At 39.0% G+C, this 144179-nt stretch overlaps 3 protein-coding genes across 3 annotated transcripts; all 3 read left to right on the forward strand.

Annotated features, from left to right (window-relative positions):
- Positions 1-1177: 1177 nt before the first annotated feature.
- LOC146004858 (uncharacterized) lies at positions 1178-1642 on the forward strand. Its single transcript, XM_083143882.1, has one exon. It carries the CDS (start codon positions 1178-1180, stop codon positions 1640-1642), a length of 465 nt encoding a protein of 154 aa, XP_083000008.1.
- A 17175-nt stretch (positions 1643-18817) lies between these two features.
- LOC146004859 (uncharacterized) lies at positions 18818-19591 on the forward strand. Its single transcript, XM_083143885.1, has one exon. It carries the CDS (start codon positions 18818-18820, stop codon positions 19589-19591), a length of 774 nt encoding a protein of 257 aa, XP_083000011.1.
- A 29626-nt stretch (positions 19592-49217) lies between these two features.
- Positions 49218-97501, forward strand: LOC146004860 (uncharacterized). Its single transcript, XM_083143886.1, has 4 exons — positions 49218-49222; positions 55147-55314; positions 73274-73499; positions 97314-97501. The coding sequence occupies exons 1-4, from the start codon at positions 49218-49220 to the stop codon at positions 97476-97478; spliced, it is 564 nt and encodes a 187-aa protein (XP_083000012.1). The 3' UTR covers positions 97479-97501.
- Positions 97502-144179: the final 46678 nt, after the last annotated feature.

Raw genomic sequence — 144179 nt, forward strand, 5'->3', positions numbered from 1 at the left:
CATTACAAGAAACACGCTGGAAAGGACAAGGAATGATAACATCTGGAAAACATATACTGATGTATAGTAGAGGAGAAACTGGTAATAATGGTACAGGTTTCTTAATCCAAAGGTCTATCAAACCAAGTATTATTAACTTTACAGCAATTAATGATAGGATGTGCTCAGTCAGAGTTAGAGCAAAATTCTTCAATATCACAATGTTTTGTGTGTATGCCCCCACAGATGAAGCAGAGGAGGAGGAGAAATATGCTTTTTACTCAAAATTAGAAGAAGAAATAAATCATGTACAAAGACGCGATGTAAAAATCATACTAGGGGACTTAAACGCCAAAATAGGAATAGAAGAGATGTACAGAAGCATAATTGGGAAAGAAAGTCTGCATGAAGTAAGCAATGACAACGGAATGAGATTGATAGACTTTGCAAGCAGTAAAGAAATGGTAATTAAAAGTACTTGGCTTCCACGAAAAGACATAAAAAACGAGACCTTGGTGTCTCCAGACAGCCACACGAGAAACCAAATAGATCATGTTATAATAGATAGGAGACATGCCAACAGATATTATGGAGATCAGTAGTTGTAAAAGTGCTGATGGAGACACAGACCACCACTAGTGAGAATCAAGTATATACAGAAAATTGATGTGAAAATATCAAAAAAGGAAAGTAAGAACATGAAACATAATGTAGTGGAACTCAGGAATTACAGAGTTAGAGAGGAATACCAAGAAAAACTCATGGAGGCACTAGAAACAAGAAAGGATATATGGGAGAAAGGAGAACTAGAATGTAAGTGGCAAATATTAAAAACAGTAATAGGTAATGTAGCAGAGGATACATTGGGTAAGAAACAAAACAAGAAGAGAGAACAGTGGTTTGATGAAGAATGCTCAATACTAATACAGGAGAGAAACGATGCCAGAAAAAGGATGCTTGAACAGAGAACAAGACAGGTAGTGTAAGAATATAGAGAAAAGAGGAGAGAAGCAGATAAGGCATGTAGAACCAAGAAAAGACAATTTGAGAGAAAGAAAATAGAAGAGTTAGATGAAAGAAAGATGGAAATGAGATACGAAAGTTTTATGAGAGAACAAGAGATCTGAAGAAAGGATACCAACCCAGAGCAGTTTTCTACAAGGGTAAAGAAGGAAACCTCATTGGAGACAAAAGAAAGATGATGGAAAGATGGCAGGAGTATTTCTGTGAATTACTTAACGGAACCAATGAGGAGGATAAAGAAGAGGGGAAAAGCGATGACGAAGAGGAAGAAATCAGTGTGGAAGAGGATGAAGATATAATACGAACTTCAGAGGATGTAAAAGATGCAATAAAGTCTCTAAAGTATAATAAAGCGCCAGGAGAAAATGTCATAGAATCGGAGCTGTTGAAATATGATGGAGAGGAAGTGAAGAAGGCCATATATGAAGTGATAGAAGAAGTTTGGATAAAAGAAGAAATGCCCATAGACTGGACAATAGGAATAATATGCCCGATACATAAGAAAGGAAATAAAGCTAAGTGTGAAAACTACCGCGGAATAACACTACTGATGGAACTTATAAAGTATTTGGTAATCTTTCAGAAACACGATTGGAAGATTGGATGGAAAGAATCATGGAGATTACCAAGCAGTATTTAGAAAAAATCGCTCCACGATGGACCAGATATTTTTACTGGGCCAAGTGCTGGAGAAGTACTATGAGTATAACAAAGAACTTCAACAACTATATGTCGATTTTTAAGAAGCATACGATAGCCTGGAAAGAAATAAGATCTACAGTATAATGGAAGAGTTTGGAATCCCAAGAAAATTGATAAGACTGAAACAACGGCATGTAAAGTCAGAGTTGAACAGGAAATGACAAATATGTTTATAGTAGAGAAAGGACTGAGACAGGGAGATTTACTTTCTACAATACTATTTAATTTAGCATTGGAAAAAGTAATCCGAAAACTACCAATCAACCCTGGAGGAACAATATGAAATAGACTAACACAAATAGTAGCCTATGCAGATGATGTAGCTTTAATAGCAAGGAAAAAGCAAGATATGGAAGAGAGTTATCAAGTGTTAGAAGAGAAAGCTCAAGAACTAGGACTGGAAGTGAACACAAATAAAACCAAATATATGAAGATGGGAGATCCAGAAAGAGGCAGAAGAATAAATGGAAAATAATATGAAAGAGTGGAAACCTTTAAATATTTGGGCTCAATAATAACAGTAGAGAACAAGACAACTACAGAAATACAGGAAAGGATAACAAGTGGAAATCGATGCTATTTTTCTTTGCCAAATATGTTAAAATCTAAGAATGTTACTAGGAACAAAAAAATTAAAATATATACAACAATATTAAGACCCATAGTAATGTATGGTTCAGAAAGTTAGGTGATGTCGGTAAGAGAGGAAGATTGGTTGTTAAGGTGGAAAAGGAAAATACTGAGAAGGATATTTGGAGCGGTAAGAGATAAAGAGGGATGGAGAATGAAAACAAATATGGAAGTACAGGAATTGTTTAATCAGTCTGATATTGTAGTGAAGATCAAACAGGGTAGAATACGATGGGCTGGGCATGTTCTGAGAATGGAAGAAGCACGGGTTGTCAAGATAATATTTAATGGAAAACCGGAAGGGAGAAGGAGAAGATGTAGGACCAGGAAAAGATGGATTGATGACGGGGAAGAGGACCTAATAAGATTAGGAGTTAAAGGATGGAGATGAAAATCAGAGGATCGAGATGAATGGAAGGAGGTAGTCAGGAAGGCCAAAGACCTACATGGACTGTAGCGCCGACAAGTAAGTAAGTAAGTATATTTTGAGGGCGGTACCTTTTCAAAGCATTTTGCAGGGATGAAGTACTAGTTCGTTGCTCAGATTTCGAAGAAACAGTCGTTTTTTCCTTAATACATTGCCATTCACCAAGTATAAGACCTGAGCATTGATGCCAGCTCTATTGAGCATTGCAAAGAAAATGACCATTGGCCAACGAATAGTTGTGCTTGCAGTTCTCAAGAAAACTAGAAAACAAATCACGAAGAGCAGCCAGGTTATATGTTGTCTTCCTTTCGTCTCTCGTTGCTCTGTCATCAAATCTTGTACATTTCAATAAAAACTTAAAACGTTTGATACTCATGACTAACCGGAACTTTTCAATTCCATCACCATCTGTACCCAAGAGGTCTTCTAAGCTCTGGCGATTTCCGTGGTATGTGCCAGCGAGATACAAGAGACCTAGAAAAACACACATTTCTGGTATATCTGTTTCACGTGCATCACGCTGACGGCAAAGTGAGTGCTGAATGACACGTATATATTCATTTGTGTGATTGGTAATCCTTTCTAGCATATCTTGTTTGAAAAACATTTCCCAAAACTCTCGCTCAGTCTTACATTGCCTAGAGGCTCCAATTACACCTGGCAAGCGTGTCAGATGGTTTTGAGCAGGAACACGCTGATTACCTACACGAGAAACCAACTGTCACCTTGTAACTCCGTCTTTTCCAAGAATGTACAAATTAGAATGAGGGTCTAATTCTTCCTGAACTACTCCTTCTTCATCACTTTGTTTCGTATCGGAATTTTCATAGCGTTCTCCTACTTCATCCTTGTCATCTACATCAGATTCACCACCCAAATCTTCAAATTCAAAGTGATTTTCTTCTTCATTATTGTCTAACAGTAATTCACTCACTGAGTTCAAATCACTTGGGTTATTAAAGTTAAAAAGTCTACTGGAGCTTGCCATGTTATTCAGACAAAACATACAATAAAAACACGCAGAACAAACCATTAAACAAACACAGACAAAATTTGACACTAGTAACTTAAAGAAGACAAGCAATAACACAATCGGGCGCACTGTATCATTTTGATACAAAGAGCTACGGGCACTGACTAACGCCTTGTACACAGTTTTCCAGTCGACTGACGTGGAGTAGGTGTAGAGGGAGGAAGGTACAAGAGGAGTGGTGCGGAGCTAGGAACGGAGCGAGAAGTGACATCAAAATTTCGCCATGTTGTACAGTCACGGACACTTCTGGCTTGTAACGACCTTATTGAAGAAGCACTGAAGCAAGCCATCCATGTCTGACCACCAAGCGCCTTGTGACTAGACAACCCAACCAGCATTTCAATTTTGCGGCTTGTATACCAGTCACGGGTATACATCATACACTATAGTCACTACATATAAATTGAGTAGTGATGCCAAAGATAAATACGAGATGAAGATTGTCGATCGTAATGTCTCGTGTTCTCGACATGGAATAATACTCGGTCACGTTACGTTCCATTATTTAATGTTGTTTGGGAACGAACCTGACGGACTGGGTTTATATTTTCACTCCTTGCATTATAGTAAATTCCATATTTTACAATTATATTAATGCTTTGAACGAAAATAATACCCAGAAAAACATCGAACACACGTACACACCACTCTTCTCACACACATGCACGTGAAAACAAACACATAAAGCTAAGTTTTAACTTCCAAGTGAATGTCCAAATAACAGTAAATGAAGCAGCACGATGTGCGAAACATGGAACTTTTCACAGAAAGAATGCGTTTATTTTTGACATACGTGGTTTATATTAATACACAATGAAACAATTATGAGAGAAATTAAGATGCATTTTTGTCTTCAGGTGTTGAGAATAGAAACAGACAGACTGGAAAAAAGAAAATATGGTGTTATTGATAGAGTGTTGGTTAGCGTACAGAGCTTTCACCAGTGAGATCTAGGTTCGATCCCCACCAAAGACAATTTTTTTTATTCTTTTCTATTAGTGAAGAAGTATGTACTATTGTTTTCTAGGCATTTTGTGAAAAGAATACACATCAAATTTCTTCCTTCAATCTGTATTTTCATTCTTCTAATAAGTTCTCTATCACAAGGGGATGTCCTCCTCCGTAGTCGAGCGGGTTAAGGCGTTCACTCTTCTTGAGATCGTTCGCTGCGGGACGGCGTAGGTTCAAATCCGGCTCTGGTCGGAATTTATTCGGCCTACGTATAGGCAACCCACCATCGTGAGGAAATTGGGAAGCTCCGAGTGAGTGAGCGTAACCTGGTCAAGAAGACCTACAGCCACAGCTGGGGGTTCGTCGGGCTGATCACCCGTCACCCCGATATTGGTTTAAGACCTCCACGCTATAACAGGTGACGGAGGAACAGTGTGGGAGGGAGACCAGCAGTCGGTAGTTAAGCCAAGGCCCTTCAAGGGCTGTAGCGCTGTGGGTTATGTTATCACAAGGAGATATAGAGATTCTCAATCTAGGCGATAGATATCTTCTCAATGGTTCCGTAGCTACGATTCTCCAGTCCCTTCCACCCACTTGTCTTATTTATTTACTTTATTCATATCAACTCACGAAATACCATGAATCTAACGAAAACACACAGATATAGTTAGAACAAGAAACACACCAGACTCGAGTTCTGGCTTTTTTGCGAGGGTGATTATTCCAGTGTGTGTGTTTATCATCTTTGTCTAAAATAAATTCCTCATTATTGCCGTGATTAACCTGGGAGAGACCAAAGAGACTGAAATAACAAAAGTACAGAAAATGCAAGACACATCTGCCTAGGCATGTTATGCCTTGGGAATTAGCAATCTGAAAATTAACTTGCGTTTCAGTCGACTACTTGCGAAAGAGTTTCGAGTTGTCTCATTTGGAGTGTTGGTTATCGTGTCGGACTAACATGCGCGCAACCCGAGTTCGAGCACAGTGGAAGGGAAGTTTTTTTGTCTAGTTTCTTCAAATCTTATTTATAAAACTGAGGTTTCTGCAAAACCTTTTGAATTGCATGCCACTTCGTATGTTGGTAATCTGAAAGCAGCAAAGATGAAAATTTGATGTTCCGAAACGACGATGTATTTGTGTATGTGTTCAAAAAACGCAGTTATTAATTAGTGAAAAGCATGCAACCACGAGATCATTGAGAACGCTTCCTGGTTGTCAGTGCTGATATGGCAGTAGCCTAGCTACAGTCTGTCAACACACACCAACTTTCACGTTCCCCGTAAAATTATTACCTTTCCACGTTTCAAAATCATGAGTGCTGTCTAAAGCAATACTTTGATACTTGCGTTTGCATGTTCGAATCTAAAGTAATATCAATTTTTTTTCCCAGCAAATGACATTGAAACCATTAATAACTGTTTGCAATGTGATATTGATATAATATACTGCTGGACAAAAAAAACCGGACACTTGCATTTTTTGTGATAACGCAATGGGTCGATAAAAGCTCTGATTCTAGGGCTAACTAAATGTTGCAGAAACTGAATTTAAGTACGAATGCATAAACAAAGTCCGAGCCTATGAATGGTGCATATGGTACTACATGATCTGCCGAACATTCTGTAATATACCTGCTAGCTGTTATTGCAATTCAGATGTCAAATATTAAAGTGTCCGGTTTTCATTGTCCAGCAGTATAAAAATGAAGAATTTCGCTTAAAACAACTTATAAATATATTAAATTATGTGGATACCTGATCTGAAACGTACGATGCACGATCAGAGAGCCTGAATGTTGCATTGAAAACTGCAGAGAACAATGACTGACTTATGAACAGTGAAAGGTTTTTCCATGATGCAATGGGATTTTATTTATAACTATAAATAAACAAGCCAGAAGGACACAGGTTGGTATGATGAACTAAATTGTAAACTAAAAGTTTTAATTGAAGAAACAAAACACGTTCACGGTTAAAAATAGGGCATTCAATGTCAGGCGCGTTACACTAACTGAAAGACTATTTTCAAAATTAATAGTATCACCCGTTTTTCACCTTTTTCTCTGTTGTCACACATATCAATTTCCTCTATTTCCTCTATATTCTCTGTATACTCATTGGGACAAACACCAAGCTCGAACCGAGTATTGGTAAGTTGGATACGCGGTTTAGACACAAGTGATTGGGATCCCACTTTAAACTATAGATCCAGTTTTCTTACTGTGGATAAAGTGGACATGAAAAGAAAAAAAAATAGAGGAAAAGCGCTTGAACGTTTCGATGAGTTCCAAGTGCCTTGATGATTTTCAAGTGGTCAAGTAGCCCCATGGTAGCGGAAAGAAAACTTTGGGTCCGATTCCAGTTTTATTGCTTTTTAAAAACTCGAGCAACTAATAATTGCATTTTATTTAATAAATTATTGGAGTAAAGGTTAAATACATTTTTACTTTATTTTTGGGTTGAAATCTTTACCGTTTTAAATTTTATTTGTAAAAATTATTTTTTACTATAGTCTTTTCACATGTCTCATCATTTTACAAACATACTCAATAAAATGTGATGCCTGGCGAAAAGCATATATTTCTTTCGAGAAAATAATCCAGAAATACATATAATACTATTCACAAGAAATTATCGTAATCGTTTGGAAAACAAAATTCAATTCAAAATTCAACAATTCGCACAGCAAATCAAATAAGAATGTTCGCAATAAATAAATTGAAATATATAGTCGCTCCAGTTAAGAAAAAAATTGGAGGCAATCAAACGGGAATCGAACCCAGTATCTCCTGCGTGTCAAGCTAACACGCTACCACCATACAACCTGGTCTTCTGTCAGTAGGACAGTGAGTAACGCTTGCTAAGTTTCTAATCTTTGAAGCTCTTGTAATTTTTATTGTGTGTAACGGAGTTATGTTTACTTCAACATTTGAGCACACAATCCAAACATAAGTAAATTCTGTTCACAGAAAACATGGGTTTTCTGCACATAATTACGGAGCATGCGCTCTGTCAAGGACTAGAAGGAACCTCGCAAAAGTTACCGAAGCTTCTCTGCGGTGCTGACAGTTGGCCCCAGAGTCACGTGGTATCAGTGCTTATCAGTCGACATGACCTTGTGCCTGCAGAACCAGCACACTGAAATGAACGAAGGTATTTTACGTGATTTGTAAGCTGGAACAAAACACGCCACGCTTTACAACAGACAGAGGTTTGCCTTTAGCTTTCGGACAGACAAACCAAACTACGCATACAGACAGAGTATAATGTTAGATAAAAGGAAATTATTTCTCCGTCTCCTCAAACTGACAATTTTATTGCCTTTTTCTTTGGAGTTATTTGAATACAGAAACGGATTATATTATAATAATAATCCTATAGCGCAACAGCCCAATATTGGGCCAAGGCTTATCTACCGACTGCTGGCCTCCCTCCCACGCGGGCCACCAGGGGGGCGTGGAGATCTGCAGCCAGACTAGGTGGACGGGTGGTCGGCCCGACCAACCCCCAGACGTTATAGACTTCGCGACCGGAAGAAACAAAGGCTATGCTTTTTTAAGATTACACTGAATAATTGTTATTTGATTAGGAAACTAAAAATGACTTCAGTATTCCTATGCAGTACACAACAGATTCTAAACACACTCCAAAACATACTAGTGTTCGTTTCAAAGTATTATTTCAACAAACAAGACATAAAATAAAGGACATGCTCAAGAAAAAATATGTTTCTGTGATTATCAAATGCATTACGTGGTTAACATCAAGTTTGGATCTGCCAGTTATCCAAATATTATTAATTTTGAAAATAGTATTTCAGTTAGTGTAATGTGCTTTCACTGTTCATAAGTCAGTCATTGTTCTCTGCAGTTTTCAATGCAACATTCAGGCTCTCTGATCGTGCATCGTACGTTTCAGATCAGGTATCCACATAATTTAATATATTTATAAGTTGTTTTAAGCGAAATTCTTCATTTTTATTCTTTCCATATATTATATCAATATCACATTGCAAACAGTTATTAATGGTTTCAATGTCATTTGCTGGGGAAAAAAATTGATATTAATTTAGATTCGAACATGCAAACGAAAGTATCAAAGTATTGCTTTAGACAGCACTCATGATTTTGAAACGTGGAAAGGTAATAATTTTACGGGGAACGTGAAAGTTGGTGTGTGTTGACAGACTGTAGCTAGCCTACTGACAACTAGGAAGCGCTCTCAATGATCACGTGGTTGCATGCTTTTCGCTAATAAATAACTGCGCTTTTTCAACACATACACAAATATATCGTCGCTTCGGAACATCAAATTTTCATCTTTGCTGCTTTCAGATTACCAACATACGAAGTGGCATGCAATTCAAAAGGTTTTGCAGAAACCTCAGTTTTATTAAAAGATTGGATGAAATTAGACAAAAAAAAGAACTTTCTTTCCGCTGGGATCGAATTCGGGTTGCGCGCATGTTAGTTCAACACGCTAACCAACACTCCAAACGAGTCAACACGAAACTTTTTCGCAAGTAGTCGACTGAACTGCAAGTTAATTTTCAGATTGCTAATTCCCAAGACGCTCACTCACTCGGAGCTTCCCAATTTCCTTATTTTTTAAATATGTTGTTTATAAGTAACATAGTTCCATAGTTATGAAAATGTTGTTTCCACCTAATATAGTTCCTTAGTTATGAAAAATATTGATTTTGCCTAACATAGTTCCATATTTATGAAATTTTGTTTTTACCTAATATAGTTCCTTAATTATGAAAAATGTTGTTTCTCTCTAACGAAGTTCCTTTGTTATTAAAAATGTTATTTATACCTAAAATAGTTTCATATTTACAAAAAAGCTGATTCTACCTGATACAGTTCCTTTGTTATGAAAAATGTTGTTTCTACCTAACATATTTCCATATTTATGAAAATGTTGTTTCTACCCAACATTGTTCCTTAGTAATGAAAAATGTTTTTTCTACTTAACATAGTTCCTTAGTTTTAAAAAAATTGAATCTACTCATCATAGTTACAAAGTTATGAAAAGAGTTTTTTCCACCTAACATATTTCCGTAAAAAGGTAAGAAAGGTAATGTGTCCCCCTGTGCTTAACATAACGCCATGAAGGCGTATAAGGGGTTTGGGGGTATTGCCCCATACTTTCTTGATCCGGTCATGAGTGGGTGTGATGTGATCAGAATCGCGCCCCTGACCGCCTTTACCCACCAGGGTTTCCCCTAGGTTCTCATGTCATTCGACGCTGGGTGGGCACCGGGGCTTCTTCCAACGTTAGAAAATTTTCCGGATTTGAACAGGCGGGGTTCGAACCCGGGACCTTGAGCATGGTAGTCAGACGTGTTACCGGCCTTTTTATTATTATTATTTATTTCACCAGCATATATACAAAATAGGTCTGTTTACTTACATAATTTTTCTTAAAAGTATTGCATAGAATTTTTAACATAGTAATTAATATAGTAGGAGTCCCATTTTCGGTATATGATACAAGATGTTTGGCGTAAACATGCATTTGTACCTGTAATATAAATATACATTTCTTCATATATTAAATACATGTTTACACTTCACCAGTATACAATTATTGTTTTCTAAACAACACTGGGGTAGCTTACAAAATACTCATACATTTTTGGATATTGTAACATTTTCTATCTAGTTCTTTTTAAATAAAATGTGAACAAAATGCTATTGCTCTCATGCTTAATACAAAATACAAAATATATTGCATTACCTATTAACCAAATTACTGCATTGTTTTTCTTTTCTGGAAAATATTTGAAATCTGGTCTTGTACACATAGACGGTTGAAAGTACTGGGGTGCTGTTCGACATATTTGTCCTAGATATGTCGTTAGGCATTTCCAAATTCCCTTTACTCCATTACATGTTACTATTCTATGCTCAGTGGTGTCTATGTCTCCACATATGTGGCATTTATTAGTTGCTAATCGCTTGATATTACGAAAGCGTTCATTAGCTTGTATAATATCATGTATTACATTATACCAAACAATATACACTGATGTATCCAGAAATTTCTTATTTAAATTTTTCCAAATATTTTTCCATCTGTTATTGGGAAAATGTTTTTTTTTTTTTTTCAATGCGGTGATTCGGTATCTTCAACTGATTGTGAAACAGTGTATATTGAGAGAGTTTTACATCTTCAACTTTTGGCGGAAGCACAACATAACTGAATTCTTGCATCAAACTTCGTAGATATATCGCTCCTTTGTTTACTCTGCGTAGATCCGGCGGATTTTGGGGTGGAAATTCCTCCGTCCATAACTGTATCCATAATGATGTAATGGAATTTTCAATGATATAGAGCGTATACGATCGTGCCAGGAATAGGGATTTGCATTCGATCTAAATATTTGTGAGCTCCAATCCGCCTTTTAGTTTCATTTGCCATAGATTGGATAGTGGTATTCGAAAAAAATTTCCATACCACATAAACCAACCAAGTGCTGAATTCATTATTCTGAGGTATGTTTGATTGATTGGGATCACTTGGGCCGTGTAGTTTAATTTACTAAACATATATGTTTGCAAAAACCACACTCGTTGTATCATGTTCAACTGTCTGCTTCGCATTTTATAACATTGTATGCGAATGTCTCTCGCTATCTTTTGCTAATTGAATTCTAACATTTGTTCCTAAAATTATTCCTAATATTTTAATTTCCTGGATATTTTTGATCCCATGTGCCAAAGGATAGCGCCTTTGATTTTTCCATATTTATTTTTGCCCCACTAGCACGGCAGTATATATGTATCGCTGCCATCATTTTTTGCATTTGGTCGTTGGTGGTGATACAAGCAGATAGATCATCTGCGAAAGAAAACACTTGGTTTTCCTTAAAGTAGTTTTCCTGGTATATTGCAGCAAAGGATCCAGGGTTAAAGCAAACAATAGCATACTTAGTGGACATCCTTGCCGAATTAATCTTGATATATTTATTGGGGACGACAGGAATCCATTGACCATTATCCTAGATGTGACCTGTTGTTAGAAACCTTTCAAAACATTAATACATTTATCACTGACTCTATATGCGTTTAGCACCTCAAACAGGTAGTCATGCGACACTAAATCAAACTCTTTTTTTTAAATCAAAAGAAAGCACACATGCATCAAGTTTCTGCACCATATAATATGATATCAGATCGCGAATCCCTCCAAGTGCACTGAATATGTTATGATTTTTGCGAATTCATGTTTGTTTCTCGCTGATTATCCGTGGTAAAATTATCTTTAACCTATTTGCTAAGATCTTTACCATTAATTTATAGTCACAATTTAGTAATATTATTGGTCTGTAGTCGTCTACTTGTTTTGTGTGTGGTTTTTTCGGTATCAATATGATGATGCCTTCATTTTGTAAAACTTTTCCATTTTTAAAGGCATCTTGTACGATTTTGATTAGATCATATTTTATAATCTCAAAAAACTACAAATAAAACTTGTAACCAATACCATCTTTTCCAGGTGCTCCTTTAAGGTGGCATTTTCGTAACGCTTCATATACTTCTTCTATTGTTACTTCAGTATCTAAAACTTGTCTATCCTATTCTTGCAAACACCTAGTTAGACATTTTAGTAGTGTCTCTCTTGCTTCTGATTCCCCCTCCCCGGTCTGATAAAGCTTCCCATAATAGTCATAAAATGTTTGCATGATTCCTGGCTGACTCACATGGGATTCTCCACCTGAATCCACAATATTGTTTATCATGAGTGTTTTCTGTTGAGTTTGCATCTGTACATAGTGATACATCGAAGTTCTTTCATCTTGAATTAAATTCTTGGAATTGAATCTATTGGCATGCCTTCCATTTGTTGCCTCTGGAATGTTAAGATTTTGGCTTTATACTGATATAGGGATTGGTAATTTTTGGTGACATCTCTCCCTTGACATGCCTCGTGTAAACACTGGTAATAAAAGTTGATCAATCCGTTTCTGTCTTTTGCATTATCTTTTCGATACCAGCAAGTAAAAAGTTTTTAATTTTGTTTTTTTCATATCGAACCCACCAGTCATTATCATTACTGTAATGCTTTTGTTTATACACCATTCGGCCCATTTTTGTGCAAATATTTCATTGATATGTGGAAGCTATAAAAACTGTATATTTAGCTTCCAATATGAAGGACCCCCTGACTAGTTTTGTTTCTTCCAGGTTAATTGTCATTTTTACTGCCATATGATCAGTAAAGGGCGCTGACAATGCTTCTATGGATGTTATATTTTTTATTTGATCCGTATTTGTGTATAACCTATCGATTCTCGATCCAGATTTATTATTAAAATATGTAAATATTATATCCTGTCTCTTCTGTAACCAGTGCTGGCCTCTTTTGATAGGCTCCTCTACAATCGCTGTGATTTGATTAAAATCACCCCCAAGTATTATTTTAGATTCATTTAACGGAAGGAAATATAATATGTCCTGATTATAAAATTGTTTACGTGATTGACTATTTTGATTGCCTGAAGGCGCATAAATATTTACAAAAGTATAGTTGGTACTTTGGAAGCTAATGCCTCTTCCATCTACTAAGTTTTTTACGTGATTAATGGTTATGCCGTTTCTAACAAGTGTTGATGCCACACGGACATTTGTACCAGTATTAACTATGGCTTCGTAACCATATATTGATAGGAAGTCACACATTCAAACTTCCTGCAAAAACAATACGTCTGTGGAGTGTACCCTTACAAATTCTTCTAACATTTTACAGGCGAAAAGATTCCATTAATATTAATAGTACATATTCTAGTGGTATACACCATTAATAAATGAATAATGGAGCACACAATTAATAGTACTTTCCAATCTCCCCTCATAACGTTGAAAAAAATGATACAAATAACAAATGAAATATATAATTAAATTTCCCTTTTTTGGGTATACTTCTTCTTTTCATTACTCTATTCATACCTCCTACCTCCTCTCTCACTGATCTCCTCTTCGCCACTGTGTTCTCGCTACCTTTCGAAGTATTCTTCGTCCGTTTTTTGCACACATCTGATGAGATTTTTTCCACTTTGACACTGAAGTGACACTTTCGTCACTTTCTTCTTCTGTATTCAATTCACTTTCCAGCTCACAGTCTTTCGATGGTACCTTGTCCTCCTCTTTTGAGCCGTTGTCCTTTGCCGCTGGGATAGGACGACGATTAACTGAGTTCCCTGGTGGGAACATTGGCACATTCTTTATCCCCTTACCTTGCGTTTGTTCTTTTATCACCTTTTGTAGACTTTCCGACCTGCTTTGATTATTATCTGGTTGAAAGTGATTTTTCACGTTCCAGGAACTCCCCTTTTCCACTATTATATCACTATAATTTCTCTCTCGGTGTTTATTCACACGAAGCATTGTTATCTGATGACTATCACATTGCCAGCTATCGTGTCCTTCTTTTCCACACGCCCTGCACGTTCTCGGCTGTCCGTCGTATATCACATGGCACTGATGAGATTTTACTGTAATGAACGACGGAATCGGTTTCTTTAGTTCCATTTTCACTATTCTCACCCCCTTGTAAACTTGATATTTAAAGTTTTCAGACCACGTTTCTTTGTCTATACATTCCACCTTCTAAAATTCCGTCATTTTTTCTTTCACACAGTCATCATCTAATTCTAGTGGTAAGTTGAACACTCTTACCGCTTTTCTTTCCCTCCCCGCATCACTCAGAAGCACTTTTACAGATCCATCATTATCATAGCAAAAGTTTGTTTCTGGACAACATTTCTCTAATATTCGCGTCATTATTGCTTCTCTGATACATTTTACGAAAACACATCGAAAATGCGTAGGTATTTGTATTCCCAAGATCTGATCTACGTGGAGTTGAAATTGTCAATGTATAAAGTCATGAATTTCTCGCGCAGACGGCCTCGGTGCCCCAAACGGAAAACGTATCTGGATGGTATTTTGTCTAATGATATTTATCTTTTTACTATTCTAAAGTACTTTTCCAATTCTACTTACTCGCCAGCCAACTGCACTAAACGCCACAAGCAACACACACAAGGCACTTCCGCTCGTTGTTTTCTGAAGGCAACTTTTCACTGACCTTCAGAGAGCAACTAGTTTCCGCGTCCGCTTTCTCTGAAGGCTTCCACGGAACTCTCCCGACTGAGCCACCGTGACCACTAGGAACAGAATTGAATGTTCTCTTTGTTTCCTGTTTATGCTTTTTAATTGCTAATATTGACTGTAATTGGCTGGATTTGGAAATTGATTTGAGTAAGTTATCAATAAGGAAGTTTTTGTTTAACCTACGTGTGTTGTGTAAAGCATTATGTCACTTCGTTTTGGCCTGTAAGCACATAATATGCATAAAACAGAATCAGTCTCCTTTACGGTATAAAATTATTATTACTATTATATTTACACTACTTACATGTGACAATGTTTTCCCAGTGTCAATTGAAATGTGATGTTTTGTTATAAAATCCAAGACAAATATCATATTTATGAGTACTTCATTCATTTGTTTTCAGGAAATATTTCAATTTGCTAACAGAAGATTTCTAAAGGGAAGCACCTTGTAGCTGGATGGTAGAGAGTGTAATGTGCCACGATACAAACATTTATCTGTGCATTTGTTAGCATGTACTAGTATATTTTTTAATTAGACTATCCTGAAATCTGTGCTACATGTATGGCAGTTGACGAGTACATACTATTATAAAACAGAATGTGCATTAAACACAAGTGTATCTGTGTCAAACAATAAATTTTCTGTCTCAGGATCTTCTAGATCATTCATTAGTATGAATTGCACCTAAGTTTCTCGAAAATGCATTTTACTCCTGCATCACTTAATTTTTGTTCATTCACTCACTCGCCCTCTAGCCTTCTTAAACCCGAAGGTTCATGGCTGCAGCAACACAGGCCTTCCATCTGTCCCTATCTTGAGCAAGATCAATATACTCTTTCCCATCTCTACCGATTTCCTTTAGGTCCATCTCAACGTTGTCCCTCCATCTTCGTCTTGGCCTTCCTATAGGTCTCTTACCATCAGGTTTCCCAACAAGAATCCTGTGAACTAGTCTTTCCTCTCCCATTCGTGCCACATGACCTGCCCACCTAAGTCTTCTTGATTTAATCATTCTAATAATATCTGGACATGAATACAAACTATGTAGTTCTAAATTATGTAACCTTCTCCACTCACCTGTTTCCTCATCCCTTTTAGGTACAAATATTTTCCTAAGGATCATATTTTCAAATACTCTCAATTTGTGTTCCTCTTTCAATGTAAGGGACCAAGTTTCACATCCATATAATACTACAGGCAATATTACTGTTTTGTATATTTTAACTTTTAGTTTCTTAGATATTAAACGAGAAGACAAATGTTTATGAAGAGAGACGTAACATGCATTTCCTGAATTAAGCCTACTTTTTATTTACTCTTTAATAAAATTTTCATTTGTTAATATTACTCCTAAGTATTTGAATTTGGAAGCTGGTTTAAACGAGTTGTTATCAATAATTATATATTGATTATTACCTAACACTTGGTTTCAGCCTGTAAGCATATACTTAGTTTTCTCTTTGTTAACTTCCAAACCTATCTCTTTAGCAGTTTTGAAAAATATTTTAGCATTATTCTTAATTGTATTCACATCATCCCCCAGTAAGTCTACATCATCTGCATATGCTAACAACTGAGTCACACCATTTAATTGTAGTCCTTCGTTAGTTTATTTTACCTTCCTTACAGCATATTCTAAGGCAAAATTAAAAAGCAATGGAGATAATGCATCTCCTTGTTTTAACCCATCATGAATTGTAAATTTGTGAGACACATTAATACCCACACGAACTTTACTTTCTGTTTCACTGGAGCATACTTTTATCATAGTAACAAGCTTCTTAGGTATTCCAAACTCGACTAATATATTATATAATTTATCTCTTTGACCGAATCATATGCTTTTTTTAAATCAATGAATAGCTGATGGACATTTTGATTATATTCCCCCTTTTTTCCAGTGTCTGTCTGATGTGAAAAATTTGATCTCTAGTTGATCTGTTATGTTTAAATCCACATTGATAATCACCTATAATTTCATTAGCATATGGGGTTAGTCTTGTTAAAATAATGTTAGATAATATTTTATATGTTGTTGAGAGTAGAGGAATTCCACGGTAATTGCAGTTCATTTTATCATCTTTTTTAAACACAGGAACAATTATGGATTCTTTCATTTCATTAATTTTTGTTCATAATTGAAATTTTTCGATTTGTCTGTGATTGTTAATCTTCATGTACACGGTAAGATATAAACATGTAAATTAAATGGAAAGGATAATCAATTTACTTTTTTATCACACCTTACAAATGATTATGATCTTTCATTTTGTGCAAAAGTTATTTTCAGAATGTCCTGAAAGTGTTATTTTTATGTATTCAATATTCAATTTAATATTTGCACATATAACCATAAAATCACAAAGGTACCACTTTGAAACAGAAAAGTGTGTGCATATGTGAACAAGAGAAGCCCGTTATTTATTTAAGTGCAGCATCAAGTCAGTACTCTTAAGTACGAGGATACTAACACCCACATTTCCCTGCAGTAGAGAAATTTACACTAGGCCTAAGCATCCCTCCACCTAAATATTTTCAGTAATCTTGAATTCTGTCATTGTGTACCAAGAAGTATTCTCAGTATGTTCTAAATGTGTGAAATCTACCATAAATGATAAAAAATATTTTCCAGAATGCACTTTACACACTTGAAGAATATTTAATATTGACAATACTCTTTTCCATCACTTTCTCAGCAGTTTCAAGACTTCTAAAGCACATTAAATGTTACGTGCTTCAAAAATGTGTACGAAAACTGAAATAATTTTTACAGTGAAAAAATGTAGGGTAAGCACTGGTCAAAGGAAAACTGGGGCAAACGGACAGTCCCTAAGAAAAATAAAAATAACTTGGCGTTGAAGTTTTGCTACAGTGCATCGGTTGGCGTTGTGATTTGAAGCCGAACGTTGGCGAGAAGGTGTGTTGAACATCGGTTGAAATCATGAAGAACAATGCCAATTTAGCCATAAAACCTGACCAGGTAAGGGTGATTGTTCTAGCAAAAACCAAAACAGTAAAAATCTGTGTGCGGAACATTAGGATTGCGTGGATTATGATGGTCCGCCAAAGTTGCGCTTTGTAGTGTGGATACGGCATTGCTTCCTCGACATACACAGCCTGTGTCAAAATGCTGCTACCATCTGGTGCGCTTTTTCGAAAATGTAAAGCCTAAGACTACAGGCGGGGCGAACTGACAGGCTTGTGTTGGGGCAAACGGACATGCATAAAGTACATATCATTTAAATACTATAAGGCATTATGTAATTCATTAACTAATTTACATTTGGCACAAAATCGAAAGGGCAAGTGTGAATTGTATGTAATGCGTATGAAGGGCCAGGGGGGAAAACGATGAATGTTCATTCGAGACGATTTGCCAGGAAATGAAAAACTAAGTATTTCTATTCATAAGTACGTCAATATATGCCAAAATAATAATGCGTTTTTCAGGCACTTCTCACCGGTTCCCAACCAAGGCCGTTCTCATTCTTATAGTACAACATCTGAGCTATCAGATGGCGCTGCGATCTCAAAATTGGCGAAAAATCGACATTCATCGTTTTCCCCTCTGGGTCTTCATATTTTACCCTTCAAATGTATGAGTTTCTAAAATAATGCGTACTTGTTACAGGATAGTGCGACATCGTGAACGAACCACAGACCGCTGTTCCTAGACAGATGACAATATGCAGAGGGCTGTTAAAGCAGTAGAAAATGGCATGCCTCTACCTACAGCCGAAGGAACATTGTCTGTTCCGCGGAACACTTTGCGGAGACGAGTGAGTAGCAACGTGTAAATTCCGAAATTTGGAGAGCACACTACGCTTTCAAATGCAGTGGAGGTACAACTGGTGGAACACCTTCTGAAACTATAAGGAACTCCGCAGTTTGGTATATCGGTATGCATTTACAAATGGTGTGCCACATTCCTTTAATGATCTACAAATGGCGGGGAAGGACTGGATTCAAGGATTTTTAGCTCGTCACAAGGAACTAAGCTTCCATGTTGCAGAGGCTCTGTCATATGCTCGCGCCAAATGGCTATGTAAAGCTAGTGTTAACATCTTTTACAATAATTTATCAAAGTTACTAGACGAAGACAATATGTTAGACAAACCTGCCAACATATACAACTGTGGCGAAATAGGCTTGCAACTGATGTACAAACCCAAACGAGACATATCAATGCGGGACAAAAGAGAAGTCGTGATCCAAACGAATTGTGAAAGGGGAGAAACAGTCAATGTTATGGCTTGTGTATCTGCAACTGGCCAGTATGTGCCTCCTTTTGTTATCATGAAGGGTCAAAGATATAATGAGAACTATGAAATTGGCATGTCTTCTGGGACGAAAATAGTTATTTCGGATAGTGGCTACATGCAATGGGAAGAGTTTGCTCATTTTATGGACGATTTCAATAGTGTCAAACCCCCTGGCCCTGTAGTGCTCATTTCTCTTGGACACGGATCGCATTGTTCAGATCCACCAACTCTGGAGAAGGCATTAGCCAATAACGTGCACCTTCCGTGTTTACCTCCACACAGCACACACAAACTTCAGCCGCTCGAAGTTTCGTTCTTTGGGCCACTTAAAACATTTTACAACGACGGCTGTAGAGTTGACGTGCGAAGAAATCCGGGGAAAGGTATCATTAAAGTGGCCTTTGGTGGTATTCTTGCAGAGGCTTGGAATCGTGAGACCACAGTGGGGATGAAGTAAATGGGTTTCATGCGTGTGGGATTCATCCATTTAATCCACAACGCCTGCCTGAGCACGCATTTATTCCTGGAACTGTCCATTAAGTGAATGGTCAAGATCAGCGATCACCAGAACCTTTAGCGACAGACGATGATGCCTCATCCCAAGGACGTTTTCAAGAACTAAACCCCTTGCCATCAACTTCTTGGACTTCGAACAGGGAACGAAAAACGGGGGAATCGCACTTATTAACGGGTCCTTCTTTGATCGCTCGTTTCAAATAAAAAAAACTGACTGCAGCAAATTTAACAACAAGAAAGGCAAAACATGTTAAACGGACTGCAAATGATTTGTGCCGTGCATGCAAAGGTGTGTACAAGCAGGGTCAACACTGGGTGCAGTGCTTAGTGTGCTCTGTCTGGTTCCATGTAAAGTGCATTGCGAATGGAAATTACCCTTACTTTGTGTGTTCTTCATTTGAGAGTAATGACAGTTCATAAATGAGCTAGTGTCCATTTGCCCCTCCCACATATCCGTTTGCCCCGAGATGGTGGGGGCAAACGGACACTGCTACAAACACTGATTCATTTAATAATTTAAAGACCAACGTTCATTATTTTGAATTATACATTCTACTATCTGTTAACTCAATGTTCACACTTTCTATGTCGACCATAATTGTAATTTAATTTCAATAAACAGTTTGATAGTTATTTTGCAATATATCCTTAGTGTGTCCGTTTCCCCGCCCTTACCCTATTGGAACTTTTCCCTTGCAGGTATGCAACCCCCATGAGCAAGAAAACATGTCACACTACACACACTACACACTAAAAGTGCATCAAATTTTTTGACTCCAACGACACGTTTCGGTGCATCATGACACATTTATTTTTATGCATTTAGGTGCATCATTTAGTTTTATGCATTTTAGTGAATCATTTGTCGCATTTATTTTCATGCATTTAGGTGGATCATTCGGTTTCATGCATTTTTAATATGTTGTTGGAGTAAAAAAAATTATGCACTTTTTTATGTAAATTGACACACTTTGAGTTCTGTGTGTACCAAGGGACAGGGACACTCGAAACAACGCGGTGTTGTAGCTGCTAGTGTACCAGACAGAGAGAGAACAGATTATCTAATCTACGTTTATGCATGAAACTGTTAAACTCGTACACTATGGATTACATATCGTTCCGATTAATCTAAAAATGTACATTATCGAGTAAAATAACGAACATTGATTTGATTGTGGAAACGCTGCATAGTGCTTTCGTGCTGTTGCACAAAAAATAATCCTTGGAAAGTCCACGTTAATATATTTGAATGATTGTACATACCTTGACAGAGGAAGCGCCATATTTGTTTCCTTGTCTTCTGCACCTGTCGTTACGTTCCGGCGATTCTAAACCCTTCACACGCACACATGAACACATGCAGATTCAGCCAACATCTTGGGACGCAGTTGAAGTAATAATTTCCTATGCACTATCGATTTAACATTTACACAAGTAACACTTGAACCATTTCGTATGGGCCGCTTGACTTGCAAGCTGAGCATAGAGCTAACGTCTTATCGATGAACACGCGCTGAAGCAACTGAACAGGAGTAATCAGCGTTGCTAGTACAAACCTCTATGAAGAAGGTACTTCCTGTAGCAATAAATGCCATATAATTTACTCATAGATGCAGACTGTCTACCGTAAAACGAATTGAGGCAAGCTGCTTCAAACAACGTTAGCTAGTTAAGAACTGCACAGATGAGTCAGTTCATACAAAGGACATTCCGAAAGTAAGTTAATCATTTTTTTCACAGGGAAGCTGTATTACAAAGTGAGAAAACACATTGCCATAGGAAAATACAATCTTTCCTGAATTCACGACGGGAGGAGTGAGGGCATAGGAGCAATGGCGCATGCGCAGAATGCCGAAGAATATAGACAAGCAGCAGACCGACGTGAAGGAGCTCATTCGAGTGACAAACCAGTATGGCAGAGAGACGTGTCCTGGGAACGTTTTCACAAATGGAAGTCCGTGCCGCACACTAAGCAAACTGAAGTCCGCTATTCGACGCAAGAGAGGAGAGCTCTTGAGTCGAGAGGTTTTGTTCTTGGACGACAATGCAAAACCACACACAGCAAGGGTTACTGCAGAACACATTCGTTGTCTGGGATGGGATAGATTGAATCACCAAGCCTACAGTCCCGATCTTTCCCCATCAGAATTTCACCTTTCTCCTGCTTTAGCCGCGGTGGCTCAGTCGGTAACGCGTCTGACTATCATGCTAGAGGTCCCGGGTTCGATCCCCGGCCGGTTCAAATCCGGGAACTTTTCAAACGTAGGAAGCGGCCCCGACGGAAGCAATGAAGATGTGCTACTGGCTGCGAAGAACTTCCTTCAATCGCTGAGCACCGACCTTTACCAGGAGGGTTGCTTCAAATTAATTTCACGGTAGAGCAAATGTATGAATGTCGGTGGCAAATATGTGGAAGAATAGCCAAAAAATTGTATTTTGTTATGATATTGTATTCTTCTGTTTGTAATAAAGCTTCCCTGTTAATTAAAATGACGAAACTTACTTTCGGAACGTCCCTCCAATATTCGTAGTCTTTGTAACATTTTTTTGTATCGTATACGTCGGTTTTGAGCATCTACGAGTTAATAGTAATGATCAGGATCAATTATCTATCAAATTTAAAGTTCACTTCACGCGTGCATACTATAATCGGGCCAGAAATTATATCGCCCTTTGACCCTCGAATACAGCCCTAGTTTTATGTACAGTGGGATCGATGAGTATTACCGTGCAAATTGTCCATCACCATGTTCGTGCAATTTATTTGACCCAATACGAGCTTCAAAATTTAAATGAAAACTCAAAACAAGCTCCTGACAACTTCTGCACCGGCATACACAAAATTCATTGACTAAAAACACATAGGATGTAAGATAAAAATTAATGAAAATAGTCATGGGCAATTTGCAAAGTAATATTCATGGATCCCACTGTACGTATTGGATTGAGAAACGGAAAGAGAAATACATGGCAAATAAACCATCATCAGTCTGTACTCCGCAATGAGATGATATTAATTAAATGCATGAAATTCCATAGAACAACGTGGGATAAAGAGTTACAATGAATGAAAATTGTGAAAGAGAATTTGTAAATTGTTGTCTTTACGGTTGGCTGTATCTCCTTGAATCATTGAACATCACATAGACCTACCCGATTGTGAAGTGGTAAAGTTGTTGCCTTATATTCAAGGTGTCCCGGATTAGATATCTGCTGGAGGCACATAGTGGTTCTGATCCCACTTTGAACTGTAGGTCCAGTCCCAATTAGCCTATCTGCCCATAAAGTGGACTTAAAAAGACTAAATCTCATTGAACATTGTTGACTCAAATACAAACAAATGAACCTGGTGAAATGTTTGGAAATTGCTCTTTAAAAAATATTTATTCTGTTGTGTTAAAAACTACATGAAGCAAAAAGTGTAATTTCATTAAGCCTATGTACGAATTTCAACTTTGCAGGAATGTTATAATGCAGAACAAATGTTTCAAAAGTTTAAAGAATGTTAAACAATAATTCAATTGTTTAAAAGGTTTCTTAGCAAAATACATACCAATGTGCTAAACGTTATTGATGTAAGTACACGTGAGAAACGTAGTTCTTCATTATATCTATAAACTCATATTTTCTAAATTAGTTAAAGAAGCATGTAACCTAGCATGTTTTTTGTACATAGGTACTACATTTTAAGTGTTTATATACAAAAACTCACGTTTTTCAAGAAAAAAGATTGTTTAGTTTGTGAGATTCACCTATTTCATCTTTCAAATACTCAATCTTGAGGAATATCGCGATATATTGAAAAATCAAAAGCAATTAATATACTTGAGTTTGATATTGATTGATTGATATGTTGTTTTAAATACACTTTATGTACAGTAACTCTAGTAGAGGGTCTGGGTATCTTCAAAGTCGCACTTGGTACGAGGCCTATTATTTTTATTAATTTAAGCACAATGGAAAACCTATTTTGACGATGTTTTTGTCGATTTTATGCTATTGCAAATATGTGATTTTTCACCTCATACTTGGTACGAGTGTCATAATTTCTTTCGAGTTAAATTACGCAACATTGCGATGGCTTGTAATGTGCAATGTTTACGCAACAAGTTATTACGCAAACCCGTATCTAGCGTGTTGTTGGTTATGACGTAATGGGTTTCTTCTGATTGACTTACTGTTTCGGATGTTTTATCCGCGCTTAGGTTACTTAAAGGGTTTTCGCATTACAGATCAGTCAGTATCGTGAGAGTGTTTGAAGAGTACGGATGTGTTGTTGCAGTGTAAAAGTTAAGTATTTAATTTATTTTAAAGCTTCATACTATTTATTATTTTAAGTTTAAAAAGTTTATCAAGTAATTCCTTCATAGTAATTTCGATCAGCTTGAGTTTTTGTGTGATCAGATGTTACTTGTTGTCTCCGGAATTTCTGTATAAATAACATAGCTGAAATTTTTTTCGTAATAGCTACAATTATTTTATTTTGAAGGTGGTTCAAGTTGTTTTTCACACAGATTCAATTTTGACTTGATTGTGCGTTTTGTATTTTTCCCCGAGAAAATTTATATATAAATACCGAGAAACTTCTATTTATGACAACTCGTATAACCGATTTACCACTCAAACTGCTGCACAAGATTTTTGCGTACACATTCGACGGAGGTGAGGATGTCGCAAGACTCGTCGACTTAAGCAAAATAGCGCCTGAATTTCGTCCACCGTGCGAGTTGATTCTTATGGACAATCTTCGCAAAATAAGCGGTATGAAAAACTTGCAGAATCCCGATTCTCTTTTTCGGGCTACAGGCAAAAAGTTGGCCGATAGGTTGGACGAGCTTCATGAGGCGAGTTAAGGAAGGAAGGAGACGATATACGGACGATTGATAGGAGTCAAACGCAGAAACAGACAGCATCATCACACAACTCAGTAGTTATGTACCCCCGTTGAAGTCGATAAATCAATTGATTGGAAAAGATCGATCAAAGATCAATTGATGACCAAGCCGTGTGGGCAAGCAAGGGTGTTGGTTTTGAGTGATGACGTCATAAATGGGTGGGGTTTATTTTGTTAGGAGTGATTTGATTGGTGTGACGTCATTGAATGGGTTGTGATTAATTTGTGAGGAGTGTTTTGATTGGGGGGGAGAAGGAAAAGTCGGTTGGGGAATTGATAAGATGGTTTCCTGTTAATGATGAGGTGACGGTTTGGGGGGAGGAGGAAAAGTCGGTTGGGGAATTGATAAGATGGTTTCCTGTTGTTAATAATGAGGTGACGGTTTTCTGGGAATGTTGATATGGGTTGGGGTTTCCTGTTGTTAATGAGGAAGTGACTACGGTTAGTTTTCTGGGAATGATGATATGGGTTTCCGTTTCGGTTGGGGGGGTGAGAAGATAAAGAAGTTGGAAAGGAAATGTGTTGGGATGTTGAAGTGATATGGAGAGATTGTGGAACACGTGTTGGGACATGTCGGATGTTTCTTGGAATGGGCGTGTGGAAGTTTGTGGGAACGTTGATAAGGTATGACTGTGTGCAGGATACGTTAGTAGGCGGCGGAATGGAGAGCGGGCAAAAAGAAAAAAAAGTTTCCGAGAGGCAGCACGTGAATAGAATAAAAAAAGTTGTGTTCTCGGAGGAGGTGGAGATTCATAGTATACCGGGAAAAGAGGAGGACCGACGAGGCACGTGGGCGTTGGATGCCTTGCGCGAGAGAATGCGCAGAGAATATCAGGGAATTTAAGGAGGGGTAGGTAGGTATATAAGAAGTTTTACCGTGTTTCACTTACACAGTTCGACAGACTGTACGCTATCAGGTAGTAATCATCTGCGATTTTGCTGATACTTGTTCCTGGACGCCCTTGCTGCCACTTGTTTCTGGACGAGCTAGGTATAAAATCTGTATTCCGAGGTGAGTACGATGGGTTTCGTATCCTGGATGCTGTCATTTGTCGGTGGGATGATTGGAAAGTCATCCCCACCTGAACCGGTAACGGATGGTAGGCCGCTACCTACTTCTCAATGTTCACCAGAGCCGCCGATACGTCCAGGTGTTAGTACTGAAAAAAATACGGATGTGCCGAGCTGGATCAGTGAAGAAGAATTTCGTAAATCGTGGGAAGAAAAAAATGCGGCACATCATACATACGAGAAAGTAAAAAAACAGCGTAAGCGAAACTGTATCGACGGTGCTGGTGAACCTTTGAGAAAAAGGAAGCAGTCTGTGTTCAAGAATCTAACGTGCAATCCCTTATATGGATATACGGAACGTCCTCCAGGTGAGACGATGTGTCTGGCATATCCAGCTACGGTTTCTGGTCGAGGAAAAATGAAGTCTGTTAAACCAGAGAAGGCTGTAAATAACGGTGCAAAATTATTAATTTTCGATGCTCCTGTGAGGTACAGGGAGTCTCTATTGGTTACTTTTTATAATAAAGATTTACCATCGGAAACATATATGGAAATGGAAAGTGACGGTTTTCCGATCAACATGTATTTTTGCAAGAACCGTAGACATGGATTATGCGAGACACATTTTATTCACGAAAAAGCACCGGTATATTGCCACCTACCATACGGTGTGTGGTCGAACCGTGTGGTAGATGAGATAGCTGCTCACGGGTACAATGCAGGACCTTTCGCCGTATTGTCAGGAATTTCGTCATTTGACTGTATATGCCAAGAGAACGAATCGGAATTAAATTCGGAACATGTAAATATAGATTATCTACATGTTCCTCCAAAATGTGAGGTAAAAAAATATCTGATGATGGCGGATGAGAGACTGAATCGTGTTGTTTCAGGAATCGAATTGGTTCGATATGAAAATTTGGAAGAATTGTTAAATGACGAAATTCCACGTCTCTATCGGGTAGGATGCCACAGCCTGTACATGATTGTAGATTACTGCGATGTTTCGACGTTGATGCAGATGTTCCGAAAACATTATCGAGAGTCTGTGTTGACGTTGAACGAAATTTTTAAATGGTTCAAGAGTGGCATAGGTTTGGAAGACCCGACAGGCGTAATGTTGGGGGTGAAAGGTCGTGTTCTGGACCCTGAGGAGCTATCAGAGTACAGTGTTAATCCTGTAAGAAGGAGTGACCTAAGCAGAAAATATGATTTTCTTTCTAGCATCTTCAAGGTTGAAGATCAATTCAGTCGAAGTTTGAGTCCTCCGACACGTCGATTTCCGACCATCATAGAGGAGACGGATACTTCCGAAGCTGAAGAAAACTAGAGTGGTCTAAGGTAAGAAGAAAAAATATTACCTGTATTCTGTACATGTTCTTTATTTAGGAGAACGAGGACGTCAGAAATTTTCGTCGTCGTCATCCTCCACCAAATCCACCACAGATGGAGAAGAAGGCGGTGAATCCTCCTCCTCCTCCTCCTCCTGCTGGGGGATTTGTGGAGGAGACGGAACAGGCACTACCTCTCCGCCAGGAGGCGCAGGGTCAGCAACTTCTTCGTGCGGAGCGGCTCCAGGAATAGGAACTCCTGCCCCAGCAGCTACGATGATTTCGTGCTGGAAAAGCTGCCGGGGCAGGTCGCCGATTAGACGAGCACCGGCATCAAGAGTTGCTTGGTGAACTCTGAAAAATAATAATAACAGTAATTAGAAAAATAAAATATTATGTATTGAGATGTTTCTTGAACGACGAAGTCTGAAAAAAATAGTCTGTTAAAAATTATGAAATGGAAAAAAATATAAAAATAGATACCTGTTCCAATGCTCGTCGATCTGCTCGGCAGTTCGTCTCCTATCCTGGAGCATCTCCGCACGGAATAGCTCGCCCTGCTGAAAAAGCTCGCGAAAAAGGTCCGCGAGCGTTTCAGCAGCAGCGACTATTCTGGTGCTCTGCTGAGTAGCAAACTCGTGCTGACGCCTGCTAATTGCCTCCTGGTTTTCCAGGTGTCGCAGCATGGTGGCACGTATGTCTGCGACGGCCTGTTCCATTTCGGTTCTTGTTACATGTCTCAAATAATTTGTTATGAAATTCATCCATTGTTGCTGAAAAGAAAGATATTTCGATGTAAATTGTATAATACTGACGTGTGCATAAATAACAGTTTTTCTTTTATTTTCAGATGGCATTGTTACCTTTTGATTTCGACCTTTTGTATGCTGACCTTAAGAACGAGAATCAGAAGGGAGAAAGAAGAAGCCTATGGAATAAGAACCAGGCTAAGCATGCGGAGAAACATATTGCGTGTTACGTCGACTTTTGCGAAGAAAACAACTTAGCGGAAGATCTGTTAAAAAATCTGGAAGAAGTGTGCAAAGATATGGAAGTAAGAATCGACAATCTCATAAAAATGTTTTCATGTATAATCGGGAAAAAAGAAAATCTGCGGCATTCGGGGATTTCGTCGAAAATATAAAACGTGGGCAGTATGTACCTTCCCATCTATCTCTTCGAGTGTGCTTTGAATTGATGGAGTTATTTAAAGGTGTCAGACAGCAGAAAGAAGAGGAGAAAATGGGGGACGAGGAGAAAGGAATGGAGAAGAGAATGGTGGAGCTTTTGAAAAAGAGAAAATTGAACAGCTAGAACTAACATTACTAATACACTAACACACTGTTCAATTTTCTGCGGTTGCATGCGAAGAGATAGATGGGAAGTTTATTGATTTGTTGCAATACAATTATTCACCTGTAGAGTTTCATTATGTGTAACAATTTCTGTGTATATATTTTGTAAACTGATGATCGGCACTATTGATTTGTTGCAACACTGATATTATATAATTACTCACCTGTAGAGTTTCATTACGTGTAAAAATTTCTGTGTATATATTTTGTAAACTGATGATCGACACCAATAAAGGTTGCGATGTGTAAATATGAACTTATTATTTGACAAAATGAAATTAATATAAGGTACTTACATCGTCCCCGTTCTCCATTCTGATCCTTTGTTAACAATTTCAAAGTGTGAAATGATCGTAGAGAAACATATGTAGCTGCCGCAAACACAGATTCCAGTATCATATCGCCTTTCAAGATAGTAAGTTGATTGCTGAATCTGGCTAATTGGTATATCCGGTAAACTCTGATAGCAGTATCATATCAAATTGGTGTCAATACTTGCGAGATGAACTCACTGCTGGCTAATTGGCATATCCGGGAAATTTGGATCGCAGTATCATATCAAGTTGGTGTCAACAGTTGCGAGATATCTAATTGCTGCATGTGGTTGATTGCTTGGCAGACTCTGATAGAAAAATAATAAGGGTCTAATTAAATATACAGCTCTCTGACAGCCCTGTCGAGAAGTGTTGAGATAAACTGTTCTAATATAAAGTTCCTTCTTTCTTTTTCCCAATGTAATGTTATGAACCGATCGGCAGGAAAAGTCTACAAATATGGATGTTATTAGCTGAGGCAGGTGTCTCACATAATAAAGATGTATTTTATAATATTGGTTATATATGTTTTATAATGGGTTTGGTGTTATAAGTCCACTTTATGCACAGTAAGGCTAATTGGGATCGGACCTACAGTTTTAAAGTGGGACCCGAACTTCTATAAGCTTTCACAGGGAAATGCACAGTAAGGCTAATCGGGATCGGACCTACAGTTTGAAAGTGGGATCCGAACTTCTATAAGCTTTCACAGGGAATATATATATAAGTATAACCTATAATATATGATATATAAAATTTTTGAACTTGACCTCGATCTTTGACCTTGACCTTAACCTTCGACCTTGACCTTAACCTTTAACCTTGGCCTTAACATTTGACCTTGACCTTGGGATTGACCTTGACCTTTGACCTGACCTTGACCTTGAAAATTTCAAATTCCAATATCTCGGCTTCTAATTGAGGTAGAGGGATAATTCAAACGCTATTTTACTCAGAAAAACATGCTCTTTCAGATGAACCAGGTTTCATCCTCCGCCAGTTTTCTATTTTCTTTATTTACGGTCGGAGACTTTTGATGTTACAATCGAATGAAAGGTCTTGCCGTGCAGATTCCGAATATGTCATAACTTCCGGTCTAGCTGAATTAGGACCGCCAGGACGACTGTTTAAATTTTATTTCCGGTCGGAGATCTTTGATGTTACATTCAGATGAAAGGGCTTGCGGTGCAGATTACGAATATGTCATAACTTCCGGTCTAGCTCAATTAGGACCGGCAGGACGACTGTTTAAATTTTTCGCATTTATATAAGTAGTTATGCACCCCCGTTGAGTCGAGTAGTTATGCACCCATGTTGAGTACGATATTTCAAATTTGAATATCTCGGCCCCTAATCGAGATAGAAGGATGATTGATATGTTGTCGGACTCGGAGTGAAGTCCTCTTTCCGGTGAACCAGGTTTCATTGTTCTAGGACCAGCGGTTTCCTAGTTTCTTTATTTTCAATCGTAGACCCCCCTTCCGACCACTCTAATGAAAGGTCTCGACGTGCAGATTACGAATATGTAATCAGATTCGCTGTACGTCAATTAGGGGAGGAGCTAGAGCCTTTTGAAAAATTCCTTTTTTTTTTTTTTTTTTTTTTTTGCGAAAACTTAAAATCGCTGTAACTCGGCTCCTAATTGAGCTAGGAGGATGATTGATAGCTTGTCGGACTCGGAGTGAAGTCCTCTTTCCGGTGAACCAGGTTTCATTGTTCTAGGACCAGCGGTTTCCTAGTTTCTTTATTTTCAATCGTAGACCCCCCTTCCGACCACTCTAATGAAATGTCTCAACGTGCAGATTACGAAATTGTCATCACTTCCGGTCTAGCTCAATTAGGAGCCGAGCTATTTCCTTATCTACGTCCTTCTTCCTTTGTCGATAGATAAACATTTCACACGTTCCTTCGTTAAGAATTTATCTACATCCTGTTTCCTCTGTTTACAGATAAACAAGAAAACCGTTACATAGTGATATCAACGAGGAAAACATGTGGTGAAGACTGTTAATCATTTCCGGGATAACCACATAGGGTCAGTAGAACCGTTAGGATCGGAGATAACTGTTGCGTCATGTTTGCGTATATAAAGAACGGCGTTCTCTCCACAAAACAGTCTTCGTGAAATAATCATTGTACGATCATGGACGTACACTTATCCGCTGACGATCTGTTAGTGCTATATCGTGACGGATATTACACAACATCTGCACAATTACGGGAAGTGTTGGCGATTATTGCGCAGAAAATCATCGCGGGAGAAAGTATCTCTTTGGTCGAGGAGTATGACCACTTACTACGGACAGTGACAACATCCGCACCCGATCTTTCAGGAGGAGGATGGACAGATATTCCCGAAAAGTCCCCCGGCCCCCCGTCGACACCTGATTCTGTATCCCGAGTCATCAAGAAGGCGCAGGCATCCGACACAGGAACTAACACTGCATCCAGATCACACCCGGAGCCTTTGCCAGGACCGTCATGGAGACCGGACCCCCCCAGCAGAACAGCCATCAAATGGGAAAGGTAAGAAAAGAAAACGTGCTTCAGTGTCTCGTGAACAGATAGGGAATATAATATTACACAACATTCAAGAACGCGAATATCCTAAATTCCGTTCCAAGGGACGACGTGTTGAATTCAGTTTCTCACACCCGCCAGAAAATGTCGATCCTCACACTTGGATTCGCGAAGGTGTTGAAAATCTTCTCACCTACGTTAAAAAAGACAGCAAGGATGAAGACAAAATAGGTTTAACTTTGTCTAACATATCTGACCCAACTGTGAAAGATATTTACATCGGGTGGCATAGATGTGATCAGTTGCATAGTGATATGGTGTGGAACATTATGCAAAAACCTTCACTGCTACAGATCGCTTAATTTTACGAGCAGACCATGTCAATATACCTGTTGGAGGTGGGGGTAATCGAACATATTGTTTACCTAATTATATGTTAAGCACTCAAAAAAGAAGTATCGTCGGTGTGCCGAATAGAAAAAACCACTCTGTTTAGCTGAAGCTCTGGTCATAGGGAAAGCCCATGCTGATAAAGACCCGTCCTATACTCAATATAGAAGAAACAGAAATCTTCTTAAACCTGTTTTCGAACTGATGCGAAAAGCAGATGTAGATCTGACAGACAATACGTGTACCGGAAGTGGAATTCCGGAACTGAGAAAATTTCAGCAAGTTCTCCCTGAATATAAGATTATTGTATACAACAATCTTCGTGATGTTAAAGATGTTTTGTTTGAAGGACTGGTTGAAAACGCTTCCAAATTTATATACCTTCTCTATGATAATACCAGACAGCATTATGATGTAATAGTGAACCGTGTTGGAGCATTTGCGGCAAAACAAGAATGTCGCGGGTGTAACGAACTCATATTTCAAAAAGCTCATAACCATCTGTGTAAACAATTGTGTTGTATGTGCCGTTCAACTCCACCGTGTGTACCTGAACAGGGGGTTCGCAGAATATGCCAGACATGTCACAGAATTTTCAAAAATGAAAACTGCTTCACGAATCACGTTTCTACACCATTCCGAAACGGTACAGTCTGTAGTGAAATACAACAGTGTCCCCGATGTTTCAGAATTATTCTAACTCACAATACATATGAAAAAGTGCATAAATGTAACATGAAGTACTGTACTGTATGTAACTGTGTGAAGCCTATCAATCATTTCTGTCACATGGCTATACCGAAACCTAAATTGAATTCAAAATTTCTCTATATATTTTACGATTTTGAATGTTATACAGATATTCCTTACTCTGAGAAAGAAAAAACTTTTCTGCATGTTCCGAATCTTATCGTGGTGCAGACAGCCTGTCACGCATGTTACAAAAAAGAGGATTTAACAGTTCCGTGTTCTGTTTGTGGAACAAGAGAGTTTATATTCTGGGATGACCCTGTAGACACATTTCTGTTCTATTTGGAATTGCAGCATAAGTTTTCCGACATAATCATCTGTGCACATAATGCACGAGGTTACGATTGTACATTTTTATTACGGAGAATGTTGGAGAGAGAAATGAAACCTCGTGTCATCTTAGATGGTACCAAAATCATCAGCATGACATACCAAAATCTTCATTTTGTGGACAGTCTCAACTACGTTCAGACAAATCTTGCAGGCTTTTCGAAACTTTTCGGTTTGCCTGTTCAGAAAGGATATTATCCGCATTTGTGGAACACCTACAAGAACAGAAATTACATTGGACCGATGCCTCCTCCTTCTGCATACGGTTATGAATACATGAAAACAGTTGAAGATCAACACCGTTTCATGTCTTGGTATGACGTCGAATGCATGCGAAACGTACCTTTCAACAACAGAAACCAGCTTCTCCAATACTGCATCAAGGATGTTACCCTATTGAGACAAGGATGTCTGAAGCTGAGACAGAATTTCCTAGACATATGCAAAATAGACATTTTCAAGGATTGCCTCACAATAGCATCTGCCTGTTCACTAATTTACAGGCAGAAATTTATGCCTGCTAACACTATAGGAATAATTCCTAAAGGAGGTTACCATCATGCAGATCAGATGTCGAAGTTTGCATTGAAATGGCTAACCTACGTTGAAGAACAGAATGATGTAATACTTCTTCACGGCGGACGTACTCGTGAAAAATATGTCATTGGAGGACGTTACAGAGTGGACGGTTATCACGAGGAGACGAAAACAGTGTATGAGGCCCTGGGCTGTTACTGGCATGGTTGTCAACGTTGCATATCCGTTAACAGGGATATGTATCCGAAAGATGACGATGAAACCGATCAGGATAGTAACAGTCAGAAACACAGTGACATGTTGAACACTGCAGCCTTCAGATACGAGACAACATGTCGTAAACTTGCGGCTTTACGTTCTGAAGGATACCATGTCGTCACTATGTGGGAATGCGATTTCAACAAAATATTGAAAGCAGATCCTGAACTGAATAGATATCTATCGACACATCCTATTGTTTGCTGCATTCCTTTGAATCCACGAGACGCCTTATATGGAGGAAGAGTTGAAACAGTCAGGACTTATTACAAAATCAAGGAAAACGAGAAATTGCAGTACAACGATTTTACAAGTTTGTACCCTTATGTTAACAAATACTGTGCCTATCCTGTCGGACATCCTACAATATTTCTAGGAAATTCTATTCCTCCGGTAAATGAGGTTTTGAACATGGAGGGACTCATCAAATGTACTATTCTGCCACCGAAAACCCTTTTACATCCTGTTTTACCTACAAAAATGCACGGAAAACTGATGTTTGTATTGTGCAAGGAATGTGCTTTTAAATTAAAATGTGAAGGTACATGCCAGCATTCCGATGAACAACGCGCACTTTCGGGAACTTGGGTCATTGCCGAGGTACGTAAAGCATGCAGTTTAGGTTACGAAGTGTTGTCGATGTCGGAAGTGTGGAAATATGAAACATCCATGTACAACCCTGTCACACAAACTGGAGGACTTTTTTCTGGTTATGTCAACACCTTCTTGAAAATAAAACAGGAAGCGAGCGGTTGGCCTTCATGGTGTAAAAACGACGAGGATAAGAAGAAGTACATACAGGAATATTTCGGTAGGGAGGGTATTCTATTGGAAGAAAACAGTATAGAAGTTAATCCTGGAAAACGTACTCTGGCTAGACTCTGCCTTAATTCCTTATGGGGCAAGTTCTGCCAACGGGACAATCTTTCCCAGACAGCCATCATCAAGGAATCGAAGGATTTCCTCGATAAAATGACTGACCCAAATATCGTAATCGGAGGAGTCGTATTCATCAATCAGGACACCGTTTTAGTAAACTGGAAATATGTTGAAGAAGCAGTCAGTCAGAACAGGAAAGTAAACGTTCCTATCGCTGCCTTCACAACATGTCATGCTCGTCTGAAACTTTATGAACTTCTAGAAAAATTGGGTGACAGGGTATGTTATTGTGATACCGATTCAGTAATTTACATAGATAGTCCTGAAATGGAATACCATCCCCAGACAGGTGACGCACCAGGAGAACTCACCGATGAATTGGCAGATTTCGGCACCGATGCTGTTTGTGAACAGTTTGTTTCAACGGGACCGAAAAGTTACAGCATGAAAATAACAAAACCGTTCTCCGAAGCACAGTATATCTGTAAAGTGAAAGGGATTACATTGAATACCTCCACATCAGAATTGATTAATTTCGATACCATGTGCGACATGATAAACAATGAGAAACCTGAAGTTATGGTCGAAAATATTTTCCGAATCAGAAGAACAAAACAGTTCCAAGTCATCAGTACAAATGAAAAAAAGCTGTTTCAGTCAGTATTGCTGAAACGACAATTCGACCATGAACATTTATCGTTTCCTTTCGGATACTGTGCAGACTAAAATATGTCTGTAACGGTCCAGAGTTCGAACCCTTCGGGGCTGATATAAAACGTGTTCGCAGACTGCCAGACCTTCATTTTTCTTCAGAATCTGTAAGACGTTTCTTCAGCATGATTCCTAAACTTTCTCATCCTTTCACCATGATGGTTTGCGGAGCATCAGGAAGCGGAAAAACTACTTTTGTGACAAACATGGTCGATTCCATCGTTCATCTTGTAGAAGGATCCGTCAAGAAAAGCATATGGTGTTACGATCAGGAGAACAGTATTCCACAAAGTCTTCGAGATGTGCAATATCATAAAGGTATCGTCGATTGGCAGTCGTGGAACGGAAAAACTCCTACACTCATAATCCTGGATGATCTTATGATGGTTGCACAAGGGGAAAAAGTCGCCGACCTTTTCACAAAAGGCAGCCATCACAAAAACATTTCGGTGGTGTTTATAACACAGAATCTTTTTCACCAAGGAAAAAATTGCAGGGACATTTCGTTGAACGTGAAGCACTTTGTTATTTTTAAAAATCCTCGAGATATGAACCAATTCACTGTTTTTGCAAGACAACTTCATCCTCACCGCATGAAGGAACTCGAAAAAGTATATATAGATGCTACCACGCAACCTTACAGTTATTTGTATATTGATCTCTCACAGTCAACACCGGATCCTTTACGTTATCAAACAGACGTTTTCAACCAGAATTACTCAACTGTATATCTTCCTCAGGAATGTTTAAAACATCGAGATGAGGAAAACGAGGAAGACACGTACCAACTCACGTTCTAACAGGAATAGACATTCCACTTCTTTCAAGAAACATTCACCTTTCTTGCACGTGTTGAAAAATTCGCCGCCCAAAATCCGTAAATCATTATTGAAAAGTGCTCCGAAAAAAACGATACGTTTCATCAGCGAATGCTGCCTGAACGTTTTAAAAGGAAACGTGAAAATTAAACCGTCCGCAAAACGTCGTCTGACACCTTACAAGTCGGTCATACGCAACCTAGCGAAACCGAAAGTGAACATCGAGAAACGCAGAAAGCTTCTTGTTCAGAAAGGAGGATTTCTACCTTTACTTCTAGGCTCCTTGTTATCGGGTCTTCTCGGTACTCTCATTCCTCATTGAGAAATGACATCTTCTTACAAAAAAATGATCGTCCTTTCACCGGAACAGTTAGCACGTATTCGTGGTTCCGAATTGTCTGTGACTCAAAAATTATCCGTTCTAGATAAGAAGATGAATGATATTCTAAAAATGAAAAATATATCAGACGATCAAAAATGGCGTCTTTACAGAAAAGAACTGGACGAGTATTTATGGTTGAGTCGAAAATCCAAAGAACCATTACAGATTCCTATTGTGCAAGATAACGACGGTTCTTCTACTATTTCACCAGAATCGACGTATTTTCCTCAGAATCTGGCAGAGACATTACCCCGTAATACACGTCATCAGTTACAGAATATCATCGATGAGTACCAATCCACGGCACAACATTTGATAGACGAACGTCAGGAAAAAACACTTCCGGATCCGAAAACATTGAACTTCTCATCGTCGCCAACGGAAAGCCCTGGACCGTCTCATCGACAGAAGAAGAAGAAGAAGAAAGTGACCGTCCGTGTTTCCAGGAAAATTACACCTTTTCTGAGAACACCTGACGCTTACAAACTGGTTCCTCTGAGAAAAAGCCGTAGACAGAGAGATCGGTCATGGGAGTCTCTAAGTTGAAACACAATAAAATTCTCACCAAAATATATTACGATCCCCGACACCATGCTTCATTCTCATCTGTAGATCGTCTGTGGAAAGCGGTACGGGATAAAAATATATCCCGCGATACGGTGAAAAAATGGTTGATGCATCAGGAAACCTACACTCTCCACAAACCTGCGAGAAAAAAGTTTCCTCGAAATCATTACAACGTATGGAACATAGACATGCTTTGGGAAGCTGATCTCAACGACATGACATCGATACAAAAACATAACGACGGATACAAATATCTTCTGACAGTGATCGACGTATTTTCAAAATATGCCTTTGCATTACCGCTAAAAAATAAAACAAGCAATTCGGTAACCGATGCTTTCAAAACAATTTTCGAAGAAAACAGACGGAAACCTGTTACACTACAGACCGACCAAGGAACGGAATTTACAAATTCTACATTCCAGAAATTTTTAAAAAATGAACATGTACAGTTCTCGACTGCAACAAATTATCCTGTGAAAGCAAGTGTAGTGGAACGTTTCAACAGAACATTAAAAGAACGGATGTGGAAATATTTCACCTCAAAACAGACAAGACGTTATGTAGATATTTTACCTCAACTTCTCGAAGGTTACAATACAGCAATCCACAGTTCCATAGGAATGGCCCCTCGAGATGTCAACGAAACAAACGTTTACATTGTGTGGAAACGTCTTAACAAACCTGACAAACATGTTTCACAACCGTCTTCAGATCTTAATGTAGGTGATATTGTACGAATTTCTGTCGTCAAAGGACATTTTGAGAAAGGATACGAACAAACGTGGTCACGAGAACTTTTCAAAATCCATTCCCTTGTTCAGCGAACACCTGTACCTGTATACATATTAGACGACTTAAATAAAGAACCAGTAAAAGGTACATTTTACAAACATGAACTGCAGAAAGTTTATTCGGATCCTGACGAAGAGTATAAAATTGATAAAATTTTGAACACCCGGGGAAAAGGAAAAAATTTGGAATACCTGGTTCGTTGGCTCGGATATCCGCCTAGTTTCGATTCATGGATCAAGGCATCTTCCGTAAAACAGTTATCGGGAAAATAATTTCCAAAACATATTTATATCAAAATATAACGGTACTGCGATCCAGTGAGTCTTCTGTGTTCGGCGAGAATGGATGATAATTTCTACGTTTACCTCCTATCATCTGCATCGGAGGAATATTTTCCAGACAACACACTCACCCATTTCACCGTAAAACTTGCTAAACGGATCGATCTGTCTCCAGAATTGTGGGAAGTCGGATTGGCAGAACTACATTATTCAACTCTATACGACAATGTTTTGGAAACTGATTCTGGAATGTTAACTCTTCCTGTTCTGACATATGCAAGTGCTGAGGACCTAGTCTCTACCATCATCGAATCTCTCCCCGACGACCTGGAAATAAGGAGATCCGTTCTCGAGAAATTCTGGCATTTTTTGACGGAACCGCAATGGGGAACATTTGGATCTACTACCTGTACGGATAACACACTCTATATTAACGAACTACCATTTTATTTTCCTGCAACAACATATACGATAGAGGATCTGATTTATTTCCTGAAAACAGACCCTGCTAATGTAGCTGTTCCTACTCATCTCAGGTTTTTCTTCAAACAGGCCGTGTACAAACATCTATCCGTGATAGGGGTTCCGAAGCCTGAACCTGACGATGCTCCAACAAATACCGTTACACCCATAGACGAAACTGATGACTATGCTAAATTTCGATATGACATATTGAAATCTATTTATTCTACGCACGCAATGTCCAATAGTGTTGTGGATAAAAACCCATACATATTTATTTACTCTGATCTGGTGAAACAACAATTGGTCGGGGGAGAAATGGTACGTCTCTTGCGTCTTACCCGAAAACAGTGTTCGGACACAGATACCTCTTGCACAGTACCCGTAGCCCATCAAACATTCGACCCAATTCATTACGTTCCTCTGGATAAAGCCTCTTTCGAAACAATAGAAATTGCGTTGTACGATAGAAAAGGAAATTTCTTACCTTTGAGAACTGGGTCCGTACCCACAATCGCTGTTTTACATTTTCGTAGAAAAGCAAAGTCCTTTTAAAAAACAGTAGACAGCTATTTCTCTCAGTCTTTGTCGAAGAGCGAATGAATCACCATGAATTCGCAGACCGAATATTATAGTAACCAAATCCGTGGAGGAATTGGGCCCATCTACCGTTCAACTAGAAATCAGAAAGGGAGAGGATTGGGGTCACTTTTCGCAGGACTGTTTAGAATGGTGAAACCTCTACTCTGGAGCGGTGCAAAAACGATCGGAAGAGAAGCTTTAAAAACAGGAGCTAACATTATCACCGACATTGCAACAACCCAACAAACTCCGAAAACTATTGTTCGTCAACGGGTACGTGAAGCAGGTCAAAATCTTCAAAGTAAAGCACAACGGAAAATCGACTCTCTGGTAGGTTCTGGTATAAGAACCAAACCTGCAACAAGAATTGCTCAGTTGATGTTAAAACGTTCAGCCACTCGTATTAGAACATCTACGATCCGTAAAAAACGAGCATCCAAAAAACGAAGAAAAACATCTGCAAAATCTAGGAGAACACGTAAAAGAAAAATCAAACAGAAGGTCTCAGGGAAAGATATTTTTGGATAATGATGGAGGATAACATGTGCATGATCTCGCAGTTCGACCTCTTCCGGAAAAAACCTATTCAGCAAAATGTGGAAAAAACGTACACAGCCACCTACAAACCTATCGCTTCCATCGATAATCAGAATATAATTCAGTTTGTCATACCGGCGGCAGGAACTGATTTTCTCGATCTTTCATCTGCCTATCTTCGTCTGCAAACGCAAATGGTTAAACAGGATGGAAGTCCCATGAGTGCTTCCGAAACAGAAAATGCCCTCACAAAAAACTGCGGGGTCGTGAATTATCTTCTCCATTCACTCTTTTCCCAATGTACAGTGACTCTCAACGGCATTGCTGTAACAACCGCCGATAACAATTACGCATATAAAGCAATCTTCGAAGCAGCTATCAATTACGGAAGCGATGCCGCAAACACGCATCTCACGAATGCCCTGTGGTATTTGGACACACCTGAACATCAAGATCAAATCACTGCCGACAACACAGGTTTCACCACAAGAAAAAAAATTTTCCAGTATGTTCCGACGACCGGAAATCCTACGGAAGTGACAGCCGTGGTCGACCTTATGGGAAAACTTCACATAGATTTCTTCCACCAGTCTAAATACCTGCTCAACGGTGTTGAAGTACGCATAGATCTAGCTAGATCACGTGACGCTTTTTACATCTGGGGAGACCAGACATCACCTACAGTAAGAATAAAAATTTTAAAGGCTGTTCTCGAAATAAATCACATCATTCCTACTCCTACCACCAGTTTGGCCATAGACAGAGCACTCACTTACGCTCCTGCTCATTATCCGTTCACCAGAAGTGTCATCAAAGCTTATTCTTACGTCGCCGGAACGCAACAGATTTCGATCGATAATGCTTTTCAAGGTCCTTTTCCGAATGTTGTTCTTTTTGCTATGGTATCCACCGCCAGCTTTCTCGGAGACAGTAAGAAAAATCCGTTCGACTTTAGAAGTTTTAACCTATCTTCTTTCCATCTTGTGCAAAATGGAGAACTCGTACCTTCCGAACCTTTACAAATCACCACAGGAGGAAACAGCGGATTGATAACACGTGCCTATGAAACTCTATTTTCCGGTACAGGCATTCACCACGCCAATTACGGACACCAGATCACACGGAAAATGTTCGAGAACGGATTCTTTTTCCTGATTTACGACATAACGCCAGACTCTTCAGGAAACGACACGCACACCAGTCTCCAGGAACAAGGCATCATCGGAGCCGAGATGCAGTTTTCTCCTCAGCTGTCGGAAAATATAACATGCCTTTTGTATGCTGAATTTGAATCTGCAGTAGATATACCTAAAGATAGAAGTGTCATCCTCCATCAGTGAGACCGAATTTTCCATAAATATGTGTGCCTGTGTTTCTGACTCACAGTGTTACCGAAATAGCTCTTATGTAAACATTATACTGCTTGTGATGGAAAAACCCACCAAAGTGATAACCCGTACTATTAAGCATAGTAGTGTTTCTTCGAAAGTGACAACTTCAAAACCTGTGAACATACAATTGTTTCCCGAACTATTTGACAACAGCCCAGGAAGCATAGAAATGACCAAAGACAGACACATTATTATACATTATTGAAAACATAAGCAGCATGAACACGTCGCAGATCAGACAGATTCTATCTCGAAACTGTTCCACCAGAAACATTTTTTACGGTGTTTACCCGAGAGATCTTTTACCTCGGACGTTTCCTAAGCCGGCCTTGGTCATTGCAAACACTGACAAGTCCGACTCCCGGGGTACACACTGGGTGGCCTTCTATTTCGACAAAAACAATGTGGCCGAGTATTTCGATTCATACGGATTTCATCCTTTCTATCAAGAATTCGTAACTTTCCTGAACAGTCATTCCTCGGTCTGGACTTACAACAGTATTCCCTTACAGGGGATATTGGCCACAACATGCGGTCATTACTGTTGCGTGTATGCTTATTACAAAGCACGTCACGTTACAACCAAGGATTTCATCCAGACATTTCCACCAGGTATCAGTAAAGATGGATATATCCTACACCGTTTTCGTCAGATCTTCAAATGTCTACCACATTCCAAGTGTCCCAGAGGGGAACAAGCGTGTTGTTCTATCCACACGATCCAGGCTCGTGTCATGAAGAAATCTATTTAAAATGTGTGCTGCGTATCTTTCTCTCAGTGCCATCGAGACAGTTCTAGTGAACACATCATGGAACCTCCTGCTGTTTCTATAATGGAGAAACACGACAAACTTGTGACGCGCATGACTAATCAGGATGATGTTTCCAAACGTAAACCTCGAAAACGTGTGCAACCCATTAAATTAGAAACCATTACTATCAAGAACGAGGCGGCTGACGAAGGAATGGATGTGACTACGGACTGTGATTTCATAAAGAGACGTAGGGAAATTGGTTTTTCCACAGACAAAATCGAGTGTCCTAAACTACATGACGTAGATGCATGTTTAGATCTCTATCTTGCAAACACATATTTTCTGAACAAGGAAAAAAACAAGTACGTAGCCATAGGATTCGAAAAGGAATCCCCTTTCAATTTGGTGTGGGAGTTTTCGCAACAGGGGAGATCTCCCGTACGCATCCATTCTAAACAGATTAGAGAACTGTGTGCTTCAAAATCTGACTTACTGAATTACGTCGACACTGGTCGACGATTCAATTATTTGGTTACTGGAAATATCACCGTTAGTGGTGTAAATTTTTTCGGGAAACGTTGCATCTCGATGTATCAACATCATTCACCGGATGCTTTCATTTTCACAGCCTCTGAACTACATTTATTTATGTGTAATCTTTTCAGACCTCTGCAAAAATTAATGAACGAACGTTATCATAAATTACAACCCGAAATGGAGGCTTTTGTATATTGTATAAAAAAGAATATGGTTTCAGAAAAAAAAGAAGTACCCGATGTATTGAACTATTTTTATGTACTTTGGTACAACGAACTGATGATTGAAATATATCTTGAGAACAATCTTGGACACACATTGGTATTGTAAATAAAATCTGTTATATATTTGCTGTTGTAAACTATCCATTGTATTTCATATTGTAAATAAACCATTGTTACTTTTATGTATTATGTAAAATTACCATTATCGATGTCCATATGTAAATATATTTCACATCGTGATCGAATCATATTGTTAACCTATATCTACAATTATAAATAAAACATTTGTAAATGTTCAAAAAATCTTTTATTTCTTGTACTTATTACAATAGAAACTGTACATCTTCCAGACATTTTCAACTGCACAATTTTTTTTCACGTTCTCACATTTACTATGTTCTCTGCATTTTCCTGCAGTCTTTTTCACACTATCCAACTTTGGACATTCAAGTTCTTCGATGTTGCGCACAGATATTTTACCCATACGTTTTTCTCCAAGTAATTTTTCCAACCATTTAATTTTCTCCATACCTTTGACGTACACTTCCTGATTCACAAGCATAAAATATAAAACGTCTCCTAATTTCTCATACGGTAGCCACCCATCTCCCCAGTTCAGACCGTGTTTGTTGGTACGGAGCCAGTAATTCACCCGGCGATACTTTTCACTCAACAAGTGAAAACCATATGGAGATTTCACTAAACAGTCAAATGCGCTGTCGAAAGGAAATTTTAAAATCCCCACTTCTTTCCACACAAATTCTCCTCCTGCTCCGCGAAGACCTTGAATGTCCAAAAAACAGGCATCCATTTTGTTCAACAGGTGAAAACAGTTAAGGTATCTTCAATGATGCCCCGGCATACGGCACACTTGTCCAATTGAGAGGCACAGAGACCACAGGCTACAAAATGTCGACACGGAAGAATTACCACACTGCAAGAGTTTTCAAAACATATTTTACAGAGTAGCACAGAATCCACACTCTGATTATCGGATGTTTTTTCAGTAGTTTCCACACTGTCGCAATATTTGCAACTTTTTGAATCACTGTGTAACGCTGCAACACTCTGTATGTAACTACAGGCTGGTATTGCCCGGTAATGTTCTAGAATCGGGCAATCTTCGGATGTCCAATCACACACTCCGTACCCACAATGGAAACATATTACCCTATCACTGAATCCTGAATAATAAAAACCTGCAGTGACTAATTCTTCAGCAGTCTGACGTAATCCTATTGGCCACTTTCTGTAAGTCTTGTATCTCGCATTCACCGACATATAATCGGTGGTAAAAGGACCGCCTGCTATCAGACGAGTATGGTAAGTATACACTCTCATATGTCGAACAAAGAAAACTCGTATGATACTGTAGGTATCGGGTATGAAGGTTCAGCCAGAATATTCTCAAAATCAGATACTTAAGGTGAAGGGGTCGTTGGTATCGGCGATAAAGGTTCAGCCAGAATATCCTCAGGATCGTCGGGGAACAGCCGTCTGCGAAAATCGAAACCTTCGGGAGGAACCACAGGGAAACAAGGATGACCTTCTAAGTTAAGTAACAATGGACGATCACAGCCAGAACACCACACGGAATTTCTGTCTGCCAACAAAGAAAGCCACTCTTTCACTCTATTCTTCAAAGCTTCGCCCAACTCTTCCTTCCTGCGACGTAGTTCGCAGATACACCCGTGACTCGGAAATCCTGTTCTCTCGTCACCTCTTCTTTTCCTCTCTTCTATCTCCTTCAAAGTCTCGCAGCGACGGTGAATTGTTTTTCCTAAGCCGTTGACCACGTGACATCCACACCAGGGAGATTCAAGTATCGCTACATACATAAACGGGAAATAACTCAGCAACCGATCCAGGGTCGTTCGATCACTGTCCAGATCGCCGCAAGACCGAACAAGTTCCCAGAACTCTTCGTAGCTGATCTCGTAGAAATTCACACCATTATCAGACAAACGTGTACCGCTTACATCCATCCTCACATGACACTAAGATCCTCTTTCCTTTCTATTTATACCCTTTTCCCTCCTACGTCACCATTTCCGTTAAACAAACTTCAAACTACAAGGCTACGCCCAAAACATGTTCGGGCATGTTCACACAGAACCGTTACACCACCCAGAAATTGCAAATTCATCGAAACCTACGCCCAAAACATGTTCGGGCATGTTCTATTCAGACAGAAAACCGTTACACCCATTTCCAGGAATCTCAGACTCATCAACGGTCTCAAAACGGGAGAATTTCAGAGTCATCAACGCCATCTGTTTTCAAACACCGGAAACACGTACTCCAATTTATATATGACGTCACACGCCAAAATAACATAACAAAAACAAAATGGCGTCACAGAAATTAAAACAATTCATAATAATAATATAATAATATTTAAATTAATAATAATTTAATAATATAATCTGGTCACGTGACTTCCATTTTGTGACGTCACAGTCACGTGACTCCCAGAAATTGCAAATTCATCCAAACCTACGCCCAAAACATGTTCGGACATGTTCTATTCAGACAGAAAACCGTTACACCCATTTCCAGGAATCTCAGACTCATCAACGGTCTCAAACGGGAAACGCCCCCCAAAAATAGCCACCTATCTCATCAACACCGGAAACCCTTATCAAGTCCTCATTAACAACAGAAAACACTTCCCGCCAAACTTATCAAACCCTCCAAACCGAAAACGCCCCCCGGAAACACTTATCACTCTCCTCATTCACAACAGGAAATCCATATCATTAAGCCCCGCCCACTTTCCCTCATCAACCAATCAAAACGCTCAAAACCCCCACCCTTGCTTGCCCACACGGCTTGGTCATCAATTGATCTTTGATCGATCTTTTCCAATCAATTGATTTATCGACTTCAACGGGGGTACATAACTACTAACTCATTGCATTTGCTGAGGAGCGAACTTTCTTCCTGTTACGTGAATTGTGTTGATTGGTTCGCTAAGGGTAAATTTCGCGATTAGTAAATTGAGGTTATAAATAATAAATTCTTACTACTCATGTGCGTCTAGTTTTTTGGAAACTGGTTCAAACGAGTTGTTATCAGTAATTAGATTTCGATTATTACCTAACACTTGGTTTCTGCCTGTAAGCATATATTTAGATTTCTCATTGCTAACTTCAAAATCTATCTCTTTATCTGCTTTTAGCATTATTCTTAATTGCATGTACATCATTCACCAGTAAGTCTACATCATCTGCATATACTAACAGTTCAATTTTAGTACTTCGTTAGTTTCTTTTACCATCCTAACAACATATTCCAAGGCAAAATTAAAGAGCAATGGAGATAATGCATCTTTTTTTAATCCATCATAAATTATATATTTTCAGACATTTTAACAAGATTCTCAGGTATTCTAAATTCGAATAATTTATCTCCTTAGCTTCTTTAACTTCAATCAAGTTAGTTTATGGAACTATAGTTTCTGCTGTGCGTACTTCATTCATTTCTGATTTATCTCCTACATGAACATTTAAAAAGTCATTAAAGCAATTCTTCCATCTATTTAAAATATCGCTTGAGTCAGCCATTTTTTATCAAGTTTACTTTAGGTTGCCAGCCCTTTCTAAATTAATTTGCACCTCTGATATTTTTATTCCAATTGCGCTAATTTTACTTTTCAAGTAATCTCATTTTTGTTACTTCTAAACATGCTGTTCTTTAACCACCTAAGTCTATTTCTATTAGGTTATGCAAACCATTGCTTACTTTTTTCTTGGTTTATACATTATTTAACTGTTGATTCTATTCTACTATGTACGTTTTCCCAATTCTTATTTAAGTCTGTTTCATTTAAATACCACACAATGAAAAAAAAATGTACAATACTATAGGTTGAAGTTCATTATGTAGAAATCAAATTCATTTTTAAAAAATTCATTTGATGCCAGGGATTGTAATTTTTATAGTTTATAGAGTAACATGTGCTTTCATAACTAACTAACTCTCTATCCTTCTTAAACCCAAAGGTTCATAGCTGCAACAACACAAGCCTTAGATCTTTCCCTATCTTGAGCAAGATCTACATACTCTTTTCCATCCCTACCGATTTTCTTTAGGTCCATCTAAATGTTGTCCATCCATCTTCGTCTTGCCCTTCCTACAAGTCTCTTACCATCAGGTTTCTCAACAAGAATTCTGTAAACTTCTCTTTCCTCTCCCATTCGTACCACATAGCCTGCCCAACTAAGTCTTCTTCATTTAATTGTTCTAATAATATCTGAACATAAATATAAATTATGTAGTTCAAAATTATGTAACTTTCTCCACGCCTGTCTTCTCCTCCCTTTTAGGTCCAAATATTTTCCTAACAATCTTATTTTCAAATACTCTCAATTTATGTTCCTGTTTCAATAGAATGGACCAAGTTTCACATCCATACAATACTACAGACAAAATTACTGTTTTGTATATTTTAACTTTTAGTTTCTTAGAGAGAAGTAACATACATTTCCTGAATTAAGCCTATATTTTATTTTATTTCCTCTTTAATATAATTTTCATTTGTTAATATTACTCCTAAATATTTGATTTAGAAACTACTTCAAATAAGTTTTTATCATGTGCTTTCATTAGATATTAAATTTAGAATTTTTCTAATTAAACGAGATAGGTTGATTGTTAAAAAATAATTGTTAGTTCATATGATATTATTTCTTGTGATACATGTTTGTTTTCCGTGTTGATGGTTTTTTTGTTTGTTTTAACAGGATTCGAATTCTTGAAGGAAGGGAAGAGAGGTTACGTTTTTCGAGAATATAACGCATTCTATGTTTATAAGTAATTACATTTTTAATAGAAACCGTATCTTTTATCAATATTTTATGAGATTTGGTCACCTGCAAAAGTTAATCCGTTTATCTCCTTGTTCAATCACAATAAGAAACTCAAAATGTAAAATTTTCCTTATCCTTTGCTTACACATTTTCAATTTTCACACAATCTCTATCTCGATCAATTATATCCCTACCTCTTAGAAATATGTTCCCTACCTTCTTTAAATGTACAACATTCACAGCAAGAGACAAAAAGCGAAGTAAAATAAAGCAATTTGATCAATTAAACACTACAAATATAAATTTATGCTGTGTTAAAACTCTAAAAACTTCCATAAACTCAAGTCACCTTTTTTTTCGAAAAATGATTGCAATTAAGAAATTATTAGCCCCGTCTAGTTCGCTACACTTCTAGACATATGGTGGAGTGCAGGTGCATCCCAGCGCCAGGCAAGTGCAGTAGAACTGTATTCAACCAAATAGACGAATAGCTGTATTCAAGTTAAAAACATTCAACAATTGCCTCTGCTTTAAACATGCATTTGTTTAGTTAGCTGGCACCATGTAACCATACACCACACACTACACCGCTCCAGAACGTAGTACTACACATGCAGACACCAAATACACTACTTAACACCAAATCAACAAAATAGAAGAGTTAATGTTGCACTGTGTAACAGTTTATCTGTGGTGTAAAAAACTAGACGCACATGAGTAGTAAGAATATATTATATATATAACCTCAATTTACTAATCGCGAAAGTTCCCCTTAGCGAACCAATCAACACAATTCACGTAACAGGAAGAAAGTTCACGCCTCAGCCAATGCAATGAGTTGTGTGATGATGCTGTCTGTTTCTGCGTTTGACTCATACCAATCGTCCGTATATCGTCTCCTTCCTTCCTTAACTCGTCTCATGAAGCTCGTCCATCCTATCGGCCAACTTTTTGCCTGCAGCCCGAAAAAGAGAATCGGGATTCTGCAAGTTTTTCATACCGCTTATTTTGCGAAGTTGTCCATAAGAATCAACTCGCACGGTGGACGAAATTCAGGCGCTATTTTGCTTAAGTCGACGAGTCTTGCGACATCCTCACCTCCGTCGAATGTGTACGCAAGAATCTTGTGCAGCAGTTTGAGTGGTAAATCGGTTATACGAGTTGTCATTTTCACAAGGTGTTATTTAAATAGAAGTTTCTCGGTATTTATATATAAGTTTTCTTGGGGAAAAGTACAAAACGCACAATCAAGTCAAAATTGAATCTGTGTGAAGAACAACTTGAACCACCTTCAAAATAAAATAATTGTAGCTATTACGATAAAATTTTCAGCTATGTTATTTATACAGAATTTCCGGAGACAACAAGTAACATCTGATCACACCAAAACTCAAGCTGATCGAAATTACTATGAAAAAATCACTTGATAAACTTTTTAAACTTAAAATAATAAATAGTATGTAGCTTTAAAATAAATTAAGTACTTAACTTTTACACTGCAACAACACATCCGTACTCTTCAAACACTCTCACGATACTGACTGATCTGTAATGAGAAAACCCTTTAAGTAACCTAAGCGCGGATAAAAACATCCGAAACAGTAAGTCAATCAGAAGACACCCATTACGTCATAACCAACAACACGCTAGATACGGGTCTGCGTAATAACTTGTTGCGTAAACATTGAACAATTGTTTACCTTACGAGCCATCGCAATGTTGCGTAATTTAACTCGAAAGAAATTATGACACTCGTACCAAGTATGAGGTGAAAAATCACATATTTGCAATAGTATAAAATCGACAAAAACATCGTCAAAATAGGTTTTCCATTGTGCTTAAATTAATAAAAATAATAGGCCTCGTACGAAGTGTGACTTTCAAGATACCCAATCCCTCTACTAATGCTAATCGGGACTGGACCTATATAAAGTTTAAAGTGGGATCCGAGTCACTTGTGCCTCCACGGGTATCGAACCCGGGACCACTTGATTACAAAGCGACGACGCTACCTCTGCGTACGCAAGGGACAAATATCCTGTTATCAATTTCTTTGGTTCAGTAGATATCGTTTGGTTCTATGAGTGTTCGTTGCATAAGCTGCAGACTGAATTTTGTTTTGTCTAGTTAATTCTTGTTTACAGAATGAGGTAAGTAAGTTTTTCTTCTTCCTGATGTTATTTTGCCCTTTTAATATAATAAATTTTCCTATCATCAGTGCTGTATAAAAAAACCTTGTAGTTGTAATATTATAAACAACGATTTCTTCAGTTTTAAAGCGCCCGACCCTGTGGCCGAGTGGTTAGCACATCGCGCTGCGACGCCAAGGGTCCCGGGTTCGAATCCCGGTCGGGCTTGGTTGTTTGTGAATGTCCATTCATCAATTTCATCATTTCATCACTCATCACTCATCCCCATCTTCGCAAATTAGCCAAGAGGCAGAAAACGCGAAGTAAAATAAACTAAATCAATCAATCAATCAGTTTTAAAGCCACCTCGTTCCCTTTGGCAGATTTGTCACAAGAAGTCAGACGCGATAGAAATGTCGTCAGGGGTAAAAGTACATTTTGCTCTCGGGGCAAAGGTACGCGTGAGTACCTTTACTCCAATATCCTTTCCAATGGCTTTCCGTCTATTGCTATTCCTTTTATTAAATGTTCATTGAAACTATATTAAACAAAATGTGGATTTAAGAGGAACCGTTGATTGGAGCTTCAAAGCTTCATCTTTTTCTAAAAATGTAATTATTCATTTGTAAATTTTATGCATTTTTCATTAGTAAAATATAAAAATTAAATTACAAGCAAATTGCTATATATTTTATATGCACACTACCATGCGTATCTTTGGGCAAAAATACCATTTTACAATATATTCTAATTTTTAGTGCAGTAACATTATTATAAACAATTACATTTTGGGAACATTTTTACTGTCCGAACTAATGATTAGTCAATAAAGTCATGAAAATAAATTTTCTTTATTAACAAAACTGACTTGAAGAAAAATAGAAATTTCAAGGTGCGTCCTTTTACCCAGATCTACCATATGAATTATACAGGGTGGTCCGTAAGTCCCTACCCGTTCATATAACTTATGTACAGTGCTCGAAAAATCTTCTTCAGAGCTATTCGCCAGGTCTGAAAATCAAGCACCAGGAAACCACGAACTAGCAATTGTGCATATTATAAGAAGCTGAGCCGGCCCCCGTTGCGGAGTAGTTATCACATCGCCCTACGACGCAAGGGGTCCCGGGTTCGAATCCCACTCTGGGCATGGCGTTTGAGAGTGTTCATTCATCAATTTCATCATATCATCACTTATCTCCATCTTCGTAAATTAGCCAAAAGTGGCACAAAAAGCGAAGTAAAATAAAGCAAATCAATCATCTATAAGAAGCAGAACAACACCGTATTCAAAACAACGTTAAATCATGTGAGAAAACGGGAAATATGGGGTTAGGGAACAAGGAGTAAGAAATTGATACTGATTGTATGGAATGCTCACAACGTTGAAAAAAAATAATTTGCTAACTTACGCAGTACTGAAATTTGAACTTAGAATCTTCAAGATTTCGTACATGCAAACTTAAAAAACAGAAATATTATAGCAAAAGATCACAGTCGCCAGGCTAAAATTTTTAGCGACCTGGCGACCGGGATTTTTCGAGCCCTGCTTATGTATATAGTGTATATAATTTTCTGTGTGCTGTTGCGCTTAATATTATGCGATGCCATGTTCATGGGCCAGTACACCATATCTAAATATGTTACAAGAATGGTTTATACCGGAACTAGATGAACTTGGAATCAGAGATGAGGTTTGGTTTCAACAAGATTAGGCTCTGGCTCATTATGCCCTCTGTGTGCGTGAATATATCAATGAAACCTTTCCTAACAAATGGACAGGTCGTGGTTCTGAAATATCCCCGGTGCCTATGAAATGGCCAGAAGAGAAGTACGAACTTGACAACGTGTGATATTCCAATTGGGGACACATAAAGGACATTGTGTGCAAACAACGGTATAATTCCAATGATGAGTTGAGGGCAGCTGTTACAGCGGCATTTGGAACAATAACTCCTTTTATATTGCGAAAAATGTCTCACAGACCATGGCGTCGAATAATATTATGCAGCGAGAATGAAGGACAGCACACAAATACACTGCACTCATAAAATATGTGAATGGGTAGAGACTTACGGGCCACCCTGTATGTACCTGTGTTCCACAAAGGAATTATTCTTCACCGACTAGCGATTTTTTTTAATCTTGCAATTAGATGAAATCAAGATAGATTGGAAGTATATCGAACCCGGAATACTATAGTTTTGAATTATTAGATGTCAGACAATTATAAGGAACATAATGCACGGTGTTCTATCGTTTTCCGTTTTTAAGACATAAAGATCCAGCTCCAAAAAGGATAATTAACTATTTGCTACTATTTTATCTGCAAAATCCTTAAAATCACTCTAACGTGCTAAGAGTACTTCAAAAAACATCTCTATACTTTGACTTTGCGAAAAAATAAGTATTAGAGAAACCAGCAACTAACATGCAAAGCCAATGCATGAGGACATCTGAAAGCCATTTAAGAGGCCGTTGAATGTTTCCAGTCCGAAGTGTTTAATTAAAGTGTAATCTAGGAACTAGGAGAGTGTTGTTGGAATCTCTAAAGCCATAAATTCTGTTTGTTCATATGATCTCTACTATATGTAGTCATTAAAAGTGGTAACATAATCTGACTTGTCGTTGATTACTTTGTAAAATTTACATCATCTTGAAATTTAGATGCACTTCATATGTAAATTTTAGTGGAGTCACATGTGGGACTAGTATACTATTTTTGTTTGCAGGCATGCTTGGCTTAAAAAGCATGGGACAGGCGCTGGAAGAATACAAAAAAGTGCTGATATTACATTTGGAGGGGGCATAAAGTCTGGCAGACTTGTAATGTTTCATGCCATGATTTATTTTCCATTTCCATTTTTACACGACTTTTAGGGTCTCCTCGATGGCGTAGTGGTAACGTCGCCGCCTTGTAATCTGGTGTCTCTGGTTAGATGCCCGGTGGAGGCACATGGCACGGTGGTTCCGATCTCACTTTAAACTGTAGCTTCAGTCCTGATTAGTCTTTCAGTGTATAAAGTGGACTTAAAACAACAATTGAATTCAAACTATTACACTTTTAAAAATACATTGTTTCCTTTGCACTTGTAAAATGAAAGGCAACTGATGTTTTCAACTCGAAAGGACACACCGGAGATTTAAGGCACATCTGGAATACACAAGGATGAAACAGAATCAAAGATACATGTTATTCATTACAACGAAATTCATACTTCTGTGATTCCTAGTACTATTTACTTGCAAATATTGCACTCGTGGTGTAAAGAAACATATAAAATAGCAATTACAATACAATGTTATACAATAATGATCCTTAATAATTCGAAAAATTCAAGATGGCAGAAATTTCTGCAAAATGACCATTGTCAAAATATTGACATTTCCTTTGAGAGAAACAATTGCTGTTTCTTGTTGGCAAGAGTTAGCTTACACCCTAATGGTAATGGATTTTGTCATCATGTTAAGTGATTTAATCATGACAAGTACGGATACATCGTTGGAAAGGGTATGCATCAAGGATTCCATAAATGTAGGATTTATGGTGACAAAAAAAATTGGAAGTGGAAAAAGAACATAGTTTTTAAATTCAGAAACCTCCATAAAAAAATGAAACATAATGAGCCTAATGTGCGTGAAGATGTAAGTTAAATGCTTAAATTGTTATTTACGGGTCGTTAGGTTCAGTTATCTTAGCACAAATAATACATTTACATAACAACGTATGCATTCCTCGGAAACGTCACAACGCAATGTTGTCCTCACGTTGTGCGATAAGGACGACAAATGAAGCCATGAATGAAGCACAGACAACCTTTTAAAATAAAATAACAAAAAGGCATATATTTCCCCTAACAAATTGAAGGAAAACAATTTAAAATAACGAAAATAATTTACAGCTATTAAGAATTAAACACTTCAATATCCAAATATAAAATGAAAACCATAATACGGATGAAAACACGAAATAAATAAAGTTGAATCCTAGTGGGAATTAGAATCTATATCCACGTGAAAAACCAAAGTTCGACCTGGCAATACTGTGTGTTTACAACATGAATGTGAATACAGGAAAGAATGTATGGTAAGTAACGTAAAAAAATTGTGTTATTTCACATAACAGGAACATGTAATTGAAAATTCCACAGTGCCAAATCAAAACTCGAAATAAATACTACTAGTGAACATATATTCTTTAAAAAGAGTGAGAATTGTTAAATAAAATGCACAATTTTCATTTATTCATCAATTTTTATTTTGTCGCCTTCAAAGTAGGCTCAATTTGATGCAGCACACATATGCCAGCGTTTTTTCCAGTCTTGGAAACATTTTTATAGGCGCTTTCCTGTATGGCCTTCAGCTCCTTCCACGAAGTTTGCTTTATGGCTTCAATCGAGTCAAAACGGGTACCCCGGAGCGGCAATTTTAGTTTTGGGAACTTAAAGAAGTCGCAAGGGGTCAGATCTGGGGAATACTGTGGTTGAGCGATGGTATTTATTGTGTTTTTGGCCTTAAATTCGGTCACAACTGTCGCTCTGTACGATGGCGCATTATTGTCGTGTAAAATCCACGAATTGTTCTTCCACAAATTTTTTACCGTTTCTGATGGATTTTCTCAGCAAACGCATTACGGCCAAACAGTATTCTTTTTTGACCGTCTGTCTCTCTGGAACGAATTCATGATGCACCAAACCACGAATATAGAAGAAAACAATGAACATCACATTGACTTTTAAGCGATTTTGGCGTGTTTTTTTCGGTTTCGACTCGTCTTTTGTCCTCCATTCTGATGACTGTTTACTTTGTATGTTAAACTCGTAGACCCATGTCTCGTAACCAGTTATGATGCGTGCCATGAATGTGGGATGTTTTTGATAAAACTGATTCACCATAAGTCTTTTCTAACATTTTTAGCGAGTAGCACACGAAATTCCGTTCGCAACACAAAATTTAAGGCAAACTCTTTGTTCAATAATTTCGTTCATTGTAAAAATCATGATGCACTACTAAAGTGGGCTGATTCAACCAGCTGGACAGATCGCGCTCATGTTTGGGAAAGTAATTAAGTACAGTGCTAACAACTTACGGAAAGAAGATTTAAAGAAATAATTAAATTACAAATTCCCAGTACTTTTTTGACAGAAGTTATATTTCTTTCACGCCGAAATGATAAAACACAAGTGTCGGTCATGCCCTTTTGGGACACTAGGTGCTTAGGAAATGTTGTTTTTGTTCAAGAAAACATATTCATTCATTATTATTCAAGTTTCTACAATTTATTTGAGAAAATTGTTGGTTTTAAACTTTTCATTGTTGACATCTATTATATATAATTACGATGAATAGCCGATCTCCGTGGAGTAGTGGTTAGCACATACTCTACAATGCCAGGTAGTTCCGGGTTCGAATCGCGGCCTGGTGTTATGGGTGTTCTTTGTGATTGTCCCTTCATCAATTTCATCATATCATCATTCATTCTCATCTTCGCGATTAGTCAAAAGAGCAAGAAAAGCGAAGTTAAATAAACCAAATCAGTCAACGGCCACCTTAGAAACTCATGTCAGGACTACATATTTAGACAAAGATAAATACCACAATATCTTCAATGAAATGGCTGCTGGCAGCCCGGGACAGTTGGTTTTCTGCACTGTGCATCAGAGGAGGACTGTGTACATTTGTTACCTGTCTTAATACTAATACGATTTTCGTATTTGGAACACGAGCTACCTTTGGCTCACCTACCTTAGAATGGCAAAATCTAAAAAAAAATTGTTGCCTTGTAATCAAGGGGTCCAGGGTTTGATACCCGGTGGAGACATATAGTGGTTCAGATTCCACTTTAAACTGTATATCCAGTCTTGTTTAATCTTACTGTGCATAAAGTGGACCTAAAACAGCAAATCAATCAATCAATCTAAAATATAATTTCAATGTCCCAATTTCAGAATCATGGGTTCATGCCTGAAAAGACACAAACGGAAAGAAGAAGAGGAGGATGCCGAAAGAGATCCTGTTCTTCAGCTGACCGACCGCGAGAGGTTTATAATGTGGGGCTGCGAGTGGCACTTCATTTACAACAATTTTTTTAACAGCTCAATAGAGTTCTTGATCAAGTTAGTAGATCAGCGAAGTACTTTCCTAATTTATTTTGTTATAGCTAATATATATCGTACATTGTATTATATCCCCCTCGTAGTTAATTGCAATGATTGATAAGAATGAGGAATTGATGAAAAAAGTAATAGAGCAAGCAGCTGTGTCTAAATGGACCATATTGGTGTGAGGTCACTCTGGACGATTGAGTCTAAACAAAGCAGTCGCTTGGTTCTAGCCTATTTGAAAACATTGAATTATCGATCGGAAGCGGTAGATTTATAAATTGTGACAGCAGTTGTGAACCAAAAGTGTGATGCGTGTCGTACATCAATGTGTAAATATGAGATTTTGAAGAATACGACTGTATATTAGAAATGGCTTACAAAGGAGAATAAAAAGAATAAACGAATAAGGAAATAGAGTAAAGCGAATGTTCCTAGCTGCTTCCGATCCGGAATCTCAGCCAATGGGCGGCGCCGCTGCAGTGATCCCATCATCCATAGCGGCAGCGTGAATGCACTTGATATCGACTTGGGTTGTGCTCGGAAATGGAATGTCTAGATTTTATTTCAAAATGCATAATTTTCTTACTGCAGTTATTCTTTACCTTATTCTCTGTAAGGTCTAATATATAGACGTATTCTCCGAAATCTCATCTTTAATGAAAGTACGATATACAGGGAGGTTATTTCAGTCGTTCACCGCCAGCGGTTCGGCCGTTCGGCGGACTCTTCATGCAACAGGTCCCGGCAAATTGCGTTCAGGAAGTCCGTAACAGAAACCGCTTGTTTTGTAATGTTTCCACTTTTCACAATTACAGTTACAATTACAATTGAAATAAGCACGTACCTTGTCGCAAGGATGCTGGAAAAGGTGTCCTCCCAAATACAAATATTTCTGGCACCTTATTTCTGACAGAAAATCTTAGATTAGACATCGTTACTTTATCGTCAGTTGTCAGAAAGGGAAGACAGCATCCCGGCGCATAAAGCAAACCGAAAGCGTAAAATTATATTTAAAAGTAATAATAATGATGATCACTAACCTCCTGTGTTATAAGAGATGTTGAAAATGACCTCCTTTAACAGCAATACAACACGTTTCTTAGGTTCAAGAGATCCTGTCTATCGTAATTCCCTGACCACTTTTCTGCAAGAATTCGTTTTCACGTAATTATCGTAACAGAAACCGCTTGTTTTCTAATGTTTCCACTTTTCACAATTACAGTTACAATTACAATTGAAATAAGCACGTACCTTGTCCCAAATACAAATATTTCTGGCACCTTATTTCTGACATCTAATCTTAGATTAGTCATCGCTACTTTATCCTCAGTTGTCGCGACAGCGCCGGCAGCTTATCGGGGGTTGGGTGAGTTGTCAGCCGCGAGAGGGCGCTTCATACTGCACGTGTCGGCAGTGATGCCAACCGTAGGGACATGTCCCTAAGCATAGGGACTTTTCACTAAATTTCGCCCGCGTAGGAACGTAGGGACAGATTTTGCCAAATGAGGGAAAACGTAGGTACTTTTTTCAATCTTGGTAAGTGACATTTTATGAATTAGTTTATCTGGATACTTTAGCGAAGAGGAGAAAAAAGAAGTAACTAACAAATCTCCATCAGAATTTTGGAACATGTTATCGGTTACCAAAAACTTTCAAGGCAAGTTCCTTTTTGAAAACATTTCCACTCTCGCGAAAATAGTGCTAACATTGCCACATTCTAAAGCGGAAACGGAAATAATATTTTCAATGTTAAGTGATACAAAAACAAAAGAGGGAAATAAAATGGGACCAGAATTGTTAAAGACTGCAGGAAATACAGCATCACCAACCAACATCTATCTCTGCACAGCAGCAGCATGTATGACTTCAAATAACATAATCAACAGTAAACGACTCAACGTTATTCATTAGGGGTGTGCGGGATACTTTACTTTAAAAAGTCGTTAATTCTCGACGTTTTCTGCCTTGTAAGTTTCTGGAACTTATCGAAAATTGTAAGTTTTTATTCTAGAAATGCAAAAACAATCACTTAAAGTGAAAATGACTTGTAAAATTCGAGATTTCCAGTGCTTCGGGAAATTTCGAACATTTCCCGTACCGAAAATTTTCCGACTTGGTCGGGAAATTGCAAATTTTTCAGTCCCGAATGTCGGGATTTAAAAAAAATACCGTCCCGATCCCGTCCCGACCCAAAACATTCTGTCCCGCACACCCCTATTATTCATTAAGGCAAGAATTTACAATACCGGACCCTTCTGTAATTTCTATGCTACGTCTTATACTCACGAAATAATTATTCGTGATGATTTATCTCAAGTTAACATGTTGGGGTGAGGGGGAAAAAATGTTAATTAACGTGTAGAAGTTGTAAAATAAGCATTTCAATTCTCGCAATGATTCTCCGTATACAAGTATGGTAGCCATATTTGTTGATATGAACAAATTACAATTAGTTACGCTGTCTACAGCGTTGCCACACTGTTTATTTCATACTTGGAGAGCATGGATTGTGTAAGAATAGCGGAAGAGAACAGTAAAAAAGTTGTTAATGTTATACAGATTGTTAGGTGGAGTGTGCAGGAGGGCTAATTAATAAACTTATTCATTTCAGTATATTGCCCAAAGAACGTGCTTACATGTGACAGCGACAATCACGATGTAGAAGAACTGATTTGATTACAGGTAAATTTGGCAACATTACATCAATCATAAAATTGCAGGATACTAAAATGGCGTCCTCGATGATGTTAAAGTGCTACGAAAAAAATATTTTTTATCGGTTCGTAATCACAATTACCGCAAAACCATTCAGGAATAGCCCCACTGAGCATTCTCGGTAAGGTTAGGTTAAGTTAAGTTAGGTTAGGCAAGGCAAACATAGTTAAAATTTGGGCTCGAAAAACGGGTAGCCCAACAAACCATTGACGGATAGCCCCACGAACCATTCAGGTACAAAAAAGGTAAAGTGTTCCCCTGTGCCTAGCACCACGCCATGAAGGCGTATAGGGGGTGTGAGGGTAACGCCCCACACTTTCTTGATCCGGTCGTGAGTGGGGGTGATGTGATCAGCATCACGCCCCTGACCGCCTTTACCCCCCAGGGTTTCCCCCAGGTACCCATGTTATTCGACGCTGGGTAGGCGCCGGGGCGGCTTCCAGGTACGGTTAGGTTAAGTTAGGATAGGCAAATGTAAATTCGCTCCTTCATTAATTGTGGAAGCACCGAGCAGAAAGATTTGGTAAGTAAATGTGTATATTTTATCTTCTGTTTTGCATGCTCATGAGGTGATAATTTTTTTCGTCGCTTTACTTGGCGTAGGGACATTTGGTCAGTTGTAGGGACATTTTGACTTCGTCTGTAGGGACATTGCCGAAAAATGGTTAGCAACACTGTCGGTTACCAGACGTCAGTGTACGTTCATGTTCACTTCTGTTTGCGTTTATCAGTACACGTGTTGCTTATACTGTGTTATTGTAATGTGCTACTCATGGCCAGTGCTTTATTGTGTGTTAATTGTTATTCATTCATTAGTTATGTCGTTAAACAAATATAGTCTTGAACAGAGAGTTTTTATGTACGATAATTACGTGAAAACGAATTCTTGCAGAAAAGTGGTCAGGGAATTACGATAGACAGGATCTCTTGAACCTAAGAAACGTGTTGTATTGCTGTTAAAGGAGGTCATTTTCAACATCTCTTATAACACAGGAGGTTAGTGATCATCATTATTATTACTTTTAAATATAATTTTACGCTTTCGGTTTGCTTTATGCGCCGGGATGCTGTCTTCCCTTTCTGACTACTGGCGATAAAATAACGATGTCTAATCTAAGATTTTCTGTCAGAAATAAGGTGCCAGAAATATTTGTATTTGGGAGGACACCTTTTCCAGCATCCTTGCGACAAGGTACGTGCTTATTTCAATTGTAATTGTAACTGTAATTGTGAAAAGTGGAAACATTACAAAACAAGCGGTTTCTGTTACGGACTTCCTGAACGCAATTTGCCGGGACCTGTTGCATGAAGAGTCCGCCGAACGGCCGAACCGCTGGCGGTGAATGACTGAAATAACCTCCCTGTACATTACAAAGATAAAGTGAAGATGGCGGCAGCTAGTAGACGCTGCGTTTATCGTTGTCCCGTTTTCCGAAATTTTAAAATGTTGTTCTGTGAGTTGATGTTTAATTCTGGTGTGCTCGTGCCTCCTCTGTAGTGTTTCCTGCCCGATGTCATAGGATTTTCTCGATCCATTACGATGTAGATGTGCTGAGAGAGAATTTTCATTTTCGGCGCTCGCAGCAACACGCGTTCGTGTCTCCGCCATGGCGTGATCCAACAGCAGGGAACAGCGCTCGGCAGGTACAGTAGAATAGGCAAGACGAGAAATTCCTCGCGACCTCACACTCAAGCCATACGTAGGGGAGGGACGCACGGAAACAGTTCAGTTCCCCAATAATAGAATACTGCTCTGTAGTCTGGTCCATGACATGTCCCATTCAGCTCTCTAGAATCGATTGTGTCCTTCACTTTTCCCTGGCTATAGTTCCTTACAGTGTTTCTTCATTACGCAATTTTCAACACCACATCTTCTGTCCTATCTACACTTACAGACTCCCTATCAGCGCCGTTTACTGAAAGATTTCAATGAATTATTTATACAAAATTGCCAATGGCAAAATCCGTAGCAGCACGCTCATCCAGGAATTTCACTTTCGAATGCCCATGCGCACAACACGCAACACAGATCTATTTTACACAGAAAAGCCCAGACTGGAAATTCCAAAAAGATCGCTATTCCACAGACTTCGCACCCAATATAACGACCTCATATCAAGTGCTGATGTATTTTCCACAGAGTACACCTCTCCGTGTACCATCAGAAAATATGTTGCTAAATAATATTTAATTGTGCTATCATGACTTATTTATGTTAATCGCTTGTGATATTTTGTTATTTTTATTTTTGTTTTGTTCTTTCATTGTTGATGATTTCAGTATAAAATGGTTACGTGCTTTATCTCAAATTCTCTGAATAAAAAAATAAAAAAATGAACAATTTTGTTTCATAAATGCTGTGACAATACTTAAAGCTTTCGATGGAAGGTTCCATGATTTTGAATAGGAGAAAACCACGTGTGCCTCTTCTTTGGACTCAAATTGTGATCAGTCGTCTGATGTGACGTCAGCACAAATATGGTCCATAGCATTCGATGCTAGAACACATGATCTTTTAAAATAGAGTGAAAACTTAACGGTAAAATTTCATATTAAGCCAGTACAAAGTAGAGTGAACACGAGGGGAAAAAGAGGACGTGCAGGGAATAAGCAGCCACTCAGAACGTTTATTTTGCCTACTGAGGGCGCATCAAATTCCGCCACGTTATTGCGTAAACTCAGCTATTTTTGTGTACTAGTGTTTGTGACTGCATTATGTTAGTTATTGGCATTTATGTTACTACGTTAACCGTTATGCTCATGTCTGTTTGTGTTTGTGTGTATGTGTGCGTGTGCGTATGTGTGCGTAAGTATATAGAATTCAGTTTTCGGTGTCCTGCAGGTTCTAAATACATCACTTCTGCTGGCTTGGTAAGTGAATCTCCAATTTCCAATAATTTGTGTTCGGTAGACGTAGCGACAAATGTTAATTTTCTTTATTTATTATCTTCTCTTTCCCAATGGCTCAAACTGATATTCTGGTGGATGTAAATCTGGCAACGCCCCCACCTTGTGCTTCAGTAGAATTTAAAAACCTGCCCCCCTCCTCTTCAGTTGCCATTAACCTCCCCCTACCCCCTCCCAGCAGCAGACCGTAAACTCGCTTCCCAACCCATCAAACTGTTTGCCCGCCGGCAACCTCCCGGCAACACCGACGTCGGCATTTTTCAGTCAATTAAGAAATATCTGCATTTCCCCAGCAAGCGACAACGACCTTCGCTCCCCAACCCCGGTGTCACAAATGGGCGACCCACCTTCTGGGCCGCAGCTGAACCTCCCCTCGGACAGTCTCAACGTCATCCACGTCAATGCACAAAGCATTCTCGCGCATCTCCTTGAAGTCCAAAATATTGCCCAAATAAACAAACACGTGCATGCTCTGCTCGTGTCGGAAACGTGGCTGAAGGAGAGCCTTTCGAGTGAAATGGTGCACCTACCAGGTTTTCGTCTGTTCAGAAGAGACAGGATCGGGAAAAGGGGCGAGGGAGTGGCAATTTATCTACGCGAAGATATTCCTGCCAAAATACTTTCGGAATCACCCGGCGACTACGACCGATCTTCTGAATATATAATTATGGAAACTACCGTCTGTCAACAGAAACTCCTCCTTGCCGTAGTCTATCGACCACCTACCACTCGCCTCGAAAACTTCGAAAACGATATCGCAACATTTCTACCAAAATATTCTCACGCAATTGTTTTGGGAGACATGAATGTCGACCTGTGTACCACCAAACAGGAGGCTATGCAATTCCGCGATACGTTCTCAGCCTTAAATCTTACAATCTGTCACCTAAATCCAACCCACCACACGACCACTTCAGACTCCTGGCTTGACGTCATTCTGGTCTCGGACGAAAATCGCGTAACGAGCCATGGTCAAATTCCGGTATCTGGGATTTCCTATCATGATTTAATTCACGTATCATATAACATCCGCGTTCCAAAATTTAAGCCTAAACAAGTATTTTACAGGGACATAAAGAACGTTGACGAAACCCGCTTGAACGAAGACGCTGCACTCGTTCCGTGGCACGTAATTAGCACGTTACCAACAGTGGACGAGCAAGTTCACCTGTTAAATACATTTATTCTTGAACTGTTCAATAAACATGCTCCCGTCAGAAAGAAACGGGTCTCACGCCCCCCCCCCCCCCGCCCCCTGGCTGACGGACGACGTACGTCGACTTATGGTCACGAGAGACAGAGCTTACACCACATACAGAAATGACGTAAAAAAAGGTGACTCTAGCACATGCAGCTTCGAAAATTATAGAACCCTGAGGAACCGCTGCAATCAGGAGGTAAGAAAAGCCAAGCGCCGATTCGCATACGAATTGCTCAACCACCAAAATAAACCGGACGTTCTATGGAAAAAGTTGAAAATTCTAGGTCTTGGGAAACAGAGAAAGGACGACTACATTCCTAAGTTTGCACCAGTTGTACTGAATAATCATTTTTGTGACCTCCCGACTATTGAAAATAATGCTAAACGTGAAACTATTCAGAACATCGCAACGCACTCCACAAATGCTTCAAAATTTTGCTTTTCTTGGATTTCACCGGAAGACGTTAGAAAATCTTTACTTAAGATAAAATCGTCGGCCGTAGGAGTAGGATAAGTTTCCATTCTCATGATCAAAAAAATCCTCCACCATGTCCTTATTCCCATCACGGACATATTCAATTTCTCCTTGCTTTCTGACACATTCCCGTCGCTTTGGAAACTCGCCCAGGTACGCCCTATACCTAAAACAAGCAACGAAATCAATTTAAACAATTTTAGACCAATCAGCATCCTCCCAGCTCTGTCTAAGGCTCTAGAACATCTTATTAGTGGTCAAACCCGTGACTTCCTAGCACGAAATAACCTAATAAACCAGTTTCAATCTGGGTTCCGTAGCAAACACAGCACATGAACGAAACGCTGCACACTCTGATTTTACTTTACAAAGTTCTCAACCTCAAGTCACCTTCCTATCTCCTCTCTCGCTTCCAATTTCTTCACGAATTTCACGATCGCGACACCAGATCACGCAGCTCCTCAGTTCTCTCTATCCCCGTCCACAGATCAAACTTCTTCTCCAACTCTTTCTCCGTATCGGCTATAAGACTATGGAATCAGCTGCCAGAAAGCACTAGAGCAGTAAGCTCCGTCGGGTCCTTTAGCAGACGTGTTCGCCACTCTCTTCAGAGTAGTCGTTAGATCTTCTCCTGTCAAGCAGACTAAAAAGCATGTGCAAGTGAACGAATTCTTAAAATACCTTCCAGTTACTTAAATACAATTTTAAATTTTGCATTCTTTCATTCCATATTTAGTTTTTTTGTGTATTATATATTTTGTATTTTGTGTGTTATATTCAGGGCTTTAAGACTTGTGTGTATGAGTATAATGTGTGTGTGTGGACCTATGTGAAATGACTTAGTGTACTTTGTGTATAATATAATAATGTATAATTTTAAATGTATGGTTGAGTGGAAGAAAAGGCTTTGTACGGCCTTAACTCCGCCATTTAAAACAAGGCATTAATAAATAAATAAATAAAAGTAACCGACGACATTAGGTTAGCTATGGACAATCGACAACTTACAATCCTTGTTCTTCTCGATTTTACCAAAGCTTTCCAAACCATTGATCACGACATTTTACTCAGAAAACTATCATCCCTATTCAGCTTCTCGAACTTTACGGTTAACTTGTTCCGTTCCTACCTGCATGGACGTCAACAATGTGTCGTCGATCCATATCGAAGATCATCCTGGAAAAGCATCCCCTGTGGCGTCCCTCAAGGCACCGTACTGGCCCCCCTCCTGTTTACACTGTATATTAACGACCTCCCGTCGGTGCTTAATCACTGTAGGTATCACATCTATGCCGACGACTTTCAATTATACTTTTCTTTTCCTCCTCAAGAAATATTGAATGCAACCGAACGTGTAAACAACGACCTGAAAAAAATCAACAAGTGGTCTGTAGACCACGGCTTGCACGTCAACCCGACCAAAACCCAATGTATGCTCGTAGGCTCCCAAAAGATTCTGAACAAAATTGACGAATTAAATCTCCCTAATCTTACGGTCAACGATAAACACTTGCCTCTCTCTACCACGGTTAAAAATCTGGGAATTACGCTAAACAATGACCTTACCTGGAGAGAACACGTAATCTCCGTGTGTAAAAGAGCTTTCGGTGCATTACACTCTCTTTACCGGCTTAAAAACTTCCTCCCCGAACGTATAAAAAACAAACTTGTCCAATCTCTTATTTTTCCTATTATTGATTACTGTGACACTGTTTACTCGGACGTTAATTGCGAGCAAGCTAAACGCCTTCAGCGAATCCAGAACGCATGAGTCCGCTTCGTTTTCGACATAAAATATTCCGAAGATTTGACACCGTATTATGCGAAGGTCGAGTGGCTGAAATTAAGTGATAAACGGATTTACCACAACCTTGTCCTACTGTACAAAGCCCTAGAAATAAAAGATCCAAAATACCTTTCCGGGCGGTTTCAATATCTTTCGGACTTTCACTCCCGCAACACCAGATCACGTGAAAAATCTCTGTTATCCATCCCTATCCACAGATCTAACTTCTACGCCAATTCGTTTACCGTTACCTCTGCAGGACACTGGAACAGACTGCCCCCCGAAATCCAACCTCCTCCTCAGTTGTAACATTCAAAAGACAATTAAAATTATACATGCTAAACAATTGGACCTAGATTAAATTCCCAGAAAGAAATACGTTATACGCTTTCTATGTAGATACTTGTGTGCGAATGTGTGTGTGTGTGTGTGTGTGTGTGTGTGTGTGTGCATGTAGAAACTGTATTGCTTTTATTTTTAATTTCTTCTAAACTACATTTTTTCATTGTGTTAGTAAAAATAATGATCAATGTACGTAATTAATGGTTAATCCAGGGCTTGACTGCTCGTATTCAAACTGTATTGCTTTCATTTTTATTTTCATTTTACTTTCATTACTTTATTTTTCTTTTATTATTTTATTTTTCATTTATCTTTTTTAATTTTTAATTGTATACAATTTACTGCAAAAAAATGATCCCTGTAATTAATGGTTAAGTGGAAGAGAAGGCATTAATGCCTTAACTTCGCCATGTAAACAAAGTCGTAAATAAATAAATAAATAATGTATATGCATATACAGTTGAACCTGAGTTATACGTATGTCAAGGTGAAGAGAAAATAATACGTAACTGAGAATTATGGAAACACCTGGTATATAACAGGTAGCCATTTCAAACACGATTTGCGTCTGTATGGTAGGTGGCGCTGTGGTCACTGGCACTTCCTGCGGGGTATACACCCTGGTCAACCTGACAGATGGGCCAGTTACAGTTCAGCGAGAGGTCCGTGCAGGTTATCGTGAATCATGTCTGAGCTGAGAGAGTTTCAAAGAGGGCAAATTGTGGGTGCGCGTATGGTGGGAGCTTCCGTGACGAAAATAGCGGAAATGTTTGGTGTATCAAGAGGCACAGTCTCGAAGATCATGACTGCCTACGAGACTTCCTGAAAAACCGAATCACCGAAGCGCTACCGTGGAAGCAAGTGTGTGTTGCGTGACAGAGACAGACGCACATTGGGTAGGATTGTGACCATGCAGAAGATCACCACGTCTTCAAAAGTCACTGCTGAGCTGAATACAGTACTTACAAAACCTGTTAGCGTCAAAACAGTCAGAACAGAACTCCACAAGCAGGGTATTCATGGCAGATATGCAATTCCCAAACCACTCGTGACTGTTGACCATGCTGCTAGACGGAGACAGTGGTGCAACACCCATAAAAACTGGACAATGGAGCAGTGGAAGACTGTAATCTGGTCGGATGAGTCATCCTTTACATTGTTTCCAACTGCTGGCCAAGTGTACGTGTGGAGAACGCCAGCACAAGCGTACGATACAGACTGTCTGTTACCGAGAGTGAAGCATGGCGGTGGTTCAGTGATGATTTGGGCAGCCATCTCCTGGTATTCTGCCGAACCCATCATCACCCTGCTGGGACATGCCATGGACTACGTAACCATTTTGAGTGACAATCTGCATCCCATGGTGCAAACTTTGTTCCAAGATGGTGATGCCGTGTTTCAAGATGACAGAGCCCCTGTTCATACAACTCACATCGTCCAGGACTGGTTTGGTGAGCACGAACATGAAGTCTGTCACATCTGCCATGGCCTCCACAATCGCCAGACATCAATATTATTGAACCCCTGTGGTCGGTTTTGGAGACCAAGGTGCGAGCCCGCTACCCACCACCATGGTCTCCACAACAACTTGCAGCTGCTTTGGAGGAAGAATTGTACAACATCCCTTTCACAACCATGCGTGATCTGTATTTGTCCATTTCACGTCGACTGCAGGCCGTTCTGCGTGCCAAAGGTGGTCCTACTCGATATTAATAAAGGTAATGTTCATTTCTGCAGGTGTTTCCATATTTTTGTCCATCCCGTGTACTTACAAATGCGATTTAGATACCATGTCATTTCATTACTAAACTACTGTAATTGTATCTATTTTGAGGAACAACATATACGTAATGCTGGTAAATTCTGTCATAAAGTGCAAAATTAACTTATCTAAAAGTTTAATTCTTATATACTCTACATTTGCTACTTTATTAGTGAACGCTTTGATACTGAAACACTACACTACAGCAGCCATTATAATTTTGAAGTTTTACTAACAAATTTTAAAAAGTTGTCTAAAATATCATTTATTTTTCAAATGACTGTGCAAATTGGGGTATAGATGATGCCTAAATATCCAGTTATTTCACTTTACTTTTATGTGGATTAGCGTCCCCTTCCCGTATAAAGTATACATTCTGGTCAAGCATGTAACTTTCCTCTTTCTGTTCTCCCTGCCGACCAGAACCAACTGGAAACTGTCACTTCTGTGACATTGTTGTAGCTTGGTTTCGTACACATCAACATTATTTTATTAAAATTAGTACGTATAACACCGAATTACGTATAAATGCATTACGTACAAATATAGTTTACCACTTTTTTTAAATTATTGGGACCTACAGTAATTTATGTATACAACAGAATTATGGGTGGTCGATGACGCCCTGACTGGAGAGCTACTGGACTTTAGAAAATATTCTTTAGTGTGCACCTGCTTGAACTTCTTCTCTGTGGAGCGAGGAGTGGTTGCTGGTTTCCTCGAAGCAGGACGAGCCACTACGTGAAGCGTTGTTGTTTGAGTTGCAACGTCGCTGGTTTGTACACCCACACTGCGACAGGTCAGAGCAGCTGCAGCAACTGTAGCGAATGGCACAGGTAAAGTGGTGCGTATACTTTCACGGAGACGTTGTTTTGCTTCACCAGCTGAGATTTTCTCTGTGACGACCAACTCTCGGATTTTCTTCTCTTGTTGGAAAGAAGGGCAGTCACGATGCCAGACTGGGTGCTCGCCTTGGCAGTTAATGCATTTGGGACCAGAAGAACAAGGTTCGGTCCCATGCTCAGGCAGACTACACTTACCACAAAGGTCGGTAGTGGCCTTGCAGGAAGGCTGAGTGTGCCCAAAGTGCTGGCATTTGAAACAACGCATCGGGTTATGGATGTACGGACGGACTTTGAGTCTCAAATATCCAGCCCGTACCCTGTCTGGGAGAGTGGTCGTTTGAAAAGTCAGTATAAGTGAAGCAGTTGGTACTAGTTCTCTAGTTATTCGCTGCACTGCGGTGACATGTTGGTCTGAGAGTGCTTCAAGAATCTCTTCCTCCTCAGCATTTAACAGATCCCAGTGGCGAAACACACCTCTACTACTGTTAAGTTGACGGTGAGGTTCAACATTAACAGGGAAGTCGCCCAAAGATCTTAACTTTAAAAGGTTGTTGGTCTGGCGATCTGTGCTGGTCTGGATAAGTAGACTCCCATTTCGCAGCTTCTTTATTTCTGGTACGTCTGAACCAGCGGCGTAGTCTAGCTGTTTCTTGATCAGAAACGGTGACAAGTCCTTTAATGTAGCAGCTCCATGTTTCTTTGTTGTTGCAGATTCATCGTTACTCTCGGTCTTCTGCACAATACTAATCACAAGATAACGTGGCACGTTACTTGTCTTTTCCAATAATTGAAGCGGGCTCGATTGCCGCGCTCGTTTTGGGGGTTTCCCCCGTTTGAGTTGTTTTTTGTACCCATATACAAAAAGATTTATTGTGGAGGGTCCATAAATTGTCGCCTCGACATGCCCTCTATGCCGAGGAAGGCCTACCCCCAAAAATGGAGGCTACTCGAGGACCAAACCGAAATCCCCGAGGCCACGTTCGCGACTGCACCTACCCCTGCAGCCAACACTGTCCCATCAGCACGTGCAACTCACACCTTGGGATAGGGGTTTTTATCGAGGTTGTCTCAAAGCGCAGCTGAAAGCTGCCCTGCGGGCGCTGAAAGCACCCGCCCCCACTCCCCCTTCATCCCCTTCGCCCTCTGTGTCCTTACCCGAGGACATGATACAGGACGAAGCCGCGGATGAAGAATTTATCAAGGTGACAGGGCCTAGAAACAGAGTACGCCTTAAAAGGTAACTACAATACCTCCAGCTATGGCTTATTTTCTCCAATGGAACCTTAACGTTTTCCGTACACATCTCGAGGAACTGCAAATCTTAATATCTGAATTTGACCCTGCCATCATATGTCTCCAAGAGACACATTTTCTTCCAAATGAATCAATGATTCTAAACGGATTCACGCTTTACCGCACCAACAAGCTTCCTGAGGGTTGTCGTGCACACGGTGGTGTTGCAATCGGTGTTCGAGATACCATCCACTCTACACCAATCTTTCTCACCACCCCCCTCCAAGCTGTCGCCGTGCGGGTCCATCTACCACAGCCAATATCTGTGTGCTGTGTCTACATCACAAGGGAGGAGCGATTCTCTCTTGAGGACCTCCTTTGTATATTCGAACAACTTCCGTCTCCTGTAGTTCTTTTGGGCGATTTTAATTCCTACCATCTTTTGTGGGGTTCCGTTCGTACAGAGCCCCGAGGTCAAATTGTAGATCAATTCCGTGAGGCATCAGGTTTAACGTTGCTGAATGATGGAACTCCCACATATTTCAGTCCTTCCTCTGGCACATATTCTGCGTTGGACTTGTCCTTCTGCAGTCCCAGCCTTGCTCCTACCACATCTTGGAGCGTTCATCCTGATCTCTGTGGGAGTGATGACTTCCCTCTCATTCTTACCTTCGAACATCTTCAGCAATCACGTGAACACCACCCTCACTGGAATCTCAGTCGGGCCGACTGGGAAGCCTTCGAGCGTGCAGTGGACCTTGAAATCGATCTTGCGTGAGCTTTACCACCAATCGACGCCTTAGATGTCTTTGTGTCAGGAGTGCATGATGCTGCACGCACCTCCATTCCACATCCCATTGGACCTGCGAGGCGACGCCCAGTCCCCTGGTGGACTGCGGAGATCGGTGCAGCCATCAAGGACCGCAATCATGCTCTCGATCGATTCAATAGGAACCACACTGCCGCAAACCTCGAGCAGTTCCGCATTAAACGTGCCCGTGCCCGTCAGCTCATTCGAGCCAGTAAGAAGGCGTGCTGGGTCCAATACGTGTCTTCTCTGACGAAGCAGGCTTCGTCGAAAGCCGTTTGTACCAAAGTACGTCGCATCCAGGGGGGTGCATCTACTCCTCTGAGCGCTCTGGAGCACGATGGGACGTTGTACACCGATTCCGGAGACATAGCTAATATCTTGGCCACGCAGTTTTCTGATGCGTCTAGCTCTGAAAATTATGAACCACGTTTCCGCCGTGAGAAGGACCGTCAGGAACGACGCCCTCTAATTTTTCGAAGTCATAACACCGAGCCATACAACTCTCCATTCACTGAACGGGAGTTCGATCAGGCGCTTCGAGATTCTAAGAATACTGCTCCTGGAGTGGACAAGATCCACTATGAGATGCTCCGTCATCTGCCCATTCGAGCCAAACATTTCCTTTTGGCGGTATTCAACAGGCTTTGGTTGGAGGACTCTTTCCACACTTCCTGGAAAGAAGCTATTATTGTTCCCATCCTGAAACCAGGTAAACAACGCACCGCAGCCTCGAGTTATAGGCCTATTGCCTTAACTAGCTGTGTGTGCAAGTTGATGGAACGCATGATCAACAAGCGTCTCACCTGGTTTTTGGAGGAAAACTCATTGATAAGTAATTTTCAATGTGGTTTTCGCTCCAACCGTTCCACACTGGACCATCTGGTTCAGCTGGAAACACATATTCAGGATGCATTCCTCAACAAGGAACATTTAGTTGCAGTTTTCTTTGACCTCCAAAAGGCATATGACACAACGTGGCGCTTTGGCATCCTAAAGCAGCTCCATTCTTGGGGCGTGCGTGGCCATATGGCGTACTTTATTGACAATTTTTTATCAGATCGCTTTTTCCGCGTACGTGTTGGGAACTCCTTTTCGGATCTTCACGAATAAGAGAACGGTGTCCGCAGGGCAGCGTACTTAGTGTGACTCTGTTTGCCATAGCAGTAAACAGTGTTCTGGCAAACATTCTTTCCCCTGTACATGGCCTCCTCTATGTCGACGACCTCACGATCTTTTGTCGCTCACGGAATCTCGCGTCAGCTTCTCGTCAACTCCAACTGACGATAAACCGTTTGGTTGAGTGGTCCTCCCAAACAGGTTTCACCTTCTCATCCGAGAAATCCGTGTGTGTTCACTTTTGTCGTCAGCGTACATGTCATTTAGATCCTGACCTGAACATGGGGAAGTCTCCCCTGTGCTTCGTGAATGAGGTCCGCTTCCTGGGCCTCATTTTCGATAAGAAATTAACATGGCTACCTCACCTTCGCCAGTTAAAGTTCTCTTGTCTTCGAGTTCTCAACCTTTTACGCGTTTTATCTCATAATTCTTGGGGTGCTGATAGGACGGTATTGCTTCGCCTATACCGTGCACTCATCAGGTCGAAGATAGATTATGGATGTGTTGTGTATTCTTCTGCTCGCCCATCTAGACTTCGCATCCTAGACACTGTCCACCATGCTGGTATACGTGTGTGCACTGGTGCCTTTCGGACTAGTCCAGTCGCCAGTTTGTATGTAGAGGCATCTGAGCCGTCGCTGTCTCTGCGAAGACAGCGGCTGGTAGTTAACTACTTCCTCCATCTTCGATCGATGCCTTCACATCCTTCATTCCACACCATCTCAGACGAGGGTAGGCTGGCAAGGTATCGGCTCCACCCTAGTGTCACTAGACCATTTGGTGTTCGTGCAGACGAGATCCTGTCAGCACTTGGTGTTGACAGTGATCTTCCTGGCGTCTCTACACTCATTTCGCCTCTCCCTACCTGGGAGTTTCCTGCACCTTATATCGATTTTTCTCTGACTGCTCTTCCAAAGTCAGAGACACCCATGGTTGTATACCAGCAACGGTTTTTAGAACTTCGTGCGAAGCACCCCAATTTTAATGTGTTTTACACGGATGGGTCCAAGACATTCGAATCAGTTGGTTGCGCCTTCGTTCTAGACTCTCAAAGTTCCAGTTACTTGCTACATCCTGCCTGTTCCATCTATACGGCAGAGTTGTACGCCATTCTAAAGGCACTGGATTTTGCAGACGTCAATGGTCTGAAGAAAGTCCTTGTGTGCTGTGATTCGACCAGCGTGTTGCAGTCTCTGGATTCGCCGTATTCCCGGCATCCAGTAGCGCAACGCATATTCAGACGGCTTGTGTCCTTATCTGCCAGCACAGATGTACACTTCTGTTGGGTACCTAGCCACGTGGGCATCCAGGGAAACGAAGCAGCTGATGCTGCCGCCAAGTCTGCTGATGCAGATGGCGACGTTCTCGTCCACCTTTTGCCAGCTAGCGACCTGCAGAATGTGTTCCGTTCTCGCCTTCTTGACACTTGGCAGACCGAGTGGGATGTGGAAACGGGGAACAAGCTTCACGCTGTTAAGCCCACCATAGGTATTTGGCGTTCCTCGTGTCGTCCCTCTCGGCGAGAAGACGTTATTCTTACCCGCCTGCGTATAGGACACAGCCGTCTCACGCATGGTCACCTACTGCAAGGGCTGGACCCTCCGTTGTGTCGTACTTGTAATGTTATTTTAAGCATCTGACACATTCTCGTTGAATGTGTCGATCTTGCTTACCTCCGGCAGACTTTTAACCTTTCCGGCTGTTTGTCATCCCTCTTGGGTGATGACAGCAGTATTTTATCACCTGTTTTTAGTTTTTTTGCGAAGAGCTGGACTCTTCCACCGTCTGTAAGGAGGTTTTTAGTTTATTCTGACTTTTTAATGTGTTGTGTTTGTCTCGTGCAGGTCTTTTTACAACCTTGCACTTTTAGTTTTTCTTAAGGGGCAATCTACACCCCTTTTTAAATCTCAGTCAGAATTTTAGATAAGGGGACATTTCCCCGTATACACAGAAGGGTACGAAATGGCCTCAAGTGCCGACGCACCCATAAATTTTAACCCAATCAATCAATCAATTAACAGAATTATGCAGAACTGAGTTACGTATAACACAGTTTCAACTATACGTATACATATATTTATAATTATCAAAACCTTTGTGTAGTAACTTAATAATCCACATTCAGTATAATACAACTTTATTCACTATATGAAACTGAAAATTTATGTGCAGACATAACTATTTTTTATCGTTTTAATTTTAACGAACCACTACCGTCATACATGCAAGAACTTGTTTGTCCTCGGCAGAATAAGTTCCTAAAACACTTCTATAACACTTCTTGGATTTTACTTCTGAATTTCGAGGTAGCGGCACCACTTAACGGACACTCGTTACTTCACTATTTAAATTCAATGTACTGGTATCTACTGCATTTGCACTTCCGAAATTGAATTGATATTGCACACGCATAATCGAATTAGTCCTATCAGCCAGTTTTATAAATCGGATAGATTATTTCATGTCCAAAATGTTTCAAAGCGCCGGCCTTCGTGCGGAGTGGTTAGCACATCGCACTACGACGCCAGGGGTCCCGGGTTCGAATCCCGGCATGGACATGTATGTTTGTGAGTGTCTATTCATCAATTTAATCATGTCGTTACTCATCCCCATCTTCGAAAATTAGCCAAAAGTAGCACAAGAAGCGCATTTAAATATAGGAAATCAATCAATCAATCAATCAATGGTTTTAGTGATTCTTTAGGTAGAAATATATACGGAACTTTTCAGATGTTTGTGTTATATAATTTGATTTAGATTTAACCGTTTATTTTCCAGGTATGTCGAAAAGTATCCTGAAATGAAAAACCTGTTTCTTATTTTCAAAAGTATTGAAAATCGTAATCTAATAAAGACTGAGGAGTTCCAAGCAAAGGCAGTGAATATCATGTATCATTTGAATGAGATCTTCCTAAACATGGACGACATAGAGTTCCTCCGCAGGGAAATCAGACATTTAAGGTCGATTCACTACAATGTCCATTTGCCTGAAGACGGGTACAAGGTGAGTAGAATTGCAGGAAAAGGATGAGTAAGTTGGTGATCATAAAAACTTACGTGCACCAGCTGTTGTGGTTCGACATAAATGCTATGTTAATGCTACGTAAATGCTTCGAAAATTCATGGAGTGGATAGTACTTTACACGAAAGTATTTCATTGGACATTTCAGTTAGCTTTTGCTATTACAATGTATAATACATACAGCTGGAATGACACATCGAGTTACACAGTGCCTCCTCGATGGCGCAGTAGTAGCGTCGTTGCCTTGTAATCAAGGGGTCACAGGTTCGATACCCGGTGGAGGCACATAGTGGTTCGGATCCCACTTCAAATTGTAGGTCCAGTCCCGATTAGTCTTACTGTGCACAAAGTGGACTTAAAACACCAAATCAAAATCAAACATCGAGTTACACAATTTATGGTGAATGACCTTATATAACAGAGGCGTCTCCTGAACGCATGCAGTGCAGGCTGTGCATGCGTCAATTGTGGGGAAAAGACAGATTGCTTTGCGACGACATTAATGAGCATTTCTACATTCTAACTTCTTCACACAGGAGAAGTACCGGGTGTCCATAAAATCCCTTTACAACTTCAACAATTCACTACAAATGCAAATGATGAGATATTTGAGTGATTTTTTTATTGTACTCGTTTACTATTAAATTTTGTACTAATAGTCAATTTGTGTATTTCGGGTAACATTGTGAAGAAAGAGAGGCCCTCGAAAGAAAAATGGCTACTCCGCAAGCAAAGGCACAATGTGTGGCGTGGTTCATTGAAACAAAACTGACACTCAGACTCAGCGAAACTTCAGGACTAGGTATGGGAAACAACCATCAATTCGTGAATGGCACAGGACATTCATGGAGACGGGTACAATTTTGGATAAGGCAAGAAGTAGAAGAAAACGAGTATCAGAGGAAGGCATAGAACGTGTAAGACAAGCCTTTGTTAATTCTCCAAGGAAATCCATTCGCACTGCTGCCAGACAGTTACAGCTACCGCGATCAACAGTGCACAACGTCCTACACCACAACCTGCGATTGTATGCGTATAAAGTGAAACTGTTGCATGCTATCGAGCCCAATGATAAACCGAAAAGCAAAACATTTGCAGTAGACATGCTTCAACGAATATCGGCGGATTCAATGTTCCTCAACCGAGTGTGTTTTACTGGTGAGGCAACATTCCATGTTTCCAGTAAACTGAACAAGTACAATGCGAGAATCTAGGTCTCAGAAAACCCCCATGCGACAATGGACCTTAAACGAGACAGTAAAGGTGACTGTGTGGTGTGGACTGATGTTCAATCGAATCATTGGTCCATTTTTCTATGCGGAGCAAACAATTACTGCAAATGTTTACCTTGACCTTTTGACTGAATATGTGACACCACAACTGGCTGACCTTCAACCAACCGTCCTTTACCAACAGGATAGTGCACCACCGCATTGGGGATTAAATGTTCGTGACTTCTGGACCAAACATTTCCCGGTAGGTGGATTGGACGGGACGGCCCTATTCCCTGACCACCTCGTTCACCAGACATAACGCCCCTACATTTATTTCTATGGGGCTACGTTAAAGACACTGTGTATCGAAAAAATGTAACGAACATTACTGACCTCAAACAAAGAATCACTGATGGCATTGCCACCATTGATGAGGCTATGCTAGATCAGACATGGTGCGAAATCGATTTTAGCCTTGGCGTCCTTCGTGCAAGTAATGGTGTTCATATTGAGGTTTATTAAGTTATGAAAAAAGAACTTCAATATACACTGCTACTATGTGACAAATTTCATTTAATTATCTCTTCATATGTGTTTGGAATAAAAGTTTGAAGTTGTAAAGAGACTTTATGGACACTCTGTATTTATTTTACACGAGAGCGCTCAACTAAGCTTATATTACATTTATTTGATCTGAAGTGAAAGTAAGTAATAATTATTTTCCTACAATTGACGCATGCGTCACTTCAGATCCAAGAAATGTAATATAATCTTAGTTGAGAGCTCTCGTGTAAAATAAATACTTCTCCCATATTAAGAAATTAGAATGTAGAAATGCTCATTAATGTCGTCGCAGAGCAAGCTGTCGTACTTCCCATAATTGACGCATGCGCAGCATGCACCGCATGCGTTCAGGAGACGCCTCTGGCTAATATATTATTCCATATGTGTAGAGTAAACGTTGTAAAGTGTGTATTTAAGCAGCGCCAATATTTTATATAACACCATTTAATACGAAACGTTATTCCTCTCGTTTGATTAGTAATCGGTTTTTAAAATGTGAACTTATACTTTGTTTACACCTCACGCGGCCGCCATTACAACTGCACTCGTGACCTAGAGAATGTTTCTGATTGGTTATGCTACGACAAATGCTACGGAAATAAGACAGTTCTTATCCTTGAGAAAGTGTGGCCGTGGTGGCTCAGTCGGTAACGCGTCTGACTCCCATGCTAAAGGTCCCGGGTTCGATCCCCGGCCGGTTCAAATCCGGGAACTTTTATAACGGTGGAAGTTTCCCCGGCGCCCACACAGCGTCGAATAACATGGGTACCTGGGGGAAACCCTGGGGGGTAAAGGCGGTCAGGGGCGTGATGCTGAACACATCACCCCCACTCACGACCGGATCAAGAAAGTGTGGGGCGTTACCCTCTATACGCCTTCATGGCGTGGTGTTATGCACAGGGGAACGCTTTACTTTTTACTTACTATCCTTGAGAAAAACCATGAAAGACGCTATGGAATATAAGTGCCAGAAAATTTCTCACTTTAGACGGTAGCATAAACGTTAAGATAAATGCTAAGGGAAATGCTTTCGTCTAAAGCAGGCCTTAGCCCCGTTTTAGGGGGAAGCATTTATGTTTATGTGTTTAGCATAAATGCTTCCCAAAATCTTATAGCATTTAGCTTACAATACTTTACACGGAAGCATTTCTGTAACATTCCGGTAAACACGGATAATATTTAACATTCCGATGCCAAGCCTGCACGTTGAATAATATATACAGCACGAAAGGCATACGAGATAAGCCAGTGTCCGGTGGTGACAATTGAAGCAATTAATTACGCCTCCAAACGTGGGCTGTATACTATATAAAGTATGTTCATTTGTATCTCACACCTTTTATTAGGAAACGTTATTCCTCTTGGTTGTAATGATGCGATCATTACTGGATCCTTTTTTATGTTATAAATTGTATATGGCTATGTATTCCTGTACTTTTGGGTTCTTGGCCGTTGGGGAGCGGTAAGTTTCCAGTAACGGTTTAGGTCATTAGCGGGGCCTATAAATAGGAAGGGCAGGGGAGCAGTCGGCCTCAGATGTTTGGCGGAGTACAGCAATGTAAGAGGTATCTTTTTCTCTGAGGGGAGCGGCTGGGCGAGCTTTCTTTCCTTATTATGTGAACCGACGGCGGGGATGTTAACTTTCTTTCTTTTAATACACACACTTGCTCTTTTCACATTATTACAATAGTTTATTTCATGTGGGAAACCGGGTACACAACACACATACCTTCAGCCACCTTTTTTGGTACTGAGGGTTATATTTTTTTTTTACTCGTGGAGCCAGTGGCTACGCGAGTCTACACACTCTCTTCGGGAGGGGGCGACAGGGTACACCGGAATGTAATTTTGCGAATAACGGCCAAGAATTAACTTCTGTAAATATAATATGAATAAACCTATATATATCTAAAAGGAAATGGGCGTTAAGTTGTAATTTGAAGAGGTACGTGTCTATTGCCTAAACTAGCATCCACAGAACTTCAGGTACTGCAAGTTTTGAACCTCGGGACAAGGATTCAAAAATGTATGGTTGTGTATATTGTGTATGTTGCTGAGAATCAGCTTAAAAGCACAAAATATACCGTTACATACTGGGGGCTCAGCCGGGATATTTTTTTGTGATAAGTACTGAAGGCATTGGTTATTGTGAAGTGGAAAGAAAATAATAGAAGACAAAATGGCAATTCAAATAGACAGGGAGCTCATTAGCAAGTTGCTAGGCAATGCGAACTTGGAAGGAAGGCCTGAGGAAGATATTGTTGGGGAACTTGAGAGACTTTCTCTAAACCGTACGCAAGGAACTTCGGCAAGGACGGGCGAGGAGAAAATGAGCAAAATCTTGGAAAAAAGCAACATTAACATTCCGATCTTTAAGGGAAACGTCGGCGATTTAAGCCCACACGATTATTTGTATGAATTACGCAATTATCAGGAAATCATGGAAATTGGGGATACTTTTCTCTTAGATAGAATCTTGCCGCTTTCGCTGAAGGAAATCGCTGCAGATTGGTTCAGATTTTCGAGACCATTCGGCACTTTTAGGGAATTTGAGAAGGCGTTATTGGAAGAATTCTTTAGTGTCGATTACGACTCGGAAATAGCAAGGATCATTCAGAACAATTACCAGTCACCAGACCAGTCTCTTCTTGCATTTATTCAACACACCATGAAGCTTTTTGCAATGAGGGAGAAACGGGGGACAGAAGACGAGGTCATTCAGCACGTTTTGAAATTTTCCCATCCTAAATTCAGAACGCACCTGTACGATAGAACCTTTGCAACCTTGAAAGATCTGGAGATTCGCGCTATGGACATTCAAAAGAGATTGTATTCAGAAGCCCTGTACTATTGTCCAGAACTGAGGGACAACAGTTCGCCGCATCTGTCTGCCATGCCGACTTCAGCGAGTGGCACAAGGCAATTAGCAGCCGCGGGGACAATGAACACTTTCGGCCGCGTGGGAACAGAAGTATCAATGAGTGCCATAAATCCGGGTCTTTTCAACCGCTTGAGCCTTTCCTGGAATATTGGAACCCCGTCGAGAGCAGAAGAACCGGCGAGGAGAAGAGGGTATGATGGTCAGCAAAAGGGCGCCACCTGTGCCGTCTCTAAAGATACCGTTAGACCAGAACAGATAACTCCGGTTCTTGCACACGTAGAAGGAAAGCAAAACAGGGGGAGGAATAGGGAAATACGTAACTGCAGAAATTTCACTTCTGGCGACAAAAAACCGTTAGTCACCTGTAAGGTTCAGGGAAAGGACTTCACGCTATATTTGGATTCTGGTGCGTCTGTGAGCACCGTGTCTGTTGAGATCGCAAGAGAACTGGAAAAACAAGGAAATAAGATTAACAATAAACGTATTAATATTTCTTTGGCAGTAGGCTCTGTACAATCATGTGGGGAAATGTATCTTACTGTACATTTGAATGGGATTAAATTTAATCATAAATTCGTCGTTCTGCGGAATTGTTTCACGGGATTCATCGCAGGTCGTGGGTTCATAAGGAAGGCCGGCATATCGCTACATTTGAAGCAGGGAGGCTACAGTTTTGAGGACAGTAACGTCATTCATTTATTTTCTGCGGAGAAGAGGGAAGTGGGAAAGAGGCTTCCGTTCTCGCAGCAGGGGAGGACGTCGACTGTGGAAGCTAGAGCTGGGCTAACCGGGACGATGACTGCGACGATGGAAAGAAATGAAACTGGAGCTGAAGCAACCGCGACGATGGGAAATTGCAAACCACACCCCGAAACTGAGGACATGATTGTCCGTGTCGAATGTTCGACTGACACTGTGCAGAAATCAGTTGCAGATTTCAGCGCTTTGTGTACTGAGGAAAGTGCGAAGCAAATGAGGAAGCAACAGAGGGAAAATTTGCTTCGGAGCACAAAACTGCCCGTGGTTCGTATCTCTGGAAGTAAAGAAATGGAAGATTCTTCATTGTTTCCATTCTCTGCCACTGAGGGAAATGAAGAAAACAATTCTGAGGAGCCACGTAGGCTTCTGGACACAGCCTCCCTCATTTCTGAGCAAATGAAAGACAAGTTTCTTGCTGACGTAGCGAGGGCTACAAGGAATGAGGAGGTGGAAGGAACGAAGAAGTACAGGGAAAAGGTGAAGACCCAGGCCAAATCTTCGTACTTCGACAACGAGGGAATTCTTAGGAGAAATTTGCCTACGGAAAAGTGCAAAGAGAAGGGAAAAGGGAAAATATGGGCACCTACTTCTCTACGTTCACAAATTCTCGTGTCGTTGCATGATAATGCATTCGTTTGTCATCCTGGGAGATTAAAAACGTTAGCGAAGGTTAAGAAGGAATACACTTGGATAGGCCTAACTAAAGACGTTATCCAGTATTGTAAGTCGTGCCAGCCATGCTGCGTATTAAAAGATGACAGGAATAAGAAGCAAGATATCATGTCAAGTAAGGAGGAAACGAAATTCAGGATGGAAGACGCCAAGAAGAAAGCTTGTGATAGGAAACGCCGCAAATGCACGTCTCAGGTGGGGGATAAAGCTTGGCTTAAGGAACATCCTATCTCTGGTGAGGCCCGCAGAGTAACCAGTAAATTCTCGGGGAAGTCCTCTGGATCACACGCAATTGTGGAGCAAACTTCGGCAAATACTTTCAAAATAAAACACAGCGGGGACGGAAGAATATTGAGAGCCAACAGTGACCAGTTAAAGCCTTATTCTTCGCCACCTGACTTTGCAAGGAAAGTAGCCGAATCCAATTCAGCAAAGAGAGCGCACGTAACTTCGGCAGGAGGAGCAAGACGAAGATATATCCCGGATGCGTTACAAGCTGAGAACCATATTCTAGTCTAATTTCGAAAGGGGATTTTTTGTAAATATTGTATATAGGGATTTATCTATCTTTTCTTTATTCTATCTTTCACTTATTTTCTCTATCACTTACCTCATACAGTACTCATACAAAATTGTCATTCCGCAGTCAATTTCATCGCGAAAGTAACGCAAAGTTAGTGCGTATTCTTTGACCGTGTAATTTCGTCGAGAAGCCGCAATTCGGTGGCGTTGCCGTGAGTCGAACCAGCAGCCTTGGTGACTTGGATGGATTTCCAGGAGACTGTCTCTCATTGGTCCAGGAGTAAGTATGGAAGAGATGCTGAGTGGGTAAGAATCGACGTGTGTTAACCAGCTCCAGTGCTGAGGGAAGATCGCGGATCTCGAAGTACACTTGTGGACAAAATTAGAGTGAACATTGACTGTCAGTGTCGTGTGATCTAATGAAAGTGTGTTTGTAGTGAACAGAAACCGCGGACTAGTGCTTTGTGTATATTATTATTATCTTTCTAGGTTACAGAACTTTGATTTTTCTCTCTTCAGGAAGGGGGGACTATGTAATGATATGATCATTACTGGATCCTTTTTTATGTTATAAATTGTATATGGCTATGTATTCCTGTACTTTTGGGTTCTTGGCCGTTGGGGAGCGGTAAGTTTCCAGTAACGGTTTAGGTCATTAGCGGGGCCTATAAATAGGAAGGGCAGGGGAGCAGTCGGCCTCAGATGTTTGGCGGAGTACAGCAATGTAAGAGGTATCTTTTTCTCTGAGGGGAGCGGCTGGGCGAGCTTTCTTTCCTTATTATGTGAACCGACGGCGGGGATGTTAACTTTCTTTCTTTTAATACACACACTTGCTCTTTTCACATTATTACAATAGTTTATTTCATGTGGGAAACCGGGTACACAACACACATACCTTCAGCCACCTTTTTTGGTACTGAGGGTTATATTTTTTTTTTACTCGTGGAGCCAGTGGCTACGCGAGTCTACACACTCTCTTCGGGAGGGGGCGACAGGGTACACCGGAATGTAATTTTGCGAATAACGGCCAAGAATTAACTTCTGTAAATATAATATGAATAAACCTATATATATCTAAAAGGAAATGGGCGTTAAGTTGTAATTTGAAGAGGTACGTGTCTATTGCCTAAACTAGCATCCACAGAACTTCAGGTACTGCAAGTTTTGAACCTCGGGACAAGGATTCAAAAATGTATGGTTGTGTATATTGTGTATGTTGCTGAGAATCAGCTTAAAAGCACAAAATATACCGTTACATACTGGGGGCTCAGCCGGGATATTTTTTTGCGATAAGTACTGAAGGCATTGGTTATTGTGAAGTGGAAAGAAAATAATAGAAGACAAAATGGCAATTCAAATAGACAGGGAGCTCATTAGCAAGTTGCTAGGCAATGCGAACTTGGAAGGAAGGCCTGAGGAAGATATTGTTGGGGAACTTGAGAGAATTTCTCTAAACCGTACGCAAGGAACTTCGGCAAGGACGGGCGAGGAGAAAATGAGCAAAATCTTGGAAAAAAGCAACATTAACATTCCGATCTTTAAGGGAAACGTCGGCGATTTAAGCCCACACGATTATTTGTATGAATTACGCAATTATCAGGAAATCATGGAAATTGGGGATACTTTTCTCTTAGATAGAATCTTGCCGCTTTCGCTGAAGGAAATCGCTGCAGATTGGTTCAGATTTTCGAGACCATTCGGCACTTTTAGGGAATTTGAGAAGGCGTTCTTGGAAGAATTCTTTAGTGTCGATTACGACTCGGAAATAGCAAGGATCATTCAGAACAATTACCAGTCACCAGACCAGTCTCTTCTTGCATTTATTCAACACACCATGAAGCTTTTTGCAATGAGGGAGAAACGGGGGACAGAAGACGAGGTCATTCAGCACGTTTTGAAATTTTCCCATCCTAAATTCAGAACGCACCTGTACGATAGAACCTTTGCAACCTTGAAAGATCTGGAGATTCGCGCTATGGACATTCAAAAGAGATTGTATTCAGAAGCCCTGTACTATTGTCCAGAACTGAGGGACAACAGTTCGCCGCATCTGTCTGCCATGCCGACTTCAGCGAGTGGCACAAGGCAATTAGCAGCCGCGGGGACAATGAACACTTTCGGCCGCGTGGGAACAGAAGTATCAATGAGTGCCATAAATCCGGGTCTTTTCAACCGCTTGAGCCTTTCCTGGAATATTGGAACCCCGTCGAGAGCAGAAGAACCGGCGAGGAGAAGAGGGTATGATGGTCAGCAAAAGGGCGCCACCTGTGCCGTCTCTAAAGATACCGTTAGACCAGAACAGATAACTCCGGTTCTTGCACACGTAGAAGGAAAGCAAAACAGGGGGAGGAATAGGGAAATACGTAACTGCAGAAATTTCACTTCTGGCGACAAAAAACCGTTAGTCACCTGTAAGGTTCAGGGAAAGGACTTCACGCTATATTTGGATTCTGGTGCGTCTGTGAGCACCGTGTCTGTTGAGATCGCAAGAGAACTGGAAAAACAAGGAAATAAGATTAACAATAAACGTATTAATATTTCTTTGGCAGTAGGCTCTGTACAATCATGTGGGGAAATGTATCTTACTGTACATTTGAATGGGATTAAATTTAATCATAAATTCGTCGTTCTGCGGAATTGTTTCACGGGATTCATCGCAGGTCGTGGGTTCATAAGGAAGGCCGGCATATCGCTACATTTGAAGCAGGGAGGCTACAGTTTTGAGGACAGTAACGTCATTCATTTATTTTCTGCGGAGAAGAGGGAAGTGGGAAAGAGGCTTCCGTTCTCGCAGCAGGGGAGGACGTCGACTGTGGAAGCTAGAGCTGGGCTAACCGCGACGATGACTGCGACGATGGAAAGAAATGAAACTGGAGCTGAAGTAACCACGACGATGGGAAATTGCAAACCACACCCCGAAACTGAGGACATGATTGTCCGTGTCGAATGTTCGACTGACACTGTGCAGAAATCAGTTGCAGATTTCAGCGCTTTGTGTACTGAGGAAAGTGCGAAGCAAATGAGGAAGCAACAGAGGGAAAATTTGCTTCGGAGCACAAAACTGCATGTGGTTCGTATCTCTGGAAGTAAAGAAAAGAAGATTCTTCATTGTTTCCATTCTCTGCCACTGAGGGAAATGAAGAAAACAATTCTGAGGAGCCACGTAGGCTTCTGGACACAGCCTCCCTCATTTCTGAGCAAATGAAAGACAAATTTCTTGCTGACGTAGCGAGGGCTACAAGGAATGAGGAGGTGGAAGGAACGAAGAAGTACAGGGAAAAGGTGAAGACCCAGGCCAAATCTTCGTACTTCGACAACGAGGGAATTCTTAGGAGAAATTTGCCTACGGAAAAGTGCAAAGAGAAGGGAAAAGGGAAAATATGGGCACCTACTTCTCTACGTTCACAAATTCTCGTGTCGTTGCATGATAATGCATTCGTTTGTCATCCTGGGAGATTAAAAACGTTAGCGAAGGTTAAGAAGGAATACACTTGGATAGGCCTAACTAAAGACGTTATCCAGTATTGTAAGTCATGCCAGCCATGCTGCGTATTAAAAGATGACAGGAATAAGAAGCAAGATATCATGTCAAGTAAGGAGGAAACGAAATTCAGGATGGAAGACGCCAAGAAGAAAGCTTGTGATAGGAAACGCCGCAAATGCACGTCTCAGGTGGGGGATAAAGCTTGGCTTAAGGAACATCCTATCTCTGGTGAGGCCCGCAGAGTAACCAGTAAATTCTCGGGGAAGTCCTCTGGATCACACGCAATTGTGGAGCAAACTTCGGCAAATACTTTCAAAATAAAACACAGCGGGGACGGAAGAATATTGAGAGCCAACAGTGACCAGTTAAAGCCTTATTCTTCGCCAGCTGACTTTGCAAGGAAAGTAGCCGAATCCAATTCAGCAAAGAGAGCGCACGTAACTTCGGCAAGAGGAGCAAGACGAAGATATATCCCGGATGCGTTACAAGCTGAGAACCATATTCTAGTCTAATTTCGAAAGGGGATTTTTTGTAAATATTGTATATAGGGATTTATCTATCTTTTCTTTATTCTATCTTTCACTTATTTTCTCTATCACTTACCTCATACAGTACTCATACAAAATTGTCATTCCGCAGTCAATTTCATCGCGAAAGTAACGCAAAGTTAGTGCGTATTCTTTGACCGTGTAATTTCGTCGAGAAGCCGCAATTCGGTGGCGTTGCCGTGAGTCGAACCAGCAGCCTTGGTGACTTGGATGGATTTCCAGGAGACTGTCTCTCATTGGTCCAGGAGTAAGTATGGAAGAGATGCTGAGTGGGTAAGAATCGACGTGTGTTAACCAGCTCCAGTGCTGAGGGAAGATCGCGGATCTCGAAGTACACTTGTGGACAAAATTAGAGTGAACATTGACTGTCAGTGTCGTGTGATCTAATGAAAGTGTGTTTGTAGTGAACAGAAACCGCGGACTAGTGCTTTGTGTATATTATTATTATCTTTCTAGGTTACAGAACTTTGATTTTTCTCTCTTCAGGAAGGGGGGACTATGTAATGATATGATCATTACTGGATCCTTTTTTATGTTATAAATTGTATATGGCTATGTATTCCTGTACTTTTGGGTTCTTGGCCGTTGGGGAGCGGTAAGTTTCCAGTAACGGTTTAGGTCATTAGCGGGGCCTATAAATAGGAAGGGCAGGGGAGCAGTCGGCCTCAGATGTTTGGCGGAGTACAGCAATGTAAGAGGTATCTTTTTCTCTGAGGGGAGCGGCTGGGCGAGCTTTCTTTCCTTATTATGTGAACCGACGGCGGGGATGTTAACTTTCTTTCTTTTAATACACACACTTGCTCTTTTCACATTATTACAATAGTTTATTTCATGTGGGAAACCGGGTACACAACACACATACCTTCAGCCACCTTTTTTGGTACTGAGGGTTATATTTTTTTTTTACTCGTGGAGCCAGTGGCTACGCGAGTCTACACACTCTCTTCGGGAGGGGGCGACAGGGTACACCGGAATGTAATTTTGCGAATAACGGCCAAGAATTAACTTCTGTAAATATAATATGAATAAACCTATATATATCTAAAAGGAAATGGGCGTTAAGTTGTAATTTGAAGAGGTACGTGTCTATTGCCTAAACTAGCGTTACGTATCCCTCATTTTCATTTTCGAGTTACGTGTAGCTAGGCAGCCTGACAGGAAGTATAGGAAAGTGTTAACTTCAGCACCAGCTCAGCGAAAAGCATTCGCCAATATTTGCAAAGGAAAATTGATGAGAGAGAAAAAGGGGAGGAGTTTTGATGAGGAGGAAGGCAAGTTGGATCTGGCTCGGGAGAGACAGGGGAGTTGGTCTTGGGGGTTTGAAGAGAACAGGAGAGTGGATCGGGAGTAAGAAGAAGGGAGTTTTTGAGTTTTGGAGAGAGGAGAGTGAGTTTGATTTTGAAAGAGATTGAGGCTGGATGCGGACTTTCAGAAACTTGTTTGGAAGTGGAGTGCAGCGAAGCTGAGTGAGAATTTGAGAGGCGAACTTCAGCAAGCAAGTGACAGTTACTATAGAAACTCTTCGGTCCACGATTCTAAAGAGAGACAGGTAATATGCTTTTCTAATGCCATCCTTTGCCAATGCAGACTTAAGGTCATAGTAACCCGAATCATGAGAGTTGCCATTTTATAAAGGGTTTTATATATTTAAGTTTATTCTGGTACCTCCTGCAGTATGCAGATGCAGCCAAGCGAGAGCTTACGAGCTACCGCTAACCCCCAATAGAATAATTACTTTCATCTAAACGGCTCCAGGTTTGATCACCGAACCTTCCTTCTGTTCACCTGTGTCACAAGACGTGGTGCAGGTGCGGAATTTCATCAATTTCTATACAAAATGTGATGAAACTTAACGTCATTTAGCCCCCTCCCTAACCCAACGATTTGGCTTTTCTTTTGACACAAAGGGATGTGATGAAAATGTGTGAAATAACAGTCAACAGCGAACCCCTTTAACAACAGGAGATTCACCCTTTCTTCCAAATTAGAGTAATTAGTGCACTATCAACGGTAACTAATGTTATTTCAAATTGCACGTATTGGAGCTATCTAAACTTACATTGGTGAACGTGAAAGTCTTATATAGAAATTGGCAGCGACGATACGAATCTTAGTTATGTAAGATGTTGAAATTTGAGTCACTTCCCACCCTGATAGGCTAATCACCGCTGCAGTCAAGCGCAATACAATGAGGAGGAAAAGAAAATAGAATGTTTTCTTCCATAGCCGCGGGCGATCTGGGTGCAGCCCAGCGCACTAGCTTCGTCGCGGTTGTCCGCGTCGGGTGGCACTATTGTATCGGGAGCGTCCGTCATTCCGCGTCGCGGAAGGTGTTGTCGGACTTTAGGGAGGCCCATTTTGCCAAAAATTCGGCCGGCCCAGGGACGTCCTTGGACGTTTCCCTATCGCTTCGCTCCTGGTAACGCTGTGGTTCGCTCGCGGATCCGGTACCCTGCCTATGACAGATCTCCCATCTGGAAACTTTTCATCATTTCCAGGATTTAATCTACTTTTGAAAAGTACACATTCAAATTTGATGATCCTTTGACGCAAAATTTAGAATGATTTTTTTTACATTACTTTTGTACGTGATTTATGTGATAAGTGATATAACAGTGCAGTAAGCTACAGAAATTATGTGAACTATTTTTTTTACATTTTATGTTCGCGATAATTTTGCTCAGTTCATGTTTCAGTTTTACCTTTCACGTCTTTTAATTAATTATATCCTTAACTAAAAGTTAATAGTAAGATTATCGCTAAGGAGGAAAATAATTTAGTCTTGACTCCGACTAATTTGTACTATGTATTCACTGAGTCCAGCAGCGAGTATGCTGAGTCATTTTTTTTTGTTGTTTATTAATTAAAGTTCTTTAAAGTTAAAATTTATTTTCGTTCAAAGCTGACCGTAACTTGTCGATGATCAAAAATGCATGAGCTTAAACTGTTCAGATTATTGCCAAGAGGATATTAATTTTAAATAAATGTGGTTTTGGGAACGAACAAGGTTCCGCGGTCGACTCATTTATATTCGTAATGACACAATGCTCCTATCTCCATAAGAAGGATGCTTAGCTTCAAGAGATAGTCGAGGAATTCACGAGTCAGTCGTTTTGCCTTACGTTACCTTAATTAAGGACTAAATTGTTTTTATCTAACTATGTGTTGACATGTGAAGAAATGAAACGCTTATTATACTTCTGGCAATGAAGCAGCAATTATGTCCGCTACTGTACGCCGGTCGTACGTAGTTAGAGTGACGCTACCATTAGTTCAGAGTATAAACCGCTCGATTAATTAGTGGATTCTGGTTTAGAAAGAAAAGGTGCTTTAGTCATATGCATAAATAGGCCGAGAAATGAATAATGGTGAATAAAGCGCATATATAGATAAATAAAGCAGTCTGCTAGGGCAGAGTGTAAGATGTTTTAAGCCAATGAAAAGGCTTTACTGAGATGAATCAGTACGTACATATATTATATATATATATTTCTGTTTCAAGCACCCAAAAGTTAGGCAAAGCCAACTTATAATGATTTAACTGGACACAATTAAGAGAGCACGGCGCGGATGTTTCTCACATGTTAGCGAGATATTTTTTGTTGATGTTATATTTTTTACCCTCTCTGAACTATTGCTTTGATGGACAGTTGAATATTCCTCCTACGCATTCATTTTATAGCTCATGACAAATTTTAATACCTAAAATTTCATGTGTATTTATATTATATCTGCTGTTGAAACTTTAAGCCCAATTATGATATTTATATTTCGAGTTATGGCATTCATCAATATCAACGTTCCTTAGCGTTAATTAACCAATTTGGTTTCGTGTGCTTACCTAATCACGACGTTAATCACTTACTCACTGAATAACAGATACACGTTAGAGATTGTTTAAATTAAGGTAAAATTGATTATCAATTTTCATTAAATAATGTTAAAGTTTTGCGAATTTGTACCTATATTTAGAATTAATAAAGCAGAATCGTGTACGCCTTCCGCCTTAAGACCTCATAGTGTTTACATTCAGTCAGACCCTAAACAAGCGGAGAATACGTAGGAAATTGAGCAACCACTAACACAAGAGAACGCGTTTTAGCAGTCACAGAGGTTTTGTAACATTCATCTCTGTCCATCACAAGGACACGAATAACAGGCAACAGCTATTTGGGCGATTTTACGAAAAGTATTAATTTTATATGTGAATATTTATTGGTTATTAAACACATGGATGTAATTTACTAAATTTATTTGCCAATTATGCACACTAGTCAGGCGGAAGAGTGTGGAGTTCACAGGGCGACGTTAGAAGTTTATGAAATGCGCATTGATACAGTGAGATTTATTAAGTAACTACACATAATGAAGAAATGGTGAAAAATACAAAATAATATGTAAATGCGCTCAGTGAATACCATTTTCTCCAGTTACCCAGGGATCCCAAATAACTGGTGAAAGTACCTTCTGCTATCGGCAGAATGGCGATAATGTCCAGTCTGAATAAAGACTTTAGTAAATGTTACGTATATATAAATATGTAAAGCATATTTTAATAGAGACCCGTGAACAAAATGTTTTCTTGACCCTTCGTGTGATATAATACTAGTAATGGCTGAACTATATTCACATAATTAAGGCATTTTATTTTTTCCCTTCTTGCCCACCCACCCTACATATATTTAGTTCCAAAGAGAATAGTTGTAATTTGCATTAATATAAAAGAATAGGAAACGCATAGCTACGATATAATTTTAAATATGTCAATATAGAGCTCATATCACGCCTAATTAAAGAGAATTCAGCGCACTAAGTGGTCCAAAAAGGATTGCAACCTTTTTCACTTTGCATAGTTTGTTAGTAAATATAATATTATATCTTAATTTCCCGTCAGTTCAGGTGTTATCATTTTCGGAAATATTTTTCGCAGCGTTTCAGTATCCGTATGTCCTTTGCAAAAGGTATTAATAATAGCGATGTTTGCCATATATTTTCTTAATACGATTATTTTATTGTGTTCTCGTTTCCCGTGCTCCAAGCCTGTAAAAGAAAAGTTTGAAATACAAGATTAGCATAGGACTGAATGACCCAGCAGATAACGATTTCATTTCATACGGAATCATTGTTATGATCAAGTTGCATAGAACTCGAACAAGATACATTCACAAATGTGTAGTCACGTTTGTTACGTAACGACACCCGCTTGGATCTTTGGCGCATGGATGTTGCGCGTCCACTATTTCTTTCTGTCCAGAGCGCCGCGATTAATCCGAGCTGCAAACCAAGAATTTACCCCCCCCTTTTTTTCCTTTTCCCCTCCAGATTTCTAGTTAAGCTTCGTCCCATCCCGGCGACTCACATTTCTTGCAAGTTAATTTCCTCCATTCCCTTTTACCGGCGTCAGTTAATTCCAGCAAACTCCGAAGGCTGCGATTCAGCGTTCGCATACATCCAGTAACCTTGGACAGTTCCGGCCAAACTATGAAAATTGATACAATGACAGGATTGCAGTATGACAATGCACAATGGCTAACTCCGCTCCTTTTCCAAGGAACTGACTCTGAGCAACGATACATCTCCCGTTACTTTTTCCTGACTTCGCATAATCTGTTGCCTAGCGGCGACTCTATTGCTCTCACAGCCGGGCATGTTCCAGCATGCTTACCTTTTAGAATTTCCCCACCCAAGAATTTTCCCCCCTAGAGTTATTCTGACGTCATGACTTTCTTGCACTTCGGATAATAACTCGATCCAGCGTTCGACGTCGAAACATCAATTCCAAGTTGGCACTTCGAAATCTTCATACATCTAAGACAAAAATTCAGTACTAATAATGGTGAACTGTTGGAGTTCTTTAAATAAAGCATTCAGATATAGCCTATAATGTAGTATGGATATGACAAGTATCTTGACAATTTATTTTTGCTGATGAGATTGTTCATATTCGTCAATAAATGGACACGACAAATGAGATGAGGCATGTTCAATTACCTTTTCTAATTGTTTACTTATTTCTCTTCGACTAGTACCTACGTCATTATTGCGTCACTTCAATTCCTTTTACGTCACCTACATAATTAACATTTGAAGACAAAAAAATTTGGTTCCGCTCATTTACTTTGGTTTATTATCACCTCTGTAGATTTATAGGCAATTATTGCAATTTTGTTAGCCTTCAATCAATATTTTCACCACGTTTACACTCCCGTAATGGTAAAATAATGTCTCACATCGTGAACCTTCACATCTTTAGCATATCAGTTATTTAAAATTGATTTACATTCTTTATTGCTTTTTATTATTAGTTATTATATTTTATTTGACATTAGGCCCCATTTTTAGTGATTTTGTATCTTTATTTGAATGGCATACTCTGGGTTATTGTGATTTTAAAGACTGTATTTTGAAACCTTTCCCTGTTCCTTTTTTTTCATTGGCCACCTCATTCCTATCCTCACCTAATAATGTCTCGTATCTCCATGACGTCTACATCGCATAGCAGAGATTACCTGAGACGCCTTCAACATTGGAATTCTACGCGCCGGCGACCTTCAGAGAGCAGCTCCATTTACCATCGCCTCTCAGTTCGTGGAGTCATCAATTTCAGTTTTCACCCGGCATACATAAACCCGCCGAGTACTTCGCATTACCTCCTCGAACTCAGGACTGCACTGCGACCGTCGGCCGATGGGATTTGTGCTAGCCACCAGAGCACACCTTCAGTTTTCTCCCATTTCTACGCTCCGGCCCTCAAGATGCAGCGGATACACGCCCCCTTTTCCTAAAAGTACTGTCTATATTTCCGCTGGAACTCCAGTCAGAACTACATTCCAGCTCAAAGTGATGCAACGGATGAAAACTTTTCCCGTCATGTGTCCCAGTCTACAAGTTTCAAGTGGCCAGAAGAAAACATGACACATTTTACCCCATCTTCAGTATCCTTCGATTTGGTTACCATTCAGACGCCCGTACGCAGCAAGACCAGCTTTACTTTCATGTACGGTCCCCACCACAAGTGTGTTACCATCTTCGAGTGCAGGCATATGCAACCCGACAAGCATACCTACAGCATTCTCCCCTGGATGATTAATTTTACAGTACAGTTAGCAGCACAAATTAATCCAACTGCTTCTTCCTTCTGTTCACCCGCCGATCTTCAAGATTTACCCCCCACCCCTCATCAAACGTCCCTCACCCAGAATTTTACATCCAGTGGTACAATCATGAACACTTCTCGTTCCTTAAGCTACAAAAGGACCGATATTCTCACGTGATGATTGGGATGTAAATTTTGACACCCTCTTTCCGGTTTTCGCAGTTGCAAACACTTTTGCACGGACTCCATGGAATGCAGTGGATACTACACGCAAGTTCTTTCGTGTGTTTTCAGAACATTCTGGACCTTACATAGAAACTTTTACGCCGTACAGCAAGGACTGTAGGATTAATTTTTTAATAACCAATATATATACACATATAATGGACATTTGATTTTAATATTCCACTCATTATGTATTTGTAGTGGACTAAGTTGTTTTTTTTTACTTGTCACGTGTGTATTCAAATATCTACTCATATTTAATGGACGGTGTTGGACAATTTTGGTATTTTAATACGTAATGCACTATAGCATTATTCACTATAATATGATATATTTTCAACAATCTTTTTTTTCTCTCATTTTTATTGGAAGATCGTACTTATATCTTCTATACATATATTATTCTCTCACAGAGATTCAATGGACGGAGAAACTTGCGTGTGCTTCGATACAATATATATTCACCAGGATCCTCTTATATTAGTGCAAATTGTCTTGCAATTTATTGTGGCGTGAGCAGTTGCTCCCATATTCCTAGTGTTTTGGTGTTAGCCCCTCCCCCACATGCTTAGTGGGTGGAGCCACAACTAATGGCTTTGGCCATTCTAACGTCAGTTCAGCTGACAAGTGAGTTCAGTGGTGTGTGTTTGATGTATCAACATCTTTTTCATGGTTCTCTGACCCGAGCTGACATTACCGCTTAGCTCGAGTTGATATACATTTCTTGGAAGCCAATGTATGCGTGCTCAGCATAAATATTGTAGTACGCACGCGTTCATTTCATTCATGCAAGAGACGAACGAAATATGGCATTGGACTTCTCATTTTTGATTGCCATCTCGGCTTTTAATTTTAGTTTGCTCCCACAGAGCTTTTGTCTTGATCTTCGATAGTCCAAATTAGATTACGACTTGACACCTGTCAACCAAATCTAATTTTGACTGCATTTTTTTCCCTCCCCTTTAGTTTTAGAGTTAGTCTGTAGTGTTCATTTTCACTGATGTGAAATGTATTTTTATTTTTCTTCACTAAATAAATAGACCTTCTAAGGGACTGCATTGGCATAACCGGCACTGTACCTGCAACTTGTCTAAACGTTTTAAAAAAAATCAAAGGAATTTTTATCGCCCAGCTGGATACCGTTACGTATCCCTCATTTTCATTTTCGAGTTACGTGTAGCTAGGCAGCCTGACAGGAAGTATAGGAAAGTGTTAACTTCAGCACCAGCTCAGCGAAAAGCATTCGCCAATATTTGCAAAGGAAAATTGATGAGAGAGAAAAAGGGGAGGAGTTTTGATGAGGAGGAAGGCAAGTTGGATCTGGCTCGGGAGAGACAGGGGAGTTGGTCTTGGGGGTTTGAAGAGAACAGGAGAGTGGATCGGGAGTAAGAAGAAGGGAGTTTTTGAGTTTTGGAGAGAGGAGAGTGAGTTTGATTTTGAAAGAGATTGAGGCTGGATGCGGACTTTCAGAAACTTGTTTGGAAGTGGAGTGCAGCGAAGCTGAGTGAGAATTTGAGAGGCGAACTTCAGCAAGTAAGTGACAGTTACTATAGAAACTCTTCGGTCCACGATTCTAAAGAGAGACAGGTAATATGCTTTTCTAATGCCATCCTTTGCCAATGCAGACTTAAGGTCATAGTAACCCGAATCATGAGAGTTGCCATTTTATAAAGGGTTTTATATATTTAAGTTTATTCTGGTACCTCCTGCAGTATGCAGATGCAGCCAAGCGAGAGCTTACGAGCTACCGCTAACCCCCAATAGAATAATTACTTTCATCTAAAGAGAGCTGTCTCAAGACGCTAGCATCCACAGAACTTCAGGTACTGCAAGTTTTGAACCTCGGGACAAGGATTCAAAAATGTATGGTTGTGTATATTGTGTATGTTGCTGAGAATCAGCTTAAAAGCACAAAATATACCGTTACATGGTTGAATAGTTATAGGCTTTTAAAAATGTGAAGTGATACGTCGTTTACATCTCACTCGGCCGCCATTAAATCTGCACCCGTGACGTAGAGATCACTACTAAAATAGGAGCTATTTTCTCCTTGAGAAATGACACGAAATATGCCATGGCATCTCAAATGTGACAAGATTTCTCACATTACACAGTAGCATTTTGGTCATGGCATAAATGTTAAAAATGCAAAGGCAAATGTTTGACAGGGTTCATGACTGTATATCGTAGAATTATTTCTTCTTCTTCTTCTTCTTCTTATTCTCCATTTCCTTTTAATATCAGGTGTCGGGTTGTTGACATATTTACTAATAAAACAAAACAAATTACTCATTGTTCAATACTGTAATTATGAATTAATTTTTGAATTAACATTATACAAGTATTACATATTTCATTGGTATCATATAGAACATTGTTGGTTTTAGCTACGCCGTGCAAGTCTGTCTAAGCCCACCGCTCAGTTGAAATTTACAAGCAGGTAGCTGGGAGATGCATTACCACAGTGGTTTATAAAGTGTTTGCCCTGAGGCGCCGTGGCTGGCTTATAGAAGTGCTTCGAAATTTCCCAATATATCCAATGAATGATATGATTGTTACACATATGTGCTGATTTAGTACTTTTTTCAATGTAAAATGTTTCTGAATTTGATATATGTGTTTACTTTTTAACTTAGGGCAAGCACCCAAACCACATTAACTGATCGCTGCAAGTGTTGGGCCTACATTATGATTTGAGCACAGAGGAAAAATCTTGAGACACTAAGGTAACAGTGAAACGTGAAATTTTAGGAACACCTACGTCACCGTATAATGTGGCGTTGTCCAGCAAGCGTTGAGCAGCATCTACGTACATCCCATCTGGTTGCTGCCCTACAGTTAAACTGGATACTGCTCAAATTTGATAAGGATTAAAATTCAGCGAGAATGAAATACTTGCGCAGAGAAGCTTGAAACATGTTTTCTTTTCTTGAAAAAAACTGATTGCAATGGTTTGCTACGGATTCCTAGCTAGCAGTCATAACTTCATTTTCCAATCAAAATACATCTATGCTTTTTGAATAGCAATATATATATATATATATATATATATATATATATATATATCAGAAGCGTGCGGTAAGGAAAGGCAGGGCAAGTGCCGCTTCCGTTGTTTTTAAAACACTTTTGATATCTTAAGTTCGTGTTTCTCAATGCCTTTATACACATTAGAATAAAATTTATTTACTATAAGATATTTACATTGCAGAATTTTCATTTCCCCTATTTTCTGTTCTATTGGCTTGAAACATAAACCGGCTGCACCCTTGACGACGCTGGGCGATGCGGCACGAATGACCGCGTTAGAAGAAGAGGACTGCTCGCCTTTCTCCCCGCTTTTCGAGTGACTTATGCAGTTCTTGCATGGTCACCATCACGAAGAAAAGAGGCCGAGGGCAAGCAACACCAAGACCGCATCTGTCTTTGGCAGAGGGTGTTGGAAAGAATTCGTCCACACGAGCCACAAGTGTTGCTAACTTCCAGAATTTTCTGTGAATCCGTAGCACCACCTAACGCGGTACGATTTCACGTTTGAAACTCTATAGTAAAAAACAAATTACATTATCAAGTTAGCCAGTGATCACCAGTCGTATGCTATTTATAAGAAATAAGTAAGAAACCGAAACCCGTCCGTTTATTTAACATCGAAACTTTATGGTAATAGGATGTTTATTATTTGCAGGGTTAAAAAAAGAACGTAATTTAATTTACAGTTGCTCTCAAATATCAAGTAAATCAATTTTTCTTCATGTTTTAAATTTACAAGTTTATATCGAGAGGCTGTTTTTCTTCTTTATAAATCGCGCAGCCAAGATTTGATTTTACGGTATGTATGCACTTCACACACTCAAGCCCGATATATGTTTAATTCCTTTGGAGAAATCTTCCTAGATAAGGACTGTCAACTTGATTTGTTGTTGTGTGGCTTGTGACCCTGCTATGTGTATGTAATCTTTCTGTGTATAGTATATTTCATCATTTTAGTTTAGTTCTTCGTCTGAGGAAGACCCTGATACAGGGTCGAAACGTTACGTGTTAAGTGTTTTTATCTTAATAAACTGACTTGGTCAGCAACTTATTGGTTTTAATATGGAAACAAGGCTTAATTATATTACAATATTATTGTATGTAGGGATGTGTGTAGGCTTATATTATATTTGAATTTGTTATAATTAACCGAAACGAAAAATTAACCCATCGCTTGCCTATCACGAAAGGTCACGGCACGCCCCTGATATATATATACTCAAATGCAAAGGCGTGCATTAAAGATTCAAACGTTTTCGAAATTCTTGACTTAATACTTCAGCAATCATTTAGCCGTGAAATGTGTGAATATGAAAGATAGCTAAGGCTAATCACAAATTTCAAGACCCCTTTAAATAAAGTCTAACCACGCTACTGGTATTAGCAGAAGCAGATAATGTACTAATGCTGTGAATAGTATTAATGGTAATAATAACAGATTGTAAATTCTGTAAGATAACAGATTTGAATATACGTAAGTTGTAGTTTAATTTATGTTATTTTCATTTACGATGCCTTCAAAATACTGTGAAGCTTAAGGTCCGGATTTCTATTACCCAAAAGGTTTAGAAATGTATTCATGCTCCAAAAATATCACAAAACCACAATATGATCTAAGAAGTGAAAACATAAATTAGAAATTACAAAGTTACTATGCCCTTTATTAAGCATTTTACAAATCCGTTCTTTCTTGCAACTAATTTCCTTTCTATACTTGTTTTTGACCATAAAAGAGATAAATTACACATTACATTAATATTTTAGGTGCAAAAAGGCTATATACTTGTTTCCTTTAAGGTAATTCTAAGAGATTTCTAAGAAAATATTATGAAGTGCAAAATATTCGTTTGCATTATAGCATAAACATGGAAATATCTGGTGAAATGTTAAAAAATATTATGATCAAAATATTGCTTAGAGCTAAAATATGATAACGGTATTAATATGTACGATCAATAAAACCAGATCCATTGTTGTTCACGATAGTTAGAAAGTGTTTGGACATAAAGAAAAGTCTTGGATAAGAATATGAAGTAACAGAAATTCGAGAGCTATTGAGAAGTATAATAAGAATATTGTTGGTGTGTTTAAAATACAGTTGAACCTGTGTTTTACGTATGTCAACTTGAAGAGTAAATAATACGTATAACTAAACATTTCTTTCAAGTTAGATTTAGATACCATGTCATATCATTATTAAATACTGCAGGTACTGATTATTTCTGTTATAAAGTGGTAAAGTAACAAAACTAAAAATTTAATTTTTAAATACATTACATTTGCCAATTTATTAGTGAAGACATCCACACTGAAATACTACAGTAGGCAATATAGCTTTAGAGATTTCCTACACAATTTTAATAAATCGTCTAAAATAGGATATCTTAAATTAATGAATCTGCAAACTTGTGATATAAACGATGCCTAAATTTGAAACGTTTTCAATTTTAAATTTTATTTTGATTAGCATCCTTTTCCAGTATAGATTTTACTTTCTGATCAAGGGTGTAACGTTTCCACTTACTTTCTGTAGTCCATGGCAAACCAGTAACAACTTAAAACTGTCACGTCTGTGATATTGTTGTAGCTTGGTTACGTATAAATCAACTGTATTTTATGGAAATTAGTACGTATAGCACCGAATTACGTATAAATACATTATGTACAATTAAGGTTTCATTAACACTTTTTTTAATAGATTTTGCCCGGACTTACAGTAATTTACGTATAAAGCATAATTACACAGAACTGAGTTACGTATAAAGCAGGGTCAACTGTATATGTATTTGTTGTTTGTTACCTAGGATTTCTTCAACTTGTACTTCTCCTTCTTGCAAAAGAAGCACGTGTTCCCTGACGACATGTGTAAACGCACGTGGAGGAGGTTCATGGACAGGATGATAGAGCTACTCAGCTCACCTGTGGACCTGCTCGAGGAATCGGAGAATGAGAGCGTGAGTTCGACCTAAAGCTCACCTGAGATGGCCGATTGTTGCTGTACTATTCACGAAGAACTGCACACTTGGGTTTTAAAATGAAAGCATAAAGTAAAGAAATACTGTATTAACACAGATATAAGCTGTAATCGTTTTCTTCATTAAAAATCTTCGTAGAAAGATACACGTTTATGAACGACACCGGAAATTATTGTAGAGGTAGCGATCAACAAGAGAAAACTAAGTGCATCCTTTACTGGTTAGGACATCAATTCATTCTCAAACTATTTTAATCTTCACGCCTGATCGACTTGCATTTGTTATAAATTCCATACGTAAGACATTGGAGAAGACGCTTCATGATTTTTCGGGAAAAAAGGTTTGTATATTCTTCACACAGTGTCATATCCCATGCCAGTCTTCCGTCAATCAATTCTGTTTTTCCTTATTTATTTGCTTGACTCCCCGGGGGTGGAAACACAACATGAAAACATATTGCACGTTGTGACCCATAAAAAGATTTACAGCCAAATAGCGAACCGTTGAAGTGACTCATTCGCATTTTTCCACATGTTTAGAACGACTTCAAAACAGCATAGTGTCCTAGATACAGTAGGTCTCACATGTCTCATCAGATGGCACAAGGGATAATTTGAAATGCGAATAGTCACTTGAAGATATCCAAATTATAATTTAATTGTGGATGCTAGGATCCAAATATCTCAGTACAAAAATCTCCCCCCCCCCCACAAAGACAATTATATAGTCATTATAAACGCGAATAAAGTAATAAAACTTTGAAGGGAACGTCTAAATTCATCAGATTTAGAATATACATTCAAATGCATAAGGTTTTTGTAAATGGCATTTAAACCATCTTTCCCGACTCAATAAAATGTGTCTAATATTTTATGATATGAACAAACTTACAAGAAAGCTAAGCAATTTTCAATCTTAAAATACATTTAGTCCCTCTTGATGTTCATGATAATATTTTCTTTTGCAATGCAGGAAATAATGTTATTTTGAACAATATAGTAAATATTATTATTTTTCAACTTCGGGTTAGAGAAAACTATTTCTTATATTTTTCAGATACAAATCTGCAAATTTAAATAACATTAACTAACACATGTTAGTAAGATTTACACAATGATTGTTGGTAATAATGTTACTGACGGGTACGAAGCGAGAGTATCATAGGTCAAATATTTCCCATGTTTGTGACATTTTGGCCTAAGGAAATGAATCGTCGAGCTTCTCTTTAATAATTGTTAATACAAATATCATAGAACTACTACTCACAAAAATCTGTTAATTCTATCATGTTATGATCAAAGCGTCCTGGATTCGTTTCCTTGTCGAGGTTGTGCAGTTGTTCAGATTTCATTTTGAAGGTCCAGTTTCGATTAGTTTATGTGACAACATATTAGACCTAAAAGGAACCCTTGTAATTGTTCATGTTTAAAATGCAAAAATTATGCACCATATATATATATAGGCATATTTCCCAGAAAAAATCTTGAATATGGCTTTCTAATTCATCCTCTAAGACAAAAATATATCTGGCATATTGAAGATGTCTTGGTTGTTTTGTTCATGAAGCCATTACTTAGAAAATCAGAAGCATAAAGAAAATGGAAAATCTTCGAGTTTCTGAAGAACTAAATGTCTTCCACAACACATTCATTACTAAGAAGTTAGAACTTTTTTGAAATTGCAAATAAATTGTAAAATACCACTAGCCACGATAATGTACAATTGTTCGTAAATAATGTTTTCCACGCAGTTAGAAATTTTGAAAAATTAAATATGCTGACCAAGGCAGTAATTTAGTTTATTAAAAACATAAACTAAACGTAACGTTTGAAGACTTCTGTACTTGATACAGAGTCTGATGAAGACCTTGCTAGAAGGTTGAAACGTTACGTTTTTAGTTTATGTTTTTAATAAAATAAATTACTGCCTTGGTCAGCATATTTAGTTTTTCATAATCATGGAAACAAGGCTTAATGGTGTTAGTCAACAAACGTTATATTGTTAACGTAGAATACGTTTCTATGTTACCAATTGTGGTTCATGTTGTTATTGTAAGTAAACCCACAAATTTAGCTCTAGAGCTTTATTTACGTAGTAGAACTGTACAATATTTATGTATATTGCAGTAGGCCTCCAAAATTAACAGATCTTTGTATTTATTGTGACGATTTCTTTGAGGGTATTGACATCCCTTTAGCTAATATGCCCACGCATTGTTCGTCTTTTTTACACTATTTCGAACTTGTAATTATAGATAATATCTGCCTCAAACTTACTGTAACCGGAGAAGTAGACGACGATTTGAGACGTGTTAATGTAAAGTTAAAAATGTACGTAAAAACTGTGAATGTTTAGCTGATACATTTTAAATAGATGGCAGAACTTCTTTAATGGCATTTTAAATATACATGTAGGAGATATATCACAAGTAAATGAAATACGTACACACATGAGAACCTTTTGTTCCAGAACATAACTTGACTGAAGTTAAAGATTATATTAAAAGGCTAAAGAATAACAATGAACCTGACATTGATTTAATACCTCCTAAGATAACTAAAGGGAATCGGTAAGAATGGAAAAGATTGGATTGATCTTGCCCAAAATAGGGACAGATGGAAGGCTTGTGTTACTGCAGGCATAAACCTTCGTTAATGTAAGTCAAATTACACTGGGGAACAGTGAAATTGCGGCACATTGTTTGAGAGCTAATTTAGGGCAATTTCATGCTGCTGAATAATGATATAATAATATATTTCCTGAATTGGCTCTAATTTATGAAATAAATGCAACTAAACGAAAATGGCGGAAACATAAGACATACATATAAATGTACTTCCAATAACAATTTAATATTTATTTTTGTGATTACAATCATTATTATAAAAATAAATTTATATAGGCCTATGATCAAAATAATTAAGAAAATATGTACACAATGAAGTAACAAACTATGTGGAACGTTTTCTATACGATTTCCTGCTGTATTGCTTTTTTAGGACAATCCCTCTGTAAGCTCCAACAGTAGTCGGCCATCATGTGGCGATTCCACCGTCCTTGGTACCTTTCTTCCATTATCCTTATATCCTGATGGAACCTTTCTCCCTGTTCTTCACTAAAATCACCAACGTTCTCAGGGAATCTGTCAATGTGGCTATGTAGAAAATGTATCTTCACACTCATATTAGCTCCCAATTTCTAAAACTTTTTCAACATATTTCCAACTATATCGGGGTACTTTCCTGCTCTGTGATTCCCCCAAAAGTTTTTGACGATAAACACAAAGCTCAGCCAGGCCTCAGAGTCGATGTAAGACATGTAAGTTGTAAAATTGGCATCATTTATAAGTGTACGAATTTGTGGTGGTCCGTCAAAAATTCCTGCCTTCAATTTTTCAATACTTAGTCCTGGAAAAGTGTGGCATATGTATTTGAAACAATTGCCACTTGTATATAAGGCCTTGACAAACTGTTTTATCAACCCAAGTTTAATATGCAGTGGCGGAAGAATGATTTTGTCCGTATCTATCAGCGGTCCATGAATGATATTAGCTTTTCCCACTAATATTTTCCCTTGGGGGCCAAACTCTTATCGTCCAATGCTTTTCTCTAGCACGACTATCCCACAAACATAGGAAACAGGAATACTTTGTGTACCCACTTTGCTGTCCTAGTAAAAAAAACACCATCTTCAAATCCACACACACGAGACACTTATGTTCAGCATATTCAACTTTTTTCGAAAACCAATTTTTATGTTTTGGTATTCTTCCTTAAGGTTTGTTGAGTGTCCGATATATTGCCTAGCAATGCTTCATAAGTTGCCTAGCAACAATTTACAAATAAATAAATAAATTTCTTATAGGAATTTCAGCCCATTTTCAAATTTTGATATTACCGAGAAAAGCGTAGAGTAATTTTATCTCCTACATTTTCCATGGTGTGTTTATTTTTATAACTGGAGTCAATTCAACTGAACCAATCATACAATTGGCAATCACAGTTGTTTTGTGTGCTGAAACTCTTGTTAAACTTTATGCCGCAAATTAAAATCTTTTTTTTGTTCCCCAGTGTTATCTTTCATGTTTTGAAAAAGCCAGTGAAGCTAGTAAATCTTTGCTCTCTTTTGCCTCTTTGGGTAAATTGAGAGACTTCTATTCTGAGATTTGTCGTTATGTAAATGAACTCTGTTTATTTCCACAAGTAGTGTCGGAATGTTTAATGAAACTCAATGTTCACTCGCTGCTACATGTTAATTACGTGACGACACCCTTTCTCTTCCCTCACGACATGGCGGCATAATTCCGAGTATGCAACCGCAAGTTCATGAGGTGTAGACAGGTTATAGGTTATGGAACGCACTACAACATGAACACGTTAATTTACTGACAGAATACATACGTGGAAAACATAACATCATTGCTTAATTGTCAGACTGTGTATCTTCTTTTTAGTAACACCACTTAATTTAAATTACATTAAATGACATAATTCAGCAAATTTTGGCATGCACTGCCAACGGCCAATATAAATAGTATGCAAATTATGTATGGCTATATATATATTTAAATTCTACATCCTGTGCTATTTTAAGGAATGGAATTGTTTTGATTCGAAGCAGATGCTGTCCTCTACTTGTTGACGATCTTATTTCACTTCATGATCTGCCGAACAGTCACGAAAATGGTGGTGGACATTTCGCCTACTATTACTTTGGCCGTTGGGTGTACGAGTTACCTACAGAGTTCGGACTGGATTCTTAGAATAATTGAGGTATCTGCTGGGAAAAGAGCATATTCTATAAAAATGAGGTTTTTGCAGGAGAAATGATTTTGCATTTGCCTCTGTATGTTGGATATACTGTTAAGCTACAAAAGTATGACCATTGTGCAAGGATGAGCGAGGAAAAAGGTTTATATTTAAATATGCTAAACTAGTATTGAAAATTAATATTTCATAAGCTGTCACAAACATTCCTCCTTGCCTCATCTTGAGGCTCCCTGATGGCGTAGTGGTATCGCCGTCGCCTTGTAATGAAGGGGTTCCAGGTTCGATACCCGGTGGAGGCACATTCCACTTTAAACTGTAAGTCCAGTCCCAATTAGCCTTACTGTGCATAAAGTGCACTTGAAACACCAAATCAACAAATCTCTGATTCTCTTCTACAGGTCAATACATACACAAATAAGCACCTTCTGTAACCAATTCCTTAGGATTCTCAAGTAATGTGTTCTTGTTTTCTCATAATTAATTGTGTCTTTTGTACGCTCTTTTCCATGGGGACGATTTCATGAAACCATAGTACAAATTTTGTACGTTGTATCCTGCAATATTATACAAGCCTATAAACACACAATATTGTCTTCTTCGAACAATTTTGCATGTTGGCAACACATGTTATTTTTCTTCTCTGCTACTCCTTCGTGCGATTGTTTGCCCATATATCTAAAGGCTTTCTGTATGTTGTTCTTCCATTTACATTGTTAGGTCCTTTCATTTTTTCAGTGTTCAATCCAACCACTGCCCTCTGAGGGGAATGTCTGAATACTAATAAAACAATACTATTATTTTAAAAGTGCCGCTTACTTCTGATATGTAATTATGTATACTTAACAATCATTTTAAGAATGAGATTATGAGAAACAATATAATAATATCATAGCTTACAATAATTCACATTTACAACTAAGTAGTGCGGGGAACAAGCATCAATTATCCTAAAAATATTTATTTTCAGGATACTACCATCAAACTTTGTGGATTGGTTAAATGTATACAAAGACTATAAATCAGTCGGGAGACAAATTACGTCGCGCGCAGTGACGTCATCAAAATGGCCGCGCAGCAGATTATTTATAGTTGAATATATCAGAGACTATTGAACGGATTTTAAAGAAATAGGTCCCATCTTAAAGCATAATGTTTTATCTGAAAGAATGTCTATTAAACATTTTGCCCTAAATTCAATATTTTGTGAATAAAGTTTGTACTATGAGAGTTTTTAGACTTTCTACAGCATATCTGCGTATGACATCATTCTGAGTTCCTCGTCTCCCTCAGCTGATACTTTCACACAAGCATCAACCGTATCCTGACCCATCCTATTTCTTAATTCAGCAGTAATCAAAACAGACTAATGGGAAGTCAAAATAATGAATCTGTTCATTATTTTGACTTTCCATTATGAAGATGGCCGAGTCAGTACGTATTACTACGAAAAAGCTAGAAAGAGTACGTCCTATGTTAAATTAAAGTGAATCAAAAAAGTCAAAGTGAACATGGCTGTCAAATTTCAAAGCTAATGTCTGATTGTTCTGGCAAGTTTCTGAAATTTTCGTGGGTAGTTTTTGTTTAATTTCCGGAGGGAATTTTCACCTCCGGCCCACCCCCTGCATTCATCACTGAACGTCAGCCGTTATGTTTGGATTACGACATCGGCCAGTAGAACTCCTCCTATTGGTGGAGATGAGAAGTTAGAATCCATCACAACACGCGTCACAATTCAGATCTGCTCAGAGTGTGACTTGCCTTTCTAGAATGCTTAAAATGGAGAATCTTTCCCCAATCCCATATTTTGCATTCTCTGGCAAGCAGCGCATATGCTACTCACAAGAGGCTAGGAACAATCTTAGCAACTTAGAAGATATGTGCTAACAACAACACCGAACCGGACTTGCCTAACCTAACCACGCAGGCATATAATAGCTTAAATAAACAAACTTAACGTGTCTAACCTATTTACATGTATACCTAGGCTATTATATGCCTACTGCTAGTTCTTTCATTCGATCAGAGATTGTGGCGCTGTCTATCAGACATCACCGTTATCTTACTTTCGGCTGCTGAGTGGGATGTCCATTTTTTTCGGCATCCTTTTTAATTGCTAAATGGCTTTACCTATAGTGTTGAAGAAACATGGATGATAAAGAGTTTAAAAGATTGAAACTTTGTTTAGTGACACAACCACAGGCGGGAGGCAAGGGGCCATTGCCCCCAAATCTTGGACCAAAATGAGTTCTTAAGGGGTAAGGGAGCAAACATTGACGGCCAAGGGTACTTGCAGGGAGCAATTTCAAATTTCATTCAAGTAAGTATACTCTTCGTAAAATTTTCTTGCTCGTTTCGCTGCATTTTGTACTTGTTTTTAAGTCTTATGAAGTTCAGAACCGTAGCTAGGGTGCCCCGTGAAATTATTTACGCCCTATTAAATCAATAATGATTTCAATCTGCCAAATAATTGTATCTATAAATATTCTTACACGCTTCGCTCGCAACGTATGATTATTTTCTGTAATGCATTGTACTAAGTCATTCAAATCTGACCGGGACTGATTTATTTTAACGCTGGTGGCGTGAACGTCACGTCCGGCACGGCGGACTTTTGTTTACACAACGAATTCCCCACTTTCACTCCATATGGCTACCGTTGGTGGCTGGTTGCGGGGGAGATATTACACCACCAATATCAGCAGTTAAGAAACGAAATGGTAGTGTGTATAATACATCAATGTAAAGATGAGGTTCAGAAGTTTACGTATATAAAATACAGGTTGTTGCAGCTGACAAGTTAAAGAAGAAATGAAGAAACAAATTCAAGTATTTTCCAAGAACGTGACCGGCAAATAATTGACCGGAACTTATGATTTCTTCGGTTTAGCTACCATGGGATTGCTGGAGTGGAAAGGAACGTGAAGTCACATGATTCTTGACATTGCTGTCTTTGAATGCCCAGTAACCTACTGCAAAGGCAGGAAACATGCCTAATATTTGCAATAAGATATATCTGAACAAAAGCCGAAACGCCAACCACACAAGAATAGAACGACAATTATTGTTACAAGAAATAATAACAATATCAAATGCATGCTAAGATAACAATGGTATTATTAATGTCTGTCTACCTGTCTCTCACGTCAGCCATTTCAGGAAATCAGGTTCCCATTTACATCTTAAGGGAATGGCACTTACCAAAATATGTTATTTTTCTAAATTTCCAGAAATACTGAATAATCGTAACTCGTAAATAAGCAAATTCTAACCAGAATACTTACTTACTTCCATATATAGATTATCAAGAATTGGAATAACATAATTTAAATATTTCTAAGTGGTTTATTTATTATAGTACAGAACTGACAATGGTAAACTGACAGCAAAAGGAAACAATTCTCCTCCAGAAGCTTATCTTCTCGCTTATAGGAAATTCACCCCTCTTCCGACCGAAGTATGCATATCACTTTGCGTATTTGGGTTGGGGGGATTATCCAACGAAATATTAAACATGTCATAAACCTGCTACCTTGAAATGCCTGGCGCCAGGAATCTACAGATTGCCCACCGACATTTAGTACAAGAACTGTTTCTCTTCCTCTTCACCTATTGTTTACAATAGGAATTAACGTAACAAATGATTGATTTTTGTACAGTGTATTAAATAAATAAAAGAGATGTTCAATGTCGCAGCAAGAACTGATTTGCTGGAACGGAGTTCGGATTTCAACTGAGCTCTGTCCAGTCTGGTTATCTAACTATTAAATCAAGGTGAAGCACCGACTACATGACACTAACACCACCAATTTACATCATTATATACTTAATATACATTTCAGGAAAACTTGAATTTGTTATACTTTCCTATCACTCAGTGTTGCTCTTGCACATTTAAAGTTTGAACTTAATCATATTACAAAATTTATTGTTATTAATGCTGATAAGCCTTTTCTTATTTTGGTAGGTTGAGCACAAGCTACTTTCAGCACAATTATATGTGTATCACATTTTTAATGGCTTTTAGTAAATTATTCTAGTCTCTACATTTAGGATATAATACCCTAGGGCGCTTCTTTGGCTTCAATGCTTCTTCGGAGACCACGCTCTGCCACGCCCTTTTGGCCTTACTGCACTCAAAGGAAGAGGTACTTTAACCACTATATAAACTCAATTCCTACATAAAGACATTCTTCCTTGTAACTTCGCTGTCCTACAAGCCTTTCTTCGGGATCTTCGTTCAATAACATTTACTTTTAGAAGTTCTGTTCTTGTTCTATAAGTTAATCTTTCTAAATCGGGCTAGAATGGAGTTGGTATCACATATAGCAATAGTTCGTCTTCTGAAAATGGTCAACTTAATATTCATTTCCAGAATTTGTATCAAACTTCTAATTTCCTGCTGGGATATCGTTCACGGTGTTTCCCCTCTCCCTCTCCCTCTTTCTTTCTCTTTCTCTCTCTCTCTCTCTCTCTCTCTCTCTTTTCTTTTTTTTTGTTAGAGCTAGAAACTTGATTGGTGTTAACACTGGGTTTACACTATTGGGGTCAGCGTCAATTAACTTGAAACTTGCTCCGTCATGTAGCCAAAATAACTCGGCTTCACATTCGAGCCTTCACATTGCACGCCAAAAACTTGCAACACTCGCGCATGCCTCACGCTCCTCACGGGAGGACCAATTGCTTAGTTAGCTAAGTGTTTCAAGGCTACCCATGATGCTAACCTTTTTCTCCAGCGGTAGCATAAGACTCTATTTTACTCAGAGTTCGAGAAAAACGAGCACTTAGTGGACTATGACATAGGTGACTAGCTAAGTTCATTGACAACTCAAAATCAACTAAACATGTAAAGTTTCATTTCACCAAGAACTTAAGCAAGAACGGAACTTAGACCCTTTTACAGTAGGTTTATACTTCCAACTTATAGTTACACAGATATACATATATATATATATATATATATATATATATATATATATATATATATATATATATGTGTGTGTGTGTGTGTGTGTGTGTGTGTGTGGGGGGGGGTGCGTGTGTGTGTGTGTGTGTATATATGTGGATTGTTATGCATATCAAATGTTTCAGTAAATGCTAACTTGTTACCTTAAGATTACGATTTGGCTAATAAACATCAGGTGATTTTCCGTCGACGTACAGAGTTCTTGTTAAAATATGATGCACATATTGCCATAATCTGTTCTTTTCCCTGAAATTACAGAAATATTATTTTTATGAAAATAAAATGTCCTGTTCAGCGAAACCTGCAACAGCATATACCAGTTGGGAATAAAGAGTTAGGCTCTTCTACAATTCTTGTTTCTCTTTCTCTCAGCACACATACACACGCACATATGATGCCCGACCCTGTGGTCGAGTGGTTAGCACATCGCGCTGCAACGCCAAGGGTCCCGGGTTCGAATCTCGGTCGGGCTTGGTTGTTTGTGAATGTCCATTCATCAATTTCATCATTTCATCACTCATCCAGATCTTTGCAAATTAGCCAAGAGGCACAAAACGCGAAGTAAAATAAACTAAATCAATCAATCAATCATACATATGAGTGTGTGTGTGTGTTTGTGTACATTTCGCCTATCTGTTGACTCTCACACGACCACAGGATATGTTGCGTTTAAGTAATTGATTTTCTCATTTACTTCTTCTCCCTCTACCAAAATACGAAAACGGGAAGAAATATGTGTGCGTTGCTATGCTGAAATTTGGACCTAAATATACGGGGTGAGGTTTAAATAGTGGACTTGTGTGTGTGTGACAAATCGTCTAATCACAATTCGCTAAATTATTGAGTTTTAAAATTAGGTTGTAAATCAATTTGTTTGAAACAGACAAAGTTTAATGAAAATACTTATTTTGACATCATATTACGTCTATAAACCTACAACTGACATATACTTGTGTTGCAGACTATTTTATTGAGGAGTATAATACCGGGTTACGTGGCACAGCAGCCCTTGTCTGAACCTCGCTCGCTGAATAAAGAAAAATTATTATTATTATTATTATTATAAAATGCCATAAAAACTTTACTTTAAATATGTATTGTTAATATTTCAAAACATATTAACTGTTCAGTCTACAACATTGCCCACAATAAAACAAATCGCTCCAGATTAATTAAACAAGGATGTGTAATATATACTTTCTAAAATATGTTTTAAAAAGAGAACAGAAACCTACAAAATACAGTAATTTAATGTTTTTACCTCAAACCTTTTCCCAGCAGTGAGTTATAGACATAGCATCTACCAAAATCCGTGTAAGCTATCTTTGGAGAAAGTGCAACTTTATCCCCACTAAGTTTTCTTCTTTTATCGTCTTTTTTACTGACCTAAAATGAAAATGTATTTAAAATATACCACGTTTATTAACATTAGTATAAAGTGTTTTTATAGTGTATTTATAGTTTCTGGCAGCTCCAAATACAATTCTTCTTGGTAGCTTCTACATTCAACAGATACTACAAGTTCCAAACTTCATTGCTTCACAGAAACATTTTCTTCAGTTCGTTTGGTTTTGTATAGGGAGAGAGAATTTAAAAAAATGAGCCGATTCGATTAACCCTACGTTACTCCATATCTGTTGCAAAACACGAAATCTCTTTGATAAGCAGGCTAGCTGTCTGATTATTTTTCTTTCCCTTTTTTACGTTCGGGTAAATATAATAGGGTGGAACGTTTCTTTCCGTTATTATAATTTATGCAGTGATCATCTCAACAAATTGAGCAAATGTTAAAGTGACGGTCACGTGTCACACTGTTTTCCATGTCAATGTTATTCGTGAATTTTATTGCTCTCCTTGCCTTTAAGTGACTTTTTCCATGATGACCGATACTCATATATTGCAATGATAAACACTATAAATGTGCAGTGAGGAGAGAAATATTTTTTATTCAGAAGATAGTGATGTGGAGCAGCCAGCCTGGAATACGTGATCATGAGAGCAACAGAGAAGTACCAGTCGTCCTAAACTACCATGAAACTAAAGGAAATATTTATTTGCTACAGTTCACTTGAACTGACAAAACAACAATGTGGCTTATTTACAAAATGAACAAAAAACTATATAGAGAACCAAAAAAGATCAACAAAATTTGAGAAAATGAAGGTGTTAGCGTCATGCCAAAATGTCGACCACCATCGTTACTCCGACATAGTCGACAGTAGTACTGAACCCAGCCAACGGATGTTTGTGCCCTTGGTCGATAACTAATTTCCATGCATTTAGAATAAATTTGCATGTATTTAGAATACATTTATATATAATTAGAATAATTTACATTTATGCATATGCATATTTATAACTTTTATGAAAATAAGGATATTTATTTTATGAAAAGCATGTAAACAGAAGGTAATTAACGGTATTAAACGATATGAATATGGTTTTATGTTAATTTATACAAGGTATGTAATGTATAACCGATAATAATTAATATTTATAATATTGAAAGTAAGTTTTTACGGTTTGTTATCTGGTATGAATGGTGGTAATGAATGTAGGTAAAAGTCGAATTACGATTTAGGACGATCCCAGTACTCGAATCTACGATATGTAATGGTAATATTTATAGCGTTTTATGTAAAAATGTTTTATGGTATGAAAGAAGTTGATACGAGACGTTAGACAGAAGACGGTGCTCTCAGCGTTGAAGAAGCGACAGAGGTTAGACAGAGACCGAATTAATATTCGGGTCTTGTATCAAAATTGTGGTGATAGGTCAAGGTGAAAGAGTTTTGGTTTTGCGTGGCGAGACGGGATGAAAGTGTGCCAGCCGAAAAACAAGACAAATCATTTTTGGGAAAATAAATTGGTTAGAGATACGAACCTATCTGATTTTAGGTAGAAAGTAAAATGTATCACCGGGTGAATGTGTCCCTTGAAAAGTGACAAGAGATTTAAAAATGTTAATTTTAAGAGACTACAGGTTAGTAGAAATATCAAAGTGTGGTTGATAAGGTTGATACGGGTGGTAAGATACCAATCGGCAGGTAGAGAATGTGGAAGAAAAAAGGATTTTAGTTAAAAGGACAAGAACTATAGGTGATATAAGTCAAGGCGGGTGGATATAAGAAATTGATCTAATGGAATAAGGCTGCGGGTTTTAAATTCGGGTGTCAAAAGGTATAAACTTTTATTTTATGTGAGCTGAGAATTATTTGTTCCAATATGGAAAATACGTGTAGGTGGAAAAGTCCTTGAACCTTTGCCTGTGCTTTTGGTGGTATTTAAACTCCGGAATCTGAACTCACCCTCAGATTTTGTAGAAGTTGTTATCGAGATTGCTGTTGGTGTCCGATTAAATTTTTGTCGGTGTAATGAAGACTATATCATGATAATGCACGTTGTTAGTATTGCATTTTTTTTATCTATGTCAAGAGTTATACGAGACTGGAATTTGACTAGTGTTTTCTATGCTACCAAAATATTTTTTGAGACGAAATATAAAGTATAAAATTTAGATACCGGTATGTAAAAACTAGTCAGGTTCTATCTCAGTTGTGTTCTGTGTTTAAGCGGCAATGTTTTCTTTGTTGATAACTGTGATCAGCTGAGCATAAATATAGTGTTTCGAATCCAACTCTCAATTGTACGAACAGTCGCGATTATCCTATATTTGAGATTTGTGCAAGATCCGTAAGAAGGATTGAACCGAGGGCCTTTTGCACTATCAAGATTGGCTTTTCTTTCCTGTAGAAAACTAACAAAAATTGTTTTTTTTTAAATCAATAAAACGGTAAGTCTACTACATCCAAGTTCATTGTTCTAAAACTAATCTACTACAATGAATACAGATTCAAAGTATTTAAACAAGTGATTATGCATATTTAATGTTTTATACACATAAGTAGTGTAATTGAGGGTATTATAAACCCGAGAAATGATGACCCCCCCTCAGGCAGATTTGGCTGCACTTAAAACTAGCTCAACATGCCCATATGAGCTTTTTGCTCAAGTGTGGAACTCTGTCTAATCCAAGATTTTTGTAAAAATGCCCTCGAGAATTTCCTGTGAAATGATGAGCCCCCTCAGATTGATTTGCCTACACTTACAAAAGGCACTTCTGTGAGATTGTTGTCCATAATCCTGTCAAAAATATGCCCCTCTTGATATTTTTTTCCCACACTTAAAACTAAGCCACCTACACACACACACACACACACACATATACACACACACACCCACACACACACCCACACACCCACACATATTTACTTCCGGTCCGGTAATATGCAAAAATCTTCTAGAATTGCTCTGTGACTCTCTCATTTCTTACATCATAAACATATGATTTTTCACCTATGAGAATAACACTACATATGGTGTCATCAGGGAGTGTATCGTGGAATTCACAGATAATTTTAATGTTTGTCCTGTCATTAACTACAACTTGTTTCCTTTTTGAAGTGTTGATGACAAACAAGTGTCTCTGTGCTTTGAATTCATCTGGTGTGTAATACATGTCAGTATTGCCAGTAGTAACCCTTTTGTATGCTGTAAATGCTTCATATAATTTAAGGAAATCATCCTTGGACATGTCTAAATTATAATTGTCTCTAGGGAATACCTCATTTCTGCCATTTTTAAGATATATGTTCTTGATGTTGCAGTTATCAAATCTACTTGAATTTTTTCCTGATTATTGTGCCTTCCAGTCTGAAACAGTACCACCACAAAATCCGGCATGTCATATTGTATACTGGATAATGAATTTGTAGCATCAAACTCATAATAAGTACCAGTGGCAGGCTTCTGTACACATTGATATGTATTAAATTGTAAAGGTACTTGTGGATTTTTTATTATATCTGCTTTGTATTTAAGAGCATAACTGGCTTGATATTCAACAACTGGGATTCTTAGCTCCATAGTCTGAATAATGCATTTGCCTTCATCAGGTAGGGTATTGGGCAGAGCTTCCCCTGTAGAGTTTAATGTGCTGTACCTCATCAAAGCATTATTATCATTGGCAGCTCTTCTAAATGTGATTCTTAAACCACCCTTCCACATAATATCTTTGTAATCTGAGAAGAATCCTGGCAACAGGCGCATAGGGAACAGCACTGTGTGGATTTTGGATAATATTTTATCACAAGCCTCAAATCCACCTATTTTGTAGTAAGAAGCCTCGGTTTTGGACAATTTTAGTGTGGCCAAAACTGTGGAGGTAATGCCGGGATAATCCACTCTGTTTATAACAACACCAAGCTTTCTGATCTCAATTTCAGAGAAAAGATGCGGCACAAAATTATCAACCAATCTTATATTTGAATTTGCCGGATAATCTGTTCCATCGAGCTTTACAACATCAAATTTGATGTATAAATCTGCTCTGTGAGGGTGTATAAATCCATCCCCTACATCAAGATCAACCTCAATCTCTGTGTTGGGTTGATTTAAATTTGCAAATGTCCTCCTGTTTGGGGGGAATGATTGTAGCTCATAACTCTCAATATTTTCCATTGTATGTATTTTTATTTAAATGTTAATCTCTATGATTGCAGTTGTTGTGGCTCCAGCAAAATCAACTAATTCTTCTTTTTCATTAGTGACCATCAATTCAATGTTATCTATTCTATTATGGCACACAGGAAAATATAATGTTGGGGATGGAGTGTAGATGATGGGCTCCATAAATTCAGAATTAGGTTTGAATGTTGCAATGATGCCAGTTTGTTTGTGAGTGCCTATGCCATTTGATTTGGTGATCATACCCTCAGCCACATTACAGTGAATATTCAGAGTCTCTATGGCTAAGAATTTAGGTATATTAATAGCAGTGTGTTTGATGGCTGGTTCAAGTTTTGTGTTGTTCTCAAAGCCTAACAGCTCTCCTATAGTACCCAGATCCACTGTTTCTGTAGCAGATACAATCTCTACTCTGTGAGTGACAGAATTTTGAATTAATACTATACCTCTGGGTAATTGAGCATTTAGAGTGGACAGATTATACTGCCCTGAAGTGATGACAATTTTTTGATCCCCTACTGCAATTTTGTTGTTGTGGTGTGTAATATTAGGGGTCAAGTACATGCCATAAAATGCTCTGAGAGCTATTGTTTTGGGATACACTATATCATCATGTAATTTGAGTTTCAATATTGAATTTTAGCTGGTGAGATGGAATACCATGATGTTTCAGATACCACAAGGCTTTTTGAAAATCTTCAATTGATGGTTTATTTATTTGAGACATATATCTAAGAACAGATAAACACAGATGTCCACAATTAACATCTTTGAAATTTTGAACACGGGCATTATTGTAATAAAGATTAGTTGATTTTAGATATTTTACTAAATTTTCAGGTGGAACACCTCCAAATGAATCAAACACAAATGCCTCATCTTTTAAATATTTAAGATAACAAATCCAGTGAGTGCCCTGATTTTTGTACTTATCCAAATTAACAATGCCACACTCTTTGTTGAGTGGTTGTTCTGGTAAAGAATCAGACATGTACACTCCTCTAAAATTTTTGATGCCCAGTGGCTTGATTAAAGCTTCAATATCTTGGTTTGTAAGCGGCTCTTGTTTTTTAAACGTATTCATGGCTCTCTTAACACCTTTGCCTTGTTTCTCCATGGCCAGGTTATGGCGCTTCAATTCACCTAATTCTGCCCTATTCTTCTTGGCATCTATTACTGTTTTTGCTATGGCAGCTGATCCCCCAGCCAAGCTCCCAACAGCCCCAAGTGCTGCTAAGCTGGCCGGGATAGTAAATATGAAACCCCCCACACGTGATTTTTTTCTAGATTGCTGTAATTTTTTTAATTGGGGGGTACTAAGCAACAATTTCATACCATGGTCCCTTGCAAGACAAGAGCTTTTTTGCTTGCGCTGCTTTTTGGTTAAAAGACTATCAATAGTTTTAAGAGATTTAAGACCTGCATAAAGTATTTGATACATAACACTCTTGGCCTTCATTGTAGGTTTATTATAAACATATTCACAGCCCCCACGCCAGTTTTTGTTTGGTGTTCATAGCTATGGTGGTCCCCAATGCTGCTATTCTCTCACTCAAAGAAGCATCTTTGCATACAAATCTACCAAATGGAGCCTCTTCTAATTTCTTGTCTGCAACATGTCTCTTGTCAAGATCAGAATGTGTGTTGTATGCTATGTCATGGTCTCTACAAGCAGCATCTAGGGGATTAACACCAGGGTCCCCTCTGTTTAATCTATGGTCCAATTTTGTGCCTGGACCACAATACTGATAGCCTGGAATGTGTAGTTCAAATGGCAGCTTGTTTATAATGTCATTAACCAACCCCCGACCCTCAGAAATATTCCAAAATTTGGGGGGTAGAGTATTAATAATTTTTATAAGATATCCAATCCCCTTAGTGTCATTCACTATAAAATTAGACAATTTGGTGCTTATCATGTCCATAATTCCAACCTTTTCATTGTAAAAATTGTGGTTGCCAGCATTTTCCTCCCCAGCTATCACCAATAACCTATCTACAAGTTTCCTGACATCATCAACCCACACAAATTCTTTAGGCAGGGTGTTGTATTGTTTGATTCCACTGCCAGTCTTGATCTGTGACCATATGGGCTTGATTAAGTTGTTATATTTTGCTCCACTGCTAGACTTGACTCTTTTTTGTGTGGGATCATTGTTCTGGTATAGAGCATCTGATTTTATTAATATTTCTTTGTAATGCTCATAACCTTGATCTGTATAGCTGCCAGGCCTTTTCCTAGTCATCAGTTCCCACAATCCAGGTGTGCCGGGATTTTTAACAAAACCACCTTTTTCTCCTAGATGAGATTCTGAATATACAATTATATCATCTCCCATAAATGTTACACTGAACTTGCCAATTCTATGTATGATGCTACCATCACGCTCTGTGTTAGCATATAAGCCAAATACCTCATCTTTGTTGTCTTTAGGTGTGCTTAAATATTTTTGAGCAAAAAGACCCAATTCAATAGGATACTGAGTAGCTTCAATTCTTCGAGGAGCAACAGGACTAGGTGTATGAATACTGGAAAGTGGGGTGATTGGATAATCTAATATGTTCCTTGCAGCTACAGGTACAAGCTCTGTGATCAAATTTTGATTTTGCTCTGTAACAGTTTTGATATTTTTACCTAATTCACTAATAGCATCAATAATAGGCTGTTCTGTTTGTTTGTGTTGTTCATAAATTCCTCGGTTCTGTGATTTCCATCCCTTAAATCTTTTTACAAGATAATTTCTTAATTTAAGATCATCAATGATTGGCCTTTTCATGGTTATTTATATATGTTTCAATGTCTAGAAAATTGTTGATTTTATTTCTGTATTTGCCACTATTGGGTTTTCTTGTCATATCAATTGTGACAAACCCATAACTGTCCTGGTTCCAGCACCTACTGCAAAACTTGGAAAAATCATTGTAGCTCAAGTCACCACCTACATATTCATCCTGTATGTGTTTGAAGTTTGTTATGATCTTGATGAAACACACATATAAAATTGCTGTTGTCTCGGATCAGCTGCTTCGGTATTTTAGAAAAAGTCTGTGCCAGGTAGAAACAATCAATGTTTTTGTGCCGGGCCTGTGTAAAGAAATTTCTAACCTTGTTTTGATTATCCAGTATAATGTCATCAAACACAACAACAGAATTATCGAGACATTCATGGAGTGGCTTAACATCTGACTCAAAAGTGGCAATATCCAATCCATCATATAGCTTCATCAGCTGCTGATATTTTAATTGTTCCAAGCTCTTAGAGAAAACATACAAGTGCCTGTTTTTCCAGTCTAACCAGTTGGGTGCCAATAAAAAATTATCAATCATTAGTGTAGTTTTACCACAAGCCGATGGCCCAACAATAAGACATCTAATATTTTCAGGCAGCAACTTGCCATTTCTCTTAATCTGCTGTTCAGGTTCTGGCAGCCTTTTTATAACATCCCAGGTGCTCATATTATTATTTTGTCTGCATCGATCCAGCTGTGTTCTGGAAGTCCTAGCCATTTGACAAATAACTTGTTGCCTTTTCTGCGGATGATTTTTTCTATGAGATAAGTGTCAGGCTGTTTAATTTTGTTGAATTCTTCTTCATAGAACCGGCCTTTGAGAATTTCTCCTCGGTGGTCTTTTATTATATATGTGTTAAGGGTCCCAGGTTTAATTTGAACCACTGTAAATAATTCAGTGCTCCAGTTTCTTGTAAAGCCTCTATTGAATAAGTGCTTATATTTCCTGATTCTTACTTGATCACCCACCTTGTATTTGGCCTTTCTTGTTGTTGGCTGGTATCTAGGATAATAAACAGTCCTGATCAATTTTTGCTCATCAGATGAAGTTACTTCAGAGAATTTCATGTTGATTGTGGAATGGACCGAGTTGATATATTTATGTAGATGTTCTGGAAGAATATTAAGCCATTTATAATTACCTTGAAGTGTAAATTGTTTATACATATGATTTTTTAGGGTTTTGTTGAATCTCTCTACAATTGAGGCCTTGAGATCACTGTAACTCGAATAATGTTGTATTGACTGGCTTTTAATAAATTGTTGGAACACAGAATTATAAAATTCTTTGCCATTATCTGTTTGCAAATAGCGCGGTGATCTTCCACTCTGATTGATGATTGTCCTGAAGGCTTCTGTAACACATTTTCCAGTCTTGGATTTGAGTGGCACAGCCCACGCAAATTTTGAAAATGTGTCTATTACAGTAAGTAGATACTTGTAGCCCTTGTTGATTTTGTCTAAGTTTTTCAGCTGTCCACTTGCCATCTCAATAAAGTCGCTCTGCCATAAATCATCTATGCCTTTTGTGACTACTGGCAGTCTCTTATAATTATGTCTGGCTTGTCTGTGTAATTCATCAACAATAATTTGTCTAGACATAATATGAAAACAAGAATATTGCAACTACGTGGTGTTCAGCAGCTGATACTACAGGATTTTCTAAATATATTTTGTCTCCTATTTGTATATGAAATTCCAGAGAGCCATCATCTTCAGCATAAGATGTTTCTAATGTATTGGGATCTGTAAAATTCTCTAACTCTACACTGGTGATTTTTGGTTTGTTGTCAGCATTTGTTATTGATAAGGTGGGGAAGTGGTGTGCCTGTGGTTGTAGCCAATATTTGATCTTGATTGGTCTCAGTGTGCCCCCAACAAAAAACTGGTAATAAAATTGAGCAGGGGACAGCATATATATTTTGCCACCTGATGTAAATGGTGAATCATATTCTTTGTTGGGGATGCTGTACAATTCAAGAATTACTGTATGTTTTGGATTCTCAATTATGCCGGTTATTTATTTTTCTGCTGTAAGCAATCTGCTTGTTACAGATTCAAGGTGCTCATTGATGGTCCTAACAACATCATCATGGCCTGGCTTGATTATTATGTCCAGAACAATTTTTTTGTATTGTTGCACAATTTCTTGTAGCTGGGTGGCAAAAACAGACATAGCATTTGCTTGATTGGATTCCATGGTCCCTAGCTGTTGCTTGATATTAGCTACAATTTGTTGCAAATTTTCAATAACTGCCAATTTTGAATTTTGAGCAGTAAGATCATGGACCTGTCTTCTGATATCCTCAAACAGGGCATGCAGTTCATTAATATGTTGATTCGTTTGTAGAGTGGCCATTGTCTGAGTAAGTTGTTTGATCTCTGTCTGGATATTCTTGATATCTTCTGATTTCAATATGCGATTCACAGCTCTCTTAATATTTTTAAGTTCCTGTGATGTAGGCAGATTTGTTACAGTATTTTGCAAAGATTCAAGTGCCAATTTCACATTAGTTAATTCAGAAGCATCAGCGACATTTTGCATAGCATTTTGGAGCAGGGCTATATCTGCCTGAGTGGGTGTTGATTGTTGTAAAATTTCAAGTTTTGTTTGGATATCATCGATCAAGTGATGAAAATGAAATAGCTCAGATTCAGTGTTGAGGTTTTCAAGCTTTGTGATCTGTTGCTGGACACTGACAAGGGTGTCTACAATACCAGGCAGGCGGGATTCTAGAGATTCTTGTACATTTGTCAAATAACTTTGCACTGCTGCTATTGTACCCTCAAGATGGGTTATGGTACTTTGAATTTTTCCAAAATCTTCATATGTTTCAAGTTGCAGCTTAATGTTGGCAACACTCCGAGTTATTGCACTCAAAGCATCAGAAGATGGTAAGTTGTTCATAAAATTTTCAAGTGTCTCAATTTTTCCTTTAACCTCGGCTTTGACATTGTTCAGAGGGTCCAGATTAGGTATTTGGAGTGATTGAATCTGTTCTTTTAGAGTGGAAATCACTAGATCAAAATCATCTTGTGATTTTATGCTTTTGACAATTGTTTGGAGCTGTGTCTGGACATTATTTATCTGCTCTTTCAATTGCTGTTTCAATTGCTCAGAGTTGGTGGCCTGGCTCTTAAATTTGGCTTGAAGAGCTGCTACAGCTTCTTCTAAACTTTGAAAATTATCCAATGTTGCCAGATCAGTATATTTCCGAAGCAATAATTTGAGTTCAGAATCAATTTTAAGAAGAGGGTCCATGCATTGTGATTGTAAATTTGTAATTTCTAGTTGAAGACTGGCATTGAGTGTGGTTTGTAAAGCTTGTAAATCACTTCTTAATTTCTTAACTCTGACATCAAGCATTAGAATCTCATCACTGTGATCTTCATGTCTTGTATGGCCAAATATATCATTAGGCACTTTTGTTTTAGTGGTTATTTATTATTTAATATCTGATTCTTAATTCTATAAAAAAAAGGTATAAGCTTGTCATATGACCCAGGGACCTCAATATATAAGCAGTCACCAGCAGAAACAGTATATACAGTGCCAGAAATCATGTTTGAGTGCTTAATTCTATAAATATTTCTCGCTACTGAAATCTTGACATTACCCTCAGGGGTTGTAATAAATTGCAATTGACCACCTACAGGTAATTGGTAATGATTTAAATTATTGTTAAATATGTACAATGTTTTACCTGTTTCATCATCAACATCTGTAAATATGCTGTTCAGATGAATAATTAACAAAGCACTTAGTTTAGATATTATATCAGAAGAGGGTTGTGGTGTTGGCAGGTCCATAATAGCCTGTTTTTTGAACCCAAATAAGTTCATAGGCATGTTTATTTATTTCAAATCATGCTCTGTAATTGGGCATTGTTTGCCACTTTTCAAATCACAATGACCCCATGGTACAGTATGTATGCCACATGATAAAATGCATCTCTTATCATCATGTGGGTCCAGAGCCACTTTTCTTACAATATTGCTAGTCAACAAGTGATCCACACTCTGAATTTTGGATTCTGATGTTCTGATTGTGCTACATGATTTGAGGCAATTTTTGTAATCTTCAAATTCAAGCTCTTTGTCTACAGTCACTCTGCCAATGCCCTTGGCCTTTTTGGCAACAGCGCCACTACATGTTTCAAAACTGTACATCTTGGCCCTTTACCCAGCAAATGCCACAATAACATCACCAAGTGTCTCATCATTTAACTTGCCAGGCACCGTTTTGTTGTGGGGTTTAATTTTTGAATGTTCAGTGGTATCAAAATATTTAAACAATTCAGGCTGTGCTATATCTTGATAAACATCTTCTGTTTGAATATCAAGAACAAAACTATCTGTGCCCATGTACATCAGTTTTACACGATCCTTATAAAAAGGCTTCAACACATCATAATACAATTTTAACATGTGTAATTTGGCCAATTCCAATATCACAGCCCCTACATAAATAGGCTTATCAAACTTAATCTTTGTTTTTTTCATGTTGAAAAGTGCCATATTCTCATCATAAATTTTCCTGTAATTGAAGTTGGGCTTTGCAATCAATTTTTTGCTCCGGCTGGGGTCGGTAATTATTTAACATCAATATGTTTTCTGACATTTTCAATTGTTTTGCCATACACTGAATTGACCATCAATTTAAACAAGGTCTTATCAAATTGGCTCATTGCAGATGTTCGAAGCTCTGTGTTTGTATCAATGTATGGCTTCAACCATCTTGAGTGCCTGAACCTCAAAACTTTTCCAATTTTGGTCAATTGAACACCATGTTTCATCAGGAACTGGAGATTTTTGTAATATATGACATAATCCTGTTTCGGCTCTAGAGTCATCATCAATTTCTTCTGTTTAGAGCCAGGTGAACACTTAACCTCAGGAATTGGGGGCAGATCAGAAAATGTGTTGTATAAATCATCAGGAATTGTCAGATCAACCTCTAAGAACAGGTCATAGTTACTGTCATCAAAATCCTTAAGATCTTCAATATTGAAATCTTCAACCCACTCAAGCCCTGCATATGGCAGTTTTTTCATCATGGCATAACCATAGAGGCTGTTGGCATCTACATAAAGTATATAATTTGATGGCAGTGCTGGATCATAATCAGGAATATATTTGTTATTTGCTCTGGCATATCTCTGAGAACATTGCACCATTCCTCTTCTTATACATTGTTCCATAAACAGATACATATCTTGATCCTGGATCAGATCCAACTGCATTTTAGTGTTTAAAAACATTGCAGACCATGCTAGGCCCGGAGCATTGTAAAAATACATTGGATCCAGCTTATAATTTTGCATGGAAGATTTTCTAAATGGCTGAAGTATATCAGCTAAGAGGGTCACATCAAGTTTTAAATAAGCCATGTGATAATCACCAAATGTCTGGCATTTTAAATTGTTCCACATCAACTGGGCATGGTGATAATCATCATCAGTGATTCCAGATCCTCTGATTTTGCTGTAAAACTCTTGTTGTGGTGGCAGAGAACACTCATCAAATTTAGAAAAATCTGTAACATAATCATATGGATATATACCCTTCCGCCTAATTAATTTCAGGTCCTGATTTGGAAACAAAGCACATGTGATTTTGAATTGATCATCAGATAATTGAGTGGCCAGTGTAGCCAGGCTAGCAGACAGAATTCTGTATGAATCAAGAAATCTTAAGTGAATAGTAACACCTTTAACTTTAATTATTTTGCTAATGGCAATATATTTCTCATTATTTTCAGCTAAAATATTTAAATTCTGCTTGTCAAACCCCTCATACCTGATCAAATGATGAAAATCATAATTGGATGCACCATGGCAAAATATGGGGACAAATTTTGGTCTCTGGATCTTAATATTACAGCTATTACACAGGGCCATTAAGAATTTACCATCTGTATGAGAATGGTGATGAACCTTGATATTTGTATATGAAAATTCAGAATCACATACCGAGCATTTTTCTGCATTGTTGAAATCTTCAATCTGTTTCTCTCTTAAAGGCAACATGGGTTTTGATTTTAATAAGACATTAGATGCTATGTCACGGCACTCATTTTCTATTCTATCTGCAAATTTTTTAATGGCATCTGCTCCCATGTATAAGTGTGGTTCACTAGCTACACCATCCCGTACAATCACATAACAAAAACTAGAAGGTTCATGTAGCTGGTATGATGTACTTGAAGGTTCATCAGGATCTGGGCTACAGAATGCAAGAGGTTTGAGATTTGATTCAAAATCACAGACTATATATGCTGGGTGTTCCAACAAGGCTTCAAATTTTTTGAATTTGGCATTTTCACTTGGATTAGGCATCACCATATGAACAGGTTTATGGTTGCCACAGTATTTCAGATGCTCAATTAACTTGTTTTTAGCAATTTCTGCATTCTCTTCCCGAACCCCATTCACCATTTTTTGACCATCAAATACAGACAAACATCTTCTGCACAACTTGAATATTGTATTGGATTTGTCTAGTTGTTTTCTGACTAAAGCTTCAAGATTATGTATCAGAGTGTAATGATATGTAACATCCCCTTCAATTAAGAGCAGATCAATCGGAACAGCAGAATCATCATCAAATGTACTGATTCTAAGAGGTTCTATCAAGCAATTGCCACGGCCAGTAGAACAAGTAAATACATTAATAGATAATTGTTTACCATTAATATCCCTGGCTTTTTTTCAAATTTATCAATATTCTGAACAGACATTGGATATTCTAAGCTCTTCATTGCAACATCAAAATCATTTTCATGTTGTTTATAATAACTTATTCTCTCAGGATGCCTTGAAACTGGATACAAAGCAGCTAAAATACACCACAAAAAGCATTTCCCATCATTATTTTCTATATTAACCACGGCTCTTTTGTTTTTAATATTGGCAGGTAATGGCAGATATGTAGATCCTTGTAATGGGCTGAATTCAGAAATATTAATATATAACTTGTGTGGAGATCCGCATAGGCTCCATCCTGACTCTTTTCCAGCAAATTCAGAGTGTTTAATATTCAGTTGATCTATCAAACTGCTTATTATTTTGTCTAAATTTGCATTTGAATATACAGGTACAGTTTCTGTTATGTGGGGCTGTGTAAATTTTGTGCCATTTGGCTTCTTATATTGTGTAAACAATTTGAGGGACAGCTTATAAGAGCCATTTTGTGCATTTAGAATTGCCTGCACATCAGGATTTATACTGTTCAAAAAATTCTTAATATCACATCTTGGCTCTGATACAAACCGGTGATCCCTTAATTGGCCATTAAAACTGCTATGGATGGGTAGTGCATAGCGTGGCTGCTTTGCTGCTCTAGCATTAACAGGTGCTTCATGCTTCCTTTTCAGACCAGATGTAGATGGTTGTGGGGGCAATGTTGATGACTGTGCAGAGCAAGTACCTTTATGTTTATATGTGAAATATTCCATGCTATATTTTCTATGGCATTTAGGACATATTTTAGTGGGAGTTCTGCATTTGTCTGGATTACAATTCTTTTGGTGCCTGGCCCAATTGGGGCTGGTTATATATTGATTACAATATTTTTGATTTGGCATTTTTGTTGTTGTTTATTATATACAATTTCTTGGGATTCAAATCAAAATTCTATGCTTAATAAAAAATATCAATTGGGTTCAGCAGTGTGATTTGTGTGTGTATATGTGTGTGTATGTGTTAATATTTTTGGCTTTGCTATTTTTGTTGTTGGTTTATTATATAAAATTTCTTGGGAATCAAATCAAAATTCTATGCTCAATAAAAAATATCAGTTGGGTTCAGTGCAGACAAAAAACCTGCATAGCTCTATGTCAATTAGTTCTTGAGATATTAATTATTTTGTATTTAGGAACCACTTTGGCCCCCCTGCCAAAAATTGGCTTTTATTGCATCAGTGTATATTGTTTTTATGACCTTACTTGGGTTTTCCGCCAAATTATATGCTTCTAAGTCTCCTATACTTTGGTGGAGCCTATTCAGGTTCTATCCCCCGCGATGTGGGTACCTCTGCCGATCCAGCAAAGGTGAGGAATCTGCACTGTGCTCTGGCTTATAAAGATTTATAGAGCCAATAGAAACCTTGCTTATTTTAACCAATCAGAAAACACCACATCACATTATGTCTAAACCAATTAATCAGAAAACAACACATGCCTAATAATTTATTGCATAATGTTACACAACATGATGCAATAGAAGTGTACCGGGAAGTAAATATGTATGGATGTGGGTGGGTGTGGGTGGGTGTGGGTGGGTTTTCATTTTGGTTTAGTTTTAAGTGCTGTGTTCAAAATAAAAATATAGTGGCTGGTAGCTGTATACAAGCCATATTATAATTTTTGTTTCTGCATTCTGTCACTAGTTTTGATCCTAGGACAGTTATATTTATGGCGGTGACTCTGCATGGCCCCCAGAGCAACATACTGAAATTTTGAAAAAATCGATTATTTTATTTTTGCAATTTTCACTAGTTTTGATCCTAGGCCAGTTATATTCCTGGGGGTGACTCTGCATGTTCCCCAGATCAACATACTCAAATTTTGAAAAAATCGATAATTTTTTGAATTTTGATTATCTCTGGAACCATGAATCCTAGAGACATGGGGTTTGTTGCTTTGGCCTGGGCATGGCAAGATGCAACTTTTTGATCTCTATAATTTTAAAAAAATCTCTTGTTGTTCTCTAGATCTTGAATAACTCGCCTATTTTTCAAGATAGGTGCATGGGGGTTGCATATTTGAAGTTTAGAAGTTTTGTTAAAAAATCGATAATTTTTTTAATTTTGATTATCTCTGGAACCATGAATCCTAGAGACTTGGGGTTTGTTGCTTTGGCCTGGGCATGGCAAGATGCAACTTTTTGATGTCTATAATTTTTCAAAAATCTCTTGTTGTTCTCTAGATCTTGAATAACTTGCCTATTTTTCAAGATAGGTGCATGGGGGTGCATATTTGAAGTTTAGAAGTTTTGTTAAAAAATCGATAATTTTTTGAATTTTGATTATCTCTGGAACCATGAATCCTAGAGACTTGGGGTTTGTTGCTTTGGCCTGGGCATGGCAAGATGCAACTTTTTGATCTCTATAATTTTTCAAAAATCTCTTGTTGTTCTCTAGATCTTGAATAACTTGCCTATTTTTCAAGATAGGTGCATGGGGGTTGCATATTTGAAGTTTAGAAGTTTTGTTAAAAAATCGATAATTTTTTGAATTTGAGATTTTTGAAAAACTATCAGTACTGGAGACTTGAAATTTTGTAGGCATATTCTAGGCATGATTCTCTACATTTTATGTCTCTATAATTTTCCTGATATATGCAATACTTAAGCTGTAAATGCCTAATTTTTATAAATAGAATTTTCTGAAAAATGCAATATTAACAGAATTGTTAATATTTTGAAATCTATACATGCTAGGGCACTATAGCAGTCACTATACTTAAGATATCAAAAAATATCAAGAGGGGCATATTTTTGACAGGATTATGGACAACAATCTCACAGAAGTGCCTTTTGTAAGTGTAGGCAAATCAATCTGAGGGGGCTCATCATTTCACAGGAAAATATCGAGGACATTTTTACAAAAATCTTGGATTAGACAGAGTTCCACACTTGAGCAAAAAGCTCATATGGGCATGTTGAGCTAGTTTTAAGTGTAGCCAAATCTGCCTGAGGGGGGTCATCATTTCTCGGGTTTATAATACCCTCAATTACACTACTCACATACAAAGCATTAATACAAAGCTTTTCAGTTTTAAAACTCAGGTTGTACATATATAATGTTTATAGGCTACGTTGTCACGTGCCAGTTTCGACGACAGAATGAGAAATGCAAGGGAGAAATGTTTCTCGAGAGCGACGATAGATGGCAGCACGCCATATAAAGAAGACCAGAGTTCATTGTAGAAACTAGGAGTGGAGAAGAGCGATTATATATATTATAGTAAATGAAAAATACATAAAGGAAGAGTATAAAAATTATAGATGGAGTAAATAAAATGTTGATAACATCGTATAAACATTATATATGTACAACCTGAGTTTTAAAACTGAAAAGCACATGGCCATATCTTCGTTCCTATGTGCAGTAGATGCATGAGACCAACGGCTTTGAGTTTCTCTGCGTGTGCTCTTTTATATTATGCATGTTATTGTATATCGTTCCATTTAAAAAATATGACTTTGCTCCAGATGCCCCATTTGTCGATAATTTTCGACCCACCCCATACGTCCAATTTACGAGCCCCATTTGATATTATTGTTTCCCGCAAACCTCACATCGCTACTGTTTCTGGTTTCTTCGCTATTTCAGTTGGTACTTCTAAGTTCCTCACGCGGTATAGCGTTATCACAACCCTTTACAGTTTTACATCATAGCTTGTACATTCATAACGTTTTATACATGGAGAATACACAGCTTTAACACCACGCTGTTATTTTTATACACTAGGAAACCATAATTAAGTGTCAGTATTAGTTTTATATAAAGTCTTTTTCTTTAGATTGTCAAGTTTGAGACGACGTAAGATCTTTGTTTTTGTCACCCAAGTTCGCATTCTGTATATGTAGGGTTGGGATACTTTACTAGTATTATCTGCTCCACACAGTCGCTGGCACTTGCGCTATTTTCATTAAAATTAAGGAAACGCATTTGAATTTTTTTCCATACAATTCTGTCATTTGTTTTAAAGTTTGTTCCAAAAATGACAGAAAATAGGTTAGGGATAAACCCTGGCACATATAATGCCAAAACATAATTTGTATAAATCCCACACATTGATGAGTTTGAAATTTGAACCACTATTTCGTTGATACACCATGAAATACATATATTTTTTAAAAAAATTTAATTCATCTGCACTAGGAGGTTTACTAAAACTATCAAAGTACATGGCCTCCCTATTACTGTTGATAACAAACTTGTCCCTTGTATACCTGGACCAGATTTATTGTCGGAGTTAGTAATCAATGCGGCAGGCAATTGCACATCAATTGCAAGGTATCATTAGCAAAAGCACCTCGACAAATCAAAGACAGACAACTGTCTGATTGAGCAGTTTTTTTCAATTTCAATGTTATTCATTGTTCACTATCCAAAAATGCACTATCCTTGGAACAGGAGCCTTTATTTGATAAGTGATACACACTTGTTGCGTTGTTGTAAAACGAAGCTAATGATGAATATACATTGTCCACTGTTCGTGTATCTTGTTTAGATGAAGTCCTTGTGCCTTCTGTTATAATATGCTGTTGGAACATAAAACTACGGATTTACGATGCGTATAAATGCACGTCTCTAAGTGCACATTTGATGGTCCTTAATCTGTGATAATTGAGACAGCAATTTTGTGCATAAAGTCTAACAGCGTCGTTTTAGGCCATCCTAGCTTCTGGAAATTAACCTCAGTGCGGTGAAATACTGTAATTAGAAACTAGCATTTGTCAGCTCCAAAGGAATAAATAACTAATGCTCTTTCGGTGTACTGGGAAAGGATGGCTGGAAATTTCGAATAAAAAAAATCCCATTAAAACATTCCAGAGAATGCTCGTTTTGTGTTTGCCATATAATTTCATTTTTTTGCTCTAGTATCTAAGGTATCCCATTCTCAAGGTTGTAGAAATATCCATAATTGCATATACTCTGAGTCTGCTTCGATACTAGCGAGTTCTTTAGGAATAAATTTGCCAGAATTGTCACGGAATCGTTGAAAATCGACGACAGCCCTCATATTGTGATTCGTACTCCCTCCGGGCAGGAAATCAACTGATTATTATTTTGCATAATCTGGGAAGATATTGCGATGTTTGTCAATTTGAATCAACTAATCAAATTCGCCGAATATAATGCACGTGACATCCGCAGGCAATGGAGACAATTAACACTTATACTCCAACTTAAATCACGTGTTCAGTAAATTTCCATTGTGGGTGAAAGAATAAAGAGATACAAAGCAAATCCATTTTCAAAATCTTCTCGGGAGAGACTGTTGCCTGTATCCTGGTAATATATTCATGTTCCAGAAAATAAATTGTAATATGCTTAGATAATATTTTTGTCTGTGAAGTTTGGGCAGAGAGGTTGGTTCTGGATAGTTCTAGTTCGAACTTCGAATTGAAATTTATTCAATTCAAAATGATTGCAATGAAAGAGGTTCTTATGTATTTGTCCATTGAAAGCTAAATTTTCAACAAACCCTAAAATTACACGATTAGGATCAGTGCCTAAAATATATTATCGAGATTATAAGAAGTAATATTTTGAGGGATAGTTATTGATTTCACTTCCACGCGTGTAATTGGATATTTAGCTGTAGTAGTTTCAAGAGCGTTTGCCTGAGCAAGACCTATATCTGGTGATACGGAAACTATATTTACATAAAGAGAAATGTCCTGTATTTCTACACGATAAGAAGTATTCTCAACAACCATCAATGAAAATGCATCGTGTGATCTATGTAACTTAATTCGCATGGAAACGTTGTAAAAAAGAAGAGGAGGATAGGACATAAAATGAGAATACAGTTGCCCATACATGTCGAATGACCGACATTGCGCAACAAGACTCATTCGTTTGTCAATTCCTTTGCTTTCAGTTAGATCATCTAATTTTCCAGGCGTATCGTGATACCGGAGAGCAGCAGTGAGATGTGACTTTTTATCCTCATTAGAATAGTTCAGTAATGTTTCAATGTATGCTTTGTAAGCGGATCACCCTGCAGAAGACGAAATCAGTTTGTCATTTAACGAAACGTCGACCTGATTGAATGCTGAATGTAGATAATAGTTTCCTGGAGCAACCAGGTTATCGGCAACTAAAGCCGTAACATCTGGTTTTAGTTATTTTCACTTAGACACAGATAAATGTGCGCTAGGTCAATGTACCTAGGTATTCTCCACTATGGCAAACTCGATTAAAATATTACTCGTTAAAGATGAAATGAGACGATACTCCACTATAGAAGAATTCTCAATGCTAATTTGAGTTAATGGCAAAAATAATAAATCCACTTCTGTATTCGTGCATTCACTTGAGCTGCAATTTACAAGCGACAAGGTAATTAATTAGCAAATATATCTCTGTGTACACTTTACCTATTTTTTTCGAGACTGGCACGTAGAAAACGGCGGTTCGAATTTTGTAGTTTCAGTCTTACATTTTTTCCCTTTTCCGGAAAGAATCTGAAAACAATATCTCACTCCTTTCCAGGAAGAGCCTACCCGGCTTCATTTAGCGATCCATGAAAGATTGCTTGAGAGGTTTGTTTTCTCGAATATACCAAAAAAAAACTTCATTGCAGAATATAAGGCTTGCTGACAAATTGCTTTAGCGCCTTGTTTTAAAAAAGGGGCACACAACGAAACAAGCTTTAAAAATTGAACTTGATACGGAGGACCGGGAAAAGTAGGGGAAACCTGTTCCTGCCTGGTTGAGATAATAATCACGATATATCTGACGCTTATCGTATCTCATTGTCGCTCGAAATGTAGTTTAACACTCAGATCTCCGAAGGCAAGTGAGAGTTTACGACCTGTGCTGTCTCTTAAAACTATTTCAATTGTATCAAGCAAATATATCGAGACTGGCATATAATGAACAGGGTTAAATCTTATAGATTTTGAGCGTCCATAAAGTACCGAAGAGAAAGTGAACATTCTTAAAAGAGGCGCCTTTGTATATCCTACAACTTGTAACTGAGTACATTAGTGTAAACCATAATTTGTTGGAGGTACCAAATATTTAGGTTGGATTGTTTAGAACTATGTTCTTGCTTAACAAGTTTCTATTTGGTTCGAATCGTAATGCAGAGCCAAAATATGTGAGAAGTTCAGTGTAGATAACTTAGTATCATATTTTCCCTCAAGGGTATTGGTGGACTGGTTTAACTGAATCGAAAAAGACCTTCACCTATATGATTTTTATTTAAAACTTGTAAAACAGAGTCCACACATGAATAATTATCAGGGGGAACAATTGTTTTACCGCTGTTTACTTCACTGATATGACTCTTGGGTATGCAAAGTCCACATAATTTCATTTTGTCCCTTCTGAATATTAAAAAGACTGTTTTTCGATAAATTTCAGACATACCCAGAAACCATCCTCGAGCTTAAGTTGATTTGAAATTTTTGTTAAAAAATGAGAAGGTGTATTACTAGAAAAATATTTTTAGATGCATATGAAACCAAAGTTACATAGTAATAATTTTCTGTTCGTTCAGAAGTCGCTATTCTACGTTTATAAAATGTAACGTAACACTTGACGCTCCAAACTCAAATGGAAGTGCAGTTCCATGTTCTCTTCTCAGTATAATTTTTTGTGTTTCAAACTAACGCTTCTCGACTTTTCGGTACTGCCTCGGCTCAAAAATATAACTTTTCATTGCTCCATATTCATCATCAGCCACACTAACCGCTCTTATTACAGGGCCTTTATTTGCTTGATGTTTCACAATATCTGTGCATATGTGGATTTCACGGGGAAAATGATAATCTAAATTACAAGGATAAATAGAACCGGATCTTGTTATACCTGGACCAATATCCGAATGTATAAATCATTTCAGATGAGGAGTGTCCAACGGGAAACCAAGCACTGGAGAAACTCAATATGCTGACCAAGGCAGAAATTTATTTTATTATTAAACATAAACTAAACGTAACGTTTGAACCTTCTAGCAAGGTCTTCTTCAGACTCTGCACCAAGTACAAATGTAACCTTGTCAAAATAAATTTCTGCCTTGGTCAGCATATTGAGTTTTTCATATCATGGAAACAAGGCTTAATGGTGTCAAACAAAGGAGCTAACTGTGGAGATATATATACACTTTCATAATTTCATCTTCCTCTAAAAAAAAAAGTCCACCCGGCCAAATAATGGACTTTAGGAAACCCAGACTTTCCGCCTCCAGTTCAAGTGAGAAGAGCGGTATTGCTACAAGTTGATACACGCCTGATTTGTGTCCAGTCGTTCACGAGACTTAATCCTGTCAACATGTCCCCTTCGCTCGCATTTGAGGGAGAGGCAGGGAATCAGATACCTATTCGTTTGCTGCACTACGGCAATCATTAAGCACTGCTGTGCTTGGCCTTGGTGAGGGTGCCACCTGTTTCGAAAACGACTTGAAACGAAAAGTTTGGCAACTCGTCACCACGGCAACTGAACAAAGCCGATTGGTTCAACGGTTCATGTGACCCTCTTTGTTTTTCGACAGAAAAGATAATCATACAATTTCCAAGTCCACTCTTTGGCTGGAACAACTGTAGTGTTGTGTGGGTGTCTAATATGCTTGGTAAAAGTATAGTCCAATGTAATATGTTGAGCAAGCAGTTTTATTTTTGAAGCGGCGATATTATCTATATATAATGGAATATTGAAACACTTACCTTTAGGAACTATAAAAAATGTGGTCCTCTTTTTCGGATTAAATTTATATGAAATGTTATTTTCATCGGAAAAAAATATTATAGAAACTAAGTTAAATGGAGCTCCGTGGCCGCCACAACCCATTGTTCATTTAATTATATTGGTTCACTCCGCTTTGTACGGAAATGTTCTATCTTATCCCCAGGAATCAAGTTCAAGTATACATTAGATGGCAATGTAACATAAATTCGTCCCGTGGCATAATGGCAACTAATCTAAACACACGTAATATCTTATTTATGTACATAACTTGAACATGCGATTCGGTAGTTTTTCCATTTTACTAGAACAAATTCTCCCTTACGTTTTATAATATTCTCGAAAGTAAATGGTTTGTCTGGATCAAGTGTAAATTTTTGTAACTCTGGTTCATAGAAAATGCCCTTAGCAGGTTCGTTACTCCAGTTTATTATACCATAGCTATGAGGGTCTGTACTCATATGAACACTAATTATAAATATTTTCTCTGTCGAACTAGGCAGATATCATTCGTAAAATTTCTTTTGGCTTTACTTATCCTTGCGCAATTACCAATATTAAATTTAAATTTGATATTTTTTGTTTTTTGACTTGTATTATTTCTAGACTGTGCCGAGACCTGCATTGCATTATTTTCGCTCACCTCAACATGAGCCATTGCTATAGAACGGTGATAAGATTGATTATACGATTTTACTACAAGGGGGAGAATATTATCGATATGTATTATTGGCTGAGACCTGAATAAAAATCCCACCTCTGGACCCATCCAATTTTGCCCTCTGGATTCTTGCGAGAGGCCTACACCAGTGAACTTCTTTACACTGCTCGAGCCTTAATCATAGGGATTGCGCGAAAGAAACCGGCCGAATCCGAGCATTCAAAGCTGGACTTGAACTACTACCTGCCTCGATAGGGGGCTTAAAAGGCTACGGCACCGAAATTAATCGAACAATCTGTTTCGTAGCAGTCCTTAACCTAACTGTGCCGTTTCCTTCTATACTATTTTACGCCGTGCATATTGATTGATACTTTTAGATGTTATCTATCGCTCTCTGCTATAACGCTTCTCAAACCTTCTTGCGTCTGTATCTCGGTGCGATGAGGTCGTGAAAGATCGAGAAACCGCCTGTCTCTTGCTTTGTCTCTCTTTTGTACCTATTCGTCATTATTCTTTCCTCATCTCTCCTCTTCTTTCGCAATTGGGAAATTATATGTTCGTCGGCGAACGCGAGGGGGTATCTTTCGAGAATCGACGTACGTGGTGGCTGTCGGAGGCGTTAGGAAACCCTCCGAAAGGGTGGATTTTTTGCGTTCGCTTATAATCTAACTTTGTTTATAATACAAGTTAAAAAAAAATGTGTTTACCTCTGTTGCAATCAATAATAAAACTGTTCGGTTACTCGCTCGATCTTCACATCGTAGACGAATGTGTTCTCGGCGATGAGGATGACGCTGCAAACGGTGTCGTGGAGCAGGGCGTCGTGGAACTTGCAGACAATCTTGATGTGTGGTTGTTGACCGCGACCTGCTTCCTCCTTAATGTGTTGATAACGAACATGGGCCAGCGGGCCTTAAACTCGTTTGGGGTGTAGTACTCGTACACGCTGCCGGCGGTTGTTACTCTTTAATATGCGGTGTGTGCTTCGTACAGCTTGAGCTAATCGTCTGTGGCGATGTCGAGGTTGTAATTCTTCCGCGGAAGATCTCGTTGCGTCCGTTTTTGAGGTAGGCGTTCTTGATATGCAGTTGTCGAGATTTGCTGGAATCTTTTTCTTGGTTGTCGTCTCTCGCGGTTTGGAAGAGCATGGCCGTGAAATCGGGCATGTCGTACTGGATGTTGTTGAACTCCATGGTCACGTCGAATTCGTAATGATTGCCGGAATTGGTTTCTACACGCTCTGGTAGCCGTAAAAATAGATGAGCACGCAAGGATTCTTCACGATATCGGACATGTCCTTGAAGGCGTAGTTGGTTTGGTATTCCACGACTGGCATTCTCAGCTCCATGGTCTGGATGAGGTATTTGACAGCTTCGGGTAGAGAATTGGGGATTGTGGTGCTATAGGCGTTTATGTTGCTGTAACGCATCAGCGCGTTGTTGTCTTTAGCGGCTCTACGAAAAATAACTCTCACACCACCCTTCCAGATGATGTCCTTGTAGTCGGAGAAGAAACCGGGCAGTAGGCGCATTGGAAACAGCACCGTGTGGTTTTTCTCCAAGATTTTCTTTCCTGCCTCGAATCCTCCTGCCTTGTAGTAAGTGGCATCTGCTATGGACATTTTCAACGTCCCTATGGCCGTGGAAGTGATGCCTCCTTAGTCGACGCGATCGATGATCGTTTCGTGTTTCCTGACTCAAACTTCTAGAACAGATAGGATACAAAGTTGTCTAGGAGATTCAAATTTGCGTTGGCCGGGAAAGCCTCGCCGCTTTCTTTTCACCACGTCGAATTTTACCTACAGGTCGGCCCTGTGGGGAGTGGATGAATCGGTCTCCGATGTCCACGTTGAATTCGATCTCTCGGTTCGCTTCGTTGAGACTCACAAACTTGCAACGGTTGGGAGGGAAGAATTGTAGTTCGTAACTCTCGATTTACGCCATGGTTATTTATAAGTTGATTTCCATGACCGGCGTGGTCGTGGCTCCGGCGAAATACACCATTTCCTCTTCTCGTCGGTCACGGTCAATTCTATCTGGTCAATGCGATTACGGCATTTGGGAAAGTAGACGGGCGAGGAGGGCGTGAAGATGATCGGCTCCATGAACTCCGAGTTCGGTTTGAAAGTCGCGACGAAGCCCGTCTGCTTGTGGCTGCCGATGACGTCGGCCTCGGTGATCATGCCTTCCGCCACGTTGCAGTGAAAGTTGAAAGTCTCGATGGCCAGAAATTTAGGAATGTTGGCGGTAACGTGCTTGATGCCTGCCTCGAACTTGGTGTGATTCTCGAAGTACAGGAGCTCGGCGACGATACTCACGTCTACGGTCTTCTCTGCAGACACCAACACCACCCTGTGCGTCACGGAGTTTTGCGAGAGCAACACCCCACTCGGCAATATGTCTTGCAAGGTGGACAGGTTGTAGTAGTCGGGCGTGATGCTGATCTTGTCATTTAAGTCCTTGATAGTGTTGTTGTTCTTGGCCACGTTTGAAATCAGGTACATGCTGCAGAAAGCACCCAGGGCTGGTGGATTTAGGATAGATGATGTAGTCGTGTAAAGTCAACTTCGAGACTAACGTCTCGCTGGTTAAATGGAACACGACCATGTTTCAGGTGCCACAGTGCTTTCTGGAAATCGTGGAACGTATGGTTATTTATTCGAGACAGGAAGGCAAGCATGGAAATGCAGAGATGACCGCAGTTCGATTCCTCGAAACCCTATATCCGCTCGTAGTTGTAGTAGAGATTGAAGACACAGAGGTACTTAACCAAACCAGCAGGTGGGACGCCGCCTAACGAATCGAAGACGAATGCTATTTTAATCGCTTGTTTGTGGTAGCAGATCCAATGAGTGTCCAGATTCATCGAAGTGCTTAGGTTGACGACGTCGTACTCTGTTCTTTTAACTGTAGATAGTAGAGAATCGGACATGAAAATCCTCGTCTTCAAGTTATCCGGCAAGGGTACCTTGGCTTGAATGCAGGAAATTGTAGGAGTCGAGGAAACAAATTTCAATGCTGCGTTCGCCGCCGAAGAGTATCCATATTCTGACCGAGATGTACTTCTCTTTGGTATAGGCGAGATCTTCAATTATAATTGTCACGTTGCCCAATTCCCTGGCAAAAAAGGTGGGCGTCGTAATTTTGACAGTTGTGCAAGAAGACGGGTATGAAGTCTACTTTCCGCACCCTCACATTACAATCTTGGCATATTGTGGAAACTTACGAAGCACTATGCCTCGTCGTGTTTTTTGTTATTGATCGTGGGTAAGTGGGGTTATGGGTTTTGGACGTGCGGATTATGGGCGCAAGTTTCTTGGCTAATTCTCCAAGATTTTCAACAAACTTCCTCGGGCCATCCAGGCCACAATAGAAAATAACCTCGGATATCTCGTCGCAGTTGATGGCAAAACTGCAGGCTTTAAGATGGAAGATATTCATGGAACTCCAAACTTCCGGGTCCGGGTCACAGGAAGCCACGGGCACCTGGAAGCACTTGAAGTCGGCTTAAATAACCACGGGTGACGCAGCAGCGCTCTGTAGTTTGCAAACTTCATGTTGCTTCCAAGCTCTGGCATCACCACGTTAGTTTCAGGATGGATCTAACACTTGTGCTTATTTAAGCGTTCCTCCACAGACGTCGAATCTGTTCTCCGTATTACAGCGGGTAGTAATCGTGCACTTCTATCGCGTGGCGATCAGCGGTGGAGATTTGGGCTCTCAGAAGACGTGACAAATATCGTATCAGGCAGACGTAATTCTCCAACAGAAGGAGACGAACCACGCGCACGGCATCAACAAGTACAGCGTGGTACTGCCTTGTGAACTTGTCGAGTTCAAGTTCACCGGGTATCGTATGCCTTTCATCACTTGATTATATTCTGCCTGAGAGACAGGATATGGATGATCAGGCGATGGGTGCAAAGCTGCAAAAGATTGACCACAAGTAGGATTTCATGTCTGTATTCTTGATGTTAAGCAGGGCCTTCTTGTTTTCAATGTTCGGTGGAAGTTTAACATAACTACTGCCACGCTGCTTAACAACACCTCGTTCAAGGGAGACGCTGTTGCTATTGAGGCCCACAGATTTGAATTGTGCCAGCCTCATTTCCAAAACGTGAGCCTTACCACACAAACTCTATTCGCACTCTCGATCTTCAAATCCTCCTTGTTGTTCAACCAGCTTTTCAAATAACTGAGTCACCACCCCGTCCTTATTGTCGTGATCAGCAAGGTGCAACATTTCTACCTCCACGTAAAAGTGAAAAAGTTGCCTTTTCATGACAACCTCCTTGATCGAGTCACGGACGGGGTTGGTGTACTCGATAAAGACAGGTTTGCTATGAAAGACACTGGCCCACAACTGTAGCTTGAGTGGCGTCGCGACTAAGCATTCTCTTAGTTTATTAATTATGCAGGGTTTCAATTCCTCCAAAAATGAAACGACATCACACACTTCTTCCTTCTTCTTTTTTTCATCATTCGATTTATCATCCTTACTCGGTTTCTCGCCCTCATTTACTTTATCGTCATCACCCCCTTTCTCGTCATCACGCGCATTCTCTCGCTTTCTCACCCTCACTCGCATCTTCTTCTTATCATGACCCCTCATCAAAGGAAACTTGACGATAAGTACGCTCCAATTCAGCGCGGAGCGTTCGTCTTCGATGTATGTTTTTTTATTGCTACTGCAAGCACCATCGGAATGTACAGTCTTCCGGCATTCTTGATGTTTTTCGCCAGATTGGGTTTAGAAATCTGCTATTCGCATTTTGGACATGCTTTGTTTCCCTTTTTTGCACAAGACCCGAGGGAGTCGCTTTCGAAGCTATTCCCCTGTCCTACGTGTGTTATACAGGGTGTTTCGTAAGTTCGTTTAAAACGCTTGGGAGGTGATTGTACGAGTGAAAATAAGGTGGAAAGTTCATGTAACGAAACGGCTTTGTTGCCGAGTTATTGACGTTTGAAAACGTGGGAAAATGATTTTCCGAAGTGAATAAAGGCAAAACGGGTGGAGACAAGTCGTCGGTGTTGGACGGTCAACTAAGAAATTGGGTACGCTCTTGACAAAAAATCACGCAGCAATGTTGTGCAATGTCGGCGTAAGGGATTCCCCAGAGGACGCGAACGAAGATATTGACGGGAGTGGGGTTGGTGTGCGTTCTGCGTGAGCTGGTATCGACGAAAATTGGCATGTGTTGAATGGTACCAAAAAACAAAGAAAATTTCCTGAGCGAAGGGCTTCCGTGTGATCTGACGTTAAGTACCACATTTACCGCTAGGGACGTCAACAGTGTAGGTTTCCTCATGAAGGAGCGAACGTGTCTGTGCCATTCGTGCTTCAGGTGCTGTGCCAGCAGCAGGTTGTTAAACATTCACGGTTGAATGGAAGGACGTGAGGTTCTTGGACAGTAGTGTTGGGCAAACATTTGACCTAGCAGTGTTACGTGTTAATTCTTAGCCACAGCCCATCGTGTTCTGTGAAGTGCACTAGTGTTAAAGGCCATAAACACTTGTAGCCCGGTGTAAGGGATGGCTGCATACATGTTCCAAGAGCTGGCGGACATGCATCAGATTTTTGGGGAGGCTGGAGGTAATAGCCGTGATGTACGGCGTTTGTATGGGGCACGCTTTTCCAAATACGGTGTTACCATCGCACACCTTACTTCGAGAAACAGGATCAGTTTTCCCACCTCGTCGAGAAGTTGGACGACCGCGAAGTGTGCGAACACGACGGTTTGTGGAAGATGTGCTAACTGCAGTGATGGATCATCCGGGCACCAGTACGCGCGCACTAGCCCATGAACGAAACACCTCCCATGTGAATGTGTGGCGAGTCCTGGCATAAGAGGGGATGCACCCGTACAGATTGAAGAAAGTGCAAGACCTTTTACTTCGGGAGTTTGGCCCACGTGAGGACTTTTGCCAATGGTTTGTTCATCAATTTGAAACTATCCCCCAATTTTCAGAATACGATACTATGGACTGATGAGGCTATCTTCACGAAAACTGGTGTGTTCAATAGTAAAAACAGTCATGTGTGGGAACATGAAAATCCACATGCACTGCTAGTGGCACATGATCAGCACAAATTTGCAGTGAATGTGTGGTGCAGGATACTGCATGACCATTTCATTGGACCGTATATTCTCCATGTTCGCCTATGTGGACTCACTTATCAAGCATTTATCAGTGAGGTTTTGCCTGAACTACTAGAGGACGTGCCCTTGGCACTGAGACAAAGACTGTGGTTTCAACATGACGGCGCACCCCCACATTTCGATCGGAGTGCGCCATTTCCTCAATGCCGTATTCCACAACCAGCGCATTGGCAGGGGAGGGCTTGTTCCATGGCCACCTCGATCGGCTTATATTACGCCCCTGTATTTCTTCCTCAGGGGAGAGATGAAACGCCTCGTTTACGAAACACCTGTCGTGTCAGCCGAGGACCTCGTTGCCCGTATCAATGCAGCTGCAGCATCGATAGCAGAAACGCCGGGGTTGTTGGGTCGCACTAGACAATCCTTGATTCCGTTGTCGGCTCTGCTTGGAAGTACATGGTGGATACTTTGAAAACCGTCTCTGATGAGGTTCCCTACACATCTCTATTCAGCATACTGTGTGCACTTCAGGGTATGCAACCTATGACAGTTCATTTTTTTTTTCGTTTTTACGTCATGATGCCCTTCGCTCAGAATTTTTTTTTGTTATTTGGTGCCATTCAACACATGCCAATTTTCGTCGATACCGGCTCACTCAGAACGCACACCCACCCCACTCCCGTCAACATCTTCGTTCGCGTCCTTTGGGGAATCCCTTGCGCCGACATTGCACAACATTGCCTCGTGATTTTTTGACAAGAGCGTACCCAATTTCTTAGTGGACTGCCCAACAACGACGACTTGTCTCCACCCGTTTTGCCTTTATTCACTTGGGAAAATCATTTTCACACGTTTTCAAACGTCAATAACTCGGCAACAAAGCCGTTTCCGGAATTTCGTTACATGAACTTTCCACCTTATTTTCACTCGTACAATCACCTCCCAAGCGTTGTAAACGAACTTAAGGAACACCCTGTATATTCACAATTTGTGGGGATGCAAGGAAATAAAAACAATGGGAAGCAACGGGGTAGCCAAGCAGACACCCTTAATTTCGATGTCAAAGCAACGAAGTATCCAATAGTAGACACTTCAATAGAAGAAAGATATGGGAAAAATGAGAAGAAATGTGGGACTGAATCTTATCAAATCAAGAAACACACATTAGTTTTTTAAAAGTTACCATTTCAACCAGTCAGCCCTAAAGCTTTCGTATTGAGAGTGGATAGACTCGGCATTGAACAAGCTATGTTTTCAAAATGAAATTGGCTAACGGTTATTTGTTATTTACGTGTAACCATATCGGAGATAGGAATATTTTCCCGGCAACCATTATTTTTTAGGGAAGGGGAAGAGTCGAAATGGACAGCAACCGGAAATATCACGTGCTTGAAGATGATGAATTCGCAAACACACGCACACACAAACACACACGCACATTTCATACATAGTCCATAATACCAGAAGTAACGTTATTCCCGGTCGCCATATTCTTATTTTTATAGGCCTCGTCGAACGTTAACGAATTAAAGCAAGAATGGTTTTTCAGCGATACATAGTTTGTGAGTTACAAATAGCCTTAGAAATAGCGTCTTGTAATTTCTAATTTAAAATAACCCGGAAACATCAAGTAGTAATTGTCATATCGTTACCTGGTTATAACTCCCCTTTTCCATATTCATCGAATGGCATTGAAAGTTTCCACATACAGATTAAAACTCAACTCGCAAAATGAATTTCTTAAAGAAAATGTATTTCCACAACTTGCCTAGGTGGATTCAATAGGACATTGATATTTTTTACACCTCTAGATAGCATTGTAAAAAAATAAAAAAACATGGAGTTGTCTAATGTTATTTATATGTCACATTAAACATCACATGCTGTTAGCCAAAAGTATTTCCATGCCACGTGTTTCTATTTGTTATCAGAACGCGGGTAACTTAAAAACACATTATGCTTTGGACAACGATAGTTGCGGAGAGTGAGGGCCTCCCCGATGGCATAGTAGTAACGTCGTCGCCTTTTAATCAAGAAGTCCCGTATTCGATACCCGGTGAAAGCACGTGGCGCAGTGGTTCCAATCCCACTTTAAAACTGTAGGTCCATCTCCCTCTCGATTAGCTTTCCTATGCACACATTGGACTTAAAACAATAAATCAAATCAAGCTACGAAGAATGTAATATTCATATTTTATCTTTCACATTAAGAGATGAAATAATTCGATAATTACGATGATTGAATAACGCGTGCCGGCTCGGAAGCAGGAAAAGTAAAATTACACACTTAGCATGATAACAACATGAGTTAATAGCCCGCAGCTGGCATACACCTAGTTAACTCGACTGCCTCCCTGCCCCGTTGCGTTCCGACCATTTACGCTCAAATTCCCCCTCTCCTTTGTCCTTTACACAGCCTGTGGGGGTTTCGGAGAGACGAGGGAAATGTATAAAAGTGTTGCAAACTACCTTTAAAAGGACCTCGGCTTCCGCCATCGTACACATTTGAGAATTCACAGTAACTATTTCATTTTTTAGCTTGTTATATTGACCATCTCGTTTGTATCAGGCAAGGGGATAGAGGAAGATTCTCAGAGGAGTCTCCTGAACGCAAGTGTCAATTGTGGGAAAAAGGACAGCTTGCTCTGCGACGACATTAATGAGCATTTCTACATTCTAATTTCTTCATAAAGGAGAACTATTTATTTTACACCAGAGCGCTCAACTAAGCTTATATTCATTTCTTGGATCTGAAGTGAAAGAAAGTAATAATAATTTTCCCATAATTGACGCATGCGTCACTTTAGATCCAAGAAATGTAATATAATCTTAGTTGAGCGTTCTCGTGTAAAATAAATACTTCTCCTATATGAAGAAATAAGAATGTAGAAATGCTCATTAATGTTGTCGCAGAGCAAGCTGCCATCTTCCCACAATTGACGCATGCGTTCAGGAGACGCCTCTGGATCCATTTAAAGTAAAGCTTCAACAATTACTTTTACAGTTACATTACAATTACCCCATGCCACTTAAGTTACTACGCAAGTGTCGTCAGTTATTGGAGGTTTAAAGCTGAACGAATCAGAATCATCGATAAACTACCAGTTCCTGTCGCGATACAAATGTCCATACCTTGTTACATTAATTCCTGCAAACCGACAGGTGAAGGGGAAAAGAGAAACGCTGCCGAACTAAATTTTTGCCTCCTGACCGTGGCCAGTCGGTAGGCTCTCAGGTTTCAATAATTTTCAGAGTGATAATTTTATCGCATTTTTTCATCTTTTGTTCGATAGTCTTCAATTCTAAAACGATATGCATACCTCGGAAGAGGGAGGTGATTTTCCAGAAGCAGGAAGAAGAGATTATAATTATTTTCCTATCGCCTGTCAGTTTGCCATTGTCAGTTGCGTGCTGCGAAGTGCGTCTATTTTCCGTAGTTTATTCGTCTGTAACCACATAATTACTCCCTTGTAAGAACAGCATCCGATAGTTTTTATTTTTATTATAACTAGTAATCGATTTGCATAATTTTATTTGCAAGAAAATTTCCAGTGGAGAGTAACCTTAAAAATAATTGTAACTCTAAGTGTAACTAGTTATCTTTAGAAACTAATTTTCCGAACACCGAGTTATTTCGCCATTGTAATTTCCATTTCTCCAATTCGACACTTCGCCTCACCCTTCTTCATGCTCAAACAGGAAAGTTTTAATCCTCAAAAAACGGATTTAAATCACGAAGGGAATAAACGCGTAAGAAACAAGTGCAAAATGGAACAAACGCGAAGGGAATAAAGGCGAAAACAAAATTGAGCACTCGGTAATAAGCGCATAAAAACAACAGCGATACCAGATTAAGCGCGAAAAGAATTAGAGCCATACAGAATAAGCGAGAACGAAATAACCGCGATGGAAAAAAAGTAAATAGTTTTTTTAAAAAAACGAGAAACGAATTAAGCACAAAGGGAAAATAATTGCCAAGGAATAAGCATGAAGGCTACAAGCGCGAAATGGAATATTCGTCAAAAGTTCTATCTTTCCTGCTTAATTCGTTTCGCGTGTTTTGGCAATACTTCTCTGACAATCCAATCACCGGCATGCATACGTCGTAATTAATAAATCATACGAACTTACCTTAATATTCCTCTTCAGAGTTTCTCCGCAAATAGAAAATACACTAAAGAATTGAATAAACTAAATATGTCTTCTCACTTTTACATCGAATGCTAGACTGATATGTAAGTCGCGATTACATTTCGTTTATAAATCGTTTGCTAGGGATGTTCTGGAATGTTCTAAAATCGCTGCTGCCACCGAAAAAGAAACAGAGGCGTGTTATCGACTTCGGTAACTTCCTGCAGCAGTGAAGGGGCAAAAAAATGAGAACAGCGCTTTTCGTATATTGTGAATGAAAGTTCCTGCAGGCAAAGAGAGGCAAACAATAGAGAATTGAGGGTTTTTTCATATTTTCGAGAACAACGTTTTGTGTTTTTTGATATCTAAATTGTAAAGCCGAAAATTCACACAATGGTGGCCAATAGTGTGACGTCACAGCAGACGACGTGCTGGGACTGAGGCTAAACAAATAAAAAGTTGCTTTTCTTTCTATTAAATCATTGCTATTTTTGTTCGGGAGAGCTAGCTTCAAATATTGTGACAGCATTTAAGAAACAAGATTGTGATGTACATTGTACATCAATGTAAAGATGAGATTTCAGAAATACGTCTATGTATAACATATACCTTACATATGAGAATGTAAAGAATAAATGGAGCTGAAAATCGAGTAAAGCGAATGCTTCAAAAGAAATCTCAGCCAATGGGTATCGTCGGTTCAATCGCCCGAGGCTGCTGGTTTCTTACGGTTTACCATCATTAATTGCAGCAGCGTAACCTACTTCAGATCGGGTGAGCTTCGGGTAGGCTTCGGCTATGCTCGGAAGTGGAATGTTTTGAAAATGCATGATTTTCTAACTCCGGTTATTCTTTACCTTATCCTCGGTAAGGTATGTGTGATATATAGTCGTATTCTCCGAAATCTCATCCTTTCATTGATGTACGACCCACACCATAATTTTGTTTCATAACTGCTGTCATAATAATTAAAGCTACCCCTTCCGAAGGAAAATGGTATTGAATTGGATAGAAAGAAAACATGTTTTCGCGTTGTGTAGACTCAAATCCTGGTTTGTCGCCTGCTGTGACGTCACCACTAAGAGAGTCCTTTGTCCAGAGTTTCTTTACACTACGAGGTATCGCGCACGCCCCACGCACACACATCCTCCTTTTTCCCCTCGCATCCCTGACGCCGATTGTCGAAAGATACCCTCTCGCTTCTGCCGACGAACATCGAATTTCCCAAATGCGAGAGAAGAGGAGAGAAGAGGAGAGAAGGGGAAGAAACGAATATGTACATAGGTGAGAGAAAGAGAAAGAGACTGACGCAAGTAGGTTTATAAGAGGTATAGCAGAGAGCGATAGATGACATCTAAAAGTATCAATCAATATGCACGGCGTAGAATACTACAGAAGGAAACGGCATGGTTAGGCTAATGACTGCCACGAAAGAAAGTGATCGATTAATTTCGATGTCGTAGCATTTGAATCCTCCTCATACCGAGGACGGTATGAGTTGAAGCCCATCTTTGAGTTCTCGGATTCGATAGATTCCTCTCGCCCAAACCACTTGATTAAGACTCGGGCAATGGAAAGAAGTTCGCTGGTGGAGGTTTCTCGCAAGAATCGAGGGGGTAAGATTGGATGGGTGGACCAAAGGTAGGATTTTTATTCTGCTGCTGAGGAATGTATATATATTTATGCTTTAAAGTACGAATAAATCGTTCCAGTATTGCTGCCTTTAATTCTGAATATACGCTATAAAGAAAAATCTTGTACTTCTCAAACACGTTTTTTACTTGAGCGTTATAAAACTGCTTGCTTGATTTGTTTGACAGTAAACAGGAGGATAGTTTAACATTTATTATAAATTTAGTGACTGCTCTTGCCATGATTTCACCCTTGAAAACACATCAATTGCACAAAGTACAATATCGCATGCCGTCATTGTACTTGGCAATATTCTGCATGTCTGCCAAATCCATTTGCATAGTTCCAGGGGGAAAGTGCTTTCATAGCGTTTACGTGGGATTTTCTGGCTGGAACATTTAAAGTATATGCATCTTGTTTTGATAGCCACTGACAAATATTGCGTGGGAACTATGGATATGTATTCTTTGGGTAAGTTTAGAGAATGAGGAATAGATTGGTACTGATCTCCAACGACAGGATCTCGGCTTTCCTTACGGGTTGGACGAATAATTAATCAGATCGATGATATTGGAACCCTGAATCTTTTTCTATTTATGTACACTGTTCCATTTGCGTTCCAATTAATATACTGAGAGGAGAATAGCCTTTTAAGTAAGAGTTCTGTTTTTTTAACAGTTTTTTGTACTGGCGCAAT

This window comes from Lepisma saccharinum, chromosome 22 (genome assembly GCF_977018435.1).
Source record: "Lepisma saccharinum chromosome 22, izLepSacc3.1, whole genome shotgun sequence".
NCBI lineage: Eukaryota > Metazoa > Arthropoda > Insecta > Zygentoma > Lepismatidae > Lepisma > Lepisma saccharinum.

Excerpts from the sequence above, each read along its gene's own strand:
- LOC146004858 (XM_083143882.1), top strand. The coding sequence starts at position 1,178 with ATGATGGAAAGATGGCAGGAGTATTTCTGTGAATTACTTAACGGAACC.
- LOC146004860 (XM_083143886.1), top strand. Across the intron at positions 55,315-73,273 it reads TCAATAGAGTTCTTGATCAA|GTATGTCGAAAAGTATCCTG; the intron begins GTTAGTAGATCA and ends TTTATTTTCCAG. Across the intron at positions 73,500-97,313 it reads TGCCTGAAGACGGGTACAAG|GATTTCTTCAACTTGTACTT; the intron begins GTGAGTAGAATT and ends TTTGTTACCTAG.
- LOC146004859 (XM_083143885.1), top strand. The coding sequence starts at position 18,818 with ATGGCGGGGAAGGACTGGATTCAAGGATTTTTAGCTCGTCACAAGGAA.